Source organism: Oncorhynchus nerka, linkage group LG7 (genome assembly GCF_034236695.1).
Source record: "Oncorhynchus nerka isolate Pitt River linkage group LG7, Oner_Uvic_2.0, whole genome shotgun sequence".
Taxonomy (NCBI): domain Eukaryota; kingdom Metazoa; phylum Chordata; class Actinopteri; order Salmoniformes; family Salmonidae; genus Oncorhynchus; species Oncorhynchus nerka.
Genome location: NC_088402.1, coordinates 12,996,657 through 13,128,211, shown reverse-complemented (window position 1 = coordinate 13,128,211; position 131,555 = coordinate 12,996,657). Strand labels below are relative to the sequence as shown.

At 42.7% G+C, this 131,555-nt stretch overlaps 2 protein-coding genes across 4 annotated transcripts in view; one reads left to right on the top strand and one right to left on the bottom strand.

The window, feature by feature from the left end:
• Window positions 1-25,779: 25,779 nt before the first annotated feature.
• On the top strand, window positions 25,780-121,433 carry LOC115131243 (sorting nexin-13-like). Of its 3 annotated transcripts, XM_065020232.1 has the most exons (27): window positions 25,780-25,809; window positions 25,974-26,100; window positions 64,747-64,859; window positions 65,615-65,717; window positions 66,628-66,717; window positions 70,585-70,706; window positions 71,918-72,030; window positions 72,153-72,257; window positions 89,655-89,743; window positions 90,462-90,545; window positions 92,109-92,247; window positions 92,629-92,717; window positions 92,837-92,936; window positions 93,860-94,050; window positions 103,020-103,127; window positions 103,562-103,694; window positions 106,306-106,343; window positions 106,961-107,030; window positions 108,322-108,470; window positions 109,011-109,118; window positions 109,205-109,315; window positions 109,654-109,815; window positions 116,770-116,841; window positions 117,015-117,160; window positions 117,923-117,991; window positions 118,084-118,196; window positions 118,381-121,433. In XM_065020232.1, the coding sequence occupies exons 2-27, from the start codon at window positions 25,981-25,983 to the stop codon at window positions 118,614-118,616; spliced, it is 2,973 nt and encodes a 990-aa protein (XP_064876304.1). In that variant the 5' UTR covers window positions 25,780-25,809; window positions 25,974-25,980; the 3' UTR covers window positions 118,617-121,433. The 3 variants fall into 3 exon arrangements, with proteins under 3 accessions (XP_064876304.1, XP_064876305.1, XP_064876306.1); XM_065020233.1 differs by lacking the exons at window positions 25,780-25,809; window positions 25,974-26,100 and adding an exon at window positions 46,038-46,200; XM_065020234.1 differs by lacking the exons at window positions 25,780-25,809; window positions 25,974-26,100; window positions 64,747-64,859; window positions 65,615-65,717 and adding an exon at window positions 66,528-66,543.
• Window positions 121,434-129,504: 8,071 nt separating this feature from the next.
• LOC115132671 (biotinidase-like) overlaps window positions 129,505-131,555 on the bottom strand; it is a 10,121-nt gene continuing 8,070 nt past the window's right edge. Inside the window, exons 7-8 of the mRNA XM_065020231.1 lie at window positions 131,361-131,555; window positions 129,505-130,695 (exon numbers count right to left, since the gene is read on the bottom strand). The exon at window positions 131,361-131,555 is cut by the window's right edge and continues 47 nt beyond it. Of these exons, the coding sequence (XP_064876303.1) occupies window positions 130,429-130,695; window positions 131,361-131,555 (462 nt within the window). The 3' untranslated portion in view covers window positions 129,505-130,428. The remainder of the gene's footprint in view (window positions 130,696-131,360) is intronic.

Below are 131,555 nucleotides of genomic sequence, written 5' to 3'. Positions count from 1 at the left end.
GATAAATACATTGGCACAGAGAGACAGGAAACACAGGGATAAATACACTGATACAGAGAGACAGGAAACACAGGGATAAATACACTGACCCAGAGAGACAGGAAACACAGGGATAAATACACTGCCCCAGAGAGACAGGAAACACAGGGATAAATACATTGGCACAGAGAGACAGGAAACACAGGGATAAATACACTGATACAGAGAGACAGGAAACACAGGGATAAATACACTGACCCAGAGAGACAGGAAACACAGGGATAAATACACTGCCCCAGAGAGACATGAAACACAGGGATAAATACACTGGTACAGAGAGACAGGAAACACAGGGATACATACATTGGCACAGAGAGACAGGAAACACAGGGATAAATACACTGAGGAAAACAAGCGACAGCTGGATGGGGTGGAGACAATAAGGAGGACAGGTGAAACTGATCAGGGTGTGACATAATCGATCTGCTTGTGATCATGCTGATGGGCTCTATGTGATCAGGTCAGGTGTTCCCTAACAGGTCCATCATGAAGGAGATGTAGACGATTGCGAGGCGGAGCGTTTCGATATGAGACGAGCCTCTTCTCGTAGACAAAGGTCGGCTCTTTCCTCCACAGCTCGTCGAAGGCCTCATTCAGACTGAACATCCTCTTCCTCTTCCTCTCCTGAACGTTAGCCACCTGACGCTGGCCCACGTTGATCACACACCTCCGCTTTGACTGCCCGTGTGTGAGAGGTGTGTGTGTTTGAGAGATATGTGTGTGACGTGTGTGTGTGAGAGAGGTGTGTGTGTGTGTGTGTGAGGTGTGTGTGTGAGAGAGGTGTGTGTGTGTGTGAGGTGTGTATGTGTGTGTGTTTGAGAGGTGCGTGTGTGTGTTTGAGAGGTGTGTGTGTGTGAGAGAGGTGTGTGTGTTTGAGAGGTGTGTGTGTGTGAGGTGTGTGTGTTAGAGAGATGTGTGTGAGAGGTGTGTGTGTGTGTGAGGTGTGTATGTGTGTGTGTTTGAGAGGTGTGTGTGAGAGGTGTGTGTGCGTGTTTGAGAGGTGTGTGTGTGTTTGAGAGGTGTGTGTGTGTGTGTGTGTGAGAGAGGTGTGTGTGTGAGAAAGAGCCTGGGGTGTAGGTATAGGCAGGTGTGGCCTTATCATGCAGGTGATGTCCGGTGTGTTCCTCTTGGGTTGTGCCTGTCTCCTGGTGACTCGCGTTAACGTAGCAGAGGTCATAATCCCGGCCCCGGTAGCCTGTCGCGGGGAGAGAGCTACGTAGCAGAGGTCATAGTCCCGGCCCCGGTAGCCTGTCGCGGGGAGAGAGCTACGTAGCAGAGGTCATAGTCCCGGCCCCGGTAGCCTGTCGCGGGGAGAAAGCTGCCTGTGAGCTGTTTTGACCCCGAACTAGACTTTGTGTGAATCTCCATGAGGTTTATGTCACTGACAACATCACGCAGCACAGAGGCCTCTCCATTTAAAACACACACAACGACTGTTGAATCGTTAAGGATCTGAATGGAGGGGGAGGTCAACGGTCCTGCTGTTTTAAGTCTCTTCTGTCCTTTCCCTCAGCGACACGGCTTTCATGTCCTCATACTTCTAAACAGAGTCCGTTTCAGAAGTGAACTGTGAGCTGGGTCGGGTATGAAAGAAGAGCAGGAGCTTAAGCCTGTGAGATTTGACCACCATTTGATGTGTTGTCCATCTGCTTGAGGCCTCAACGAGGTAGTGGATAGGAGAGCCAGTCCAACCCAAGGGTCATTCAGTGCTGTCTGCTCTCTTCTCTCTCTCTCTCTCCTTCGCTCCGTAAGGCTACATAATTACACTTCTGCCACTTACACAGGCCAGAGAGAGAAAGACACCAAATAGTACATTCCCAACTGTCACTGTCCACCACAAGGCTTTCTGGTGCAAAGGAGTGTAAATATCTGCTGGTTCCCATGATAGGAGGACAGTATCCACACAGCGGTATAGGCCTGGAGGGGAGGTCGGAGGAGAAGAGGGGAGGAGAGAAGGAGAGGAAGATGGCAGGGGAGAGTAGTAAATATGGAGAGTAGGCCAAAGGAGGAAGGCAGAGGAAGAGAGGAAGAGAGTCCAGAAGAGGAGAGGCCTGAATAAGAGATGAGCGATGCCAGAGAGAAGGGCAGAGAAAGAGATGAAGAGATGAGGCCAGAAGAGGAGAGGCCTGAGTAGAGAGGAGAGAAGAGGAGAGGCCTGAGTAGAGAGAAGGAGAGAAGAGGAGAGGCCTGAATAAGAGAGGAGAGAAGGCTAGAGGAGGAGAGGCCTGAGTAAGAGAGGATAGGAGGAGAGAAGAGGAGAGGAGAGGCCTGAGTAGAGAGGATAGGAGGAGAGAAGAGGAGAGTCCTGAATAAGAGAGGAGAGGAGAAGAGGAGAGGCCTGAATAAGAGAGGAGAGGAGGCCAGAGGAGGAGAGGCCTGAGTAAGAGAGGATAGGAGGAGAGAAGAGGAGAGGCCTGAATAAGAGACGAGAGGAGGCCAGAGGAGGAGAGGCCTGAGTAAGAGAGGATAGGAGGAGAGAAGAGGAGATTCCTGAATAAGAGAGGAGAGGAGGAGAGGCCTGAATAAGAGAGGAGAGAAGAGGAGAGGCCTGAATAAGAGAGGAGAGGAGGCCAGAGGAGGAGAGGCCTGAGTAAGAGAGGAGAGGAGGCCAGAGGAGGAGAGGCCTGAGTAAGAGAGGAAAGAAGGAGAGAAGTAGAGGAGAGAAAGAGAGGCCAGGGTTTAACTAGGGGTCCTCAGGAATGGACCTTATCCACACTGGAACGCTGTGGGACACTTCATCCTGACCTGGAGTGCAAACTCACAACCCTCTTCAGAACAACAATTCATACTCAGAAAGCACACTCATCCATACCACTGAACCGGAAAAGCCAAATGGTCTGGGTCTGGGGGGGCACAGTACAACAGCGTTTGGTGCACAGGAGGTTGGTGGTACATTCATTGGGGAGGAAAGGTTTGTGGTAATGGCTGTTGCGGAATCAGTGGAACGGTATCAAATACATCAAACACATGGTTCCAGCCATTATTATGAGCCGTCCTCCCCTCACCAGCCTCCACTGGAATGGTATGATATGTGTGTTCAGGTGTGTGTGTGTCAGCACTCAAAGTTGAGTAGTTCTCCTTAATCTCTAACCTCTTCTCCCTGACCTGCCCCCCACCTCTCTCTCTCTCTCTCTTTCTCTCTGTCTCTCTTTCTCTCTGTCTCTCTTTCTCTCCCCCCCCCCCCTCTCTCTCTCGTCCTGGCTCCTGGGAGGGTAAACGGTGACATTCCAGTGGTAGTCGTTGAAATACTGAGAAAGCACAGCTGGATGGAGATATGAGGTAATCTCAACCTGGGGCTGCTGGGTAAATATTGGTCTTAAATAAGAAATAAACCCCAAAGAGACAGAGACAGAGAGAGAGACAGACAGACAGACAGACAGACAGACAGACAGACAGACAGACAGACAGACAGACAGACAGACAGACAGACAGACAGACAGACAGACAGACAGACAGACAGGTTGATATCAATCCACTTTAAAAGCCCTTTTTAACCTGACCAGCAGTCTGTGTTGACCCACAGGCTGCTGAGCTGTTTATTTTTTATTTATTTTTTATTTCACCTTTATTTAACCAGGTAAGCAAGTTGAGAACAAGTTCTCATTTACAATTGCGACCTGGCCAAGATAAAGCAAAGCAGTTCGACACATACAACGACACAGAGTTACACATGGAGTAAAACAAACATACAGTCAATAATAAAGTAAAAAAAAAAAACAAGTCTATATACAATGTGAGCAAATTAGGTGAGAAGGGAGGTAAAGGCAAAAAAGGACATGGTGGCAAAGTAAATACAATATAGCAAGTAAAACACTGGAATGGTAGTATTGCAATGGAAGAATGTGCAAAGTAGAAATAAAAATAATGGGGTGCAAAGGAGCAAAATAAATAAATAAATTAAATACAGTTGGGAAAGAGGTAGTTGTTTGGGCTAAATTATAGGTGGGCTATGTACAGGTGCAGTAATCTGTAAGATGCTCTGACAGTTGGTGCTTAAAGCTAGTGAGGGAGATAAGTGTTTCCAATTTAAGAGATTTTGTAGTTCGTTCCAGTCATTGGCAGCAGAGAACTGGAAGGAGGCGGCCAAAGAAAGTTGGTTTTGGGGGTGACTAGAGATATACCTGCTGGAGCGTGTGCTACAGGTGGGAGATGCTATGGTGACCAGCGAGCTGAGATAAGGGGGACTTTACCTAGCAGGGTCTTGTAGATGACATGGAGCCAGTGGGTTTGGCGACGAGTATGAAGCGAGGGCCAGCCAACGAGGAGCGTACAGGTCGCAATGGTGGGTAGTATATGGGGCTTTGGTGACAAAACGGATAGCACTGTGATAGACTGCATCCAATTTGTTGAGTAGGGTATTGGAGGCTATTTTGTAAATGACATCGCCAAAGTCGAGGATTGGTAGGATGGTCAATTTTACAAGGGTATGTTTGGCAGCATGAGTGAAGGATGCTTTGTTGCGAAATAGGAAGCCAATTCTAGATTTAACTTTGGATTGGAGATGTTTGATATGGGTCTGGAAGGAGAGTTTACAGTCTAACCAGACACCTAAGTATTTGTAGTTGTCCACGTATTCTAAGTCAGAGCCGTCCAGAGTAGTGATGTTGGACAGGCGGGTAGGTGCAGGTAGCGATCGGTTGAAGAGCATGCATTTAGTTTTACTTGTATTTAAGAGCAATTGGAGGCCACGGAAGGAGAGTTGTATGGCATTGAAGCTTGCCTGGAGGGTTGTTAACACAGTGTCCAAAGAAGGGCCGGAAGTATACAGAATGGTGTCGTCTGCGTAGAGGTGGATCAGAGACTCACCAGCAGCAAGAGCGACCTCATTGATGTATACAGAGAAGAGAGTCGGTCAAGAATTGAACCCTGTGGCACCCCCATAGAGACTGCCAGAGGTCCGGACAGCAGACCCTCCGATTTGACACACTGAACTCTATCAGAGAAGTAGTTGGTGAACCAGGCGAGGCAATCATTTGAGAAACCAAGGCTGTCGAGTCTGCCGATAAGGATGTGGTGGTTGACAGAGTCGAAAGCCTTGGCCAGATCAATGAATACGGCTGCACAGTAATGTTTCTTATCGATGGCGGTTAAGATATCGTTTAGGACCTTGAGCGTGGCTGAGGTGCACCCATGACCAGCTCTGAAACCAGATTGCATAGCAGAGAAGGTATGGTGAGATTCGAAATGGTCGGTAATCTGTTTGTTGACTTGGCTTTCGAAGACCTTAGAAAGGCATGGTAGGATAGATATAGGTCTGTAGCAGTTTGGGTCAAGAGTGTCCCCCCTTTGAAGAGGGGATGACCGCAGCTGCTTTCAATCTTTGGGAATCTCAGATGACACGAAAGAGAGTTGAACAGGCTAGTAATAGGGTGGCAACAATTTCGGCAGATAATTTTAGAAAGAAAGGGTCCAGATTGTCTAGCCCGGCTGATTTGTAGGGGGTCCAGATTTTCAGCTCTTTCAGAACTTCAGCTGAATGGATTTGGGAGAAGGAGAAATGGGAAGGCTTGGGCGAGTTGCTGTTGGGGTGCAGTGCTGTTGACCGGGGTAGGAGTTGCCAGGTGGAAAGCATGGCCAGCCGTAGGTGAAAAATGCTTATTGAAATTCTCAATTATGGTGGATTTATCAGTGGTGACAGTGTTTCCTATCTTCAGTGCAGTGGGCAGCTGGGAGGAGGTGTTCTTATTCTCCATGGACTTTACAGTGTCCCAGAACTTTTTAGAGTTAGTGTTGCAGGAAGCAGATTTCTGCTTGAAAAAGCTAGCCTTGGCTTTTCTAACTGCCTGTGTATAACGGTTTCTAGCTTCCCTGAACAGCTGCATATCACGGGGGCTGTTCGATGCTAATGCAGAACGCCATAGGATGTTTTTGTGTTGGTTAAGGGCAGTCAGGTCTGGGGAGAACCAAGGGCTATATCTGTTCCTGGTTCTAATTTTCTTGAATGGGGCATGTTTATTTAACATTGTTAGGAAGGCATTTTAAAAATATCCAGGCATCCTCTACTGACGGGATGAGATCAATATCCTTCCAGGACACCCCGGCCAGGTCGATTAGAAAGGCCTGCTCGCTGAAGTGTTTCAGGGAGCGTTTTACAGTGATGAGTGGAGGTCGTTTGACCGCTGACCCATTACGGATGCAGGCAATGAGGCAGTGATCGCTGAGATCTTGGTTGAAGACAGCAGAGGTGTATTTAGAGGGGAAGTTGGTTAGGATGATATCTATGAGGGTGCCCGTGTTTAAGGCTTTGGGGGTACCTGGTAGGTTCATTGATAATTTGTGTGAGATTGAGGGCATCAAGTTTAGATTGTAGGATGGCTGGGGTGTTAAGCATGTTCCAGTTTAGGTCGCCTAGCAGCACGAGCTCTGAAGATAGATGGGGGCAATCAGTTCACATATGGTGTCCAGAGCACAGCTGGGAGCAGAGGGTGGTCTATAGCAGGCGGCAACGGTGAGAGACTTGTTTTTAGAGAGGTGGATTTTTAAAAGTAGAAGTTCAAATTGTTTGGGTACAGACCTGGATAGTAGGACAGAACTCTGCAGGCTATCTTTGCAGTAGATTGCAACACCGCCCCCTTTAGCAGTTCTATCTTGTCTGAAAATGTTGTAGTTTGGAATTAAAATTTCTGAATTTTTGGTGGTCTTCCTAAGCCAGGATTCAGACACAGCTAGAACATCCGGGTTGGCAGAGTGTGCTAAAGCAGTGAAAAGAACAAACTTAGGGAGGAGGCTTCTAATGTTAACATGCATGAAACCAAGGCTATTACGGTTACAGAAGTCATCAAAAGAGAGCGCCTGGGGAATAGGAGTGGAGCTAGGCACTGCAGGGCCTGGATTCACCTCTACATCGCCAGAGGAACATAGGAGGAGAAGAATAAATATATCGGCTAAAAGCAATAAGAATGGTCGTCTAGAACGTCTGGAACAGAGAGTAAAAGGAGGTTTCTGGGGCGATAAAATAGCATCAGGTATAATGTACAGACAAAGGTATGGTAGGATGTTTACAGTGGAGGTAAACCTAGGTATTGAGTGATGAAGAAGAGAGATATTGTCTCTAGAAACATCATTGAAACCAGGAGATGTCATTGCATGTGTGGGTGGTGGAACTAATAAGTTGGATAAGGTATAGTGAGCAGGACTAGAGGCTCTACAGTGAAATAAGCCAATAAACACTAACCAGAACAGCAATGGACAAGACATATTGACATTAAGGAGAGGCATCCTTAGTCGAGTGATCAAAAGGGTCCAGGGAGTGGAGAGGTTGGTTTGGGGGTCACGGCGATTTAGACAGCTAGCCAGGACATCGGTAGCAAGCTAGCATAGGATGGAGGTCTGTTGTTAGCCACCTCTTGCGTTCCGTTATACAGTGGTCATCTCTAACTAATGACTACAGACTGGTCTCTCTGAGGGACAGAGAGCAGAGTTGAGAGGCAGTGTGAGAGAGAGAGCTAAATATGGAGGAAACGGTGGGAGGTAGACAGGAAAAGACAGAAAGAATTTTAAAAAGACATTGTTTCCTAACTCCTCTCCTGCTCTCTAAGTTACATTGGTGTCTGTGTCTCTGTGTGTGTGTGCGTGTCTGTGTGTGTGCACGTAGACTGCCGTGTGTTTCAACAGAGGTCTTAGGGAGGGAGAGGAGGGAAATATGGTGAAGAATGTGAGACTGGGTAGGTGAGAGGGAGAGGGGGATGGAAGGATCTCCCCTTCCTCAAGGCAAGCAGAGCTATTTCTCTCTGTGCTCCTGTTGTGTGGTTGTTCTCCATCCCCACAATAACACACACACACACACACGCACGCACACACACACACACACGCACGCACATGCACACACGCACACACACACACAAACATCCGACCAACGCCACACACACGGGATTGAGATCACACACACGCACACACACACACACACACACACACACACACACACACAGCCTGAAACTCAACTTTTCCTCCCCTTCATGTTGTTTTATCTACTACTATCTCCTACTATCTCCTACTATCTCCTAGTATTTAAGAACTCCTTGAGAGTCTGTTGAAGCACCCGTGCTTCACACACACACAGAGACACAGACACCAATGTAACTTAGCACCCGTGCTTCAATCTAAGTAACATCATAAAAAAATCCACATAAAATATCAAATGCTGCGTCTCAGTCCACCGCTTCCGCCTAAACAGTATGTCAGTCTTCTTCATCTGCGGTGGAAGCTGGCTGAGCCTCAGTGTTTGTCAGACCAGTGTTTGCTACCTCAGTGAAGAGCACTTTTTGCCAGTCCTGTCTGGTCCAGCGACGGTGGGTTTGTGCCCATAGGCGACATTGTTGCCTGTGATGTCTGGTGAGGACCTGCCTTACAACAGGCCTACAAGCCCTCAGTCTAGCCTATTGCGGACAGTCTGTGCACTGATGGAGGGATTGTGCGTTCCTGGTGTAACTCAGGCAGTTGTTGTTGCCATCCTGTACCTGTCTCGCGGGTGTGATGCTTGGATGTACCGATCCTGTGCAGGTGTTGTTACACGTGGTCTGCCACTGCAAGGACGATCAGCTGTCCGTCCTGTCTCCCTGTAGCGCTGTCTTATTCGTCTCACACTACGGACATTGCAATTTATTGCCCTGGCCACATCTGCAGTCCTCATGCCTCCTTGCAGCATGCCTAATGCACATTCACGCAGATGAGCAGGGACCCTGGGCATCCTTCTTTTGTTGTTTTTCAGAGTCAGTAGAAGGGCCTCTTTAGTGTCCTAAGTTTTCATAACTGTGACCTTAATTGCCTCCCGTCTGTAAGCTGTTAGTGTCTTAACGACCGTTCCTCAGGTGCATGTTCATTAATTGTTTATGGTGAATTGAACAAGCATGGGAAACAGTGTTTAAACCTTTTTATGCTGAGTTTAGTTTTGTGTTAAATATGTGTAAAAAAAAATCTATACAGAATTATTTCCTTTCTTAGGACAGACACTTCAAAACCTTATTCCATATTACTTATTTTTTGTCTGTATTTTTTTTCCATTTATGAATGTGTTATTCAATGCATTTCTGTGGGCTATCGTAGTAAAGGCCAAATTCAATATGTTATCTCGGTTGTCCTAGCAGTGTCCTGAGATTGTGGTTGCAGAAGTTCCCTAAATGATCCATAAAGCTTTGTGGTATTCCTACCCGCAGAGAACCCGGCCCACTTCCTAGTGTCTAATACATATCATATGTGAGTGAAGATAGAAGACGTAGTATCCCAGCTAAGTAAATAACTAAACATATGTGAGTGAAGATAGAAGACGTAGTATCCCAGCTAAGTAAATAACTAAACATATGTGAGTAAAGATAGAAGACGTAGTATCCCAGCTAAGTAAATAACTAAACATATGTGAGTGAAGATAGAAGACGTAGTATCCCAGCTAAGTAAATAACTAAACATATGTGAGTGAAGATAGAAGACGTAGTATCCCAGCTAAGTAAATAACTAAACATATGTGAGTAAAGATAGAAGACGTAGTATCCCAGCTAAGTAAATAACTAAACATATGTGAGTAAAGATAGAAGACGTAGTATCCCAGCTAAGTAAATAACTAAACATATGTGAGTAAAGATAGAAGACGTAGTATCCCAGCTAAGTAAATAACTAAACATATGTGAGTGAAGATAGAAGACGTAGTATCCCAGCTAAGTAAATAACTAAACATATGTGAGTGAAGATAGAAGACGTAGTATCCCAGCTAAGTAAATAACTAAACATATGTGAGTGAAGATAGAAGACGTAGTATCCCAGCTAAGTAAATAACTAAACATATGTGAGTAAAGATAGAAGACGTAGTATCCCAGCTAAGTAAATAACTAAACATATGTGAGTAAAGATAGAAGACGTAGTATCCCAGCTAAGTAAATAACTAAACATATGTGAGTAAAGATAGAAGACGTAGTATCCCAGCTAAGTAAATAACTAAACATATGTGAGTGAAGATAGAAGACGTAGTATCCCAGCTAAGTAAATAACTAAACATATGTGAGTAAAGATAGAAGACGTAGTATCCCAGCTAAGTAAATAACTAAACATATGTGAGTAAAGATAGAAGACGTAGTATCCCAGCTAAGTAAATAACTAAACATATGTGAGTGAAGATAGAAGACGTAGTATCCCAGCTAAGTAAATAACTAAACATATGTGAGTAAAGATAGAAGACGTAGTATCCCAGCTAAGTAAATAACTAAACATATGTGAGTAAAGATAGAAGACGTAGTATCCCAGCTAAGTAAATAACTAAACATATGTGAGTAAAGATAGAAGACGTAGTATCCCAGCTAAGTAAATAACTAAACATATGTGAGTAAAGATAGAAGACGTAGTATCCCAGCTAAGTAAATAACTAAACATATGTGAGTAAAGATAGAAGACGTAGTATCCCAGCTAAGTAAATAACTAAACATATGTGAGTAAAGATAGAAGACGTAGTATCCCAGCTAAGTAAATAACTAAACATATGTGAGTAAAGATAGAAGACGTAGTATCCCAGCTAAGTAAATAACTAAACATATGTGAGTGAAGATAGAAGACGTAGTATCCCAGCTAAGTAAATAACTAAACATATGTGAGTAAAGATAGAAGACGTAGTATCCCAGCTAAGTAAATAACTAAACATATGTGAGTAAAGATAGAAGACGTAGTATCCCAGCTAAGTAAATAACTAAACATATGTGAGTGAAGATAGAAGACGTAGTATCCCAGCTAAGTAAATAACTAAACATATGTGAGTGAAGATAGAAGACGTAGTATCCCAGCTAAGTAAATAACTAAACATATGTGAGTGAAGATAGAAGACGTAGTATCCCAGCTAAGTAAATAACTAAACATATGTGAGTGAAGATAGAAGACGTAGTATCCCAGCTAAGTAAATAACTAAACATATGTGAGTGAAGATAGAAGACGTAGTATCCCAGCTAAGTAAATAACTAAACATATGTGAGTGAAGATAGAAGACGTAGTATCCCAGCTAAGTAAATAACTAAACATATGTGAGTGAAGATAGAAGACGTAGTATCCCAGCTAAGTAAATAACTAAACATATGTGAGTGAAGATAGAAGACGTAGTATCCCAGCTAAGTAAATAACTAAACATATGTGAGTGAAGATAGAAGACGTAGTATCCCAGCTAAGTAAATAACTAAACATATGTGAGTAAAGATAGAAGACGTAGTATCCCAGCTAAGTAAATAACTAAACATATGTGAGTAAAGATAGAAGACGTAGTATCCCAGCTAAGTAAATAACTAAACATATGTGAGTAAAGATAGAAGACGTAGTATCCCAGCTAAGTAAATAACTAAACATATGTGAGTAAAGATAGAAGACGTAGTATCCCAGCTAAGTAAATAACTAAACATATGTGAGTAAAGATAGAAGACGTAGTATCCCAGCTAAGTAAATAACTAAACATATGTGAGTAAAGATAGAAGACGTAGTATCCCAGCTAAGTAAATAACTAAACATATGTGAGTAAAGATAGAAGACGTAGTATCCCAGCTAAGTAAATAACTAAACATATGTGAGTAAAGATAGAAGACGTAGTATCCCAGCTAAGTAAATAACTAAACATATGTGAGTAAAGATAGAAGACGTAGTATCCCAGCTAAGTAAATAACTAAACATATGTGAGTAAAGATAGAAGACGTAGTATCCCAGCTAAGTAAATAACTAAACATATGTGAGTAAAGATAGAAGACGTAGTATCCCAGCTAAGTAAATAACTAAACATATGTGAGTAAAGATAGAAGACGTAGTATCCCAGCTAAGTAAATAACTAAACATATGTGAGTGAAGATAGAAGACGTAGTATCCCAGCTAAGTAAATAACTAAACATATGTGAGTAAAGATAGAAGACGTAGTATCCCAGCTAAGTAAATAACTAAACATATGTGAGTAAAGATAGAAGACGTAGTATCCCAGCTAAGTAAATAACTAAACATATGTGAGTAAAGATAGAAGACGTAGTATCCCAGCTAAGTAAATAACTAAACATATGTGAGTAAAGATAGAAGACGTAGTATCCCAGCTAAGTAAATAACTAAACATATGTGAGTAAGATAGAAGACGTAGTATCCCAGCTAAGTAAATAACTAAACATATGTGAGTAAAGATAGAAGACGTAGTATCCCAGCTAAGTAAATAACTAAACATATGTGAGTAAAGATAGAAGACGTAGTATCCCAGCTAAGTAAATAACTAAACATATGTGAGTAAAGATAGAAGACGTAGTATCCCAGCTAAGTAAATAACTAAACATATGTGAGTGAAGATAGAAGACGTAGTATCCCAGCTAAGTAAATAACTAAACATATGTGAGTAAAGATAGAAGACGTAGTATCCCAGCTAAGTAAATAACTAAACATATGTGAGTAAAGATAGAAGACGTAGTATCCCAGCTAAGTAAATAACTAAACATATGTGAGTGAAGATAGAAGACGTAGTATCCCAGCTAAGTAAATAACTAAACATATGTGAGTAAAGATAGAAGACGTAGTATCCCAGCTAAGTAAATAACTAAACATATGTGAGTAAAGATAGAAGACGTAGTATCCCAGCTAAGTAAATAACTAAACATATGTGAGTAAAGATAGAAGACGTAGTATCCCAGCTAAGTAAATAACTAAACATATGTGAGTGAAGATAGAAGACGTAGTATCCCAGCTAAGTAAATAACTAAACATATGTGAGTAAAGATAGAAGACGTAGTATCCCAGCTAAGTAAATAACTAAACATATGTGAGTAAAGATAGAAGACGTAGTATCCCAGCTAAGTAAATAACTAAACATATGTGAGTAAAGATAGAAGACGTAGTATCCCAGCTAAGTAAATAACTAAACATATGTGAGTGAAGATAGAAGACGTAGTATCCCAGCTAAGTAAATAACTAAACATATGTGAGTAAAGATAGAAGACGTAGTATCCCAGCTAAGTAAATAACTAAACATATGTGAGTAAAGATAGAAGACGTAGTATCCCAGCTAAGTAAATAACTAAACATATGTGAGTGAAGATAGAAGACGTAGTATCCCAGCTAAGTAAATAACTAAACATATGTGAGTAAAGATAGAAGACGTAGTATCCCAGCTAAGTAAATAACTAAACATATGTGAGTAAAGATAGAAGACGTAGTATCCCAGCTAAGTAAATAACTAAACATATGTGAGTGAAGATAGAAGACGTAGTATCCCAGCTAAGTAAATAACTAAACATATGTGAGTAAAGATAGAAGACGTAGTATCCCAGCTAAGTAAATAACTAAACATATGTGAGTAAAGATAGAAGACGTAGTATCCCAGCTAAGTAAATAACTAAACATATGTGAGTAAAGATAGAAGACGTAGTATCCCAGCTAAGTAAATAACTAAACATATGTGAGTAAAGATAGAAGACGTAGTATCCCAGCTAAGTAAATAACTAAACATATGTGAGTAAAGATAGAAGACGTAGTATCCCAGCTAAGTAAATAACTAAACATATGTGAGTAAAGATAGAAGACGTAGTATCCCAGCTAAGTAAATAACTAAACATATGTGAGTAAAGATAGAAGACGTAGTATCCCAGCTAAGTAAATAACTAAACATATGTGAGTAAAGATAGAAGACGTAGTATCCCAGCTAAGTAAATAACTAAACATATGTGAGTAAAGATAGAAGACGTAGTATCCCAGCTAAGTAAATAACTAAACATATGTGAGTAAAGATAGAAGACGTAGTATCCCAGCTAAGTAAATAACTAAACATATGTGAGTAAAGATAGAAGACGTAGTATCCCAGCTAAGTAAATAACTAAACATATGTGAGTAAAGATAGAAGACGTAGTATCCCAGCTAAGTAAATAACTAAACATATGTGAGTAAAGATAGAAGACGTAGTATCCCAGCTAAGTAAATAACTAAACATATGTGAGTGAAGATAGAAGACGTAGTATCCCAGCTAAGTAAATAACTAAACATATGTGAGTGAAGATAGAAGACGTAGTATCCCAGCTAAGTAAATAACTAAACATATGTGAGTGAAGATAGAAGACGTAGTATCCCAGCTAAGTAAATAACTAAACATATGTGAGTGAAGATAGAAGACGTAGTATCCCAGCTAAGTAAATAACTAAACATATGTGAGTAAAGATAGAAGACGTAGTATCCCAGCTAAGTAAATAACTAAACATATGTGAGTAAAGATAGAAGACGTAGTATCCCAGCTAAGTAAATAACTAAACATATGTGAGTGAAGATAGAAGACGTAGTATCCCAGCTAAGTAAATAACTAAACATATGTGAGTAAAGATAGAAGACGTAGTATCCCAGCTAAGTAAATAACTAAACATATGTGAGTAAAGATAGAAGACGTAGTATCCCAGCTAAGTAAATAACTAAACATATGTGAGTGAAGATAGAAGACGTAGTATCCCAGCTAAGTAAATAACTAAACATATGTGAGTAAAGATAGAAGACGTAGTATCCCAGCTAAGTAAATAACTAAACATATGTGAGTAAAGATAGAAGACGTAGTATCCCAGCTAAGTAAATAACTAAACATATGTGAGTGAAGATAAAAGACGTAGTATCCCAGCTAAGTAAATAACTAAACATATGTGAGTAAAGATAGAAGACGTAGTATCCCAGCTAAGTAAATAACTAAACATATGTGAGTAAAGATAGAAGACGTAGTATCCCAGCTAAGTAAATAACTAAACATATGTGAGTAAAGATAGAAGACGTAGTATCCCAGCTAAGTAAATAACTAAACATATGTGAGTAAAGATAGAAGACGTAGTATCCCAGCTAAGTAAATAACTAAACATATGTGAGTAAAGATAGAAGACGTAGTATCCCAGCTAAGTAAATAACTAAACATATGTGAGTAAAGATAGAAGACGTAGTATCCCAGCTAAGTAAATAACTAAACATATGTGAGTAAAGATAGAAGACGTAGTATCCCAGCTAAGTAAATAACTAAACATATGTGAGTAAAGATAGAAGACGTAGTATCCCAGCTAAGTAAATAACTAAACATATGTGAGTAAAGATAGAAGACGTAGTATCCCAGCTAAGTAAATAACTAAACATATGTGAGTAAAGATAGAAGACGTAGTATCCCAGCTAAGTAAATAACTAAACATATGTGAGTAAAGATAGAAGACGTAGTATCCCAGCTAAGTAAATAACTAAACATATGTGAGTAAAGATAGAAGACGTAGTATCCCAGCTAAGTAAATAACTAAACATATGTGAGTGAAGATAGAAGACGTAGTATCCCAGCTAAGTAAATAACTAAACATATGTGAGTGAAGATAGAAGACGTAGTATCCCAGCTAAGTAAATAACTAAACATATGTGAGTGAAGATAGAAGAGTAGTATCCCAGCTAAGTAAATAACTAAACATATGTGAGTAAAGATAGAAGACGTAGTATCCCAGCTAAGTAAATAACTAAACATATGTGAGTAAGATAGAAGACGTAGTATCCCAGCTAAGTAAATAACTAAACATATGTGAGTAAAGATAGAAGACGTAGTATCCCAGCTAAGTAAATAACTAAACATATGTGAGTAAAGATAGAAGACGTAGTATCCCAGCTAAGTAAATAACTAAACATATGTGAGTAAAGATAGAAGACGTAGTATCCCAGCTAAGTAAATAACTAAACATATGTGAGTAAAGATAGAAGACGTAGTATCCCAGCTAAGTAAATAACTAAACATATGTGAGTGAAGATAGAAGACGTAGTATCCCAGCTAAGTAAATAACTAAACATATGTGAGTAAAGATAGAAGACGTAGTATCCCAGCTAAGTAAATAACTAAACATATGTGAGTAAAGATAGAAGACGTAGTATCCCAGCTAAGTAAATAACTAAACATATGTGAGTAAAGATAGAAGACGTAGTATCCCAGCTAAGTAAATAACTAAACATATGTGAGTAAAGATAGAAGACGTAGTATCCCAGCTAAGTAAATAACTAAACATATGTGAGTAAAGATAGAAGACGTAGTATCCCAGCTAAGTAAATAACTAAACATATGTGAGTAAAGATAGAAGAAATAACGTAGTATCCCAGCTAAGTAAATAACTAAACATATGTGAGTGAAGATAGAAGACGTAGTATCCCAGCTAAGTAAATAACTAAACATATGTGAGTGAAGATAGAAGACGTAGTATCCCAGCTAAGTAAATAACTAAACATATGTGAGTAAAGATAGAAGACGTAGTATCCCAGCTAAGTAAATAACTAAACATATGTGAGTAAAGATAGAAGACGTAGTATCCCAGCTAAGTAAATAACTAAACATATGTGAGTAAAGATAGAAGACGTAGTATCCCAGCTAAGTAAATAACTAAACATATGTGAGTGAAGATAGAAGACGTAGTATCCCAGCTAAGTAAATAACTAAACATATGTGAGTGAAGATAGAAGACGTAGTATCCCAGCTAAGTAAATAACTAAACATATGTGAGTAAAGATAGAAGACGTAGTATCCCAGCTAAGTAAATAACTAAACATATGTGAGTAAAGATAGAAAGATAGAAGACGTAGTATCCCAGCTAAGTAAATAACTAAACATATGTGAGTAAAGATAGAAGACGTAGTATCCCAGCTAAGTAAATAACTAAACATATGTGAGTAAAGATAGAAGACGTAGTATCCCAGCTAAGTAAATAACTAAACATATGTGAGTAAAGATAGAAGACGTAGTATCCCAGCTAAGTAAATAACTAAACATATGTGAGTAAAGATAGAAGACGTAGTATCCCAGCTAAGTAAATAACTAAACATATGTGAGTAAAGATAGAAGACGTAGTATCCCAGCTAAGTAAATAACTAAACATATGTGAGTAAAGATAGAAGACGTAGTATCCCAGCTAAGTAAATAACTAAACATATGTGAGTGAAGATAGAAGACGTAGTATCCCAGCTAAGTAAATAACTAAACATATGTGAGTGAAGATAGAAGACGTAGTATCCCAGCTAAGTAAATAACTAAACATATGTGAGTGAAGATAGAAGACTAAACATATGTAGTATCCCAGCTAAGTAAATAACTAAACATATGTGAGTGAAGATAGAAGACGTAGTATCCCAGCTAAGTAAATAACTAAACATATGTGAGTAAAGATAGAAGACGTAGTATCCCAGCTAAGTAAATAACTAAACATATGTGAGTAAAGATAGAAGACGTAGTATCCCAGCTAAGTAAATAACTAAACATATGTGAGTAAAGATAGAAGACGTAGTATCCCAGCTAAGTAAATAACTAAACATATGTGAGTAAAGATAGAAGACGTAGTATCCCAGCTAAGTAAATAACTAAACATATGTGAGTAAAGATAGAAGACGTAGTATCCCAGCTAAGTAAATAACTAAACATATGTGAGTAAAGATAGAAGACGTAGTATCCCAGCTAAGTAAATAACTAAACATATGTGAGTAAAGATAGAAGACGTAGTATCCCAGCTAAGTAAATAACTAAACATATGTGAGTAAAGATAGAAGACGTAGTATCCCAGCTAAGTAAATAACTAAACATATGTGAGTAAAGATAGAAGACGTAGTATCCCAGCTAAGTAAATAACTAAACATATGTGAGTAAAGATAGAAGACGTAGTATCCCAGCTAAGTAAATAACTAAACATATGTGAGTAAAGATAGAAGACGTAGTATCCCAGCTAAGTAAATAACTAAACATATGTGAGTGAAGATAGAAGACGTAGTATCCCAGCTAAGTAAATAACTAAACATATGTGAGTAAAGATAGAAGACGTAGTATCCCAGCTAAGTAAATAACTAAACATATGTGAGTAAAGATAGAAGACGTAGTATCCCAGCTAAGTAAATAACTAAACATATGTGAGTAAAGATAGAAGACGTAGTATCCCAGCTAAGTAAATAACTAAACATATGTGAGTAAAGATAGAAGACGTAGTATCCCAGCTAAGTAAATAACTAAACATATGTGAGTAAAGATAGAAGACGTAGTATCCCAGCTAAGTAAATAACTAAACATATGTGAGTAAAGATAGAAGACGTAGTATCCCAGCTAAGTAAATAACTAAACATATGTGAGTAAAGATAGAAGACGTAGTATCCCAGCTAAGTAAATAAATAACTAAACATATGTGAGTAAAGATAGAAGACGTAGTATCCCAGCTAAGTAAATAACTAAACATATGTGAGTAAAGATAGAAGACGTAGTATCCCAGCTAAGTAAATAACTAAACATATGTGAGTAAAGATAGAAAGACGTAGTATCCCAGCTAAGTAAATAACTAAACATATGTGAGTAAAGATAGAAGACGTAGTATCCCAGCTAAGTAAATAACTAAACATATGTGAGTGAAGATAGAAGCTAAGTAAATAACTAAACATATGTGAGTATCCCAGCTAAGTAAATAACTAAACATATGTGAGTGAAGATAGAAGACGTAGTATCCCAGCTAAGTAAATAACTAAACATATGTGAGTAAAGATAGAAGACGTAGTATCCCAGCTAAGTAAATAACTAAACATATGTGAGTGAAGATAGAAGACGTAGTATCCCAGCTAAGTAAATAACTAAACATATGTGAGTAAAGATAGAAGACGTAGTATCCCAGCTAAGTAAATAACTAAACATATGTGAGTAAAGATAGAAGACGTAGTATCCCAGCTAAGTAAATAACTAAACATATGTGAGTAAAGATAGAAGACGTAGTATCCCAGCTAAGTAAATAACTAAACATATGTGAGTAAAGATAGAAGACGTAGTATCCCAGCTAAGTAAATAACTAAACATATGTGAGTAAAGATAGAAGACGTAGTATCCCAGCTAAGTAAATAACTAAACATATGTGAGTAAAGATAGAAGACGTAGTATCCCAGCTAAGTAAATAACTAAACATATGTGAGTAAAGATAGAAGAGTATCGTAGTATCCCAGCTAAGTAAATAACTAAACATATGTGAGTAAAGATAGAAGACGTAGTATCCCAGCTAAGTAAATAACTAAACATATGTGAGTAAAGATAGAAGACGTAGTATCCCAGCTAAGTAAATAACTAAACATATGTGAGTAAAGATAGAAGACGTAGTATCCCAGCTAAGTAAATAACTAAACATATGTGAGTAAAGATAGAAGACGTAGTATCCCAGCTAAGTAAATAACTAAACATATGTGAGTAAAGATAGAAGACGTAGTATCCCAGCTAAGTAAATAACTAAACATATGTGAGTAAAGATAGAAGACGTAGTATCCCAGCTAAGTAAATAACTAAACATATGTGAGTAAAGATAGAAGACGTAGTATCCCAGCTAAGTAAATAACTAAACATATGTGAGTAAAGATAGAAGACGTAGTATCCCAGCTAAGTAAATAACTAAACATATGTGAGTGAAGATAGAAGACGTAGTATCCCAGCTAAGTAAATAACTAAACATATGTGAGTGAAGATAGAAGACGTAGTATCCCAGCTAAGTAAATAACTAAACATATGTGAGTAAAGATAGAAGACGTAGTATCCCAGCTAAGTAAATAACTAAACATATGTGAGTGAAGATAGAAGACGTAGTATCCCAGCTAAGTAAATAACTAAACATATGTGAGTAAAGATAGAAGACGTAGTATCCCAGCTAAGTAAATAACTAAACATATGTGAGTAAAGATAGAAGACGTAGTATCCCAGCTAAGTAAATAACTAAACATATGTGAGTAAAGATAGAAGACGTAGTATCCCAGCTAAGTAAATAACTAAACATATGTGAGTAAAGATAGAAGACGTAGTATCCCAGCTAAGTAAATAACTAAACATATGTGAGTAAAGATAGAAGACGTAGTATCCCAGCTAAGTAAATAACTAAACATATGTGAGTAAAGATAGAAGACGTAGTATCCCAGCTAAGTAAATAACTAAACATATGTGAGTAAAGATAGAAGACGTAGTATCCCAGCTAAGTAAATAACTAAACATATGTGAGTAAAGATAAATAACTAAACATATGACGTAGTATCCCAGCTAAGTAAATAACTAAACATATGTGAGTAAAGATAGAAGACGTAGTATCCCAGCTAAGTAAATAACTAAACATATGTGAGTAAAGATAGAAGACGTAGTATCCCAGCTAAGTAAATAACTAAACATATGTGAGTAAAGATAGAAGACGTAGTATCAGCTAAGTAAATAACTAAACATATGTGAGTAAAGATAGAAGACGTAGTATCCCAGCTAAGTAAATAACTAAACATATGTGAGTAAAGATAGAAGACGTAGTATCCCAGCTAAGTAAATAACTAAACATATGTGAGTAAAGATAGAAGACGTAGTATCCCAGCTAAGTAAATAACTAAACATATGTGAGTAAAGATAGAAGACGTAGTATCCCAGCTAAGTAAATAACTAAACATATGTGAGTAAAGATAGAAGACGTAGTATCCCAGCTAAGTAAATAACTAAACATATGTGAGTAAAGATAGAAGACGTAGTATCCCAGCTAAGTAAATAACTAAACATATGTGAGTAAAGATAGAAGACGTAAGTAAATCCATATGTGAGTAAAGATAGAAGACAGCTAAGTAAATAACTAAACATATGTGAGTAAAGATAGAAGACGTAGTATCCCAGCTAAGTAAATAACTAAACATATGTGAGTAAAGATAGAAGACGTAGTATCCCAGCTAAGTAAATAACTAAACATATGTGAGTAAAGATAGAAGACGTAGTATCCCAGCTAAGTAAATAACTAAACATATGTGAGTGAAGATAGAAGACGTAGTATCCCAGCTAAGTAAATAACTAAACATATGTGAGTAAAGATAGAAGTATCCAGCTAAGTAAATAACTAAACATATGTAGTAAAGATAGAAGACGTAGTATCCCAGCTAAGTAAATAACTAAACATATGTGAGTAAAGATAGAAGACGTAGTATCCCAGCTAAGTAAATAACTAAACATATGTGAGTAAAGATAGAAGACGTAGTATCCCAGCTAAGTAAATAACTAAACATATGTGAGTAAAGATAGAAGACGTAGTATCCCAGCTAAGTAAATAACTAAACATATGTGAGTAAAGATAGAAGACGTAGTATCCCAGCTAAGTAAATAACTAAACATATGTGAGTAAAGATAGAAGACGTAGTATCCCAGCTAAGTAAATAACTAAACATATGTGAGTAAAGATAGAAGACGTAGTATCCCAGCTAAGTAAATAACTAAACATATGTGAGTAAAGATAGAAGACGTATATGTGAAATAACTAAACATATGTAAAAGATAGAAGACGTAGTATCCCAGCTAAGTAAATAACTAAACATATGTGAGTAAAGATAGAAGACGTAGTATCCCAGCTAAGTAAATAACTAAACATATGTGAGTAAAGATAGAAGACGTAGTATCCCAGCTAAGTAAATAACTAAACATATGTGAGTAAAGATAGAAGACGTAGTATCCCAGCTAAGTAAATAACTAAACATATGTGAGTAAAGATAGAAGACGTAGTATCCCAGCTAAGTAAATAACTAAACATATGTGAGTAAAGATAGAAGACGTAGTATCCCAGCTAAGTAAATAACTAAACATATGTGAGTAAAGATAGAAGACGTAGTATCCCAGCTAAGTAAATAACTAAACATATGTGAGTAAAGATAGAAGACGTAGTATCCCAGCTAAGTAAATAACTAAACATATGTGAGTGAAGATAGAAGACGTAGTATCCCAGCTAAGTAAATAACTAAACATATGTGAGTGAAGATAGATAGTATCCCAGCTAAGTAAATAACTAAACATATGTGAGTAAGATAGAAGACCCAGCTAAGTAAATAACTAAACATATGTGAGTAAAGATAGAAGACGTAGTATCCCAGCTAAGTAAATAACTAAACATATGTGAGTAAAGATAGAAGACGTAGTATCCCAGCTAAGTAAATAACTAAACATATGTGAGTAAAGATAGAAGACGTAGTATCCCAGCTAAGTAAATAACTAAACATATGTGAGTAAAGATAGAAGACGTAGTATCCCAGCTAAGTAAATAACTAAACATATGTGAGTAAAGATAGAAGACGTAGTATCCCAGCTAAGTAAATAACTAAACATATGTGAGTAAAGATAGAAGACGTAGTATCCCAGCTAAGTAAATAACTAAACATATGTGAGTAAAGATAGAAGACGTAGTATCCCAGCTAAGTAAATAACTAAACATATGTGAGTAAAGATAGAAGTATCCCAGCTAAGTAAATCCATATGTGAGTAAAGATAGAAGACAGCTAAGTAAATAACTAAACATATGTGAGTAAAGATAGAAGACGTAGTATCCCAGCTAAGTAAATAACTAAACATATGTGAGTAAAGATAGAAGACGTAGTATCCCAGCTAAGTAAATAACTAAACATATGTGAGTAAAGATAGAAGACGTAGTATCCCAGCTAAGTAAATAACTAAACATATGTGAGTAAAGATAGAAGACGTAGTATCCCAGCTAAGTAAATAACTAAACATATGTGAGTAAAGATAGAAGACGTAGTATCCCAGCTAAGTAAATAACTAAACATATGTGAGTAAAGATAGAAGACGTAGTATCCCAGCTAAGTAAATAACTAAACATATGTGAGTAAAGATAGAAGACGTAGTATCCCAGCTAAGTAAATAACTAAACATATGTGAGTAAAGATAGAAGACGTAGTATCCCAGCTAAGTAAATAACTAAACATATGTGAGTAAAGATAGAAGACGTAGTATCCCAGCTAAGTAAATAACTAAACATATGTGAGTGAAGATAGAAGACGTAGTATCCCAGCTAAGTAAATAACTAAACATATGTGAGTAAAGATAGAAGCTAAGTAAATAACATATGTGAGTAAAGATAGAAGACGTAGTATCATAGCTAAGTAAAGATAACTAAACATATGTGAGTGAAGATAGAAGACGTAGTATCCCAGCTAAGTAAATAACTAAACATATGTGAGTAAAGATAGAAGACGTAGTATCCCAGCTAAACATATGTAAATAACTAAACATATGTGAGTAAAGATAGAAGACGTAGTATCAGTGGTAAAATGAAGAAAAGATAATATCTAAGTAAATAAAGACGTAAATCATATGAAAGATAGAAGACGTAGTATCCCAGCTAAGTAAATAACTAAACATATGTGAGTAAAGATAGAAGACGTAGTATCCCAGCTAAGTAAATAACTAAACATATGTGAGTAAAGATAGAAGACGTAGTATCCCAGCTAAGTAAATAACTAAACATATGTGAGTAAAGATAGAAGACGTAGTATCCCAGCTAAGTAAATAACTAAACATATGTGAGTAAAGATAGAAGACGTAGTATCCCAGCTAAGTAAATAACTAAACATATGTGAAAAGATAGAAGACGTAATCCCAGCTAAGTAAATAACTAAACATATGTGAGTAAAGATAGAAGACGTAGTATCCCAGCTAAGTAAATAACTAAACATATGTGAGTAAAGATAGAAGACGTAGTATCCCAGCTAAGTAAATAACTAAACATATGTGAGTGAAGATAGAAGACGTAGTATCCCAGCTAAGTAAATAACTAAACATATGTGAGTAAAGATAGAAGACGTAGTATCCCAGCTAAGTAAATAACTAAACATATGTGAGTGAAGATAGAAGACGTAGTATCCCAGCTAAGTAAATAACTAAACATATGTGAGTGAAGATAGAAGACGTAGTATCCCAGCTAAGTAAATAACTAAACATATGTGAGTGAAGATAGAAGACGTAGTATCCCAGCTAAGTAAATAACTAAACATATGTGAGTAAAGATAGAAGACTAAACATATGTAGTCAGCTAAGTAAATAACTAAACATATGTGAGTAAAGATAGAAGACGTAGTATCCCAGCTAAGTAAATAACTAAACATATGTGAGTAAAGATAGAAGACGTAGTATCCCAGCTAAGTAAATAACTAAACATATGTGAGTAAAGATAGAAGACGTAGTATCCCAGCTAAGTAAATAACTAAACATATGTGAGTAAAGATAGAAGACGTAGTATCCCAGCTAAGTAAATAACTAAACATATGTGAGTAAAGATAGAAGACGTAGTATCCCAGCTAAGTAAATAACTAAACATATGTGAGTAAAGATAGAAGACGTAGTATCCCAGCTAAGTAAATAACTAAACATATGTGAGTAAAGATAGAAGACGTAGTATCCCAGCTAAGTAAATAACTAAACATATGTGAGTAAAGATAGAAGACGTAGTATCCCAGCTAAGTAAATAACTAAACATATGTGAGTAAAGATAGAAGACGTAGTATCCCAGCTAAGTAAATAACTAAACATATGTGAGTAAAGATAGAAGAAATAACTAAACATATGTAGTAAAGATCCCCAGCTAAGTAAATAACTAAACATATGTGAGTAAAGATAGAAGACGTAGTATCCCAGCTAAGTAAATAACTAAACATATGTGAGTAAAGATAGAAGACGTAGTATCCCAGCTAAGTAAATAACTAAACATATGTGAGTAAAGATAGAAGACGTAGTATCCCAGCTAAGTAAATAACTAAACATATGTGAGTGAAGATAGAAGACGTAGTATCCCAGCTAAGTAAATAACTAAACATATGTGAGTAAAGATAGAAGACGTAGTATCCCAGCTAAGTAAATAACTAAACATATGTGAGTAAAGATAGAAGACGTAGTATCCCAGCTAAGTAAATAACTAAACATATGTGAGTAAAGATAGAAGACGTAGTATCCCAGCTAAGTAAATAACTAAACATATGTGAGTGAAGATAGAAGACGTAGTATCCCAGCTAAGTAAATAACTAAACATATGTGAGTAAAGATAGAAGACGTAGTATCATATGTGAGTAAAGATAGAAGACGTAGTATCATATGTGAGTAAAGATAGAAGACGTAGTATCATATGTGAGTGAAGATAGAAGACGTAGTATCCCAGCTAAGTAAATAACTAAACATATGTGAGTAAAGATAGAAGACGTAGTATCCCAGCTAAGTAAATAACTAAACATATGTGAGTAAAGATAGAAGACGTAGTATCCCAGCTAAGTAAATAACTAAACATATGTGAGTAAAGATAGAAGACGTAGTATCCCAGCTAAGTAAATAACTAAACATATGTGAGTAAAGATAGAAGACGTAGTATCCCAGCTAAGTAAATAACTAAACATATGTGAGTAAAGATAGAAGACGTAGTATCCCAGCTAAGTAAATAACTAAACATATGTGAGTAAAGATAGAAGACGTAGTATCCCAGCTAAGTAAATAACTAAACATATGTGAGTAAAGATAGAAGACGTAGTATCCCAGCTAAGTAAATAACTAAACATATGTGAGTAAAGATAGAAGACGTAGTATCCCAGCTAAGTAAATAACTAAACATATGTGAGTAAAGATAGAAGACGTAGTATCCCAGCTAAGTAAATAACTAAACATATGTGAGTAAAGATAGAAGACGTAGTATCCCAGCTAAGTAAATAACTAAACATATGTGAGTGAAGATAGAAGACGTAGTATCCCAGCTAAGTAAATAACTAAACATATGTGAGTAAAGATAGAAGACGTAGTATCATATGTGAGATCAACCACTGTTTCCTCTTACAGCCTCGTAAAGAACAGCCATAAAACAGACAAGAGGTACAAAGTTTACTGAATCTCATGATGCAGTGTGAGCAGCAGGTGTGTGTGTGTGTGTGTGTGAGAGAGAGAGAGAGAGAGAGAGAGAGAGAGATTTAATAACTCGTCAGTCTTCAGCAAAAGACACTGTAGCATTCATCTCCTCTACTCATCACCCGTCCTATCAGGTTAGACACGCACACACACACACACACACACACACACACACACACACACACACACACACACACACACACACACACACACACACACACACACACACACACACACACACACACACACACACACACACACACACGTTAATATGAGGGAACGTTTGGGACCTGTGCAGTGAAAGTATGGATGACCTGGTGAGTGTGGCCTACCTCCCTGGAGCTGGCAGCAGAGCCTGGGACTATATTAGTCTCCACCCCTGCCTGCTGTGTGACCCTGCTGGGGCACTGCCCATCTGGAGAGAGGTAGGCATCCTCTTCTCTATTATCTCTGTATCTCGCTCCTCTTTCCAGGCTCCCCTTTCACTCTTTCTCTATCTACTTCTGTCTCCAGTTCTCTCACATCCCTTCTTTCTTCCTTCCCTCCCTCCCTGCGTACCAGCTCTATCTCTATCGGTCTCTATCGGTCTCTCTCGCTCTCTCTCGCTCATGCCAGCATACAAAGACTGTAAGGTATAGCCAGGTTGTCAGTTGGTCCCTGAATAATGCATCTAGGTGGTTACTGTTCAGTCATTGGTCTATCATGTGACTCTCTCTCTCTCTCTCTCTCTCTGAATTTTATTCAATTGAAATTGCTTTATTGGCATGATGTAATAATGTACATATTGCCAAAGTGTACTTTGGAATTAAGTGATTACTTTAAAATATTAACAACAATAATAATCAAGATTGTCAACGGGACAATCAGTAACAACAATAATCAAGGGTCAAAATAACCATTCAATGGACAATAACAATAACAATTAGCATAGAGGACAAGTGCAGGTTGATTGGTCTGTCAGACACTGTCCCTCATCTTATGGCAGGCAGTAATGTAGTGCGCTGCCAACCCACAGCTCTCTGCGTCCTCCCCCAATAGGACGGGTAGCCTACTCTCATCAGAGAGGTCTTTGAACCCTTGAATAAGGGTTTCACATTTGGGGAAACAGCACTCTGATTGTTTTATATTTTCTGTCTCAGGTTCTGCTGTGGTGCAGTGGTTGCACAGCCTTTCCTCTACAGGGAGCCAGGTTCTGCTGTTGTGCAGTGGTTGCACAGCCTTTCCTCAACAGGGAGCCAGGTTCTGCTGTTGTGCAGTGGTTGCACAGCCTTTCCTCTACAGGGAGCCAGGTTCTGCTGTGGTGCAGTGGTTACACAGCCTTTCCTCTACAGGGAGCCAGGTTCTGCTGTGGTGCAGTGGTTGCACAGCCTTTCCTCTACAGGGAGCCAGGTTCTGCTGTGGTGCAGTGGTTGCACAGCCTTTCCTCAACAGGGAGCCAGGTTCTGCTGTTGTGCAGTGGTTGCACAGCCTTTCCTCTACAGGGAGCCAGGTTCTGCTGTGTTGCAGTGGTTGCACAGCCTTTCCTCTACAGGGAGCCAGGTTCTGCTGTGGTGCAGTGGTTGCACAGCCTTTCCTCTATAGGGAGCCAGGTTCTGCTGTGGTGCAGTGGTTGCACAGCCTTTCCTCTACAGGGAGCCAGGTTCTGCTGTGGTGCAGTGGTTACACAGCCTTTCCTCTACAGGGAGCCAGGTTCTGCTGTTGTGCAGTGGTTGCACAGCCTTTCCTCTACAGGGAGCCAGGTTCTGTTGTGGTGCAGTGGTTGCACAGCCTTTCCTCTACAGGGAGCCAGGTTCTGCTGTTGTGCAGTGGTTGCACAGCCTTTCCTCTACAGGGAGCCAGGTTTTCCTGTGTCTACCCTTCTCAATGGCAAGGCTGTGCTCACTGAGCCTGTACATTGTCATTGATTTTCTAAGGTTTTGATCAGTAACCATGGTCTAATAGTTTGCCATGGTGGACTGTCGATTTAGGGCCAGATAGCACTGAATTTTGCTTTGTGCTTGTGTTTCCCAATAAGTAATGTAGTTTTGTTTTGACTGTGTTGTAATTTGTTTTATTCTGATTGATTGGATGTTCTGGTCCTGAGGCTTCAGTGTGTTAGTAGAACAGGTTTGTGAACTCAGCCCCAGGACCAGCTGGATGAGGGGACTGAGGCTTCAGTGTGTTAGTAGAACAGGTTTGTGAACTCAGCCCCAGGACCAGCTGGATGAGGGGACTGAGGCTTCAGTGTGTTAGTAGAACAGGTTTGTGAAGTCAGCCCCAGGACCAGATGGATGAGGGGACTGAGGATTCAGTGTGTTAGTAGAACAGGTTTGTGAAGTCAGCCCCAGGACCAGCTGGATGAGGGGACTGAGGCTTCAGTGTGTTAGTAGAACAGGTTTGTGAAGTCAGCTCCAGGACCAGCTGGATGAGGGGACTGAGGCTTCAGTGTGTTAGTAGAACAGGTTTGTGAAGTCAGCCCCAGGACCAGCTGGATGAGGGGACTGAGGCTTCAGTGTGTTAGTAGAACAGGTTTGTGAAGTCAGCTCCAGGACCAGCTGGATGGGAGGACTCTTTTCCTTGGTCATCTCTTGGTATTGCAGGGCTTGGTAATGATATGAGATGGGGTCATTGTATTTTAGATGTTTCCAAAACTGAATTGCCCTTTTTTTGTTTGTATTATTTGTGGATATTGGCCTAATTCTGCCCTACATGAATTCTTTGTAGGTTTCCTCTAGAAAAGTAGAAGAATCTTACAGAACTCTGCATGCATGGTTTCAATGGGTTGTTTGGGTTTCATTTGGGTGAAATCTTGTTTTGCAAGTGGAACCCACACCTCACTGTCATAAAGTTCAATTGGTTCAATAATAATAATAATAATTGTAGTGTGTGCAGTACTGTATATATTTAAACCTAAGTAATTGTAGTGTGTGCAGTACTGTATATATTTAAACCTAAGTAATTGTAGTGTGTGCAGTACTGTATATATTTAAACCTAAGTAATTGTAGTGTGTGCAGTGCTGTATATATTTAAACCTAAGTAATTGTAGTGTGTGCAGTACTCTATATATTTAAACCTAAGTAATTGTAGTGTGTGCAGTACTCTATATATTTAAACCTCAGTAATTGTAGTGTGTGCAGTACTGTATATATTTAAACCTAAGTAATTGTAATGTGTACAGTACTCTACATATTTAAACCTAAGTAATTGTAGTGTGTGCAGTACTCTATATATTTAAACCTAAGTAATTGTAGTGTGTGCAGTACTGTATATATTTAAACCTAAGTAATTGTAGTGTGTGCAGTACTGTATATATTTAAACCTAAGTAATTGTAGTGTGTGCAGTACTGTATATATTTAAACCTAAGTAATTGTAGTGTGTGCAGTACTGTATATATTTAAACCTAAGTAATTGTAGTGTGTGCAGTACTGTATATATTTAAACCTAAGTAATTGTAGTGTGTGCAGTACTGTATATATTTAAACCTAAGTAATTGTAGTGTGTGCAGTACTGTATATATTTAAACCTAAGTAATTGTAGTGTGTGCAGTACTCTATATATTTAAACCTAAGTAATTGTAGTGTGTGCAGTACTCTATATATTTAAACCTCAGTAATTGTAGTGTGTGCAGTACTGTATATATTTAAACCTAAGTAATTGTAATGTGTACAGTACTCTACATATTTAAACCTAAGTAATTGTAGTGTGTGCAGTACTCTATATATTTAAACCTAAGTAATTGTAATGTGTACAGTACTCTACATATTTAAACCTAAGTAATTGTAGTGTGTGCAGTACTCTATATATTTAAACCTAAGTAATTGTAGTGTGTACAGTACTCTATATATTTAAACCTAAGTAATTGTAGTGTGTGCAGTACTCTACATATTTAAACCTAAGTAATTGTAGTGTGTGCAGTACTGTATATATTTAAACCTAAGTAATTGTAGTGTGTGCAGTACTCTATATATTTAAACCTAAGTAATTGTAGTGTGTGCAGTACTGTATATATTTAAACCTAAGTAATTGTAGTGTGTGCAGTACTGTATATATTTAAACCTAAGTAATTGTAGTGTGTGCAGTACTCTACATATTTAAACCTAAGTAATTGTAGTGTGTGCAGTACTGTATATATTTAAACCTAAGTAATTGTAGTGTGTGCAGTACTCTATATATTTAAACCTAAGTAATTGTAGTGTGTGCAGTACTGTATATATTTAAACCTAAGTAATTGTAGTGTGTGCAGTACTCTATATATTTAAACCTAAGTAATTGTAGTGTGTGCAGTACTGTATATATTTAAACCTAAGTAATTGTAGTGTGTGCAGTACTCTATATATTTAAACCTAAGTAATTGTAGTGTGTGCAGTACTCTATATATTTAAACCTAAGTAATTGTAGTGTGTACAGTACTCTACATATTTAAACCTAAGTAATTGTAGTGTGTGCAGTACTGTATATATTTAAACCTAAGTAATTGTAGTGTGTACAGTACTCTATATATTTAAACCTAAGTAATTGTAGTGTGTACAGTACTCTATATATTTAAACCTAAGTAATTGTAGTGTGTGCAGTACTCTATATATTTAAACCTAAGTAATTGTAGTGTGTACAGTACTCTATATATTTAAACCTAAGTAATTGTAGTGTGTGCAGTACTGTATATATATTTAAACCTAAGTAATTGTAGTGTGTGCAGTACTGTATATATTTAAACCTAAGTAATTGTAGTGTGTGCAGTACTGTATATATTTAAACCTAAGTAATTGTAGTGTGTGCAGTACTCTATATATTTAAACCTAAGTAATTGTAGTGTGTGCAGTACTGTATATATTTAAACCTAAGTAATTGTAGTGTGTGCAGTACTGTATATATTTAAACCTAAGTAATTGTAGTGTGTGCAGTACTCTACATATTTAAACCTAAGTAATTGTAGTGTGTGCAGTACTGTATATATTTAAACCTAAGTAATTGTAGTGTGTGCAGTACTGTATATATTTAAACCTAAGTAATTGTAGTGTGTGCAGTACTGTATATATTTAAACCTAAGTAATTGTAGTGTGTGCAGTACTGTATATATTTAAACCTAAGTAATTGTAGTGTGTGCAGTACTGTATATATTTAAACCTAAGTAATTGTAGTGTGTGCAGTACTCTATATATTTAAACCTAAGTAATTGTAGTGTGTGCAGTACTCTATATATTTAAACCTAAGTAATTGTAGTGTGTACAGTACTCTACATATTTAAACCTAAGTAATTGTAGTGTGTGCAGTACTGTATATATTTAAACCTAAGTAATTGTAGTGTGTACAGTACTCTATATATTTAAACCTAAGTAATTGTAGTGTGTGCAGTACTCTACATATTTAAACCTAAGTAATTGTAGTGTGTGCAGTACTGTATATATTTAAACCTAAGTAATTGTAGTGTGTGCAGTACTCTATATATTTAAACCTAAGTAATTGTAGTGTGTGCAGTACTCTATATATTTAAACCTAAGTAATTGTAGTGTGTGCAGTACTATATATTTAAACCTAAGTAATTGTAGTGTGTTCAGTACTGTATATATTTAAACCTAAGTAATTGTAGTGTGTGCAGTACTGTATATATTTAAACCTAAGTAATTGTAGTGTGTGCAGTACTGTATATATTTAAACCTAAGTAATTGTAGTGTGTGCAGTACTCTATATATTTAAACCTAAGTAATTGTAGTGTGTGCAGTACTGTATATATTTAAACCTAAGTAATTGTAGTGTGTGCAGTACTGTATATATTTAAACCTAAGTAATTGTAGTGTGTGCAGTACTGTATATATTTAAACCTAAGTAATTGTAGTGTGTGCAGTACTGTATATATTTAAACCTAAGTAATTGTAGTGTGTGCAGTACTGTATATATTTAAACCTAAGTAATTGTAGTGTGTGCAGTACTGTATATATTTAAACCTAAGTAATTGTAGTGTGTGCAGTACTGTATATATTTAAACCTAAGTAATTGTAGTGTGTGCAGTACTGTATATATTTAAACCTAAGTAATTGTAGTGTGTGCAGTACTGTATATATTTAAACCTAAGTAATTGTAGTGTGTGCAGTACTGTATATATTTAAACCTAAGTAATTGTAGTGTGTGCAGTACTGTATATATTTAAACCTAAGTAATTGTAGTGTGTGCAGTACTCTATATATTTAAACCTAAGTAATTGTAGTGTGTGCAGTACTGTATATATTTAAACCTAAGTAATTGTAGTGTGTGCAGTACTGTATATATTTAAACCTAAGTAATTGTAGTGTGTGCAGTACTGTATATATTTAAACCTAAGTAATTGTAGTGTGTGCAGTACTCTATATATTTAAACCTAAGTAATTGTAGTGTGTGCAGTACTCTATATATTTAAACCTAAGTAATTGTAGTGTGTGCAGTACTCTATATATTTAAACCTAAGTAATTGTAGTGTGTTCAGTACTGTATATATTTAAACCTAAGTAATTGTAGTGTGTGCAGTACTGTATATATTTAAACCTAAGTAATTGTAGTGTGTGCAGTACTGTATATATTTAAACCTAAGTAATTGTAGTGTGTGCAGTACTGTATATATTTAAACCTAAGTAATTGTAGTGTGTGCAGTACTGTATATATTTAAACCTAAGTAATTGTAGTGTGTGTGTACAGTACTCTATATATTTAAACCTAAGTAATTGTAGTGTGTGCAGTACTCTATATATTTAAACCTAAGTAATTGTAGTGTGTACAGTACTCTACATATTTAAACCTAAGTAATTGTAGTGTGTGCAGTACTGTATATATTTAAACCTAAGTAATTGTAGTGTGTACAGTACTCTATATATTTAAACCTAAGTAATTGTAGTGTGTGCAGTACTCTACATATTTAAACCTAAGTAATTGTAGTGTGTGCAGTACTGTATATATTTAAACCTAAGTAATTGTAGTGTGTGCAGTACTCTATATATTTAAACCTAAGTAATTGTAGTGTGTGCAGTACTCTATATATTTAAACCTAAGTAATTGTAGTGTGTGCAGTACTGTATATATTTAAACCTAAGTAATTGTAGTGTGTGCAGTACTCTATATATTTAAACCTAAGTAATTGTAGTGTGTGCAGTAGTCTATATATTTAAACCTAAGTAATTGTAGTGTGTGCAGTACTCTATATATTTAAACCTAAGTAATTGTAGTGTGTGCAGTACTCTATATATTTAAACCTAAGTAATTGTAGTGTGTGCAGTACTCTATATATTTAAACCTAAGTAATTGTAGTGTGTGCAGTACTCTATATATTTAAACCTAAGTAATTGTAGTGTGTGCAGTACTGTATATATTTAAACCTAAGTAATTGTAGTGTGTGCAGTAGTCTATATATTTAAACCTATGTAATTGTAGTGTGTGCAGTAGTCTATATATTTAAACCTAAGTAATTGTAGTGTGTGCAGTACTCTACATATTTAAACCTAAGTAATTGTAGTGTGTGCAGTACTCTATATATTTAAACCTAAGTAATTGTAGTGTGTGCAGTACTCTACATATTTAAACCTAAGTAATTGTAGTGTGTACAGTACTCTATATATTTAAACCTAAGTAATTGTAGTGTGTGCAGTAGTCTATATATTTAAACCTAAGTAATTGTAGTGTGTGCAGTACTCTACATATTTAAACCTAAGTAATTGTAGTGTGTGCAGTACTCTATATATTTAAACCTCAGTAATTGTAGTGTGTGCAGTACTCTATATATTTAAACCTAAGTAATTGTAGTGTGTGCAGTACTCTACATATTTAAACCTAAGTAATTGTAGTGTGTGCAGTACTCTATATATTTAAACGTAAGTAATTGTAGTGTGTGCAGTACTCTATATATTTAAACGTAAGTAATTGTAGTGTGTGCAGTACTCTATATATTTAAACCTAAGTAATTGTAGTGTGTGCAGTACTGTATATATTTAAACCTAAGTAATTGTAGTGTGTGCAGTACTCTATATATTTAAACCTAAGTAATTGTAGTGTGTGCAGTACTCTATATATTTAAACCTAAGTAATTGTAGTGTGTGCAGTACTGTATATATTTAAACCTAAGTAATTGTAGTGTGTGCAGTACTCTACATATTTAAACCTAAGTAATTGTAGTGTGTGCAGTACTGTATATATTTAAACCTAAGTAATTGTAGTGTGTGCAGTACTGTATATATTTAAACCTAAGTAATTGTAGTGTGTGCAGTACTGTATATATTTAAACCTAAGTAATTGTAGTGTGTGCAGTACTGTATATATTTAAACCTAAGTAATTGTAGTGTGTACAGTACTCTATATATTTAAACCTAAGTAATTGTAGTGTGTGCAGTACTGTATATATTTAAACCTAAGTAATTGTAGTGTGTGCAGTACTGTATATATTTAAACCTAAGTAATTGTAGTGTGTGCAGTACTCTGTATATATTTAAACCTAAGTAATTGTAGTGTGTGCAGTACTGTATATATTTAAACCTAAGTAATTGTAGTGTGTGCAGTACTCTATATATTTAAACCTAAGTAATTGTAGTGTGTGCAGTACTCTATATATTTAAACCTAAGTAATTGTAGTGTGTGCAGTACTCTATATATTTAAACCTAAGTAATTGTAGTGTGTTCAGTACTGTATATATTTAAACCTAAGTAATTGTAGTGTGTGCAGTACTGTATATATTTAAACCTAAGTAATTGTAGTGTGTGCAGTACTGTATATATTTAAACCTAAGTAATTGTAGTGTGTGCAGTACTGTATATATTTAAACCTAAGTAATTGTAGTGTGTGCAGTACTGTATATATTTAAACCTAAGTAATTGTAGTGTGTGCAGTACTCTATATATTTAAACCTAAGTAATTGTAGTGTGTGCAGTACTCTATATATTTAAACCTAAGTAATTGTAGTGTGTACAGTACTCTACATATTTAAACCTAAGTAATTGTAGTGTGTGCAGTACTGTATATATTTAAACCTAAGTAATTGTAGTGTGTACAGTACTCTATATATTTAAACCTAAGTAATTGTAGTGTAATTGTAGTGTGTACAGTACTCTACATATTTAAACCTAAGTAATTGTAGTGTGTGCAGTACTGTATATATTTAAACCTAAGTAATTGTAGTGTGTGCAGTACTCTATATATTTAAACCTAAGTAATTGTAGTGTGTGCAGTACTCTATATATTTAAACCTAAGTAATTGTAGTGTGTGCAGTACTGTATATATTTAAACCTAAGTAATTGTAGTGTGTGCAGTACTCTATATATTTAAACCTAAGTAATTGTAGTGTGTGCAGTAGTCTATATATTTAAACCTAAGTAATTGTAGTGTGTGCAGTACTCTATATATTTAAACCTAAGTAATTGTAGTGTGTAGTGTGTGCAGTACTCTATATATTTAAACCTAAGTAATTGTAGTGTGTGCAGTACTCTATATATTTAAACCTAAGTAATTGTAGTGTGTGCAGTACTCTATATATTTAAACCTAAGTAATTGTAGTGTGTGCAGTACTGTATATATTTAAACCTAAGTAATTGTAGTGTGTGCAGTAGTCTATATATTTAAACCTATGTAATTGTAGTGTGTGCAGTAGTCTATATATTTAAACCTAAGTAATTGTAGTGTGTGCAGTACTCTACATATTTAAACCTAAGTAACTGTAGTGTGTGCAGTACTCTATATATTTAAACCTAAGTAATTGTAGTGTGTGCAGTACTCTACATATTTAAACCTAAGTAATTGTAGTGTGTACAGTACTCTATATATTTAAACCTAAGTAATTGTAGTGTGTGCAGTAGTCTATATATTTAAACCTAAGTAATTGTAGTGTGTGCAGTACTCTACATATTTAAACCTAAGTAATTGTAGTGTGTGCAGTACTCTATATATTTAAACCTCAGTAATTGTAGTGTGTGCAGTACTCTATATATTTAAACCTAAGTAATTGTAGTGTGTGCAGTACTCTACATATTTAAACCTAAGTAATTGTAGTGTGTGCAGTACTCTATATATTTAAACGTAAGTAATTGTAGTGTGTGCAGTACTCTATATATTTAAACGTAAGTAATTGTAGTGTGTGTGTGCAGTACTCTATATATTTAAACCTAAGTAATTGTAGTGTGTGCAGTACTGTATATATTTAAACCTAAGTAATTGTAGTGTGTGCAGTACTCTATATATATTTAAACCTAAGTAATTGTAGTGTGTGCAGTACTCTATATATTTAAACCTAAGTAATTGTAGTGTGTGCAGTACTGTATATATTTAAACCTAAGTAATTGTAGTGTGTGCAGTACTCTATATATTTAAACCTAAGTAATTGTAGTGTGTGCAGTACTCTATATATTTAAACCTAAGTAATTGTAGTGTGTGCAGTACTCTATATATTTAAACCTAAGTAATTGTAGTGTGTGCAGTACTGTATATATTTAAACCTAAGTAATTGTAGTGTGTGCAGTACTGTATATATTTAAACCTAAGTAATTGTAGTGTGTGCAGTACTCTATATATTTAAACCTAAGTAATTGTAGTGTGTGCAGTACTCTATATATTTAAACCTAAGTAATTGTAGTGTGTACAGTACTCTACATATTTAAACCTAAGTAATTGTAGTGTGTGCAGTACTGTATATATTTAAACCTAAGTAATTGTAGTGTGTACAGTACTCTATATATTTAAACCTAAGTAATTGTAGTGTGTGCAGTACTCTACATATTTAAACCTAAGTAATTGTAGTGTGTGCAGTACTGTATATATTTAAACCTAAGTAATTGTAGTGTGTGCAGTACTCTATATATTTAAACCTAAGTAATTGTAGTGTGTGCAGTACTCTATATATTTAAACCTAAGTAATTGTAGTGTGTGCAGTACTGTATATATTTAAACCTAAGTAATTGTAGTGTGTGCAGTACTCTATATATTTAAACCTAAGTAATTGTAGTGTGTGCAGTAGTCTATATATTTAAACCTAAGTAATTGTAGTGTGTGCAGTACTCTATATATTTAAACCTAAGTAATTGTAGTGTGTGCAGTACTCTATATATTTAAACCTAAGTAATTGTAGTGTGTGCAGTACTCTATATATTTAAACCTAAGTAATTGTAGTGTGTGCAGTACTCTATATATTTAAACCTAAGTAATTGTAGTGTGTGCAGTACTGTATATATTTAAACCTAAGTAATTGTAGTGTGTGCAGTAGTCTATATATTTAAACCTATGTAATTGTAGTGTGTGCAGTAGTCTATATATTTAAACCTAAGTAATTGTAGTGTGTGCAGTACTCTACATATTTAAACCTAAGTAATTGTAGTGTGTGCAGTACTCTATATATTTAAACCTAAGTAATTGTAGTGTGTGCAGTACTCTACATATTTAAACCTAAGTAATTGTAGTGTGTACAGTACTCTATATATTTAAACCTAAGTAATTGTAGTGTGTGCAGTAGTCTATATATTTAAACCTAAGTAATTGTAGTGTGTGCAGTACTCTACATATTTAAACCTAAGTAATTGTAGTGTGTGCAGTACTCTATATATTTAAACCTCAGTAATTGTAGTGTGTGCAGTACTCTATATATTTAAACCTAAGTAATTGTAGTGTGTGCAGTACTCTACATATTTAAACCTAAGTAATTGTAGTGTGTGCAGTACTCTATATATTTAAACGTAAGTAATTGTAGTGTGTGCAGTACTCTATATATTTAAACGTAAGTAATTGTAGTGTGTGCAGTACTCTATATATTTAAACCTAAGTAATTGTAGTGTGTGCAGTACTGTATATATTTAAACCTAAGTAATTGTAGTGTGTGCAGTACTCTATATATTTAAACCTAAGTAATTGTAGTGTGTGCAGTACTCTATATATTTAAACCTAAGTAATTGTAGTGTGTGCAGTACTGTATATATTTAAACCTAAGTAATTGTAGTGTGTGCAGTACTCTACATATTTAAACCTAAGTAATTGTAGTGTGTGCAGTACTCTATATATTTAAACCTAAGTAATTGTAGTGTGTGCAGTACTCTATATATTTAAACCTAAGTAATTGTAGTGTGTGCAGTACTCTATATATTTAAACCTAAGTAATTGTAGTGTGTGCAGTACTGTATATATTTAAACCTAAGTAATTGTAGTGTGTGCAGTACTCTATATATTTAAACCTAAGTAATTGTAGTGTGTGCAGTACTCTATAGATTTTGTACCAATTGAGAACTTTGGTCTAAGTCCCTGAGATCTTGATCTTCTCTGGAAAATCATTATTTTACTATTTTTGGGGTTTACTGCTCCAGCAGGTCCAGGCTCTGCTGTAGGCAATGTGCTGTGGGTGACAGCAGGCACAGGTCATATATGAGGAGCAGGCATTTAACCTCTGAACTGTGGAGACTAACACTAGGGGCTGAGGATTTTTCTAGAATAGTGCCTAATTCGTTGATGTAAATATTGAAGAGCGTGGGGCTGAGAATGCAACCCTGGCGAAAAGCCCTGACCCTGGTTAAACAATTATTACATTTTCCTGCGAATTTTGATGCTGCACGTATTGATTTAATTATGTCATATATTTTACTCCCTACACCAGTTTCAGTGACTTTGTAGAACAGTCCTGTATGCCAAATAGAATCAAATTATTTTTAGATGTCAATAAAGCAAATGTATATTTTGGTATTATTTTGGTGGACATGTTTATCTATCAGGGTGTAAATATGATTGGATGTGCAATGTTTTGGTATAAATCCAATTTGGCTTTTACTCAAGACGTTGTGTTGATCAAAGAAGTTTAGAACTCTTACATTTGTAATACTTCCCAGGTTGCTGTTCACACAAATGCCTCTGTAATTGTTAGGGTTAAATTTATCTCCGTTAAAGATTGGGGTTATGAGTCCTTGGTTCCAGATGTTCGGGAAATAACCTACACTCAGGATCAAATTAAACTGTTTTAAAATAGATAATTGACATTTTGTTCTAGTGAGTTTGAGCATCTCATTTAGGATGCCAATTTGAATGGTGTTGTAGAGTGTTTTAAAATGGGTTGTCCATATGTCACCATTTTGAACGGTGTTGTAGAGTGTTTTAAAATGGGTCCATATGTCACCATTTTGAACGGTGTTGTAGAGTGTTTTAAAATGGGTCCATATGCCACCATTTTGAACGGTGTTGTAGAGTGTTTTAAAATGGGTCCATATGTCACCATTTTGAACGGTGTTGTAGAGTGTTTTAAAATGGGTTGTCCATATGTCACCATTTTGAACGGTGTTGTAGAGTGTTTTAAAATGGGTCCATATGCCACCATTTTGTATCTCTAATTCCTGTTGTTTAGAAAAATGTTTTTTAGGGGGGGGGGTTCCAATTTTGCCAGAAGTTGTTTGTATTTGGACTCTTTAATTAATGTCAGTTGCTTGCTGTTGTACTGGGCTTTTTGTTGTTGTTGTTCTGAGTGTACGTTTATAGAGTTTTAAAGTGTCACAGCAATGAAGGCGTAATTCACCATTATTTGGGTCTCTGTGTTTTTGGTTTGATCGTGTTTATGTTTTTCCTGTTAATTTACAATCTGTATCAAATCATCTGTAGTCTTTATTTTAGTTGTGCTTCTTTTGCTGTATGCCTGAATATATTGTTAATGTTTTTTTTACTGCTACGTTGATGTCTTCTTTGGTGTGAGTGTATGTGGTATACAGAATGTTAGCAGTGTCTGGATATGTTTTGGTTACCGGTTGCTTTCTGATATTCTTCTGTGCTATTTTAGAACCATCTGATTGCCTTTCTGATGTCGTACAGCTTACTGGGCTGTGAATGAGTGGTTGTTTCCATGTCTGGCTTGACAGTGAATGAGCTGAGAGAGAAAGGGTCAATGTCTGTAATCATACATTGACTGTGCTGTGGACAAGAGGTGAGCAGTAGGTGAATCTCCCCAAAGAGGCCCTGTAACCTACCATTGACAAAGTACAGACCCAGGCTTCGACAGAGCTGTAACAGATCCTTTCCGTTGTTGTTGATGGTGCTGTCACTGTTGTTTCTATGGGGGGGAGATTAAGGCCGATAGAAACAGTATGGCCTGTAATAAAGCTGTCCCCTCGTGTGGTCGTTAGATCAGGTAGTGTTCCCGCGCATTTGTGTCCCTACAGATGAGCACATTTCCCTGGGTCTGGAAATGGCACGTCTCTTCCTCAAGGGTGGAAAATATCTCCTTTGAGTAACATGGGGATTCTGAAGGGAGAATATACAGTGCGTTCTAGAAGAATACGGAACGCGTTACTTTCCCCACATTTTGTCACGTTAAAGCCCTATTCTAAAATGGATTAAATAGCCCATAATACCCCATAATGACAAAGCAAAAACAGTCCAGGGGTTCCCAACCTTTTTCACTCAGACCCCCATTCCTTGTAATTCCACACATTTGGTCATGGGGTGTACAGAACATATTGCCGTTGTATAGCCCTTTTTTCTTGCAATTCTATACATTTTGACATGACTATTGTGTATTCATTTGATATTTGAGTGACTCGTACATTACTACAACAAACAGTGCATTCGGTAAGTATTCAGACCTCTTGACTTTTTCCACATTTTGTCATGTTAAAGCCTTATTCTAAAATGGATTAAATCGTTTTTTCCTCATCGATCTACACATAATACCCCATAATGACAAAGCAAAAACAGGTTTAAAAAATAATAATAATTAATAATAATAATAATAATAAACTGAAATCAAATCTAATTTTATTTGCCACATGCACAATACAACAGGTGTGGACTTTAAAGTGAAATGCTAACTTACAAGCCCTTAACCACCAATGCAGTTTTAAGAAAATACCAACTTTTTTTTTTTATTACAAGAAAGAAATATAAAAAATAATGTAAGAAATAAGAGTAACAAATAATTAAAGAGCAGCAGTAAATAACATTAACAATACAGGGTTTACCTGTATGGGAGCAATCTGTGTAGATAAATATATATATATATATATAAAAAAAAGTTAAATCAATGAACAGTGATATTAAGCAGTTTTAGCAGATGCACATCTGTTTGTCTGATTAGGGCCTTCTTCCAATGTGTGGGAGCACCGATGTGGAGGTAAATGAGGTAATATGTACATGTAGGTAGAGTTATTAAAGTGACTAGGCATAGATGATAACAACAAAGAGTAACAGCAGCATAGAAGGGGGGTGGGGGGGGGGGGGCAATGCAAATAGTCTGGGTAGCCATTTGATTAGGTGTTCAGGAGTCTTATGGCTTGGGGGTAGAAGCTGTTAAGAAGCCTTTTGGACCTAGACTTGTGACGCTCTGGTACCGCTTGCCGTGCGGTAGCAGAGAGAACAGTCTCTATGACTAGGGTGGCTGGAGTCTTTGGCCATTTTTAGGGCATTCAGACAGTGCCTGGTATAGAGGTCCTGGATGTTTGGAAGCTTGGCCCGGGTGAAGTACTGGGCCGTACGCACTACACTCTGTAGTACCTTGTGGTCATAGGCTGAGCAGTTGCTATACCAGGCATTGATGCAACCCGTCAGGATGCTCTCGATGGTGCAGCTGTAAAACCTTTTGAGGATCTGAGGACCCATGCCAAATCTTTTCAGTCTCCTGAGGGGGAATAGGTTTTGTCGTGCCCTCTTCACGACTGTCTTGGTGCGCTTGGACCATGTTAGTTTGTTGGTGATGTGGACACCAAGGAACTTGAAGCTCTCAATCTGCTCCCCTGCAGCCCCATCGATGAGAATGGGGGCATACTCGGTCCTCCTTTTCCTGTAGTCCACAATCATCTCCTATGTCTTGATTACATTCAGAGAGAGGTTGTTGATCACACGGTCAGGTCTCTGACCTCCTCCCTATAGGCTGTTTCATCTTTGTCGGTGATCAGGTGGCTACCACTGTTGTGTCATCAGCAAACTTAATGATGGTGTTGGAGTCGTGCCTGGCCATGCAGTCATGAGTGTACAGGGAGTACAGGAGGGGACTGAGCACGCACCCATGAGGGGCCCCTGTATTGAGGATCAGCCTGGCGGATGTGTTGTTACCTACCCTTACCACCTGGGGGCAGCTTGTCAGGAAGTACAGGATCCAGTTGCAGAGGGAGGTGTTTAGTCCCAGGGTCCTTAGCTCAGTGATGAGCTTAGAGGGCACTATAGTGTTGAACGCTGAACTGCATTCTCACGTAGGTGTTCCTTTTGTCCAGGTGTGAAAGGACAGTGTGGACTGCAATAGAGATAGCATCATCTGTGGATCTGTTGGTGCGGTATGTAAATTGGAGTGGGTCTAGGGTTTTTGGGATAATGGTGTTGATGTGAGCCATGACCAGCCTTTCAAAGTATTTCATGGCTACAGATGTGAGTGCTACGTGTAGGTAGTAATTTAGGCAGATTACCTTAGTGTTCTTGGGCAAAGGGAATATGGTGGTCTGCTTGAAACATGTTGTTATTACAGACTGAGACAGGGAGAGGTTGAAAATGTCAGTGAAGACACTTCGCAGTTGGTCTTACCCACATCTGCTGCGGAGAGCGTGATCAAACAGTCGTCCGGAACAGTTGATGCTCTCATGCATGTTTCAGTGTTACTTGCCACGAAGCGAGCATATTTAGTTCGTCTGGTAGACTTGTGTCACTGGGCAGCTCTCGGCTGTGATTCCCTTTGTTTACAGTAATAGTTTTTAAGCCCTGCCACATCCGACGATCGTCGGAGCCGGTGTAGTACGATTCGATCTTAGTCCTGTATTGACACTTTGCCTGTTTGATGGTTCGTCTGAAGGCATAAATATCACATGTACATAAGTATTCAGACCCTTTACTCAGTACTTTGCTGAGGCACCTTTAACAGTGATTACAGCCTCAAGTCTTCTTGGGTATGAAGCTACAAGCTTGGCACACCTGTATCTGGGGAGTTTCTCAAATTCTACTCTGCAGATCTTCTCATGCTCTGTTAGGTTGGATGGGGAGATGTTAGATCGAGTTCAAGTATGAGCTCTGGCTGGGACACTCAAGGACATTCAGAGACGTGTCCCAAAGCCACTCCTGGATTGTCTTGGCTGTGTGCTTAGGGTCGTTGTCCTGTTGGAAGGTGAACCTTCAATCTCTCTGTACTTTGCTCCGTTCATCTTTCCCTCGATCCTGACTAGTCTCCCAGTCCCTGCAGCTGAAAAACATCCCCACAGCATGATGTTGCCACCGCCATACTTCACCATAGGGATGGTGCCAGGTTTCCTCCAGACGTGATGCTTGGCATTCATTTCTCATGGTCTGAGAGTCCTTTAGGTGCCTTCTGGCAAACTCCAAGAGGGCTGTTATGTACCTTTTACTGAGGAGTGGCTTCCGTCAGGCCACTCTACCATAAAGGCCTGATTGGTGGAGTGCTGCAGAGATGGTTGTCCTTCTGGAAGATTCTCCCATCTCGACAGAGGAACTCTGGAGCTCTGTCTCGGAACACAATCCTGTCTCGGAGCTCTACGGGCAATTCATAGACCTCATGGTTTGGCCTTTTCTCTGACCTGCACTATCAACTGTGGGACTTTATGTAGACAGGTGTGTTCCTTTTAAATCATATCCAATCAATTGAATATTATGTCTTCACTATTATTATTATACAATAGAAAATAGTAAAATAAAAAAGTTTTTCCAAACTTTTGACTGGTACTGTATGCAAGTAAGTTATTTCTGATTTTTCTTTTCATATAAATTTGCTAAAATCTCTAAAAACCTGTTTTCGCTTTGTCATTATGGAGTATTGTGTGTAGATTGATGAGGAAAATGTTTTATTTAATCAATTTTAGAATAAGGCTGTAACGTAGCAAAATATGGAACATGTCAAGAGGTCTGAATACTTTCCGAATGCACTGTATATTGTGCAAAGCAACACATATTTTTCTGTCAGTAAAAGTTATTTTTACGATATTTACCGATTTTGAGGGGATCAATTCGATTTTGTAGTTCGGATTTGTACCAAATGATCAATTCTCCAGAGTCTCTCCTTCTATTGACAGAGCTGTGTTTCTTTGATAGCGTGATTACCTCTGTAGCCTGTGGGACAGTGAGTGACAATGTCTACCTTATACCATGTCTCCTGCAGAATGATGACATCAACATCTTTAAGATTTTTGTTGAACTGCAGTGCTAAACTCTTCAGTCCAAAGGTTGAGGAGTCGAGGCCCTGTGATTTCATGTTGCAAGAAGAAAGAATAACACTGTATAAAAATACAGTAACTATTAACTGCTAAGAACAATGGATAACAGAAAGCATTCCTTCTCTTTTGCTCACCTTTAGTGCAATAGTTGTGTGACAAAAAAAATGTCAGAGACTCCAGTCACCCAAGTCATAGACTGTTCTCTCTACTATTGCACGGCAAGCAGTACCGGAGTGCCAAGGTCCAGAAGGCTCCTTAACAGCTTCTACCCCCAAGCCATAAGACTGCTGAACAGTTAATCAGATGGCCACCGGACTATTTACATTGACCCCCCCTTTTGTTTTGACACTGCTGCTACTCTCTGTTTATTATCTATGTATAGTCACTTTACAAATGACCTAAACTAACCTTTAGCCCCACACATTGACGCGGTACCGGTACCCACTGTATATTAGCCACCACATTGACTCTGTACCGTAACACCCTGTATATAGCCTCCACATTGACACGGTACTGGTACACCCTGTATATGGCCCCCACATTGACTCTGTACTGGTACCCCGTGTATATGGCCTCCACATTGACTCTGTACTGGTACCCCGTGTATATAGCCTCCACATTGACTCTGTACTGGTACCCCGTCTATATGGCCCCCACATTGATTCTGTACTGGTACCCCGTGTATATGGCCTCCACATTGACTCTGTACTGGTACCCCGTGTATATGGCCTCCACATTGACTCTGTACTGGTACCCCGTGTATATGGCCTCCACATTGACTCTGTACCGTAACACCCTGTATATAGCCTCCACATTGACTCTGTACTGTAACACCCTGTATAGAGCCTCCACATTGACTCTGTACTGTAACACCCTGTATAGAGCCTCCACATTGACTCTGTACTGGTACCCCGTGTATATGGCCTCCACATTGACTCTGTACCGTAACACCCTGTATATAGCCTCCACATTGACTCTGTACTGTAACACCCTGTATAGAGCCTCCACATTGACTCTGTACTGTAACACCCTGTATATAGCCTCCACATTGACTCTGTACTAGTACCCCCTGTATAGAGCCTCCACATTGACTCTGTACTAGTACCCCCTGTATATAGCCTCCACATTGACTCTGTACTGTAACACCCTGTATAGAGCCTCCACATTGACTCTGTACTGTAACACCCTGTATATAGTCTCCACATTGACTCTGTACTAGTACCCCCTGTATAGAGCCTCCACATTGACTCTGTACTAGTACCCCCTGTATATAGCCTCCACATTGACTCTGTACTGTAACACCCTGTATATAGCCTCCACATTGACTCTGTACTGTAACACCCTGTATAGAGCCTCCACATTGACTCTGTACCGTAACACCCTGTATAGAGCCTCCACATTGACTCTGTACTAGTACCCCCTATATATAGCCTCCACATTGACTCTGTACTGTAACACCCTGTATAGAGCCTCCACATTGACTCTGTACTGTAACACCCTGTATAGAGCCTCCACATTGACTCTGTACTGTAACACCCTGTATAGAGCCTCCACATTGACTCTGTACTGTAACACCCTGTATAGAGCCTCCACATTGACTCTGTACTAGTACCCCCTGTATATAGCCTCCACATTGACTCTGTACTGTAACACCCTGTATAGAGCCTCCACATTGACTCTGTACTGTAACACCCTGTATATAGCCTCCACATTGACTCTGTACTGTAACACCCTGTATATAGCCTCCACATTGACTCTGTACTGTAACACCCTGTATATAGCCTCCACATTGACTCTGTACTGTAACACCCTGTATATAGCCTCCACATTGACTCTGTACTGTAACACCCTGTATAAATCCTCGTTATTGTTATGTAAATGTATGTGATACTTTTTGATTGATTCGATTTTTTAAACTTTAGTTTATTTAGTAAATATTTTATTTATTTACTCTATTTCTTGAAATGCATTAAACATTTGTATTTAACCTTTATTTATACAGGTTTTAATCAGATAAAATCATTTTTTCAAGAGAGACCTGGTCTAACACCAGCAGTCCATCAAGCAATAACTTTGTAGGGCAAGCTATCTGCACAACAGTAGCAACAATCGAAGATAACGTTGCACATTTAATTCAACATCATAAATGTCGACTATGTGTTTGAGTGTTTCAGAGAAAGTTTTTTTGGGCTCAGCTGCAGTTTAAAAAGTAATACACTGGTGTGTTGGATGCGTCATTAAAAAAATCAACCAATCAGAGAGCGAGGTCGAGAAACGGGGTGCCTGAGACGTATAAAGCTGCAACATGGCGACTCTCCGAAGAGACTACGGAGAGTGGCGATACAACCGTTTTTAAAACATATAGTTACGCCTCGTGCAATGTGGCGGGATTAGCACAAGCCTCGACACCCACAACATTGTAAACTATGTTTGCAGAGGTAAGTTCATACTCGCTCAAAGGCGTGTCTATAGTTTGTTTACTGCCCCTGGGCAGGTGACAGCTAGATAGCCACATAGCTAGCTAACCGTTTAGCATCGGATCACAGGTAAACAGGAAGACGAGCACAGACAGACTTGTCTGTTTTGAAAAAGCCTCTTTGCTAACTCGGTGTTTGTCAGTCCAGGATTAGACAGCTAATACGATGAGCTGAAGTTATCCTTAGTGACAACACTGTGCTGGAATTAGCTTGTTGGCTAGGTTAAATAACCGACGTTATGCGATCACATGAGTTGTAAACGACGTTGCAAGAGAATATCTTTAACTCAGGTGAGAATGGAATGGGCGCGTCCCAAAATAGTTAGTTGGCTAGCAACATCGATGTATGTTGCCCTATTTGCCTCCTGGCAACATATCTTCGCCTGCTAGTTAACTAGTTAAAGGGGAACTCCACTCAAACTATATTTAGGGATGTTTTTTTTCATCGTTAGTCCACTGTTGATACAGTCCCGAAATGTTTTGCATGTCAGCAGTCAAGTTTTGAAGATATTGGACTTTCAAGAAGCAAAGTGTGTCACTGACCTCATCACCAACTACCTTCAGCGCTATTGGACTATAGTCCGGGGGGATCCTGACACTCGTTCTGAACATTAAAACACATCTCTTGCTGTACGGTTTTGGAAACATAGGAGGAGATCTTTAAAACATAAGGGAAAAAAGAAAACAAGTTTAATTACTACACACCTTTTTATAGGAGTAGGGTTTAGTGTTCCCACAACGGAAGACAGAGGTGGCCACCTGTGTTAATTAGCTGTCTAGCGTGCTCTGAACTTCTCTGTGTAAGCATAACTGTGGAGGAAGTGTATGTAGTAAATCAACTGGAGGCACACAGAGTATGGATCTGTTCAAAACAGCTACAGTAAGTGTGTGTATTTAAAAAAAAAAATATATATATATATATATATATATTATTTCTTGCCGATATGAAAGATGAGGGTCATATCAGCAGTGATTCCTCTGGAAGAATGTGTAGCAGTGAGGGGCAAAGGTCATAGGGGGTGGGGAGTTATGTAGAAGGACTGAGAATCTCACTTCTGGTGTCTTTCTACTCCAAATTGAATGAAAATAAAATTATGCTGATGTAACAGTATAGACTTCACGTTCGTCCCCTCGCCCCGACCTGGGCGCGAACCAGGGATGCTCTGCACACGTCAACAGTCACCCTCGAAGTATCGTTACCCATCGCTCCACAAAAGCCGCGGCCCTTGCAGAGCAAGGGGAACTACTACTTCAAGGTCTCAGAGCAAGTGACGTCACTGATTGAAACGCTATTTAGCGCGCACCACCGCTAACTAGCTAGCAATTTCACATCGGCTACACTGACACTATCTAAAATATGATATCCACCTCCAGAAATGAGCCCTATAACAAATTGGTACAGTTATTTGTTTTAAATCAGGTATGCTATTAGCAATAAGCATTATCACCTGTTGGAAACCTCCCACCGGGCCGTATCCCTTGCAGGTGAAGCTGGAGCAAGGAGAGTCCACTCGTTAGCGAAAACACGCTCTCGCTGTTGCCAGCGACAAATGAAAGCAGTGGGAGTATTCATAGCCAAAGATTTGCAGCCCTATTCGGTGGCAACTGATTCGGGATTTCGACACCCCATTCATTTGTTTTTTGTTGCCACGTTACAATGTCCCCTCCCATACACATTTCAGTAGCGAAGTAATTCCCAAACTCTTATGAAACATCACGGAGAGAAATTGAAAAGGAATTGACACAGACACCCTATCTAGCTCTCTCCACTGACAGTTGGACCTCCAGAGCAACTCAAAGCTACCTCTCTGTGACGGTTCACTGTGTACTCAAAGCTACCTCTCTGTGACGGTTCACTGTGTACTCGAAGCTACCTCTCTGTGACGGTTCACTCTGTACTCGAAGCTACCTCTCTGTGACGGTTCACTCTGTACTCGAAGCTACCTCTCTGTGACGGTTCAATGTGTACTCGAAGCTACCTCTCTGTGACGGTTCACTGTGTACTCGAAGCTACCTCTCTGTGACAGTTCACTGTGTACTCGAAGCTACCTCTCTGTGACGGTTCACTGTGTACTCGAAGCTACCTCTCTGTGACGGTTCACTGTGTACTCGAAGCTACCTCTCTGTGACGGTTCACTCTGTACTCGAAGCTACCTCTCTGTGACGGTTCACTCTGTACTCGAAGCTACCTCTCTGTGACGGTTCAATGTGTACTCGAAGCTACCTCTCTGTGACGGCTCACTGTGTACTCGAAGCTACCTCTCTGTGACGGCTCACTGTGTACTGGATCGGGAGATGAAGAGCTACGGGTTAACTCCTCCCCTGTATGAGAGGCATACATGCGCACACTTTTCTTAAATATAAAGATACCGAAACTGTACCGTGGCCCACAAACCGTGATGCGTACTGAACCGTGGGCCCACTGTACCATTATATCCCTAGTGTGGTGGGCCTCATCTAATCTAGTTATATCTGCTGATAAAGTCCCTCTCCTATGTAACAATCTCTCTGCTGTGAGATTGTATCTAATACCTCCACTGTATCTGCTTGTACTCAGTAACTGCTAATATGTAACACTCTGATTCCTAGCAGGTCTATATATGACCTCTCTAGGTAAGGTAAGGCTATGGTCGACTGGCGCATTGTCTCCAGTTAGCCTGGGGTGTTATGGAAGAGGGAGAGCATGGTGTTGTGCCAGATATCACAACCCTCTTACAGGCGGTGGGTGCCTTTTCTCTTTCTCAAACCCTCTTAACAAGTCACTGTTTCAATGACCTGGGTCGAACTCCGGAGCCATATAATCAAATCCCATTTTTATTTGTCACGTGCTTTGTAAACAACAGGTGGTAGACTATCTGTCCTGAGCCGATGTGCAGGTGTAAGAGGTAATGGAGGTAGATGCAGTATGTACATATAGGTAGGGATAAAGTGACCAGGCAACAGGATAGATAATAAATAGTAGCAGCAGTGTATGTGATGAGTCAAGAGAGTTAGTGCAAAAAGGGTCAATGCAGATAGTCGCTATCGGTGAACATTTTAAATAACTATTTTATCAGTCTTATGGCTTGGAAGTAGAAGCTGTTCAGGGTCCTGTTGGTTCCAGACTTGGTGCATCAGTACCACTTGCTGTGGGGTAGCAGAGAGACTTGGGTGCCTCCAGGCCTTCACCACCGTGCCGGGGGACAACCCTGCTACAGTGTGCCGGTGCCTGACTGAATACAACCCAACAGTTTCCAGGCAGACTGAAGGGAGATTGTTGTTGTGGTGTAGCTGGTGTTAGTGTAATATAGATCCTCACTGAGATGTGTTCCTCTCACAGCTAAATCTTCATTCATCTGGCTTAATCAAAGCTTAGTGACAGGGATGCGCCAATCCATCAGAGCTGCTCCTCCGCACACGCGGCCTGCATCAGCCTGGGGTCACCCTAGAAAGCTTTAACAGTCCACAGTTTATGGGAGAAGCATGAGCATTAAGCCCAGTATACATCATCAGTATACAGCCCCCCCCCCCCCCCCCCAGCCCAGCTCCCTCCCCTCTCTCTGGGATATCAACTCACTTTCTCAGAGGAGAGCTTTAATGTGCGATGTTAATTCCTCAATAAATAAACCTTAACCCCTCACTCACTCACTAAACCCTAACCACTCACTCACTAAACCCTAACCACTCACTCACTCACTCACTCACTCACTCACTCACTAAACCCTAACCATTCACTCACTAAACCCTAACCACTCACTCACTCACTAAACCCTAACCCTCACTCACTCACTAAACCCTTAACCACTCACTCACTAAACCCTAACCCTCACTCACTCACTAAACCCTTAACCACTCACTCACTAAACCCTAACCCCTCACTCACTCACTCACTCACTAAACCCTAACCACTCACTCACTAAACCCTAACCACTCACTCACTAAACCCTAACCACTCACTCACTAAACCCTAACCACTCACTCACTCACTCACTAAACCCTAACCCTCACTCACTCACTAAACCTTAACCCTCACTCACTCACTAAACCTTAACCCTCACTCACTCACTAAACCCTAGCCCTTCAATCACTCACTCACTCACTGAACCCTAACCCTTCACTCACTCACTCACTCACTCACTCACTCACTCACTCACTCACTCCTCACTCACTCACTCACTCACTCACTCACTAAACCCTAACCACTCACTAAACCCTAACCCCTCACTCACTCACTAAACCCTAACCCCTCACTCACTCACTCACTAAACCCTAACCCCTCACTCACTCACTAAACCCTAACCCCTCACTCACTCACTAAACCATAACCACTCACTCACTCACTCACTCACTCACTCACTCACTCACTCAACCCTAACCCACTCATTCACTCACTCACTCAACCCTAACCCCTCACTAAACCCTGACCCCTTGCTAACATTAGTAACTCCTCACTGTGGAGGGGGCTGTGCCGCTGACAGAGCTGAAACATGCATTCTCTAACCCCAGTGACCTCTTACCCCTAACCCCAGTGACCTCTTACCCTTAACCCTAGTGACTCCTTACCCCTAACTGTTTCCACTGTTTGCAATGTAATTAATTTTTTTACAAAATCAGAGGTAAATAAATCACCCTATCCTGTAATTCTCCTGCCCCCTAAACAACTTAATGTGAAAATGTGCGTGATATTCTAAGAATTTATTTGTTTTGGGCCGGCCCGGATTTATGGTTTGTGTAACATCGTAGCCTCTAGAGCAACGTGTGGCCATTGTGTGAGAGAGCGAGATCTGTCTTTCGTACGAGTAGAATGAGATTCACTTTCAATGATCTATGTATGCAATGCTTTGTATAAAGGGGATTTTAGATTTGATTTATTATTGTCATGCATTCCGGTACCTAAGAGCCCCCCAGGTCAACCCCCCCCCTCCTTCTCGGCTCACTTTTTGTTCCGGCACCTTCACAAATGAATCACTGCCTAATCCCTTAGTCACTGCCATGGGTCACAGGGGCTGTGGTAACAGAGGGAAGTGAAACCAGACTGACTGATGGTCAGATTTCATGTGACGGGGACAACTATTTTTCAGTCTTCAAGGAATTCTTTGTGCTCCTTCAGCTTGGAACCTTCAGCTCTTGTTTTAAAGCCAGAATCCTTCATTGAAAACTGGTCACCCCACCTCTGTTTTGGTAAGAAGCTGAGGGATCGGCCTGGAGAAATGTAACCATTCTCAGATGAATAGACTGTGCAGGATGCAAGGACTGACCATCCATGATATCAAAATTATAAACTTATATTTTGGGTTCTGATAGGGTACGACAGTTGAACTAAGGCTCATGAATGAGTTATAAGTTACATATTCTTGAAGAATCAGTTTGTACAGTTAAATTGGAAGTTTACATACACTTAGGTTAGAGTCATGGAAACTTGGTTTTTCAACCACTCCACAAATTTCTTGTTAATAAACTATAGTTTTGGCAAGTCTGTTAGGACATATACTTTGTGCATGACACAAGTAATCTTTCCAACAATTGTTTACAGACAGATTATTTCACTTACAATTCACTGTATCACAATTCCAGTGGGTCAGAAGTTTACATACACTAAGTTGACTGTGCCTTTAAACAGCTTGGAAAATTCCAGAAAATGATGTCATGGCTTTAGAAGCTTCTGATAGGCTAATTGGCATCATTTGAGTCAGTTGGAGGTGTACCTGTGGATGTATTTCAAGGCCTACCTTCAAACTCGGTGCCTCTTTCCTTGACATCATGGGAAAATCAAAAGAAATCAGCCAAGACCTCACAAAAAAATTGTAGGCCTCCAAAAGTCTGGTTCACCTTTGGGAGCAATTTCCAAACGCCTGAAGGTACCACGTTCATCTGTACAAACAATAGTACGCAAGTATAAACACCATGGGACCACGCAGCCGTAATACCGCTCAGGAAGGAGACGTGTTCTGTCTCCTAGAGATGAACGTACTTTGGTGAGAAAAATTAAAATCAATCCCAGAACAACAGCAAAGGACCTTGTGACGATGCTGGAGGAAACAGGTACAAAAGTATCTATATCCACAGTAAAACAAGTCCTTTATCGACATAACCTGAAAGGCCGCTCAGCAAGGAAGAAGCCAGTGCTCCAAAACCGCCATAAAAAAGCCAGACTACAGTTTGCAACTGCACATGGGGACAAAGATCGTACTTTTTGGAGAAATGTCCTCTGGTCTGATGAAAAAGAGAACTGTTTGGCCATAATGACCATCGTTATGTTTGGAGGGAAAAGGGGGAGGCTTGCAAGCCGAAGAACACCATCCCAGCTGTGAAGATGGGGGTGGCAGCATCATGTTGTGGGGGTGCTTTGCTGCAGGAGGGACTGGTGCACTTAACAAAAGGGATGGCATCATGAGAAAATACAATTTTGTGGATATATTGAAGCAACATCTCAAGACATCAGTCAGGAAGTTAAAGCTTGGTCGCAAATGGGTCTTCCAAATGGACAATGACCCCAAGCATACTTCCGAAATGTTGTTGCAAAATGGCTTAAGGACAACAAAGTCCAGGTATTGGAGTGGCTGTCACAAAGCCCTGACCTCAATCCTATAGAACATTTGTGGGCAGAACTGAAAAGCGTGTGCAAGCAAGAAGGCCTTCAATCCTGACTGTTACACCAGCTCTGTCAGGAGGAATGGGCCAAAATTCACCCAACTTATTATGGGAAGCTTGTGGAAGGCTACCAGAAACATTTGACCCAAGTTAAACAATTTAAGGACAATACACTCTATTAGTATTTGGTAGCATGTAAACTTCTGACCCACTGGGAATGAGATGGAAGAAATAAAAGCTGAAATAAATCATTCTCTCTACTATTATTCTGACATTTCTCATTCTTAAAATAAAGTGGTGATCCTAACTGACCTAAGACATGGAATTGTTGCTAGGATTTAATGTCAGGAATTGTGAAAAACTGAGTTTAAATGTATTTGGCTGAGGTGTATGTACACTTCCAACTTCAACTGTACATATCATTACATGCAAGTCATAAAATGGATGTTGCAACTATAGTGTTGCACATGTTGGGGAATATTCAGAGGTGGTAACTTTCCATGGGAATTAACGGGAATATATGGGAATTAAAGACAATGTAAGCAAATTAATGTTAATTAGTATTTAAATGTAATGTTTTTTTGCATTGGATATATTTATCATATATGGAGACAGAAACCTAAACCTTTTACCTTATCATAAGTAGACATAATTGCAAATGATTAAATCCTTCCAATAGAAATAAAAAAAACTTTAGTTACGAATTGAACTTTAATTAAATGAGTTGACTCTCCCAAAAACTTTTTCGATATGCATCTGTAAAATTATAGTCTAGAAACTATAAAGCTTTGGTTGTCTTCTCCCTGGACCTCCTCAATGTCCACCTCTTGAACATCAGACTCTGAGGCCTCATCTTCACTGTCACTCTCCAACCTTGTTGAGGATGGCTTGTTGTCAGGCTCAAAAATCTTTACATTTGTCCAGATGGCCACCGATTTTTCAATCCTTGTATTGGTCAGCCTGTTGCGTGCTTTGGTGTGTGTGTTCCCAAGCAAGGACCTGTTGCGCTCTGAGGTGGCTGATGTTGGTGGGATTTGGAGAATGATTGAGGCAACAGGGGAAAGAGCCTCATATCCACAAAGTCCCTTCCACCAGGTGGCGGATGAGATATGTTGGCACGACTGCCATATTGCATCTCCATCCCAAAGCCCTTGCTTGGAAGTGTACTTCGCCAGACTGCCAAGAACCTTGCCCTCACCCAGGCCAAGGTGGCGAGACACGGTAGTGATGACACCATAGGCCTTGTTGATCTCTGCACCAGACAGGTTGCTCTTGCCAGCATACTTAGGGTCCAACATGTACGCTGCGGCGTGTATGGGCTTCAGGCAGGAGTCTTCACGCTTTTTGATGTATTTCAGAACTGTAGTTTCTTGTTGCTTGGAGCAACAGTGAAGTCGGCAGGGCAGTACGGATTTCTTCCCTTACATCTGCAAGCAGAGTCTGAACATTAGACTGGATGTCATTGTTTCCCTCATTCCGTGCAATGGCTACTGCTATAGGTTTCAGTTGTTTCAGGCTGCTTACCACTCTCTCCCAAAATACATCATCCAGGAGGATTCTCTTGATGGGGCTGTCCATATCGGCAGACTGTGACATGGCCATTTCTTGGAGAGGTTCTTCTCCTCCAGAAGACTGTCAAACATGATGACAACACCACCCCAACGAGTGATGCTGGGCAGCTTCAATGTGGTGCTCTTATTCTTCTCACTTTGCTTGGTGAGATAGATTGTTGATATAACTTGATGACCCTTCACATACCTAACCATTTCCTTGGCTCTCTTGTAGAGTGTAGCCATTATTTTCAGTGCCATCATGTCCTTGAGGATCAGATTTAATGCATGTGCAGCACAGCCAATGGGTGTGATGTGAGGGTAGGACTCCTCCACTTTAGACCAAGCAGCCTTCATGTTCGCAGCATTGTCTTTCACCAGTGCAAATACCTTCTGTGGTCCAAGGTCATTGACTGCCTTCAGCTCATCTACAATGTAGAGACCGGTGTGTCTGTTGTCCCTTGTGTCTGTGCTCTTGTAGAATACTGGTTGAGGGGTGGATGATTAATTAGTAGTTAATTATTCCTTGCCCACAAACATTTGACCACCCATCAGAGATGATTGCAATATAAAGTCTGCTTTCTCTATGATTTGCTTGACCTTCACTTGAACTCTGTTGAACTCTGCATCCCGCAAATGTGTAGATAAAGCATGTCTGGTTGGAGGGTTGTATGCTGGGCGAGGAACATTCAGAAATCTCTTCCAATACACATTGGCTGTGAGCATCAGAGGTGAACCAGTTGCATACACAGCTTGAGCAAGACATTCATCGGCATTTCTGACTACGTTCCTCCATGGAGTCAAAAAAACTTCTGATTCCAGGATGACCATGAGCTGTTGCTGTCAATAAGGTGTCTGATTCATCATTTTCACCTCGAATAGAAGTAGAGGGACTTTTGTCAGAGGTTGCTTGTTGTGAGCGCTGAGGGAACTTTATGCACTTGGCCAGATGATTCTGCATCTTTGTTGCATTCTTCACATATGATTTGGCACAGTTTTTGCAAATGTACACAGCTTTTCCTTCTACATTAGCTGCAGTGAAATGTCTCCACACATCAGATAGTTCCCATGGCATTTTCCTGTAAAGATTAGAAAAAAAATAGTTAAAAAACCCCAAATACAATTCCATGTACATGTTAAGTAGGAAATTATTTAAGCATACTTTGCTGTAGGCTACTATTTACTAGTTAACAAAAAATAATGTATGTCATATAAAATATATTCACCCCACCCAGTATTGTAATCCAAATTTACCAGAAATGTAGTCCTTGGCTCAGACAGTGTAGTAGTGTGGGCTCAATAGTATCTCATTAGTGTGCAAGATCTTGAGAATCAGCTGCACATGTGATGGAAGAATGCACTGTGAATGCAGAGGGTTGCAAAATCCAATTTATTTGGGGATAAGTCTAACTAAAATATACCACAAGACCTAGAATTGCCTTATTTGTATCCCACAAAAAAAAGGTTCACTGTTATAAAGCTAACTTTTTTGGGATACATTTTTAAGCAAAATTCCCAAAATTCCTGGCCTTAACTTCCCATGGAAAATTTCGGGGAAAGTTTTCGACCCTTTGCAACCCCAGTTGCGACTAAGGATTCTAGCTTTGAAACTCTGTTGCTCTTGTTTTGTAACCCTTCACTCTCATTTCGAACCCTTCTCTTTGCGTTTGGAATAGAGGTCGACGGATTAATCAGAATGGCCGATTAATTAGGGCCGATTTGAAGTTTTCATAACAATTGGAAATTGGTATTTTTGGACACAGCTTTTTTTTTTTTTTTACACCTTTATTTAATCTTTATTTAACTAGGCAAATCAGTTAAGATATTACTAGTTTATCTAGCGTGTCCTGCGTTGCATATAATCGATGCGGTGCGTATCGTTGTTCCAATGTGAACCTAACCATAAACATCAATGCCTTTCTTAAAATCAATACACAGAAGTATATATTTTTAAACCTGCATATTTAGCTAAAAGAAATCCAGGTTAGCAGGCAATATTAACCAGGTGACCATTGCACGCAGAGTCAGTTTATATGCAACAGTTTGGGCCACCTAATTTGCCAGAATTTTACGTAATTATGACATAACATTGAAGGTTGTGCAATGTAACATGAATATTTAGACTAATGGATTCCACCCCTTAGATAAAATACGGAATTTCCGTATTTCACTGAAAGAATAAACTTCGTGTTTTCGAGATGATAGTTTCCGGATTCGACCATATTAATGACCTAAGGCTCGTATTTCTGTGTGTTATTATGTTATAACTAAGTTTATGATTTGATAGAGGAGTCTGACTGAGCTGTGGTAGGCAGCAGCAGGCTCGTAAGCATTCATTCAAACAGCACTTTCGTGCGTTTTGCCAGCAGCTCTTCGTTGTGCGTAAAGCATTGCGCTGTTTATGACTTCAAGTGTATCAACTCCCGAGATGAGGCTGGTGTAACCAATGTGAAATGGCTAGCGTGTTAGCTAATAGCGTTTCAAAGTCACTTGCTCTGAGACTTGGATTAGTTGTTCCCCTTGCTCTGCATGGGTAACGCTGATTCGATGGTGGCTGTTGTCGTTGTGTTGCTGGTTCGAGCCCAGGGAGGAGTGAGGAGAGAAGCTATACTGTTACACTGGCAATACTAAAGTGCCTATAAGAACATTCAATCGCCAAAGGTTAATGAAATACAAATGGTATAGAGAGAAATAGTCCTATAATTCCTTTAATAACTACAACCTAAAACTTCTTACCTGGGAATATTGAAGACTCTGTTAAAGGAACCACCAGCTTTCATATGTTCTCATGTTCTGAGCAAGGAACTGAAACGTTAGCTTTCTTACATGGCACATATTGCACTTTTACTTTCTTCTCCAACACTTTGTTTTTGCATTATTTAAACCAAATTGAACATGTTTCATTATTTATTTGTGGCTAAATTGATTTTATTGATGTATTATATTAAGTTAAAATAAGTGTTAATTCAGTATTGTTGTAATTGTCATTATTATAAATTAAAGCAAATAAAAATCGGCCGATTTTAATCGGTATCGGCTTTTGGGGGGGGGTCCTCCAATAATCGGTATCGGCGTTGAAAAATCATAATCGGTCAACCTCTAATTTGGAACCGTTGGCTCTCGTCCTCTGACGTCAGACAACTGTATCATCCTCTCTGTTCTCCACCAGCCTGTTGAACAGTTGAAGGTTGAATAAAATTCCTCTCTGCCCACAATAGACTCAGTCAACTGTAAAGAGTCTCACCTATAGCTATCTGTGGTCATGCCTTGCTGTCTCGTCTCTCATACTGACACTGTAGGTTCTACTCAGTCTTTTTGGCTCAGGGCTGTTTCTGTTACACATTTAGGACTGTACACTGACTGACCAATCCCCTCTGTGTTAAGACAGTGGAGGAGTGGATCAGCTACCTCAGCCTGTAAATATTAGAAGTTAACCCTGTAGTGGTTTAGTAAGCCCTGTCATTCTCTAGCTGAAGGATGGACACTATACAGTGTCAGTATGAGAGACGAGACAGCCATGCAGGACCACAGATAGCTATAGGTGAGACTCTTTACAGTTGACTGCGTTGTGGGAAGAGAGGAATTTTATTCAACCTTCTCAGACCCATTTCTGTTGGAATAGTTTCCCTGAACCTTCTTGCTACCCTACATTGTCACGGAAGACATTAACATAATTGTTACGCACAGTTCTGTTGTTTTTTGATTTGTCGTGGCTGATGACTGACTCACCGTGCTAAGCAGCTGTTTTAATTTGTATTCTCTCACACTAGCCCCTCCCTACCTGTCTGCTCTTAATGCTGATAAGGTTAACCTCGATCAGAATATGGAAGGCTAGCCACCAATAATATCACGACTATCTGTCTGTCCCTGTGTTCAGACCGTGACTGTTCCCTGGAGGCTCCACTGTGACGGCAACACTGTGATAACCTTGCACTGGCCTGCTGATATGGGCCCGCTAACACCATTATGTGTGTGTGTGTGTGTGTGTGTCAAGGACGTCTACTAGCAGCCAGGCACCTCGTGAATATGTAGAGGCCTCCTTTATCCCTGCTGTTAGTAGTATAAAGACCCTGACTGTCTGATGATAAATAAATACCACGTGAGCCTTACAATCAAAAATGTGTGTTGGACCGGCTGGTGGTGTTAGCAGTAGGAAGCTCTGAGTAGTGACCGGGCTTTTTCATTCCTCAGTCGGGGAGAGTGACATGTTTTTAGGTCGTCTCACATGACAGCCTACTAGTATGCTACTTCTCACCAGAACTAGTCTAGGATAAGCGTTTTGAGATGTAGCCTACCATTAGTGACAGCCCAGTCCCTTAGCTAGCCTGTGTCAGATGCAGGCTATTGTTTTTACACATCCCCTGTGTGTAATAATGTAATGTAGTAAGGCTGTAGCACTAAGGTCAACGACCTGTAGAAGTCAGACTGCTCTGTTGTTATTTGGCCGTTGTGTTGTTTACGCTCAGGTGAATGTGTGAGCAGGAAGACACTGACAAGGCTGTATGATTCTGTGAGTGAGAGGAAACGCTGCCCGTGTGTGTAATATAACGTTGTGTTGTTTACGCTCAGGTGAATGTGTGAGCAGGAAGACACTGACAAGGCTGTATGATTGTGTGAGTGAGAGGAAACGCTGCCCGTGTGTGTAATATAACGTTGTGTTGGGGATAGCACGGCCCGGTCCAGTGTGGTTGATAGAAACAGATGGTGTTGATGTTAAAACTGTGTAAGCTGGAAGGATTCAGAGTATTCTGCTGCTAGCTGTGGTGCTTATAGCTAGAATACTGCTGTATTAGTCAACACCATCACCCTGACCCCTGGAAAGGTCAGGACCCATCCACTGTGTGTGTGTGTGTGTGTGTGTGTGTGTGTGTGTGTGTGTGTGTGACGGGAACGGGGACGCCATGTTCTGGAATCCTCTAAACATTCCATACATCCATCACATGACCAGTTTTTTTGAACAGACGACAGATACTCGTGTGTGTGTGTGTGTGTGTGTGGGTGTGTATGTACATGCTTGTGTATTGTGTGGTGCAGTCATATTTAATACAGTACATTGGAGTAGCTTGTAGTCTGTCACTGTTCTGGCTTCTTGTTCATTCTCAGTAGTATTAGTAGTAGTAGTAGTGGGCGGCTATGACTCCTCAGACTTACTGGTCTATAGGATTTAGACTAGGTCCTATTGTTACCGTGACAGAGGAGTGGCCATGTTTCAACACATTCTAGAACACTGTTACTATGGTTCCAACACGCTGAGTCATGATCTCTAGAGTAGATTTGGCTGTTATTCTGATTTTCCATACTGTTGCTGTACCGTACCAGGTTATACGGTATTACTGGCAGTGCACAGAAGGAGCGCTATTTGTTTCCAAATGTACATGTTTCAAAACATTTAAATACTCAATATTCATTTCATGCGTAGATACACGTCATTGGGTCTAACGGTCGTCATGAGCTGGACTGCGCATGTAGAACATTATTTTTGATGACAATGTAATAGTGTCAGTAGGAGTGACATCGGCCGGAATCTAGGCTGTGCCTTGACATTAGGACAAAATTAACAACTATGAAATCATATTTAACTTCTCTCATTGACTTCTCAAGCCCCAAACCTCAGTCTGGTCTGCAGCGTAAGTCTTGCAATGTTGAACCTCCGTGTTTAGAAACTCTGTGGTTCTAGTTAGGGATGCACGATATATCGGTGAACATATTGGAATCGGCTGACATTAGCTAAAAATGCCAACATTTGTATCGGCCCGACCGTCTAGTTTAACGCCAATGTTAACCGATGTCAAAGCACAGCCATTTTTCCAGCCAAAGATAGGAGTCACAAAAAGCAGAAATAGAGATGAAATTAATCACTAACCTTTGATCTTCATCAGATGACACTCATAGGACTTCATGTTACACAACACATGTATGTTTTGTTCGATAAAGTTTATATTTATATCCAAAAATCTCAGTTTACATTGGTGCGTTATGTTCAGTAATGTTTTGTCTCCAAAACATCGGGTGATTTTGCAGATAGCCAAATCAATTTACAGAGATACTCATCATAAATGTTGATGAAAATACAAGTGTTATGCATGGGATTTTAAAATATACTTCTCCTTAATGCAACCGCTGTGTCAGATTTCAAAAAAGCTTTACGGAAAAAGCACACCATGCAATAATCTGAGTACAGCGCTCAGGCACCAAACCAAGCCAAACAGATACCCGCCATGTTGTGGAGTTAACAGAAGTCTGAAATAGCATTATACATATTCACTTACCTTTGATGATCTTCATCGCAATGCACTCCCAGGAATCCTAGTTCCTCAATAGATGTTTGTTTTGTTCGATTAAGTCCATCATTTATGTCCAAATACCTCCTTTTTGTTTGCGCGTTTAGTTCACAAAAAGGCTTACACTTGTTGTTCGCTTATTAAAATGGAACTTTAGCTCATGAAAATAAATAGCAAGCCAGCTACTTAACCCTGATGCCCTAAGCTAATGTTATAAGCAGCCAGCTAGTGAGGCTCGACTGGACCGGGTTATGTGTTGTGAAGCTAGCCACGATAAGGATTAGGCAAAATAGTGGAATTTGCGGTTTGCCTTCAATGTAAAAAGTATGTGTGTATTTCAGGAAATGGCTTCCTGGATTCCCCCAAGCAGCTGATTAGTCGGCTCCGTTGCAGATTGGAGCTCTGATTCCGCCCTCTCATTAGGGGATACAGCTGGCAATTACCGACTCTGTCTGCAGCTTGAAAAGCCGGTGTTCTTTTGTCAGGAGAGGGAGCTTCCTGGATGTCCTGTTTTGGTTGTTACTCAGAGACCGTTTTGTTAGAAGTATTTTGTAGCCGCTACTTCTGAATTATATGTGTGCCAATAGGACACAGTGTTTTTGATTATTGAAATGGTTCACTTTAAGTTAGTAATTATTCTGTGTTTGTTCCCAGAGGGGAAGGGGAAGGCACCTTACCTTAGGAAGAGGCCTGCGGCCATATATATACCCGTAGTATGTACTCTGTCACACTAGGTAAGACCTGGGCGGACCACCCACTGTATTTTGGCTAGCGCGCCAGGTGGCATTAAGGTTAGGTAAGTGGTGGGTAGGCAGGTAAGGTATGAGAGAGGACTTTTACTTTCTTTGCTTTGGTTCCATCTAGCCCCTTTTCCCCACATTACCGTGTTAAGGAAATAAATTCCCAGGAAACGGTAATATTCTCTGCATCTGTCATCCTTATCCGCACCTACAATCTCACATGTCTCTTTCACTCCACGGGGAGTTGAGTATAGCAGGGGGTTGCGTTCCCTCTTCCAAGAGGCGTGCGTAACAACCCCCCACAGCAACTTGCCCAAGCCTCCCCCTCCCGCTTCTTCTTCACCCAAATCCAGATAGCTGATGTTCTGAAAGAGCTGCAAAATCTGGACCTCTGCAAATCAGCTGGACTAGACAATCTGGACCCTCTCTTTCTAAACTTGTCTGCTGCAATTGTTGCAACCCCTATTACTAGCCTGTTCAACCTCTTTCGTATCGTCTGAGATCCCTAAAGATTGAAAAGCTGCTGCGGTCATCTCCCTCTTCAAAGGGGGAGACACTCTAGACCCAAAATGTTACAGACCTATATCCACCCTGCCCTGCCTTTTCTAAAGTCTTCGAAAGCCAAGTTAACAAACAGATCACCGACCATTTTGAGTCCCACCGTACCTTATCCGCTATGCAATCTAGTTTCCGAGCTGGTCATGGGTGCACCTTAGCCACGCTCAAGGTTCTAAACTATATCATAACCGCCATCGATAAAAGACAGTACTGTGCAGCCATCTTCATCGACCTGGCCAAGACCTTCGACTACGTCAATCACCGCATTCTTATCGGCAGACTCAACACCCTTGCCTTCAAATGACTGCCTCGCCTGGTTCATCAACTACTTCTCAGAGTTCAGTGTGTCAAATCGAAGGGCCTGTTGTCCGGACCTCTGGCAGTCTCTATGGGGGTGCCACAGGGTTCAATTCTCGGGCCGGCTCTTTTCTCTGTATACATCAATGATATCGCTCTTGCTGGTTTAGACTGTAAACTCTTCTTCCAGACTCACATTAAGCATCTCCAATTCAAAATGAATACTAGAATCTTCTTCCTATTTCGCAACAAAGCAACTCACCCTAACCCTTCACTCATGCTGCCAAGCATACCCTCGTAAAACTGACTATCCTACCGATCCTTGACTTTGGAGATGTCATTTGCAAAATAGCCCCTGACACTCTACTCAGCAAACTGGATGTAGCCTATCACAGTGCCATCCTTTTTTGTCACCAAAGCCTCATATACCACCTACCACTGTGACCTGTATGCTCTCGTTGGCTGGCCCTCGCTACATATTCGTCACCAAACCCACTGGCTTCAGGTCATCTATGTCTTTGATAGGTAAAACCCTGCCTTATCTCAGCTCACTGGTCACCATAGCAACATCCACCCGTAGCACGCACTCCAGCAGGTATATTTCACTGGTCATCCCCAAAGCCAACACCTCCTTTGGCTGCCTTTCCTTCCAGTTCTCTGCTGCTAATGACTGGAACCAATTGCAAAAACCACTGAAGCTGGAGACTTATATCTCCCTCACTAACTTTAAGCATCAGCTTTCAGAGCAGCTAACCGATCACTGTACCTGTGCATAGCCCATCTGTAAATAGCCCACCCAACTACCTCATCCGCATATTGTCTTTTTCTTTGCTCTTTTGCACCCCAGTGTCTCTACTTGCACATCATCTGCACATCTATCACTCCAGTGTTAATGCTAAATTGTAATTATTTTGCCACTATGGTTTATTTATTGCCTTACCTCCCTAATCTCACTACATTTGCACACAGTATATTTAGACTTATCTACCGTGTTATTAACTGTACGTTTGTTTATCCCATGTGTAACTCTGTTTTTGTCACACTGTTTTGCTTTATCTTGGCCAGGTCGCAGTTGTAAATGAGAACTTGTTCTCAATTGGCCTACCTGGTTAAATTAAGGTGAAAAAAACCAAAACACACACACACCTGTCTCTAAAAAAAATATATATATATATATATTTAACTAGGCAAGTCAGTTAAGAACAAATTCTTATTTTCAATGACAGCCTAGGAACAGTGGGTTAACTGCCTTGCTCAGGGGCAGAACAACATATTTTTTACCTTGTCAGTGCTGGGATTAGATCTAGCAACCTTTCAGTTACTAGTCCAACGCTCTAACCACTAGGCTACCTGCCTCTAACCACTAGGCTACCTGCCTCTAACCACTAGGCTACCTGCCTCTAACCACTAGGCTACCTGCCTCTAACCACTAGGCTACCTGCTGCCCCCGTATCACCTCATCTAGCACTCCTGGAACATTTACATCTCACAGAAAACTATCAGAATAATGTCAACTAAAAAATGAATGTAAACTAAACTAATTTAGAGCCTCTGGAAGACAATCCTCGTGCAGAATAGATTTGGGACCAGCTTTAGCTGTTAGCCTGGCTGTCTTTCACGTAGCCTGAATGATCCCTCAGATGTAGGCTAATCACCTGAGGTAATGAATTAACTCACTGTAGGCTGTTAGCCTGGCTGTCTTTCACGTAGCCTGAATGATCCCTCAGATGTAGGCTAATCACCCGAGGTAATGAATTAACTCACTGTAGGCTGTTAGCCTGGCTGTCTTTCACGTAGCCTGAATGATCCCTCAGATGTAGGCTAATCACCCGAGGTAATGAATTAACTCATTGTAGGTTGTTAGCATGTATGATATGTGCCAGTATTGGCTGGAGACTGGGTTACGTAGACGGTCTGCTAGCATTAGCTTGCTAGTGTTAGCCTGTACTGTAGGCTGTGTGAGACAAGGTCGGAATGCAGGGAGAACGCTAGGATAGCATTAGCAGTTTGTTAGCTTGAGACTGGGTCACAGGTTGCAGTGCTAGACATAGCATTAGCAGTTAGCTTGTTAGCGTGAGCCTGTAAACTGTATGAGACTGGGTTAGGATGCAGTGAGAGAGCTAACGCCATTAGCGGTGAGGTCAGCAGTTAGAATTTCTTTGTTTCCTGCTCTGACAATACCAGGAAACCTGAAGATGAGGAACTCTCTATCTCTCCCCCCCCTCTCTCTCCCTTCTCCCCCTCTCTCTCCTCCCCCCTCTTTCTCTCTCTATCACATTCCATCTGGTTTTCTTTAGTGTTATGTAGCTAAAATGTGATATTGTTGCTGATTTGTTACTATACATGAACCCACTCGCGCACTCTCCTGTGCTCACTCACTCGCTCTCTCTCTCTCTCGCGCACGCTCTCATTTCAAAGGGCTGCATTGTCATGGGAAACACGTTTACATTGCCAAAGCAAGTGAAATAGCTAATAAACAAAAGTTAATTAGTGTCTTTGTGTCTCTCTGTAGGCCAGTCTGTCTGTGTGGGGATGGGGGGGTCTAGGAGTGGTGCTGTTCCTCATCACTTTTGGACCCTTCGCTGTCTTCTACCTGGCCTTCTATATCTTCTGCTTCGTAGGAGGGTGAGTGTGTACAACGAGTTTTTCAGTTATGAAGTCATTTATAGATGTGTTCATATGAAATGGGATGTCTTTGTTGTCTAAAAATCTGGTTTACTTGTTCTCTCCTTTCCTCCCTCTCTTCGCCCTCACCCTCCCTCTCTTCGCCCCTGTCCTCGCCCTCACCCTCCCTCCCTTTGCCCTCACCCTCCCTCTCTTCGCCCCTGTCCTCGCCCTCACCCTCCCTCTCTTCGCCCTCACCCTCCCTCTCTTCGCCCCTGTCCTCGCCCTCACCCTCCCTCCCTTCGCCCTCACCCTCCCTCCCTTCGCCCTCACCCTCCCTCTCTTCGCCCTCACCCTCCCTCTCTTCGCCCTCACCCTCCCTCTCTTCGCCCTCACCCTCCCTCTCTTCGCCCTCACCCTCCCTCTCTTCGCCCCTGTCCTCGCCCTCATCCTCCCTCTCTTCGCCCCTCACCCTCCCTCTCTTCGCCCCTGTCCTCGCCCTCACCCTCCCTTCGCCCCTCACCCTCCCTCTCTTCGCCCCTGTCCTCGCCCTCACCCCTCCCTCTCTTCACCTCCTCTCTTCACCTCCTCTCTTCTCCTCACCTCTCTCCTCACCTCCTCTCCTCACCTCCTCTCCTCACCTCCTCTCCTCACCTCCTCTCCTCACCTCCTCACCTCACCTCCTCACCTCCTCCTCACCTCTCCTCTCCTCTCCTCACCTCTCTCTCCTCTCCTCTCCTCACCCCGTCACCTTTCCCCCCTTTTCTCCTCACCAGTGGTTTTGCGGTCACTCTGTTGTTTGGGAAAACCAACTCAGAGAGACATCTAGAGAGGTGTGAACACTCCTATCTTCCGGCCACGCACACGGGTATACTGAAGGTAGGATCCACACGCGCATACACACACACACACACACACATACTGAAGGTAGGATCCACACGCGCATACACACACACACACACACACACACACACACATACTGAAGGTAGGATCCACACGCACACACACACACACACACACACACACAGGTATACTGAAGGTAGGATCCACGCGCGCACACACACACACACACACACACACACACAGGTATACTGAAGGTAGGATCCACACGCGCATACACACACACACACACACACACACATACTGAAGGTAGGATCCACACGCGCATACACACACACACACACACACACACACGGGTATACTGAAGGTAGGATCCACACGCGCATACACACACACACACACACACACACAAACGGGTATACTGAAGGTAGGATCCACACGTGCATACATACACACACACACGGGTATACTGAAGGTAGGATACACACACACACACACACACACACACACACACACACACACACACACACACACACACACACGAGTATACTGAAGGTAGGATCCACACGCGCATACACACACACACAAACGGGTATACTGAAGGTAGGATCCACACGCGCGCGCACACACACACACAAACGGGTATACTGAAGGTAGGATCCACACGCGCATACACACACACACACACACACAAACGGGTATACTGAAGGTAGGATCCACACACACACACACACGCGCGCGCACACACACACACACACACACACACACACACACACACACACACACGGGTATACTGAAGGTAGGATCCACACGCGCACACACACACACACACACACACACACACACACACACGGGTATACTGAAGGTAGGATCCACACGCGCATACACACACACACAAACACACGCACACTCACATAACTATCCCTTCTCCCTCTCTCCCCTCACCCAGACATTGGATGAGATGAGACTGGAGTCGAAGCCTATACAGATAGACAGGAGACTGACTGGCTCCAACTACATAGACGAGCCTCTTCAACAGGTTAGTGACTCAACAGAAGGATGAAGAATGGGTGTGTGAAAACAAACAATGAGGAAGCACAGTAATGTCACGGCCTGATGAGTTACTTTCTGCTTACTAGCTTCTTCTTCTTCTCTATCCGACTATGACCAAGTTGGATAGAGGGTTGATTTTGTGCTTACGTCTGTCATTTCCGTTCTTGTAGATTGATTGTTCTAAAAACATGATTTGGTCATCGTTAGTAGCCTATGCGTTACGCTGATTCCGGCTATTAAAGTATCTGCCCTGTCCCTGTTTCACTATCGGCTGCTGACTCTCACACCTTCTCCCCACTGTGACATGGAGGAGGGAGAGATGCATTCTGAGAAGCACAAGCATATGACTGTTTCTGAAAATGACCTTTTTCAATGCAAAAATTAAATCAAGTGCAAAGTGGGTCAATGCAGATAGTCCGGCTAACTATTTGGTTAACTATTTAATATTGTTATGGCTTGAGGGTAGAATCTGTTCAGGGTCCTGTTGGTTCCAGACTTGGTGCAGCGGTACCTCTTGCCTTACGGTAGCAGAGAGAACAGTCTATGACTTGGGTGGCTGGAGTCTTCACTGCCTGCTATAGAGGTCCTGGATGGCAGGGAGCTCGGCCCCAGTGATGTAGTGGGCCATACACACTAGGCTGTTCTCTAGCACCTTGTGGTCGGATGCCAAGCAGTTGCCATACCAAGCGGTGATGCAGCCTGTCAAGATGCTCTCAATGGTGCAGCTGTAGAACTTTTTGAGGATCTGAGGCCTCATTCCAAATCTCTTCAGTGGTGTTGTTTTGCCCTCTTCACGATTGGGTTGGTGTGTGTGTGTGGACCATGCTAATTCAATAGTAACATACAAAGGAACCTGAAGTTCTCAACCTGCTCCACCACAGTCCCATCGATGTGGATGGGGGTGTGCTCTGCCCTCCGTTTCCTGTAGTCCACGATCAGCTTCTTTTGTCTTGCTGACGTTGACAGAAAGGTTGTTGTCTTGGCACCACACTTTTTGTAAATCTGTTCCCAAGTATTCCTATGCATAATAGAGATGTGATTGTATACAAATGTAAGCAAGGTGGGAAATGATTGTTTTGTCTGATTCAGCTAGTTACGGTCTTGTTGAGTAGCTAATTAGTAAAATCAGGTGTGTTAAATTAGGGTTGGACTGAAAACCCACAGGATGGTAGTTCTCCAGCCAGAGGGTTGGGCAACTCTGCTTTAGCGTTTAGCTCAGTGCGGATGTTGCCTGTAATCCATGACCTCTGGTTGGGATATGTACGTACGGTCACTGTGGGGACGACGTCGTGGATGCACATATTAATGAAGCCGGTGACTGATGTGGTGAACTCCTCAATGTTATCAGATGAATCCCGGAACATATTCCAGTCTGTGCTAGTGAAACAATCCTGTAGCTTAGCAACCGCTTCATCGGACCACTTCCGTATTGAGCGCATCATTGGTACTTCCTGTTTTTGCTTTTTAAGCAGTAATCAGGAGGATAGAGTTATGGTCAGATTTGCCAAAGGGAATGCGAGGGAGAGCCTTGTATGGGTTTCTGTCTGTGGAGTAAAGGTGATCTAGAGTTATGTCGCCTTGGTGACAAGCTGGTAAAAATGAGGTAAAACGTATTTCAGTTTCCCTGCCTTAAAATCACCGGCCACGAGAAGTGTGTGGATGTGTATTTTCTTGTTTGCTTATAGATGGGTTAGATATACAGTTCCATTTAGCCTGCTTTCTAAAACCTAGTGTTTCCCTTCCCCTTTAAGGCCTCATAGATGAGTTAGATTTAGAGTTAGCTGGCATTCTAAAACCTAGTGTTTCCCTTCCCCTTTAAGGCCTCATAGATGGGTTAGATTTAGAGTTAGCTGGCATTCTAAAACCTAGTGTTTCCCTTCCCCTTTAAGGCCTCATAGATGGGTTAGATTTAGAGTTAGCTGGCATTCTAAAACCTAGTGTTTCCCTTCCCCTTTAAGGACTCATAGATGGGTTAGATTTAGAGTTAGCTGGCATTCTAAAACCTAGTGTTTCCCTTCCCCTTTAAGGCCTCATAGATGGGTTAGATTTAGAGTTAGCTGGCATTCTAAAACCTAGTGTTTCCCTTTAAGGCCTCATAGATGGGTTAGCTGACAATGTCACAAATGATGTGCCCACTTCCATGGGGCAGAAATCAGCGTGTTGTTGTGATTCTGGATTGCCAGATTGCTAGCAAGAATGACAAGAAACAGGACATGTGGGGAATCGTGACTCATTTCAGCTCGGTTCATCTTGTTCTAGATACAATGTCTAGTTTTACTACTGATTTCATGTCAATGCTAACATGGCAAAATGTTGCTGTAAAGGTCTATTTCAGAGACAAAAGGTGCTAATTCAGCACATTTATTCATGTTTTCAATAAACAATGGAGACAAAATATAGCTTACATGTTGTCAAGTCTACCAACCTGACTGTTTTGCCCCATAGTTGCGCATGTGTCGGATTTGTTGATAAACAACCAACCCGTCTATACAGCTCGTTTAGTGCCTGCATCTGCTTGTGATAATAAATGGACCGGTACAAATATATATATAGCTGTAAACTCTCTTGGTAAACCGTATGGTCTGCAGCTTATCATCAGGTATTATAGCAAGCAAAAACTTGAGACTTCCTTAACATTAGAGGTCGTGCACCAGCTGCTCTTAACGAAGAAACACCCCTCCCCACTTAGTCTTACCCGAGGCTGCTGTCTGGTTGAGACCATGCACAAAGAAACACCCCTCCCCACTTAGTCTTACCCGAGGCTGCTGTCTGGTTGAGACCATGCATGAAGAAACACCCCTCCCCACTTAGTCTTACCCGAGGCTGCTGTCTGGTTGAGACCATGCACGAAGAAACACCCCTCCCCACTTAGTCTTACCCGAGGCTGCTGTCTGGTTGAGACCATGCATGAAGAAACGGGTATACATTATCCCATGTTCTTGTTCAGCCAAGACTACGAGAATCACAGAATATTACAGTTCTTCAGGTCCCGTTGATAGGACAGTCTTGGGAGTCTTTGAGTCCTGGGGATTAGGGCACGGTCCAGAGTAAGCAGAATGTCCAGGGCTGCCCACTCGTTGAAGTAGACATCTTCAGACAGGTTCGTGATCGCTGTTCTGATGTCCAGAAGCCTTTTTCGGTCATAGGAAGTGATGGCGGAGACATTTTCAAGATTTATAACTTTCAGAATACAGCCGGTATGGTGGAGTTGGCATCATATAATGCTAAATGAATCATACCGGCTGTATTTCTGTATTTTGAAGGTTATATATATTTGAAACTTGATTGTTGACATGCAAAACATTTTGTGACTATATCAACAATGGACTAATGAAACAAATACCAAAAGATAGTGTTTGTTTGGAGTTTTCCTTTTTATAAGATGAGCATCAAAGAAACACAGAAAATAGTTGAATTGATCAGGAGTTTGTAAAACAGCGTCTACAGTGAGCACCATGATTTATTGGACAGTGACCATTTTTTTGTTATTTTGGTTCTGCACTCTAGCACTTTGAGTTTGGAAGGATACAATGGCAATGAAGTTATGAGCTTCTGTAACTTCTAAACGGTTCATCCGATATGTATGAAAATACCCTTAAATTAAAGCTGACAGTCTGCACTTCAGCCTCATTGTCATTGTATCCTTCCAAACTCAAAGTGCTAGAGTACCGAACCAAAATAACAAAAAAATGGTCACTGTCCAATGAATTATGGTGCTCACTGTAGATGGATTTATTTTCTCGTATCGCTCAGCTCTAGTACAATGAACATGGAGTTCTCAGCAACAATAAGTACTGGCCTGTTTCTCACTCTTTCTCTCACACACACACTCTCTCTCCCTCTCTCTCTCCAGGTCATCCAGTTTGCTTTGAGAGATTATATCCAGTACTGGTATTACACTCTGAGTGAGGATGATTCTTTTCTGCTGGAAATCAGACAGACGGTCCAGAATGCTCTGGTACAGTTCTCCACACGGTAATATTCTATTACAACTACATTACTGCTTTATACCTACTCTATTACTGCATTATAACTAGTCTATTACTATTATAACTAGTCTATTACTATTATAACTAGTCTATTTATTTAACTAGGCTATTACGGCTTTATGTAGTCTATTACCACTCTACTGCATTATAACTAGTCTATTACCATTATAACTAGTCTATTTCTTTAACTAGGCTATTATGGCTTTATGTAGTCTATTACCAATCTACTGCATTATAAGTATACTACTCAATTACGGCTAACTACTACTATTACTGTGGCGGCAGGTAGCCTAGTGGTTAGAGTGGAGGGACGGCAGGTAGCCTAGTGGTTAGAGCGTTGGACTAGTAACCGAATGCAAGTTCGAATCCCCGAGCTGACAAGGTACAAATCTGTCGTTCTGCCCCTGAACAAGGCTGTTAACCCACTGTTCCTAGGCCGTTATTGAAAATAGTTCTTAACTGACTTGCCTAGTTAAATAAAGATAAAAAAATAAATAGTCTATTACTGCTCTATAACTAGTCTACTACTCAATTACGGCTTTAACTAGCCTTACTACTCTAACTAGCCTTACTACTCTTAACTAGTTGTACTACTCTAACTAGTATATTACTGCTTTATAAGTAGTCTATTGCTACTCTACTGCATAAGTAGTCTAATACTCAAGTATGGCTTTATAACTACTCTATTACTACTCTATAACTAGTCTTACTGCTCTAACTAGTATATTACTGCTCTATAACTAGTATATTAGTGCTCTATAACTAGTCTATTACTGCTTTATAACTAGTCTATTACTGCTCTATAACTAGTCTATTACTGCTCTATAACTAGTCTATTACTGCTCTATAACCAGTCTACTGCTTTAACCAGTCTACTGCTATTACTGCTCTATAACTAGTCTATTACTGCTCTATAACTAGTCTATTACTGCTCTATAACTAGTCTATTACTGCTCTATAACTAGTCTATTACTGCTCTATAACTAGTCTATTACTGCTCTATAACTAGTCTATTACTGCTTTATAACTAGTCTATTACTGCTTTATAACTAGTCTATTACTGCTTTATAACTAGTCTATTACTGCTCTATAACTAGTCTATTACTGCTCTATAACTAGTCTATTACTGCTCTATAACTAGTCTATTACTGATTTATAACTAGTCTATTACTACTGTGTCACCACACTGTTATACAGGTCTAAAGAGGTGGACTGGCAGCCTTATTTGACCACCAGACTGGTGGATGACTTTGCTACTCACCTTCGAGTCTTCAGAAAGGCCCAAGACAGACTGGAGGACAGTAAACAGAGTAAGGACACACACACGCTTTCTCTCTCAGACATGATGATGATTATTACGAAGATGATTTGTGACTATGGTGATGTTTACGATTGTGATGATGAGGATGATGATGATGTGGTGTGTTTCTAGGGGACTTGTCGGAGGAGATGGTGGAGTCATTCTTTGAGGCGGAGGTGGAGATGGAGAGGAACATCTGTAGAGACGTGGTCTGCACCTCCCTGAAGGATGAAGAAGGTACACACACACACACCCGGAAGAACGAGGGAGGTTCACACGTTGCACCTCGTCAAGGCATTTGGAACTCCTTTGAGCCTCCTGCGTGTGTTTTTAAATAGAAAGAAAAAGTTTAACACTATATATTCGCCAGTAATTTAATCAGAAACCTCATTGTCTTAAGTCAGATTGCAGACGGCGTCGTGCTGTGATCTGGCAGATAACTTGCAAACACTCATGGGATAGATTAAAAAAGTAGTTTGGCTGCAATACGCTGTCATAAATTCCGAAAATGTTACCAAGGTGAGTCAGAGTTAATCTTAGCAAAAGCTATAAACAAACGGTAGCTAATTTTGACATTTTCTTTAACTCTTAACTACCTAATTCTACATCTATCTAGGCAGTATTGTGGTTGTAGAATCAGTATTATGTGTATTCGTATTTTGAAATGTGCACCAATTGGCTAGCTAGCTATTTTTCTTGTTAGCTGTGCCAGTCTCCGTATGAAACAAAAGCGATGCTAACCCAACACCAGTTCACACACTCCATGCTGAATAAATACTCCCTCAAGGTAGCTAGCTAGTGTAGTAAGATTCTAGCTACAGCACAATTCATGTTTCTATGATAAGACAGTTGCTGTTCTGCCCTGTTTAGTGCACCGAGTTCCGCAGCAGCTGACTGTGCTAGCTGCAACATCGCGTTGGCCAAATGTTACAACGTAGCGAGTCACCAGTGGCAGTTATAAGAGTCAGATACATACTGATTTCGGAGGACAACTCTATAACTTTGGTGCATTACTCCATCATCAGCAAGCTGGCATACTAGCTCTGGGCTGCTAACTGGGAACAAGTTTTCTCTACTGATCGAGCATGGTTTAGAAGCCCCCTAGCCAGTGGGTCAGTCTGATATAACATGGTTTAGAAGCCCCCTAGCCAGTAGGTCAGTCTGACCGAACATGGTTTAGAAGCCCCCCTAGCCAGTGGGTCAGTCTGATATAACATGGTTTAGAAGCCCCCTAGCCAGTAGGTCAGTCTGACCGAACATGGTTTAGAAGCCCCCTAGCCAGTAGGTCAGTCTGACCGAACATGGTTTAGAAGCCCCCCTAGCCAGTGGGGCAGTCTGATATAACATGGTTTAGAAGCCCCCCTAGCCAGTGGGTCAGTCTGATATAACATGGTTTAGAAGCCCCCTAGCCAGTGGGTCAGTCTGATATAACATGGTTTAGAAGCCCCCCTAGCCAGTGGGGCAGTCTGATATAACATGGTTTGCCGTAGCAGCCCCTAGCCAGTAGGTCAGTCTGATATAACATGGTTTAGAAGCCCCCTAGCCAGTAGGTCAGTCTGATATAACATGGTTTAGAAGCCCCCCTAGCCAGTGGGGCAGTCTGATATAACATGGTTTAGAAGCCCCCCTAGCCAGTGGGGCAGTCTGATATAACATGGTTTAGAAGCCCCCTAGCCAGTAGGTCAGTCTGATATAACATGGTTTAGAAGCCCCCCTAGCCAGTGGGTCAGTCTGATATAACATGGTTTAGAAGCCCCCCTAGCCAGTGGGTCAGTCTGATATAACATGGTTTAGAAGCCCCCCTAGCCAGTAGGTCAGTCTGATATAACATGGTTTAGAAGCCTCCTAGCCAGTAGGTCAGTCTGATATAACATGGTTTAGAAGCCCCCTAGCCAGTAGGTCAGTCTGATATAACATGGTTTGCCGTAGCAGCCCCTAGCCAGTGGGTCAGTCTGATATAACATGGTTTGCCGTAGCAGCCCCTAGCCAGTGGGTCAGTCTGATATAACATGGTTTAGAAGCCCCCTAGCCAGTAGGTCAGTCTGATATAACATGGTTTAGAAGCCCCCTAGCCAGTAGGTCAGTCTGATATAACATGGTTTAGAAGCCCCCTAGCCAGTGGGTCAGTCTGATATAACATGGTTTAGAAGCCCCCCTAGCCAGTGGGTCAGTCTGATATAACATGGTTTAGAAGCCCCCTAGCCAGTAGGTCAGTCTGATATAACATGGTTTAGAAGCCCCCCTAGCCAGTGGGTCAGTCTGATATGACATGGTTTAGAAGCCCCCCTAGCCAGTGGGTCAGTCTGATATAACATGGTTTAGAAGCCCCCTAGCCAGTAGGTCAGTCTGATATAACATGGTTTGCCGTAGCAGCCCCTAGCCAGTAGGTCAGTCTGATATAACATGGTTTAGAAGCCCCCCTAGCCAGTGGGGCAGTCTGATATAACATGGTTTAGAAGCCCCCTAGCCAGTAGGTCAGTCTGATATAACATGGTTTAGAAGCCCCCTAGCCAGTGGGTCAGTCTGATATAACATGGTTTAGAAGCCCCCTAGCCAGTGGGTCAGTCTGATATAACATGGTTTAGAAGCCCCCTAGCCAGTAGGTCAGTCTGATATAACATGGTTTAGAAGCCCCCTAGCCAGTAGGTCAGTCTGATATAACATGGTTTAGAAGCCCCCTAGCCAGTAGGTCAGTCTGATATAACATGGTTTAGAAGCCCCCTAGCCAGTGGGGCAGTCTGATATAACATGGTTTAGAAGCCCCCTAGCCAGTGGGTCAGTCTGATATAACATGGTTTAGAAGCCCCCTAGCCAGTAGGTCAGTCTGATATAACATGGTTTAGAAGCCCCCTAGCCAGTAGGTCAGTCTGATATAACATGGTTTAGAAGCCCCCTAGCCAGTAGGTCAGTCTGATATAACATGGTTTAGAAGCCCCCCTAGCCAGTGGGTCAGTCTGATATAACATGGTTTAGAAGCCCCCTAACCAGTAGGTCAGTCTGATATAACATGGTTTGCCGTAGCAGCCCCTAGCCAGTAGGTCAGTCTGATATAACATGGTTTAGAAGCCCCCCTAGCCAGTGGGGCAGTCTGATATAACATGGTTTAGAAGCCCCCTAGCCAGTAGGTCAGTCTGATATAACATGGTTTAGAAGCCCCCTAGCCAGTGGGTCAGTCTGATATAACATGGTTTAGAAGCCCCCTAGCCAGTAGGTCAGTCTGACCGAACATGGTTTAGAAGCCCCCCTAGCCAGTGGGTCAGTCTGATATAACATGGTTTAGAAGCCCCCTAGCCAGTAGGTCAGTCTGACCGAACATGGTTTAGAAGCCCCCTAGCCAGTAGGTCAGTCTGACCGAACATGGTTTAGAAGCCCCCCTAGCCAGTGGGGCAGTCTGATATAACATGGTTTAGAAGCCCCCCTAGCCAGTGGGTCAGTCTGATATAACATGGTTTAGAAGCCCCCTAGCCAGTGGGTCAGTCTGATATAACATGGTTTAGAAGCCCCCCTAGCCAGTGGGGCAGTCTGATATAACATGGTTTGCCGTAGCAGCCCCTAGCCAGTAGGTCAGTCTGATATAACATGGTTTAGAAGCCCCCTAGCCAGTAGGTCAGTCTGATATAACATGGTTTAGAAGCCCCCCTAGCCAGTGGGGCAGTCTGATATAACATGGTTTAGAAGCCCCCTAGCCAGTGGGGCAGTCTGATATAACATGGTTTAGAAGCCCCCCTAGCCAGTAGGTCAGTCTGATATAACATGGTTTAGAAGCCCCCTAGCCAGTGGGGCAGTCTGATATAACATGGTTTAGAAGCCCCCTAGCCAGTGGGTCAGTCTGATATAACATGGTTTAGAAGCCCCCTAGCCAGTAGGTCAGTCTGATATAACATGGTTTAGAAGCCCCCTAGCCAGTAGGTCAGTCTGATATAACATGGTTTAGAAGCCCCCTAGCCAGTAGGTCAGTCTGATATAACATGGTTTGCCGTAGCAGCCCCTAGCCAGTGGGTCAGTCTGATATAACATGGTTTAGAAGCCCCTAGCCAGTAGGTCAGTCTGATATAACATGGTTTAGAAGCCCCCTAGCCAGTAGGTCAGTCTGATATAACATGGTTTAGAAGCCCCCCTAGCCAGTGGGTCAGTCTGATATAACATGGTTTAGAAGCCCCCCTAGCCAGTGGGTCAGTCTGATATAACATGGTTTAGAAGCCCCCTAGCCAGTAGGTCAGTCTGATATAACATGGTTTAGAAGCCCCCCTAGCCAGTGGGTCAGTCTGATATGACATGGTTTAGAAGCCCCCCTAGCCAGTGGGTCAGTCTGATATAACATGGTTTAGAAGCCCCCTAGCCAGTAGGTCAGTCTGATATAACATGGTTTGCCGTAGCAGCCCCTAACCAGTAGGTCAGTCTGATATAACATGGTTTAGAAGCCCCCCTAGCCAGTGGGGCAGTCTGATATAACATGGTTTAGAAGCCCCCTAGCCAGTAGGTCAGTCTGATATAACATGGTTTAGAAGCCCCCTAGCCAGTGGGTCAGTCTGATATAACATGGTTTAGAAGCCCCCTAGCCAGTGGGTCAGTCTGATATAACATGGTTTAGAAGCCCCCTAGCCAGTAGGTCAGTCTGATATAACATGGTTTAGAAGCCCCCTAGCCAGTAGGTCAGTCTGATATAACATGGTTTAGAAGCCCCCTAGCCAGTAGGTCAGTCTGATATAACATGGTTTAGAAGCCCCCTAGCCACAGGGGCAGTCTGATATAACATGGTTTAGAAGCCCCCTAGCCAGTGGGTCAGTCTGATATAACATGGTTTAGAAGCCCCCTAGCCAGTAGGTCAGTCTGATATAACATGGTTTAGAAGCCCCCTAGCCAGTAGGTCAGTCTGATATAACATGGTTTAGAAGCCCCCCTAGCCAGTAGGTCAGTCTGATATAACATGGTTTAGAAGCCCCCCTAGCCAGTGGGTCAGTCTGATATAACATGGTTTAGAAGCCCCCCTAACCAGTAGGTCAGTCTGATATAACATGGTTTGCCGTAGCAGCCCCTAGCCAGTAGGTCAGTCTGATATAACATGGTTTAGAAGCCCCCCTAGCCAGTGGGGCAGTCTGATATAACATGGTTTAGAAGCCCCCTAGCCAGTAGGTCAGTCTGATATAACATGGTTTAGAAGCCCCCTAGCCAGTGGGGCAGTCTGATATAACATGGTTTAGAAGCCCCCTAGCCAGTAGGTCAGTCTGATATAACATGGTTTAGAAGCCCCCCTAGCCAGTGGGTCAGTCTGATATAACATGGTTTAGAAGCCCCCCTAGCCAGTAGGTCAGTCTGATATAACATGGTTTAGAAGCCCCCTAGTCAGTAGGTCAGTCTGATATAACATGGTTTAGAAGCCCCCTAGCCAGTAGGTCAGTCTGATATAACATGGTTTGCCGTAGCAGCCCCTAGCCAGTGGGTCAGTCTGATATAACATGGTTTAGAAGCCCCTAGCCAGTAGGTCAGTCTGATATAACATGGTTTAGAAGCCCCCTAGCCAGTAGGTCAGTCTGATATAACATGGTTTAGAAGCCCCCCTAGCCAGTGGGTCAGTCTGATATAACATGGTTTAGAAGCCCCCCTAGCCAGTGGGTCAGTCTGATATAACATGGTTTAGAAGCCCCCTAGCCAGTAGGTCAGTCTGATATAACATGGTTTAGAAGCCCCCCTAGCCAGTGGGTCAGTCTGATATGACATGGTTTAGAAGCCCCCCTAGCCAGTGGGTCAGTCTGATATAACATGGTTTGCCGTAGCAGCCCCTAGCCAGTAGGTCAGTCTGATATAACATGGTTTAGAAGCCCCCTAGCCAGTGGGGCAGTCTGATATAACATGGTTTAGAAGCCCCCTAGCCAGTAGGTCAGTCTGATATAACATGGTTTAGAAGCCCCCCTAGCCAGTGGGTCAGTCTGATATAACATGGTTTAGAAGCCCCCCTAGCCAGTAGGTCAGTCTGATATAACATGGTTTAGAAGCCCCCTAGTCAGTAGGTCAGTCTGATATAACATGGTTTAGAAGCCCCCTAGCCAGTAGGTCAGTCTGATATAACATGGTTTGCCGTAGCAGCCCCTAGCCAGTGGGTCAGTCTGATATAACATGGTTTAGAAGCCCCCTAGCCAGTAGGTCAGTCTGATATAACATGGTTTAGAAGCCCCCTAGCCAGTAGGTCAGTCTGATATAACATGGTTTAGAAGCCCCCCTAGCCAGTGGGTCAGTCTGATATAACATGGTTTAGAAGCCCCCCTAGCCAGTGGGTCAGTCTGATATAACATGGTTTAGAAGCCCCCTAGCCAGTAGGTCAGTCTGATATAACATGGTTTAGAAGCCCCCCTAGCCAGTGGGTCAGTCTGATATGACATGGTTTAGAAGCCCCCCTAGCCAGTGGGTCAGTCTGATATAACATGGTTTGCCGTAGCAGCCCCTAGCCAGTAGGTCAGTCTGATATAACATGGTTTAGAAGCCCCCCTAGCCAGTGGGGCAGTCTGATATAACATGGTTTAGAAGCCCCCTAGCCAGTAGGTCAGTCTGATATAACATGGTTTAGAAGCCCCCTAGCCAGTAGGTCAGTCTGATATAACATGGTTTGCCGTAAGCAGCCCCTAGCCAGTGGGTCAGTCTGATATAACATGGTTTAGAAGCCCCTAGCCAGTGGGTCAGTCTGATATAACATGGTTTAGAAGCCCCTAGCCAGTAGGTCAGTCTGATATAACATGGTTTAGAAGCCCCCTAGCCAGTGGTCAGTCTGATATAACATGGTTTAAAGCCCCCTAGCCAGTGGGTCAGTCTGATATAACATGGTTTAGAAGCCCCCTAGCCAGTGGGTCAGTCTGATATAACATGGTTTAGAAGCCCCTAGCCAGTAGGTCAGTCTGATATAACATGGTTTAGAAGCCCCTAGCCAGTGGGTCAGTCTGATATAACATGGTTTAGAAGCCCCCTAGCCAGTGGGTCAGTCTGATATAACATGGTTTAGAAGCCCCCTAGCCAGTAGGTCAGTCTGATATAACATGGTTTAGAAGCCCCCTAGCCAGTAGGTCAGTCTGATATAACATGGTTTGCCGTAGCAGCCCCTAGCCAGTGGGTCAGTCTGATATAACATGGTTTAGAAGCCCCTAGCCAGTGGGTCAGTCTGATATAACATGGTTTAGAAGCCCCCTAGCCAGTGGGTCAGTCTGATATAACATGGTTTAGAAGCCCCCTAGCCAGTGGGTCAGTCTGATATAACATGGTTTAGAAGCCCCCTAGCCAGTGGGTCAGTCTGATATAACATGGTTTAGAAGCCCCCTAGCCAGTAGGTCAGTCTGATATAACATGGTTTAGAAGCCCCCTAGCCAGTAGGTCAGTCTGATATAACATGGTTTAGAAGCCCCCTAGCCAGTGGGTCAGTCTGATATAACATGGTTTAGAAGCCCCCTAGCCAGTAGGTCAGTCTGATATAACATGGTTTAGAAGCCCCCTAGCCAGTAGGTCAGTCTGATATAACATGGTTTGCCGTAGCAGCCCCTAGCCAGTAGGTCAGTCTGATATAACATGGTTTAGAAGCCCCCCTAGCCAGTGGGTCAGTCTGATATAACATGGTTTAGAAGCCCCCTAGCCAGTAGGTCAGTCTGATATAACATGGTTTGCCGTAGCAGCCCCTAGCCAGTAGGTCAGTCTGATATAACATGGTTTAGAAGCCCCCCTAGCCAGTGGGGCAGTCTGATATAACATGGTTTAGAAGCCCCCTAGCCAGTAGGTCAGTCTGATATAACATGGTTTAGAAGCCCCCTAGCCAGTGGGTCAGTCTGATATAACATGGTTTAGAAGCCCCCTAGCCAGTGGGTCAGTCTGATATAACATGGTTTAGAAGCCCCCTAGCCAGTAGGTCAGTCTGATATAACATGGTTTAGAAGCCCCCTAGCCAGTAGGTCAGTCTGATATAACATGGTTTAGAAGCCCCCTAGCCAGTAGGTCAGTCTGATATAACATGGTTTAGAAGCCCCCTAGCCAGTGGGGCAGTCTGATATAACATGGTTTAGAAGCCCCCTAGCCAGTGGGTCAGTCTGATATAACATGGTTTAGAAGCCCCCTAGCCAGTAGGTCAGTCTGATATAACATGGTTTAGAAGCCCCCCTAGCCAGTGGGGCAGTCTGATATAACATGGTTTAGAAGCCCCCTAGCCAGTGGGTCAGTCTGATATAACATGGTTTAGAAGCCCCCTAGCCAGTAGGTCAGTCTGATATAACATGGTTTGCTGATATCAATATAACATGGTTTAGAAGCCCCCTAGCCAGTGGGTCAGTCTGATATAACATGGTTTAGAAGCCCCCTAGCCAGTAGGTCAGTCTGATATAACATGGTTTAGAAGCCCCCTAGCCAGTAGGTCAGTCTGATATAACATGGTTTAGAAGCCCCCCTAGCCAGTGGGTCAGTCTGATATAACATGGTTTAGAAGCCCCTAGCCAGTAGGTCAGTCTGATATAACATGGTTTGCCGTTTAGCAGCCCCCTAGCCAGTAGGTCAGTCTGATATAACATGGTTTAGAAGCCCCTAGCCAGTAGGGCAGTCTGATATAACATGGTTTAGAAGCCCCCTAGCCAGTGGGTCAGTCTGATATAACATGGTTTAGAAGCCCCCTAGCCAGTAGGTCAGTCTGATATAACATGGTTTAGAAGCCCCTAGCCAGTGGGTCAGTCTGATATAACATGGTTTAGAAGCCCCCTAGCCAGTGGTCAGTCTGATATAACATGGTTTGCCGAAGCCCCCTAGCCAGTAGGTCAGTCTGATATAACATGGTTTAGAAGCCCCCTAGCCAGTAGGTCAGTCTGATATAACATGGTTTAGAAGCCCCCTAGCCAGTAGGTCAGTCTGATATAACATGGTTTAGAAGCCCCCTAGCCAGTGGGTCAGTCTGATATAACATGGTTTAGAAGCCCCCTAGCCAGTGGGTCAGTCTGATATAACATGGTTTAGAAGCCCCCCAGTAGCCAGTAGGTCAGTCTGATATAACATGGTTTAGAAGCCCCCCCTAGCCAGTGGGTCAGTCTGATATAACATGGTTTAGAAGCCCCCTAGCCAGTGGGTCAGTCTGATATAACATGGTTTTAGAAGCCCCCTAGCCAGTAGGTCAGTCTGATATAACATGGTTTAGTAGCCCCCTAGCCAGTAGGTCAGTCTGATATAACATGGTTTAGAAGCCCCCTAGCCAGTGGGTCAGTCTGATATAACATGGTTTAGAAGCCCCTAGCCAGTGGGTCAGTCTGATATAACATGGTTTAGAAGCCCCTAGCCAGTAGGTCAGTCTGATATAACATGGTTTAGAAGCCCCCTAGCCAGTGGGTCAGTCTGATATAACATGGTTTAGAAGCCCCCTAGCCAGTGGGTCAGTCTGATATAACATGGTTTAGAAGCCCCCTAGCCAGTGGGTCAGTCTGATATAACATGGTTTAGAAGCCCCTAGCCAGTAGGTCAGTCTGATATAACATGGTTTAGAAGCCCCCTAGCCAGTGGGTCAGTCTGATATAACATGGTTTAGAAGCCCCCTAGCCAGTAGGTCAGTCTGATATAACATGGTTTAGAAGCCCCTAGCCAGTGGGTCAGTCTGATATAACATGGTTTAGAAGCCCCCTAGCCAGTGGGTCAGTCTGATATAACATGGTTTAGAAGCCCCCTAGCCAGTAGGTCAGTCTGATATAACATGGTTTGATATAACATGAGAAGCCCCCTAGCCAGTAGGTCAGTCTGATATAACATGGTTTAGAAGCCCCCTAGCCAGTGGGTCAGTCTGATATAACATGGTTTAGAAGCCCCCTAGCCAGTAGGTCAGTCTGATATAACATGGTTTAGAAGCCCCCTAGCCAGTAGGTCAGTCTGATATAACATGGTTTAGAAGCCCCCCTAGCCAGTGGGGCAGTCTGATATAACATGGTTTAGAAGCCCCCTAGCCAGTAGGTCAGTCTGATATAACATGGTTTAGAAGCCCCCTAGCCAGTGGGTCAGTCTGATATAACATGGTTTAGAAGCCCCCTAGCCAGTAGGTCAGTCTGATATAACATGGTTTAGAAGCCCCCTAGCCAGTAGGTCAGTCTGATATAACATGGTTTAGAAGCCCCCCTAGCCAGTGGGTCAGTCTGATATAACATGGTTTAGAAGCCCCCCTAGCCAGTGGGTCAGTCTGATATAACATGGTTTAGAAGCCCCCTAGCCAGTAGGTCAGTCTGATATAACATGGTTTAGAAGCCCCCCTAGCCAGTGGGTGGATATAACATGGTTTAGTAGCCAGTGATATAACATGGTTTAGAAGCCCCTAGCCAGTGGGTCAGTCTGATATAACATGGTTTAGAAGCCCCCCTAGCCAGTAGGTCAGTCTGATATAACATGGTTTAGAAGCCCCCTAGCCAGTAGGTCAGTCTGATATAACATGGTTTAGAAGCCCCCTAGCCAGTGGGTCAGTCTGATATAACATGGTTTAGAAGCCCCCTAGCCAGTAGGTCAGTCTGATATAACATGGTTTAGAAGCCCCCTAGCCAGTAGGTCAGTCTGATATAACATGGTTTAGAAGCCCCCTAGCCAGTAGGTCAGTCTGATATAACATGGTTTAGAAGCCCCTAGCCAGTAGGTCAGTCTGATATAACATGGTTTAGAAGCCCCCTAGCCAGTAGGTCAGTCTGATATAACATGGTTTAGAAGCCCCCTAGCCAGTGGGTCAGTCTGATATAACATGGTTTAGAAGCCCCCTAGCCAGTAGGTCAGTCTGATATAACATGGTTTGCCGTAGCAGCCCCTAGCCAGTAGGTCAGTCTGATATAACATGGTTTAGAAGCCCCCCTAGCCAGTGGGGCAGTCTGATATAACATGGTTTAGAAGCCCCCTAGCCAGTAGGTCAGTCTGATATAACATGGTTTAGAAGCCCCCTAGCCAGTGGGTCAGTCTGATATAACATGGTTTAGAAGCCCCCTAGCCAGTGGGTCAGTCTGATATAACATGGTTTAGAAGCCCCCCTAGCCAGTAGGTCAGTCTGATATAACATGGTTTGCCCCCCCTAGCCAGTGGTCAGTCTGATATAACATGGTTTAGAAGCCCCCTAGCCAGTGGGTCAGTCTGATATAACATGGTTTAGAAGCCCCCTAGCCAGTAGGTCAGTCTGATATAACATGGTTTAGAAGCCCCCCTAGCCAGTGGGTCAGTCTGATATAACATGGTTTAGAAGCCCCCTAGCCAGTAGGTCAGTCTGATATAACATGGTTTAGAAGCCCCCTAGCCAGTGGGTCAGTCTGATATAACATGGTTTAGAAGCCCCTAGCCAGTAGGTCAGTCTGATATAACATGGTTTAGAAGCCCCTAGCCAGTGGGTCAGTCTGATATAACATGGTTTAGAAGCCCCTAGCCAGTGGGTCAGTCTGATATAACATGGTTTAGAAGCCCCTAGCCAGTAGGTCAGTCTGATATAACATGGTTTAGAAGCCCCCCTAGCCAGTGGGTCAGTCTGATATAACATGGTTTAGAAGCCCCCTAGCCAGTAGGTCAGTCTGATATAACATGGTTTAGAAGCCCCCTAGCCAGTAGGTCAGTCTGATATAACATGGTTTAGAAGCCCCCCTAGCCAGTGGGTCAGCCCCCTAGCCAGTAGGTCAGTCTGATATAACATGGTTTAGCAGCCCCTAGCCAGTAGGTCAGTCTGATATAACATGGTTTAGAAGCCCCCTAGCCAGTGGGTCAGTCTGATATAACATGGTTTAGAAGCCCCCTAGCCAGTAGGTCAGTCTGATATAACATGGTTTAGAAGCCCCTAGCCAGTAGGTCAGTCTGATATAACATGGTTTAGAAGCCCCCTAGCCAGTGGGTCAGTCTGATATAACATGGTTTAGAAGCCCCTAGCCAGTGGGTCAGTCTGATATAACATGGTTTAGAAGCCCCTAGCCAGTAGGTCAGTCTGATATAACATGGTTTAGAAGCCCCCTAGCCAGTAGGTCAGTCTGATATAACATGGTTTAGAAGCCCCCAGTAGCTGATATAACATGGTTTAGTAGGTCAGTCTGATATAACATGGTTTAGAAGCCCCTAGCCAGTAGGTCAGTCTGATATAACATGGTTTAGAAGCCCCCTAGCCAGTAGGTCAGTCTGATATAACATGGTTTAGAAGCCCCCTAGCCAGTAGGTCAGTCTGATATAACATGGTTTAGAAGCCCCTAGCCAGTGGGTCAGTCTGATATAACATGGTTTAGAAGCCCCCTAGCCAGTAGGTCAGTCTGATATAACATGGTTTAGAAGCCCCCTAGCCAGTAGGTCAGTCTGATATAACATGGTTTAGAAGCCCCCTAGCCAGTGGGGCAGTCTGATATAACATGGTTTAGAAGCCCTAGCCAGTGGGTCAGTCTGATATAACATGGTTTAGAAGCCCCAGTCTAGCCAGTAGGTCAGTCTGATATAACATGGTTTAGAAGCCCCCTAGCCAGTGGGTCAGTCTGATATAACATGGTTTAGAAGCCCCCTAGCCAGTAGGTCAGTCTGATATAACATGGTTTAGAAGCCCCCTAGCCAGTAGGTCAGTCTGATATAACATGGTTTGCCGAAGCAGCCCCCCTAGCCAGTGGGTCAGTCTGATATAACATGGTTTAGAAGCCCCCTAGCCAGTGGGTCAGTCTGATATAACATGGTTTAGAAGCCCCCTAGCCAGTAGGTCAGTCTGATATAACATGGTTTAGAAGCCCCTAGCCAGTGGGTCAGTCTGATATAACATGGTTTAGAAGCCCCCTCCAGTCTGATATAACATGGTTTAGAAGCCCCCTAGCCAGTAGGTCAGTCTGATATAACATGGTTTGCCGTAGCAGCCCCTAGCCAGTAGGTCAGTCTGATATAACATGGTTTAGAAGCCCCCCTAGCCAGTGGGTCAGTCTGATATAACATGGTTTAGAAGCCCCCCTAGCCAGTAGGTCAGTCTGATATAACATGGTTTAGAAGCCCCCTAGCCAGTAGGTCAGTCTGATATAACATGGTTTAGAAGCCCCTAGCCAGTAGGTCAGTCTGATATAACATGGTTTAGAAGCCCCTAGCCAGTAGGTCAGTCTGATATAACATGGTTTAGAAGCCCCTAGCCAGTGGGGCAGTCCCCCCTAGCCAGTGGGTCAGTCTGATATAACATGGTTTAGAAGCCCCTAGCCAGTAGGTCAGTCTGATATAACATGGTTTAGAAGCCCCCCCTAGCCAGTGGGTCAGTCTGATATAACATGGTTTAGAAGCCCCCTAAGCAGTCTGATATAACATGGTTTAGAAGCCCCTAGCCAGTAGGTCAGTCTGATATAACATGGTTTAGAAGCCCCCTAGCCAGTAGGTCAGTCTGATATAACATGGTTTAGAAGCCCCCTAGCCAGTGGGTCAGTCTGATATAACATGGTTTAGAAGCCCCCTAGCCAGTAGGGTCTGATATAACAGTCTGATATAATAACATGGTTTAGAAGCCCCCTAGCCAGTAGGTCAGTCTGATATAACATGGTTTAGAAGCCCCCTAGCCAGTAGGTCAGTCTGATATAACATGGTTTAGAAGCCCCCTAGCCAGTAGGTCAGTCTGATATAACATGGTTTAGAAGCCCCCTAGCCAGTAGGTCAGTCTGATATAACATGGTTTAGAAGCCCCCTAGCCAGTAGGTCAGTCTGATATAACATGGTTTAGAAGCCCCCTAGCCAGTAGGTCAGTCTGATATAACATGGTTTAGAAGCCCCCTAGCCAGTGGGTCAGTCTGATATAACATGGTTTAGAAGCCCCCTAGCCAGTAGGTCAGTCTGATATAACATGGTTTAGAATATAACATGGTTTAGAAGCCCCCTAGCCAGTAGGTCAGTCTGATATAACATGGTTTAGAAGCCCCTAGCCAGTGGGTCAGTCTGATATAACATGGTTTAGAAGCCCCTAGCCAGTAGGTCAGTCTGATATAACATGGTTTAGAAGCCCCTAGCCAGTGGGTCAGTCTGATATAACATGGTTTAGAAGCCCCCTAGCCAGTAGGTCAGTCTGATATAACATGGTTTAGAAGCCCCTAGCCAGTAGGTCAGTCTGATATAACATGGTTTAGAAGCAGCCCCCCCTAGCCAGTGGGTCAGTCTGATATAACATGGTTTAGAAGCCCCCCTAGCCAGTGGGTCAGTCTGATATAACATGGTTTAGAAGCCCCCAGTAGAAGCCCCTAGCCAGTAGGTCAGTCTGATATAACATGGTTTAGAAGCCCCCTAGCCAGTGGGTCAGTCTGATATAACATGGTTTAGAAGCCCCCTAGCCAGTAGGTCAGTCTGATATAACATGGTTTAGAAGCCCCCTAGCCAGTAGGTCAGTCTGATATAACATGGTTTAGAAGCCCCTAGCCAGTAGGTCAGTCTGATATAACATGGTTTAGAAGCCCCCTAGCCAGTGGGTCAGTCTGATATAACATGGTTTAGAAGCCCCCTAGCCAGTAGGTCAGTCTGATATAACATGGTTTGAAGGTCAGTCCATGGTTTAGAAGCCCCTAGCCAGTAGGTCAGTCTGATATAACATGGTTTAGAAGCCCCCTAGCCAGTAGGTCAGTCTGATATAACATGGTTTAGAAGCCCCCTAGCCAGTAGGTCAGTCTGATATAACATGGTTTAGAAGCCCCCTAGCCAGTAGGTCAGTCTGATATAACATGGTTTAGAAGCCCCTAGCCAGTGGTCAGTCTGATATAACATGGTTTAGAAGCCCCTAGCCAGTGGGTCAGTCTGATATAACATGGTTTAGAAGCCCCTAGCCAGTGGGTCAGTCTGATATAACATGGTTTAGAAGCCCCCTAGCCAGTGGGTCAGTCTGATATAACATGGTTTAGAAGCCCCTAGCCAGTGGGTCAGTCTGATATAACATGGTTTAGAAGCCCCCTAGCCAGTAGGTCAGTCTGATATAACATGGTTTAGAAGCCCCCTAGCCAGTAGGTCAGTCTGATATAACATGGTTTAGAAGCCCCCTAGCCAGTAGGTCAGTCTGATATAACATGGTTTAGAAGCCCCTAGCCAGTGGGTCAGTCTGATATAACATGGTTTAGAAGCCCCTAGCCAGTAGGTCAGTCTGATATAACATGGTTTAGAAGCCCCTAGCCAGTGAGGTCAGTCTGATATAACATGGTTTAGAAGCCCCCTAGCCAGTGGGTCAGTCTGATATAACATGGTTTAGAAGCCCCTAGCCAGTAGGTCAGTCTGATATAACATGGTTTGCCCCCTAGAAGCAGCCCCTAGCCAGTAGGTCAGTCTGATATAACATGGTTTAGAAGCCCCCCTAGCCAGTGGGGCAGTCTGATATAACATGGTTTAGAAGCCCCCTAGCCAGTAGGTCAGTCTGATATAACATGGTTTAGAAGCCCCCTAGCCAGTGGGTCAGTCTGATATAACATGGTTTAGAAGCCCCCTAGCCAGTGGGTCAGTCTGATATAACATGGTTTAGAAGCCCTAGCCAGTAGGTCAGTCTGATATAACATGGTTTAGAAGCCCCTAGCCAGTAGGTCAGTCTGATATAACATGGTTTAGAAGCCCCCTAGCCAGTGGGTCAGTCTGATATAACATGGTTTAGAAGCCCCCTAGCCAGTGGGTCAGTCTGATATAACATGGTTTAGAAGCCCCTAGCCAGTGGGTCAGTCTGATATAACATGGTTTAGAAGCCCCCTAGCCAGTGGGGCAGTCTGATATAACATGGTTTAGAAGCCCCCTAGCCAGTGGGTCAGTCTGATATAACATGGTTTAGAAGCCCCCTAGCCAGTAGGTCAGTCTGATATAACATGGTTTAGAAGCCCCCTAGCCAGTGGGTCAGTCTGATATAACATGGTTTAGAAGCCCCCTAGCCAGTGGGTCAGTCTGATATAACATGGTTTAGAAGCCCCCTAGCCAGTAGGTCCAGTAGGTCAGTCTGATATAACATGGTTTAGAAGCCCCCTAGCCAGTGGGTCAGTCTGATATAACATGGTTTAGAAGCCCCCTAGCCAGTAGGTCAGTCTGATATAACATGGTTTGCCGTAGCAGCCCCTAGCCAGTAGGTCAGTCTGATATAACATGGTTTAGAAGCCCCCCTAGCCAGTGGGGCAGTCTGATATAACATGGTTTAGAAGCCCCCTAGCCAGTAGGTCAGTCTGATATAACATGGTTTAGAAGCCCCCTAGCCAGTGGGGCAGTCTGATATAACATGGTTTAGAAGCCCCCTAGCCAGTGGGTCAGTCTGATATAACATGGTTTAGAAGCCCCCTAGCCAGTAGGTCAGTCTGATATAACATGGTTTAGAAGCCCCCTAGCCAGTAGGTCAGTCTGATATAACATGGTTTAGAAGCCCCCTAGCCAGTAGGTCAGTCTGATATAACATGGTTTAGAAGCCTGATATAACATGGTTTAGAAGCCCCCTAGCCAGTAGGTCAGTCTGATATAACATGGTTTAGAAGCCCCCTAGCCAGTAGGTCAGTCTGATATAACATGGTTTAGAAGCCCCCTAGCCAGTGGGGCAGTCTGATATAACATGGTTTAGAAGCCCCCTAGCCAGTAGGTCAGTCTGATATAACATGGTTTAGAAGCCCCCTAGCCAGTGGGGCAGTCTGATATAACATGGTTTAGAAGCCCCCCTAGCCAGTAGGTCAGTCTGATATAACATGGTTTGCCGTAGCAGCCCCTAGCCAGTAGGTCAGTCTGATATAACATGGTTTAGAAGCCCCCTAGCCAGTAGGTCAGTCTGATATAACATGGTTTAGAAGCCCCCCTAGCCAATGGGGCAGTCTGATATAACATGGTTTAGAAGCCCCCTAGCCAGTAGGTCAGTCTGATATAACATGGTTTAGAAGCCCCCCTAGCCAGTGGGGCAGTCTGATATAACATGGTTTAGAAGCCCCCTAGCCAGTAGGTCAGTCTGATATAACATGGTTTAGAAGCCCCCTAGCCAGTAGGTCAGTCTGATATAACATGGTTTGCCGTAGCAGCCCCTAGCCAGTAGGTCAGTCTGCCGGTGTTCCATAGTTATGGTAGTCCTGCGAACTCGTGTTAGGCAGATTACCAACATTTTTATTTTTTAGGTATGAGTTCCACAATTTGCTAGACAGATGGCTCCTGGAGACGCTTGTTCAGTTAGAATGACACCATCGGACGAAAGACAATGGGGTAAACCTCATAACCAAACATTGGCATCGCGGTGCCTTCTTCAGGGTCAACCAAAACGTTAGTTATGATGCTTACCCCATTTTAATTGTTGGGAGCATATATAAAGTGTGTAACTTCTCCAGTTTTCTCTCCGTTAGTCAGCACCTCTACTAAAACATGTTGCTGTGTGTCAGCTCCAGGTTTTTACCTCTGTGTGGGTTTATCGTAAGGTTCACATTCAGATACTGACTTCTCTGTGTGTCTTTGTCTCTGTGTGTCTTTGTCTCTGTGTGTCTGTCTCTGTGTGTCTGTCTCTGTGTATCTGTGTCTGTCTCTGTGTATCTGTGTCTGTCTCTGTGTGTCTGTGTCTGTCTCTCTGTCTGTCTCTGTGTGTCTGTCTCTCTGTCTGTGTCTGTCTCTGTGTGTCTGTCTCTCTGTCTGTCTCTGTGTGTCTGTCTTTGTGTCTGTCTCTGTGTGTCTGTCTCTCTGTCTGTGTCTGTGTCTGTCTCTCTGTGTGTCTGTGTGTCTCAGGGTTCCTGAGGGATCTGTGTGAGGTGCTGCTCTACCTGTTACTACCTCCTGGAGACTTCCACAACAAGAACATGAGATACTTCCTCAGGGTGAGACACACACACACACAATCACTCACTCACACACACACACTTACTCACACACACACACACAATCACACACACTCACTAAGTCCTTAGTAATATGGACGCCAAGGAACTTAAGGCTCTCGACCCGCTCCACAATAGCCCCGTCGATGTGGATGGGGGGCGTGCCCTCCCCTCTTTCTCCTGTAGTCCACGATCAGATCCTTGGACTTATTGACGTTGAGGGAGAGGCTGTTGTTGTCTTGTAGCCTGACGTCTGCTTCATCTGACCACTTCGTATTGAGCTCTTCACTGGTACTTCCTGTTTGAGTTTTTTTTTTGTAAGCAGGAAGATGGAGTCATGGTCTGATTTGCTGAAGGAAGGGTGTATACATTGTATACATTTCTGTGGGAAGAATAAAAGTGGTCTAGGGTTTTAGCGCCCCTAGTGCAGCAGGAGCCATGTTGGTAGAAGTGAGAGAGAACGGTTTTAAGCCTCACCGCGTTAGTCTCCGCCCACCAGAAATGATGCCTCTGGGTGTGTGGTTTCTTTTTTGTTTATGGACCCATACAGTTCTGATGGTGATGTCATGTGATTGTGTCCATGTTCCAGGAGATTCTGATGGTTATGTCACGTGATTGTGTCCATGTTCCAGGAGATTCTGATGGTGATGTCATGTGATTGTGTCCATGTTCCAGGAGATTCTGATGGTGATGTCATGTGATTGTGTCCATGTTCCAGGAGATTCTGGCGCGAGGCGTTCTCCTTCCCCTGGTCAACCAGCTGAGTGATCCTGATTACATCAACCAGTTTGTTATCTGGATGGTCAGTATCAGTAATAATATCAGGATTTGTGGGATTTTCACCAGATTTTATCCATAGACTGGTCCTTTGGAGAAAGGATTGCTGACGTATGCTTGACATTTGTATCCAAAAGTCTTATTGACAAATAATGAATTGTCATATGACATTGCTGCCTTTAAAAAAATAAATATTATTTCACCTTTATTTAACCAGGTAGGCTAGTTGAGAACAAGTTCTCATTTACAACTGCGACCTGGCCAAGATAAAGCATAGCAGTGTGAACAGACAACACAGAGTTACACATGGAGTAAACAATTAACAAGTCAATAACACAGTAGAAAAAAAGAGAGTCTATATACATTTAGTTACCAAGGCCTTCTTTAAGACTCCATAATGTTTCATCGTTATGCACCGCCACCTTTCAAGACCACGACTTTAGATTCTACTGTGTTCAACAAATTATTGAAACACGTGGCAAATAAAAAGGTGTGTTTTCAATATTCATGTTTTATATTTTTCAATATTCATCAATTAATACAAGAAATTTGTTATTGGAATCAATGTACTACTCGTATTACAGAGCAAGCTGCAACGCTTCATATGACACACATCGTTGCTTAGTAGCACCTTGTGCTTAGTAGCACCTTGTGCTTAGTAGCACCTTGTTCTTTTGAAGAAATGTTAGTTCTGTGGTCACAGTGTCATAAATATGCCAACTTATATCTATTATGCTTTTGGATAAAAGAAATGTCAAATATATGTCCACAATCATTCCTCTGAAGGACCACTCTATGGATTAAATATATAAAAAATAAAAAAATCTATCATGATCATTATAAACCAGTTTATCAACCAGTTGTGGGTGGTTGGTAGAGATCAATAACTGTTATCAATACAGCTGCTGGAGCACCTATTGAGAACCCTGTCTGTGTAGATCCGGGACTCTCGCTGTAACTACGAGGCTTTTATGACCTGTCTGTGTAGATCCGGGACTCTCGCTGTAACTACGAGGCTTTTATGACCTGTCTGTGTAGATCCGGGACTCTAGCTGTAACTACGAGGCTTTTATGACCTGTCTGTGTAGATCCGGGACTCTCGCTGTAACTACGAGGCTTTTATGACCTGTCTGTGTAGATCCGGGACTCTAGCTGTAACTACGAGGCTTTTAAGACCTGTCTGTGTAGATCCGGGACTCTAGCTGTAACTACGAGGCTTTTAAGACCTGTCTGTGTAGATCCGGGACTCGAGCTGTAACTACGAGGCTTTTATGACCTGTCTGTGTAGATCCGAGGCTCTAGCTGTAACTACGAGGCTTTTATGACCTGTCTGTGTAGATCCGGGACTCGAGCTGTAACTACGAGGCTTTTATGACCTGTCTGTGTAGATCCGGGACTCGAGCTGTAACTACGAGGCTTTTATGACCTGTCTGTGTAGATCCGGGACTCTAGCTGTAACTACGAGGCTTTTATGACCTGTCTGTGTAGATCCGAGGCTCTAGCATGTAACTACGAGGCTTTTATGACCTGTCTGTAGATCCGGGACTCTAGCATGTAACTACGAGGCTTTTATGACCTGTCTGTGTAGATCCGGGACTCGAGCTGTAACTACGAGGCTTTTATGAACATCTTGAAGCTGACAGAGAGAGTGTCTGAACTGGAGGCCGTTAAAGACAAGGCCCTGGAGGAACTACAGTACCTACGATCACTGGACACCGCAGGAGACGGTACACACACACACAGAGACATACACACACACACACACACACACAGACACACACACACAGAGACACACACACACACACACAGAGACACACACACACACACACACACAGACACACACACACAGAGACACACACACACACACAGAGACACACACACACACACAGAGACACACACACACACACAGAGACACACACAGACACACACACAGACACACACACACACACACAGAGCGATATGCATGACCCTACACTTAACAAAGTATACATAAAATCCTGAAAATCTAAAATATTCATATTTTTCACTTAACTCTCCTCTCCATATCCCACTCTCCCTATCCTCCTCCTTCCTCCATTTCTTTCTCTCTCTTGCTCTCTCGCTCCCAGATATCAATGTAATAAAGAACCAGATCAACAGTCTGATGTTTGTGAAGAAGGTCTGTGAGACCAGGATACAGAGGCTACAGTCTGGGAAGGTACGACATAGGAGTGAAAACGAGTTTAACCGTAACACCTACTAAACCCCGTCTCGTACTCTGTCTGTTTCACTTGTTCTCACCTTTTCTCTCTCTCTGTTTCCATCTGTGTACTGTAGGAGGTGGATGCTCTGAAACTAGCGGCAAACTTGGGCAAGCTGTGCATCATACCACTGGAGCACATTCTGGTACACAACATCGCCCTGCAGTTCTTTATGGGTTAGTACCACACACAACACTGTCTCTGTCCTGACATGCAAGTAGACTTATTTTGCCTGACAAGATGGCTACAAATTAACAACCCACACCTGACCCTGACCTCTGACCTCTCCTATAGACTACATGCTGGTGGCTGGGGCCCAGGCAGAGCTGTTATTCTGGCTGACAGTGAAGGGCTACAGAGTAACAGCTGAGCCTGACCTCTAACCTTTGACCTCTACCCTCTCCTATAGACTACATGCTGGTGGCTGGGGCCCAGGCAGAGCTGTTATTCTGGCTGACAGTGAAGGGCTACAGAGTAACAGCTGAGCCTGACCTCTAACCTTTGACCTCTACCCTCTCCTATAGACTACATGCTGGTGGCTGGGGCCCAGGCAGAGCTGTTATTCTGGCTGACAGTGAAGGGCTACAGAGTAACAGCTGAGCCTGACCTCTAACCTTTGACCTCTACCCTCTCCTATAGACTACATGCTGGTGGCTGGGGCCCAGGCAGAGCTGTTATTCTGGCTGACAGTGAAGGGCTACAGAGTAACAGCTGAGCCTGACCTCTAACCTTTGACCTCTACCCTCTCCTGTAGACTACATGCTGGTTGCTGGGGCCCAGGCAGAGCTGTTATTCTGCCTGACAGTGAAGGGCTACAGAGTAACAGCTGAGCCTGACCTCTAACCTTTGACCTCTACCCTCTCCTATAGACTACATGCTGGTGGCTGGGGCCCAGGCAGAGCTGCTGTTCTGGCTGACAGTGAAGGGCTACAGAGTAACAGCTGAGTCTGACCTCTAACCTTTGACCTCTACCCTCTCCTATAGACTACATGCTGGTGGCTGGGGCCCAGGCAGAGCTGCTGTTCTGGCTGACAGTGAAGGGCTACAGAGTAACAGCTGAGTCTGACCTCTAACCTTTGATCTCTACCCTCTCCTATAGACTACATGCTGGTGGCTGGGGCCCAGGCAGAGCTGTTCTTCTGGCTGACAGTGGAGGGCTACAGAGTAACAGCCCAGCAACAACTAGAGGTGATGGAGGGATGGCAGAAGGATGGAAGGAAGGGAGGAGACACTAAAGGACTGCTGAAGGCTGCAGCACTAGGGGTGTATGAACAGTACTTATCTGATAAGGTAACACACACACACACACACACACACACACACACACACACACACACACACACATCGTCTCACACACACACACACACACACATCGTCTCACTCACACACACACACACATCGTCTCACTCACACACACACACACACACATCGTCTCACTCACACACACACACACACACATCGTCTCACTCACACACACACACACACACATCGTCTCACACACACACACACACACACACATCGTCTCACTCACACACACACACACACATCGTCTCACTCACACATACATCGTCTCACTCACACACACACACACACACACACACACATCGTCTCACTCACACACACACACACACACATCGTCACACACACACACACACACACACACACACATCGTCACTCACTCACACACACACACACACACACACACACACACACACACACACATCGTCTCACTCACACACACACACACACATCGTCTCACTCACACACACACACACATCGTCTCACACACACACACACACACACACACACGTCTCACACACACACACACACACACACACACCGTCTCACTCACTCACACACACACACACACACACACACACATCGTCTCACTCACACACACACACACACATCGTCTCACTCACACACCCACACACACACATCGTCTCACTCACACACCCACACACACACATCGTCTCACTCACACACACACACACACATCGTCTCACTCACACACACACACACACACATCGTCTCACACACACACACACACACATCGTCTCACTCACACACACACACACACATCGTCTCACTCACACACACATCGTCTCACTCACACACACACACACACATCGTCTCACTCACACACACACACACACACATCGTCACACACACACACACACACACATCGTCTCACTCACACACACACACACACACACACACATCGTCTCACTCACACACACACACACATCGTCTCACTCACACACACACACACATCGTCTCACACACACACACACACACACACACACACACACACCGTCTCACTCACTCACACACACATACACACGCACAGTTTCACGACACACACACTTTTACATAAAGGGATATTTCGGGATTTTAGCAATGAGGCCATTGGTGCAATAGTCAGTATTAGATAGAACGTTGTGTCCCTGAACGCCTGTAGGGAAAACATGTGGTTACCTAGGTTACCCCATTAGCTCACAACAACAACTTTTGTCTACTTGTTTTAGTCCATTACAAAACTACATTTAAGAAAAGTACAGCATGTCTAAAGATGACTTTTCAACATTTCCTGCTCCCGGGCTTTCTCACTACTTAGAAAAACGTTATTGTAGGGCTTCCCTCATGCCCCTTTTCATGACGATGCTAGCAGCCACTTGAGTGAGTGAGTGAGTGCTAGCTAGCTACCGACCACAACATTAAGCTAGCCAAGAACACAACAACACAAACCAACGGACTGTACAGCTACAAGTAATGAGTGGAGTTACAAAGGCCCTGTACTAAACAAGTTAAAAGTCTTACCTGTGATGAAATGTTTTCCACAAACATAGCTACATGTAGACTACTTGGATACCGGGTTCCCCACATTTCCCACTGAGTAGCCTGAAGCCACAGGGCTCGTCTTCTCATTTCCCACTGAGTAGCCTGAAGCCACAGGGCTCGTCTTCTCATTTCCCACTGAGTAGCCTGAAGCCACAGGGCTCGTCTTCTCATTTCCCACTGAGTAGCCTGAAGCCACAGGGCTCGTCTTCTCATTTCCCACTGAGTAGCCTGAAGCCACAGGGCTCGTCTTCTCATTTCCCACTGAGTAGCCTGAAGCCACAGGGCTCGTCTTCTCATTTCCCACTGAGTAGCCTGAAGCCACAGGGCTCGTCTTCTCATTTCCCACTGAGTAGCCTGAAGCCACAGGGCTCTTCTCATTTCCCACTGAGTAGCCTGAAGCCACAGGGCTCTTCTCATTTCCCACTGAGTAGCCTGAAGCCACAGGGCTCTTCTTCTCATTTCCCACTGAGTAGCCTGAAGCCACAGGGCTCTTCTCATTTCCCACTGAGTAGCCTGAAGCCACAGGGCTCTTCTTCTCATTTCCCACTGAGTAGCCTGAAGCCACAGGGCTCTTCTCATTTCCCACTGAGTAGCCTGAAGCCACAGGGCTCGTCTTCTCATTTCCCACTGAGTAGCCTGAAGCCACAGGGCTCGTCTTCTCATTTCCCACTGAGTAGCCTGAAGCCACAGGGCTCTTCTCATTTCCCACTGAGTAGCCTGAAGCCACAGGGCTCGTCTTCTCATTTCCCACTGAGTAGCCTGAAGCCACAGGGCTCGTCTTCTCATTTCCCACTGAGTAGCCTGAAGCCACAGGGCTCTTCTTCTCATTTCCCACTGAGTAGCCTGAAGCCACAGGGCTCTTCTCATTTCCCACTGAGTAGCCTGAAGCCACAGGGCTCTTCTCATTTCCCACTGAGTAGCCTGAAGCCACAGGGCTCGTCTTCTCATTTCCCACTGAGTAGCCTGAAGCCACAGGGCTCTTCTCATTTCCCACTGAGTAGCCTGAAGCCACAGGGCTCTTCTCATTTCCCACTGAGTAGCCTGAAGCCACAGGGCTCGTCTTCTCATTTCCCACTGAGTAGCCTGAAGCCACAGGGCTCTTCTTCTCATTTCCCACTGAGTAGCCTGAAGCCACAGGGCTCTTCTCATTTCCCACTGAGTAGCCTGAAGCCACAGGGCTCTTCTCATTTCCCACTGAGTAGCCTGAAGCCACAGGGCTCTTCTCATTTCCCACTGAGTAGCCTGAAGCCACAGGGCTCTTCTCCCAGACTCTATTTCCCTACATGGGAGCGTTGCAAACCGTAGGTTGGCATTTATGACCTGATTACATGTACATTGAACAACATGGCATGTTTTGTTATTTCTGTATAATAAAAAATCAACTGCAACGTTTTTCCTCTTTTACATTGGGGGTCATTAGGAAAGAATTTAGTTTTTTTGTGGCCGAGGTAATTCATTATTATTATGTGAATAGCGACTGGGACAATGGCTGGAAGTCGATGGGATACCCATAGATACCCATAGATGCCCATAGATACCCATAGATACCCATAGATACCCATAGATGCCCATAGATACCCATAGATGCCCATAGATACCCATAGATGCCCATAGATACCCATAGATACCCATAGATACCCATAGATACCCATAGATGCCCATAGATGCCCATAGATACCCATAGATGCCCATAGATACCCATAGATGCCCATAGATGCCCATAGATGCCCATAGATACCCATAGATGCCCATAGATGCCCATAGATACCCATAGATGCCCATAGATACCCATAGATACCATAGATGCCCATAGATGCCCATAGATGCCCATAGATGCCCATAGATACCCATAGATGCCCATAGATGCCCATAGATGCCCATAGATGCCCATAGATGCCCATAGATGCCCATAGATGCCCATAGATGCCCATAGATGCCCATAGATGCCCATAGATGCCCATAGATACCCATAGATGCCCATAGATGCCCATAGATACCCATAGATACCCATAGATGCCCATAGATGCCCATAGATGCCCATAGATACCCATCGATGCCCATCGATGCCCATAGATACCCATAGATGCCCATAGATACCCATCGATACCCATCGATGCCCATAGATGCCCATAGATACCCATCGATGCCCATAGATGCCCATCGATGCCCATCGATGCCCATAGATGCCCATAGATACCCATCGATGCCCATAGATGCCCATCGATGCCCATAGATGCCCATCGATGCCCATAGATACCCATAGATACCCATAGATGCCCATAGATGCCCATAGATGCCCATAGATGCCCATAGATACCCATCGATACCCATAGATACCCATCGATGCCCATAGATGCCCATAGATGCCCATAGATGCCCATAGATGCCCATAGATGCCCATAGATACCCATAGATGCCCATAGATACCCATAGATGCCCATAGATGCCCATAGATGCCCATAGATGCCCATAGATGCCCATAGATGCCCATAGATGCCCATAGATGCCCATAGATGCCCATAGATGCCCATAGATGCCCATAGATGCCCATAGATGCCCATAGATGCCCATAGATGCCCATAGATGCCCATAGATGCCCATAGATGCCCATAGATGCCCATAGATGCCCATAGATGCCCATAGATGCCCATAGATGCCCATAGATGCCCATAGATACCCATAGATGCCCATAGATGCCCATAGATACCCATAGATGCCCATAGATGCCCATCGATACCCATAGATGCCCATAGATACCCATAGATGCCCATAGATGCCCATAGATGCCCATGCCCATAGATGCCCATAGATGCCCATAGATGCCCATAGATGCCCATGCCCATAGATGCCCATAGATGCCCATCGATGCCCATAGATGCCCATAGATGCCCATAGATGCCCATGGATGCCCATAGATGCCCATAGATGCCCATAGATGCCCATAGATGCCCATAGATGCCCATAGATGCCCATCGATGCCCATAGATACCCATAGATGCCCATAGATGCCCATAGATGCCCATAGATGCCCATAGATACCATAGATGCCCATAGATGCCCATAGATGCCCATCGATGCCCATCGATACCCATAGATGCCCATCGATGCCCATCAATACCCATAGATGCCCATCGATACCCATCGATACCCATAGATGCCCATCGATGCCCATAGATGCCCATCGATACCCATAGATGCCCATAGATGCCTATAGATGCCCATAGATGCCCATCGATACCCATAGATACCCATACATTTACATTTAAGTCATTTAGCAGACGCTCTTATCCAGAGCGACTTACAAATTGGTGCGTTCACCTTAAGACATCCAGTGGAACAGCCACTTTACAATAGTGCATCTAAATCTTTCAAGGGGGGGGGTGAGAAGGATTACTTTATCCTATCCTAGGTATTCCTGAAAGAGGTGGGGTTTCAGGTGTCTCCGGAAGGTGGTGATTGACTCCGCTGTCCTGGCGTCGTGAGGGAGTTTGTTCCACCATTGGGGGGCCAGAGCAGCGAACAGTTTTGACTGGGCTGCGCGGGAACTGTACTTCCTCAGTGGTAGGGAGGCGAGCAGGCCAGAGGTGGATGAACGCAGTGCCCTTGTTTGGGTGTAGGGCCTGATCAAAGCCTGGAGGTACTGAGGTGCCGTTCCCCTCACAGCTCCGTAGGCAAGCACCATGGTCTTGTAGCGGATGCGAGCTTCAACTGGAAGCCAGTGGAGAGAGCGGAGGAGCGGGGTGACGTGAGAGAACATGGGAAGGTTGAACACCAGACGGCCTGCGGCGTTCTGGATGAGTTGTAGGGGTTTAATGGCACAGGCAGGGAGCCCAGCCAACAGCGAGTTGCAGTAATCCAGACGGGAGATGGCAAGTGCCTGGATTAGGACCTGCGCTGCTTCCTGTGTGAGGCAGGGTCGTACTCTGCGGATGTTGTAGAGCATGAACCTACAAGAACGGGCCACCGCCTTGATGTTAGTTGAGAACGACAGGGTGTTGTCCAGGATCACGCCAAGGTTCTTAGCGCTCTGGGAGGAGGACACAATGGAGTTGTCAACCGTGATGGCGAGATCATGGAACGGGCAGTCCTTCCCGGGAGGAAGAGCAGCTCCGTCTTGCCGAGGTTCAGCTTGAGGTGGTGATCCGTCATCCACACTGATATGTCTGCCAGACATGCAGAGATGCGATTCGCCACCTGGTCATCAGAAGGGAAAGGAGAAGATTAATTGTGTGTCGTCTGCATAGCAATGATAGGAGAGACCATGTGAGGTTATGACAGAGCCAAGTGACTTGGTGTATAGCGAGAATAGGAGAGGGCCTAGAACAGAGCCCTGGGGACGCCAGTGGTGAGAGCGCGTGGTGAGGAGACAGATTCTCGCCACGCCACCTGGTAGGAGCGACCTGTCAGGTAGGACGCAATCCAAGCGTGGGCCGCGCCGGAGATGCCCAACTCGGAGAGGGTGGAGAGGAGGATCTGATGGTTCACAGTATCGAAGGCAGCCGATAGGTCTAGAAGGATGAGAGCAGAGGAGAGAGTTAGCTTTAGCAGTGCGGAGGGCCTCCGTGATACAGAGAAGAGCAGTCTCAGTTGAATGACTAGTCTTGAAACCTGACTGATTTGGATCAAGAAGGTCATTCTGAGAGAGATAGCGGGAGAGCTGGCCAAGGACGGCACGTTCAAGAGTTTTGGAGAGAAAAGAAAGAAGGGATACTGGTCTGTAGTTGTTGACATCGGAGGGATCGAGTGTAGGTTTTTCAGAAGGGGTGCAACTCTCGCTCTCTTGAAGACAGAAGGGACGTAGCCAGCGGTCAGGGATGAGTTGATGAGCGAGGTGAGGTAAGGGAGAAGGTCTCCGGAAATGGTCTGGAGAAGAGAGGAGGGAATAGGGTCAAGCGGGCAGGTTGTTGGGCGGCCGGCCGTCTGGCGCGAGATTTCATCTGGAGAGAGAGGGAGAAAGAGGTCAGAGCACAGGGTAGGGCAGTGTGAGCAGAACCAGCGGTGTCGTTTGACTTAGTAAACGAGGATCGGATGTCGTCGACCTTCTTTTCAAAATGGTTGACGAAGTCATCTGCAGAGAGGGAGGAGGGGGAGGGGAGGAGGATTCAGGAGGGAGGAGAAGGTGGCAAAGAGCTTCCTAGGGTTAGAGGCAGATGCTTGGACTTTAGAGTGGTAGAAAGTGGCTTTAGCAGCAGAGACAGAAGAGGAAAATGTAGAGAGGAGGGAGTGAAAGGATGCCAGGTCCGCAGGGAGGCGAGTTTTCCTCCATTTCCGCTCGGCTGCCCGGAGCCCTGTTCTGTGAGCTCGCAATGAGTCGTCGAGCCACGGAGCAGGAGGGAGGACCGAGCCGGCCTGGCGGATAGGGGACATAGAGAATCAAGGGATGCAGAAAGAGAGGAGAGGAGGGTTGAGGAGGCAGAATCAGGAGATAGGTTGGAGAAGGTTTGAGCAGAGGAAGAGATGATAGGATGGAAGAGGAGAGAGTAGCGGGGAGAGAGAGCGAAGATTGGGACGGCGCGATACCATCCGAGTAGGGGCAGTGTGGGAAGTGTTGGATGAGAGCAAGAGGGAAAAGGATACAAGGTAGTGGTCGGAGACTTGGAGGGGAGTTGCAGTGAGGTTAGTGGAAGAACAGCATCTAGTAAAGATGAGGTCGAGCGTATTGCCTGCCTTGTGAGTAGAGGGGGAAGGTGAGAGGGTGAGGTCAAAAGAGGAGAGGAGTGGAAAGAAGGAGGCAGAGAGGAATGAGTCAAAGGTAGACGTGGGAGGTTAAAGTCGCCCAGAACTGTGAGAGGTGAGCCGTCCTCAGGAAAGGAGCTTATCAAGGCATCAAGCTCATTGATGAACTCTCCAAGGGAACCTGGAGGGCGATAAATGATAAGGATGTTAAGCTTGAAAGGGCTGGTAACTGTGACAGCATGGAATTCAAAGGAGGCGATAGACAGATGGGTAAGGGGAGAAAGAGAATGACCACTTGGGAGAGATGAGGATCCCGGTGCCACCACCCCGCTGACCAGAAGCTCTCGGGGTGTGCGAGAACACGTGGGCGGACGAAGAGAGAGCAGTAGGAGTAGCAGTGTTATCTGTGGTGATCCATGTTTCCGTCAGTGCCAAGAAGTCGAGGGACTGGAGGGAGGCATAGGCTGAGATGAACTCTGCCTTGTTGGCCGCAGATCGGCAGTTCCAGAGGCTGCCGGAGACCTGGAACTCCACGTGGGTCGTGCACGCTGGGACCACCAGATTAGAGTGGCCGCGGCCACGCGGTGTGGAGCGTTTGTATGGTCTGTGCAGAGAGGAGAGAACAGGGATAGACAGACACATAGTTGACAGGCTACAGAAGAGGCTACGCTAATGCAAAGGAGATTGGAATGACAAATGGACTACACGTCTCGAATGTTCAGAAAGTTAAGCTTACGTAGCAGGAATCTTATTGACTAAAATAATTCAAATGATACAGTACTGCTGAAGTAGGCTAGCTGGCAGTGGCTGCGTTGTTGTTGTTCTATCTCTCTATAGTGCTGTTTCTTGTATTATGGTCTCTTGTTTCTTTAGAGGTTTCACTTTGTTGTCCTTTTTCTTTTCCTTTTTCTTCTGTCCTTATTTTGTCTTCCTTTCTTCTGTTAACTAGATATTTTTTGTTGTTATTCTTTGTAAGCTAGCTAGCTTCTTCCAGGAGAGTCCCTAGCAACTGCTTAGCAACAAGTAAACAATTCAGCTAGCAATTCAGCTAGCTAAGATAACTGTACAATTTTATGAAAAATAGTTACTTCTTCAAAAGCCTGTCTTTTTGGTTTGTTCCTTGTTTTGTCTTCTATTGAGTCTTGCAGTTTTCTCTTGATTTTTTCGATGTACTTCACTCTAAAAAACCATTTAAATCTCAATATATACAGGAGCTCATTTTTCAGCAGCTGCTCAATTTGGAACTCCGGAACCTCAGATGCCCATAGATGCCCATCGATACCCATCGATACCCATAGATGCCCATAGATACCCATAGATGCCTATAGATACCCATAGATGCCCATAGATGCCCATAGATGCCCATAGATACCCATAGATGCCTATAGATGCCCATAGATGCCCATAGATGCCCATCGATGCCTATAGATGCCCATAGATGCCCATCGATGCCCATAGATGCCCATAGATGCCCATAGATGCCCATAGATACCCATAGATACCCATAGATGCCTATAGATGCCCATAGATACCCATAGATGGCTATAGATGGCTATAGATGCCTATAGATGGCTATAGATGCCCATAGACTTCCAGCCATTGAGCTAATTTCTTTCAAAATGAACACAGAGACATAAAAATGGTACCCATGAGTTCATCTGACTCAATGGCAAAATCCTCAAGTGTCACTTAAACACACTAATTTTCTCTCAGTTATATAATCTCTCTCCCTCTCTCTCCAGGCGTCCCCCAGGGTGCAGGTAGATGAGGCGTCTGTTCTCCAACTGGGAGAGAAGCTGCAGAAGGACAGCGACCCCACGCCAGAGATATTCGACGACATCCAGACCAAGGTGGGTTTGTGTTTGAATGATCTGTTTTTAATCGGACGATCAACTGGAACAGCTACTGTAACCAGCATCTCTGAGATATTGGAGACCTTTGTACTTAATGTTTCATTGTCAATACAAATAAAGTATTCGCGTGTTCTGACGTGCCCGTGTGTGTGTGTGTGTGTACCGTGTGTGTGTGTATGTACCCGTGTGTGTGTGTATGTACCCGTGTGTGTGTGTATGTATGTACCCGTGTGTGTGTGTACGTGCCCATGTATGTGTGTGTGTGTGTACGTGCCCATGTGTGTGTGTGTGTGTACGTGCCCGTGTGTGTGTACTTGCCCGTGTGTGTGTGTGTACGTGCCCATGTGTGTGTGTGTGTGTACGTGCCCGTGTGTGTGTGTACGTGCCCATGTGTGTGTGTACGTGCCCGTGTGTGTGTGTGTGTCTTGCAGGTGTATGACATGATGCTTCGTGATGAGAGGTTCTACCCGTCGTTCAGACAGAGTCCTCTCTACATCCGGATGTTAGCTGAGCTGGACATGCTCAAAGAACCCTCCTATAGAGGATCAGATGACGGAGACGGAGGTGAGTTCATCTTCTGTCTCGGTCTACGTTGTTAGCATAGCTTAACCCTGGGGTGTTACAATCAATTCCTGGAGGGCCGAGTGTCTGTGGGTTTTCACTTCCCCCTGGTACTTGAATAATCAATTAAGGTCATTGATCAGTTAGGAGCTTCCCTCACCTGGTTGCCTAGGTCTTAATTGGACAAAAACACCATTCTCCATGACTGTGAAGAGCAACTGTTGTCCTATTTCAATTCAAGGGGCTTTATTGGCATGGGAAACATATGTTTACATTGCCAAAGCAAGTGGTATAGATTATAAACAAAAGTGAAATAAAAAATGAACATGTAAACATTACACTCACAAAAATGTCGTTTGTCTATATACTGTCGTGGAAATTCCACACATGAAACACTCGATGTCAATCTTAAATGAATCATTCTTCACTATCAGGTCGCTTGAGAGGTTCTAACCAACTCAATGCACCAAGTACATCAGGAGCACTACCGGTCCCGTTAGATCACTTAGTTACAGACCCGTTACGTAGTGATGGTTCATAGGAGACGCATGCTGGAACCAACCCTACCGGTCCCGTTAGATCACTTATATACTGGTTACAGACCCGTTACGTAGTGATGGTTCATAGGAGACTCATGCTGGAACCAACCCTACCGGTCCCGTTAGATCACTTATATACTGGTTACAGACCCGTTACGTAGTGATGGTTCATAGGAGACGCATGCTGGAACCAACCCTACCGGTCCCGTTAGATCACTTATATACTGGTTACAGACCCGTTACGTTACGTGGAGTGATGGTTCATAGGAGGTTCATGCTGGAACCAACCCTACCGGTCCCGTTAGATCACTTATATACTGGTTACAGACCCGTTACGTAGTGATGGTTCATAGGAGACGCATGCTGGAACCAACCCTACCGGTCCCGTTAGATCACTTATATACTGGTTACAGACCCGTTACGTAGTGATGGTTCATAGGAGACTCATGCTGGAACCAACCCTACCGGTCCCGTTAGATCACTTATATACTGGTTACAGACCCGTTACGTAGTGATGGTTCATAGGAGACTCATGCAGGAACCAACCCTACCGGTCCCGTTAGATCACTTATATACTGGTTACAGACCCGTTACGTAGTGATGGTTCATAGGAGACGCATGCTGGAACCAACCCTACCGGTCCCGTTAGATCACTTATATACTGGTTACAGACCCGTTACGTAGTGATGGTTCATAGGAGACTCATGCTGGAACCAACCCTACCGGTGCCGTTAGATCACTTATATACTGGTTACAGACCCGTTACGTAGTGATGGTTCATAGGAGACGCATGCTGGAACCAACCCTACCGGTCCCGTTAGATCACTTATATACTGGTTACAGACCCGTTACGTAGTGATGGTTCATAGGAGACTCATGCAGGAACCAACCCTACCGGTCCCGTTAGATCACTTATATACTGGTTACAGACCCGTTACGTAGTGATGGTTCATAGGGTTGGTTCCGGCATGCGTCTCCTATCTCTACATATTTTGGGCGTTCTGCCAAGATGGTCCTAAGGAGGAGGTCATGACCCCCCCCCCTCTTCATATCTTTACCAAGCACAGGCAGAAACCAATAATTATTTATGACACGAAGACAAGATGAACATTTTCAAGGCTGTCTCTTCACAATATAATGTTTTCCACCACATTAGTGTTGTAACAATGTGCAAAAGGGAAAATAAATAAACATAAATATGGGTTGTATTTACAATGGTGTTTGTTCTTCACTGGTTGCCCTTTTCTTGTGGCAACAAGTCACACATCTTGCTGCTGTGATTGCAAACTGTGTTATTTCACCCAGTAGATACAGGAGTTTATCAAAATTGGGATTGTTTTCAAATCTTTGTGGGTTTGTTTAGTCTGAGGGAAATATGTCTCTCTAATATGGTCATACATTTGGCAGGAGGTTAGGAAGTGCAGCTCAGTTACCACCACATTTTGTGGGCAGTGAGCACATAGTCTGTCTTCTCTTGAGAGCCATGTCTGCCTACGGCGGCCTGTTTCAATAGCAAGGCTGTGCTCTCTGTGTCTGTACATAGTCAAAGATTTCCTTACGTTTGGGTCAGTCACAGTGGTCAGGTATTCTGCCACTGTGTACTCTCTGTGTAGGGCCAAATAGCATTCTAGTTTGCTCTTTTTTTTTGTTAATTCTTTCCAATGTGTCAAGTAATTATCTTTTAGTTTTCTCATGATTTGGTTGGTTCTAATTGTGTTGCTGTCCTGGGGATCTGTGGGATGTGTTTGTGAACAGAGCCCCAGGACCAGCTTGCTTAGGGACTCTTCTCCAGATTCATCTCTCTGTAGGTGATGGCTTTGTTATGGAAGGTTTGGGAATCGCTTCCTTTTAGGTGGTTGTAGAATTTAACGGCTCTTTTCTGGACTTTGATAATTAGCGGGTATCGGCCTAATTCTGCTCTGCATGCATTATTTGGTGTTTTATGTTGTACACAGAGGATCATTTTACAGAATTCTACATACAGCCTCTCAATTTGGTGTTTGTCCCATTTTTGTGAATTCTTGTTTGGTATCTTTAACTCCTTTATTTTTTCTCTCTCTTCTCTTCCTCTTCAGAATCGTTCAACGGTTCTCCAACAGGAAGCATTCATCTGGTAAATCCTCGTCAGCCCCCGAGACACCAGTTGTCATTAACTACAGCCAGTCATAGTACTGTTACAACAGGTTTTACTGAACCCCTGCTGACGTTAACTACCCTGCTGACGTTAACTACCCTGCTGACGTTAACTACCCTGCTGACGTTAACTACCCTGCTGACGTTAACTACCCTGCTGACGTTAACTACCCTGCTGACGTTAACTACCCTGCTGACGTTAACTACCCTGCTGACGTTAACTACCCTGCTGACGTTAACTACCCTGCTGGCGTTAACTACCCTGCTGGCGTTAACTACCCTGCTGGCGTTAACTACCCTGCTGACGTTAACTACCCTGCTGACGTTAACTACCCTGCTGACGTTAACTACCCTGCTGACGTTAACTACCCTGCTGACGTTAACTACCCTGCTGACGTTAACTACCCTGCTGACGTTAACTACCCTGCTTAACATTTAACACCAGTTAAGACTCTTTAAAAAAAAAAAAAATGATGGTTGATTTTTACTGCAGAGGTCACAGTAGCAGGCAGTATCGCTGCTGTTGATTGGCCGTTAGTCCAAAGATTGGCAGTATCTCTGGTTCTGATTGGTTGTTTCTCTCTCCTCTGTTTACAGTCTCTAGATGACCTGTCGAACTCCTGCCATGATGACAATATACAGCTACACGCCTTCATCTCTGATACAGGTGGACACGCACGCACACACACACGCGCACACACACACACACGTGATATAATCTCCAGTCAGATCAGTGTATTGTCTGTGGTGTAGTGGGATTTATTGTAAACCAGTGTGTTACTGAAAGTAAACCAGCCATCCATGTTCTCTCACTTGCATGTGTGACTACTGACCACTAATGTGGTTTCATTCAGAGATGTGTGTGTGACTACTGACCACTAATGTGGTTTCATTCAGAGATGTGTGTGTGACTACTGACCACTAATGTGGTTTCATTCAGAGATGTGTGTGACTACTGACCACTAATGTGGTTTCACTCAGAGATGTGTGTGTGACTACTGACCACTAATGTGGTTTCACTCAGAGATGTGTGTGTGACTACTGACCACTAATGTGGTTTCACTCAGAGATGTGTGTGTGACTACTGACCACTAATGTGGTTTCATTCAGAGATGTGTGTGTGACTACTGACCACTAATGTGGTTTCATTCAGAGATGTGTGTGACTACTGACCACTAATGTGGTTTCACTCAGAGATGTGTGTGTGACTACTGACCACTAATGTGGTTTCATTCAGAGATGTGTGTGTGACTACTGACCACTAATGTGGTTTCATTCAGAGATGTGTGTGTGACTACTGACCACTAATGTGGTTTCATTCAGAGATGTGTGTGTGACTACTGACCACTAATGTGGTTTCACTCAGAGATGTGTGTGTGACTACTGACCACTAATGTGGTTTCATTCAGAGATGTGTGTGTGACTACTGACCACTAATGTGGTTTCATTCAGAGATGTGTGTGTGACTACTGACCACTAATGTGGTTTCACTCAGAGATGTGTGTGTGACTACTGACCACTAATGTGGTTTCATTCAGAGATTTGTGTGCACGACTGTAGTAGCCTTAAAAACCGTTCCCCCGTCAAAATGCCCTGCCGCTGTAAGGAGCCTAGAGGTGGCTTTGTCCCCTTGCGCTACAAGAGGACAGTCAGTGAGTTCTGTTATCAATATTCAACAGTATCAGGGATGATAAAATGTCCAGCATCTTTTGACATTTGATTGGTTGGGCTGGGCAGGGGAGGCAGTCTAAATTTTACAGCGATGTGACGGGTCATTTTTATTTTTAGGGCCACACCTCCCCTGACTAGCCCCCTCCTCCACTCTGCATCGCCCTTCCACATCTGACTTAATCTCCTCACGTTAACCATCAGCTTGTATCACTTATCCCACCATCTCATGTTGCTGTCACTTTTCCTTTCACACAATCACTATTCCATCACCTTCACCATGTCTACAGGGGTGTGTAACGACCACGGCAAGACCTACGCCCTCTACGCCATCACTGTGTTGCGCCGTAACCACGACGGCAGCGAAGACTCCTGGAAGACCTACCGACGCTACTCTGACTTCCACGATTTCCACATGAGGATCACGGAGCAGGTGAAGGTAAATATGAGTGTGTGTGTGTGTGTGTGTGTGTGTGTGTGTGTGCTTATAGAAAAGGGCTTCTGACTACTAAGGTGTGTACATAGCCATGCCATCTTTCCATATCTACGGCATCTTCTGTGCCAGCATGGGCCTGCCCCATTGAGGGCGATCTCCATTTTAAAGTAGTGCATTTATTCTTCTGCTTCTATAAGTGCAGTTTGTAAACTGAAAAGATGACTACTGCCACCTACTGTGCTGGAGGGTATATAGTCTGAACCGGGTTCAAAGTCAAAGCTGGGGATATACTGCCACCTGCAGTTATGGAATGTTTGCTCACAAGTATAACTCATTGGCTGATCCCTCCTGATGACCTGGATGTAATTATGTGATTCTTCCTTAACCAATAGGAAGTCCCACCCAGTTGACTACTTCCAAAATGGTGAAATCCTCAATGGCGCTGCCCCACGCTAAAACAAACTTTTGTCTAAATGCGGCCTCCCTCCATCCTCTATGGGTGTGTTGTACTTCCATTTCGGGAACCTGTGTGTTGTGTTCCAGTTTGAGAATTTGACGGCGATCCTGAAGCTGCCGGGGAAGAAGACGTTCAACAACATGGACAGAGACTTCCTGGAGAGGAGGAAAAAGGACCTGAACTCGTACCTACAGGTAAGAGTGTGTCGAAGGGAGTGTGTCATGCCTTAAGTACACCCGTTTGCTTGGCTATAACCATTCCTCTGTTGTCTGGGCGTTAGCTGCTGTTGAATCCAGAGATGATGAAGGCCTGTCCTACTCTGGTTCACTACGTCTACGACTTCCTGGAGAATAAACAGTACAGCAAGGGGAAGGGAGATTTCGCTCGCAAGGTTCATACACACACACAGAGAGGGAGAGACACACACACCCACACACACAGAGACACACACACACACACACACACAGAGAGGGAGAGACACACAAACACACACCGAGACACACACACACACAGAGACACACACACACACACCCACACAGAGAGAGACACACACACACACACACACAGAGAGACCCACACAGACATACACACCCACACACAGAGACACGCACATCCACATAGACACACACACACCCACACACTCACCTTGCCCAACTGCAGATAGTCCAGTTGCTTATCTACGGTATCTCACTACACAAACTCACCTCTCTAGTGTGTGTGTCTCCTCAGATGGATACGTTTGTGAACCCCTTGCGTAGCTCGATGCGTAACGTGTCCAACGCTGTGAAGGGCCTGCCAGACAGTCTGGCTGGAGGGATGAACAAGGCTGCTGACAACATGGGACGCATGTCAGAGAAACTGGGACAGGACATAAAACAGGCCGTGTTCAAGGTAAGGACCCTGATGACTGCAACTTTAGTACAACCACAGTCTGACCTTAGTACAACCATAACCCGGCCAACATGGGATTAGGGCTGTTACGGTGACCGCATTACCGCCACACCGGTGGTCACGAGTCATGAAGGCAGTCAAATGTCACGTGGCCGTTTAGTCGCGGTAATTAGTCTTCTCCAAACTCTGATGCTGCCGATGGTCAATAGTAGCCGACCAAACTTGCTGGTACTCAGCACTCCATTGTCCCTCTATAATCACTCTGACGTCAATGTAAATGTATTCGAAAATCTAATCCAACACTTCATGAGAGCCCATGAGCTCGTGTTGCGCAACATTTCTATATGCTATGCTATTGTGAGAAAACAGAGTGATGGCCTCTATTAAAAAGAGGAGGATGCCATCAGCTTTCTATAGGCTAGGCCTACTGTATTTTGCTTTTGCTGTCCGTTAGGCCTACTCATCTTGTCGGAATTGGATAAGGACACGTGCAGTTGCGTCCCCGTCGTCTGTCTTCACTTGTAGCCTGTGAGAAAGACCTGATCACGTGATAGAGAGCACGTAGCACTCAGTGAGAAGGGTAAAACAGGCATGGATTTTTTTAGGGTGCATTACGGCCACAAAGGGAATGCTTGTCAAATTGTGAATGAGAGATTGCTGGAGTATTTACAGCCTGTACAAAACAAAGCAAAGCAGAGCTCATGCCTTTCAAGCAACTGTTTTCAAATCATCATTTAGAGTTGCATCATGCAGCCTTAAAATGTATTAAAAATCAAAACTTATAGCCCAACGTTTGTAGAACAACTAAAGTTGAGAGTCTATGATGACACCTAGATGACCCACTATATGGAAGAGAAGGAACTGGACACATCTGTTGACCCCTTGTCATGGTGGAGGGATTTTTTTATTTAACCTTTATTTAACTAGGCAAGTCAGTTAAGAATACATACTTATTTACAATGATGGCCTAGGAACAGTGGGTTAACTGCCTTGTTCAGGGGCAGAATGACAGATTTTTACCTTGTCAGCTTGGGGATTCGATCTAGCAACCTTTCGGTTACTAGTTCAACGATCTAACCACTAGGCTACGCTGCCGCACCTCTCGTTTTCCTTTATTGGCTCCACTTGCTAAAAAGTAGATGTGCATTTGCGCTAGCAGCCCTGCGTAAGAGAGGGTGTTCAGCACGCCAGGGAACATGGTTACCGCTCTCCGGTCTTCGCTGAAGCCCGACAAAAGTAAACATGCTGGTGTTTCTGAATCTCATAGCATAACTGTGGCGAGTGCTATAGCCCATGATAGTGGACTGAAACAGTAGACGCTATAGGCAACGGATAGTTTGATTATTTTCCTTTGTGCCCAATTTATTTTATTTACATAATTAGAAATGTCTTATTTTAATCATTTTTTTGCGTTTGCTTTACATGTATTACTATTTCAGTGTTTTTATTCATTTTTTTTTTTAAACATTTAACTTTATAACCAAAACACCCCTTTTTAAACTACAAAAAGAGAAAATATGAAAAGTCCTATATGAAAGCCTAAGTAGCCTACAGGCACTATTTGTCACAATGCTGATATCACCAGTAAAAAATGGTTAATAAAACACCTTTAACAAAATGGTGTGTATGCTCACTCTTAAAAGCTTAGTCATTATATAATGGTGGTGGTGGTGGTGGTGGTGGTGGTGGTTAGCCTGCCCAGCTGATAATTGGCCATTTTTAAATCAAATCTAATTTCACACATTTTCTAATTTTACACTGTGACAAGAAATGGTGTATGCCTTTGTTCCAAGTTTTTTATTTATTTTTTACATCAATATCATGCAGCCCATATATCAATATCATCAATATCATGCAACCCATATATCAATATCATCAATATCATGCAATATATCAATATCATCCATATCATCAATATATCAATATCAAATATCATGCAGCCCATATATCAATATCATCAATATCATGCAACCCATATATCAATATCATCCATATCATGCAGCCCATATATCAATATCATCAATATCATGCAGCCCATATATCAATATCATCAATATCATGCAACCCATATATCAATATCATCAATATCATGCAGCCCATATATCAATATCATCCATATCATGCAACCCATATATCAATATCATCAATATAGTGCAGCCCATATATCAATATCATCAATATAGTGGGATCATGCAGCCCATATATCAATATCATCAATATAGTGGGATCATGCAGCCCATATATCAATATCATCAATATAGTGGGATCATGCAGCCCATATATCAATATCATCAATATAGTGGGATCATGCAGCCCATATATCAATATCATGCAGCCCATATATCAATATCATCAATATCATGCAGCCCATATATCAATATCATCAATATAGTAGAGTCCATATATCAATATCATCAATATAGTAGAGTCCATATATCAATATCATCAATATAGTGGGATCATGCAGCCCATATATCAATATCATGCAGCCCATATATCAATATCATCAATATAGTGGGATCATGCAGCCCATATATCAATATCATGCAGCCCATATATCAATATCATCAATATAGTAGAGTCCATATATCAATATCATCAATATAGTAGAGTCCATATATCAATATCATCAATATAGTGGGATCATGCAGCCCATATATCAATATCATGCAGCCCATATATCAATATCATCAATATCATGCAGCCCATATATCAATATCATCAATATCATGCAGCCCATATATCAATATCATCAATATCATGCAGCCCATATATCAATATCATCAATATCATGCAGCCCATATATCAATATCATCAATATCAATATATCAATATCATCAATATCATGCAGCCCATATATCAATATCATCAATATCATGCAGCCCATATATCAATATCATCAATATCATGCAGCCCATATATCAATATCATCAATATCATACAGCCCATATATCAATATCATCAATATCATACAGCCCATATATCAATATCATCAATATAGTGGGATCATGCAGCCCATATATGTTTTGATTTCATAAGACTCTATGGTTTGTATTATTCACAACTAAAGTTGCCAAATAACTCAAAGTCAAGCATATAACCTGTTTCAAATGATCACTTTAAAAAGAAAACCAGAATAACCTCTCCATGTGCGCACTAGCTCGAGGAAAATATCCTTTCAATTTCATTCAGCGAAGTTCAATTTATATTCTTACTATAAAATAATGACACTTCATATTATAATGCTTCGTAGGAAAGACCTACCTAAAATAAGTAATGGATTTATTGTGATGGTGTACAGGCAATTAAATTGATTTTATTACACTTTAGACTTTAAAATGTACATGTTTCATAGGCACGCTGCCTGCATGTGTGGATCCTCTTCATGTTAATAAACAGTTCATTACCGTGAGACCGACAGTTATTTGCTTGACAATCACCAGTTGACCAAATTTCCTGACCGCGACAGCCCTACATGGGATATCTGAAAGATTGGGACAGAATCAAACATTTCATCAACATTTCAGTCTGTCTATACTCTCTGGCTTTCAACACAGTCTGACTATACTCTCTGGCTCTCAACACAGTCTGACTATACTCTCTGGCTTTCAACACAGTCTGACTATACTCTCTGGCTTTCAACACAGTCTGACTATACTCTCTGGCTCTCAACACAGTCTGACTATACTCTCTGGCTTTCAACACAGTCTGACTATACTCTCTGGCTTTCAACACAGTCTGACTATACTCTCTGGCTCTCAACACAGTCTGACTATACTCTCTGGCTTTCAACACAGTCTGACCATACTCTCTGACTCTCAACACAGTCTGACTATACTCTCTGACTCTCCAGCTAGGACTGTGGCGCTCAACACAGTCTGACTATACTCTCTGGCTCTCAACACAGTCTGACTATACTCTCTGACTCTCAACACAGTCTGACTATACTCTCTGGCTTTCAACACAGTCTGACTATACTCTCTGGCTCTCAACACAGTCTGACTATACTCTCTGGCTCTCAACACAGTCTGACTATACTCTCTGGCTCTCAACACAGTCTGACTATACTCTCTGGCTCTCAACACAGTCTGACTATACTCTCTGACTCTCAACACAGTCTGACTATACTCTCTGGCTCTCAACACAGTCTGACTATACTCTCTGACTCTCAACACAGTCTGACTATACTCTCTGGCTTTCAACACAGTCTGACCATACTCTCTGGCTTTCAACACGGTCTGACTATACTCTCTGACTCTCAACACAGTCTGACTATACTCTCTGGCTCTCCAGCTAGGACTGTGGCGGTCAACACAGTCTGACTATACTCTCTGACTCTCAACACAGTCTGACTATACTCTCTGACTCTCAACACAGTCTGACTATACTCTCTGGCTCTCAACACAGTCTGACTATACTCTCTGACTCTCAACACAGTCTGACTATACTCTCTGACTCTCAACACAGTCTGACTATACTCTCTGACTCTCAACACAGTCTGACTATACTCTCTGGCTCTCAACACAGTCTGACTATACTCTCTGACTCTCAACACAGTCTGACTATACTCTCTGACTCTCAACACAGTCTGACTATACTCTCTGACTCTCAACACAGTCTGACTATACTCTCTGACTCTCAACACAGTCTGACTATACTCTCTGACTCTCAACACAGTCTGACTATACTCTCTGACTCTCCAGCTAGGACTGTGGCGGTCAACACAGTCAGACTATACTCTCTGACTCTCAACACAGTCTGACTATACTCTCTGACTCTCAACACAGTCTGACTATACTCTCTGACTCTCAACACAGTCTGACTATACTCTCTGGCTCTCAACACAGTCAGACTATACTCTCTGGCTCTCCAGCTAGGACTGTGGTGGTCAACACAGCCTACAAGCCACTGATGCAGACCTTTGGAGTCTTAATTAATCCAAGTAAAACAGCCTACACTTCCACAATAAATCCATTATTTATTTTAGACAGGTCTAAAGAAACATGATATGAAGAAAATGTAGTACATTTCAGAAGAACAGAATACTCTGAGTTGTCCTTATGTTAGGCCCTGATCTGGCTATGACATATGGCTGTGGGCTACACTAGATCATTTAACAGACAAGATTTGCTTAGAATTCCGTGGCAGTATTTTATATTATTCTATAGTATGAAAATACAATTTAGCAAATCTAAATAAAAGAAAGCATATTTTCTCCAAATGATTTCCAAGGGAGTGCGCACCTGTGTTGAGTGGTTATCAAAGAAACAGGTACTCCTGTATGCTTAATTTAGTTATTTATGTTATTTTAGTTGTGAGACAAATGTTGGGGCTTGTTATACATTCTAAATGTTGGGGCTTGTTATACATTCTAAATGTTGGGGCTTGTTATACATTCTAAATGTTGGGGCTTGTTATACATTCTAAATGTTGGGGCTTGTTATACATTCTAAATGTTGGGGCTTGTTATACATTCTAAATGTTGGGGCTTGTTATACATTCTAAATGTTGGGGCTTGTTATACATTCTAAATGTTGGGGCTTCCTGTTTAGACTTGTTATACATTCTAAATGTTGGGGCTTCATGTTTAGACTTGTTATACATTCTAAGGCTGCATGATGCAATTAATGATGATTTGAAAAAAGTTGAATGAAGGCATGTGCTCTGCTTTGTTTTGTATTTATTTTATTCAACCTTTATTTAACTAGGCAAGTCAGTTGATAACAAATTCTTATTTACAATGACGGCCTACAACGGCCAAACCCGGACGAGGCTGGGCCAATTGTACGTCGCCCAGGGTATCACGCCCTACGGTTGTGATACCCTGGTTCAAATCCAGGCTGTGTCTGTAGTGACGCCTCTAGCCCTGAGATGCAGTGCCTTAGACCGCTGCGCCACTCGGCAGCCCTGTAGTACAAAAGTTGACCTATTCTATTGGTCAACTTGTCCTTCTGTGTGTGAAATAAATATTCCAAACAGTTGTGGGATGCGATAGATACCATAATAATACAAACCTTATTAAAACATATTGTCCTATAGACTAGCCTACATCAGGTGTGATACTAACCTTATTAAAACATATAGGCCTATAGACTAGCCTACATCAGGTGTGGCACTATGATCTGAAAAAGTCAAGAGAAAAAAGGCATTGTTTCTTGCCTTGAGCTGGGCGTCATTCGTTGTTGAGAATGCATCATTCGTTGGTGACAATGCGTCACTCGTTGGTGACAATGCATCATTCATTGACGATAATGCATCATTCATTGGTGATAATGCGTCATTCCCCAGTGATAGACCACGCATCGTTCGTCGGCGATAATGCATCATTCCCCAGTGATAGACCACGCATCGTCCGTTGGCGATAATATACATGTCATCTATGCATTTAAATAGCGAATGAAGAACCCTTTTCCCCTGGTTCATTTTCATGCCAGTCAGGTAGGCTATACTCCTGTTGTAAAGAGAAGCAATGTGCTTAACATTAGGAAAGTTGAGAAATATAGTAGGCCTAGCCTATAGAAAGCTGATGGGATCCTCCTCTTTTTAATAGAGGCCATCACTCTGTTTTCTCACACAATAGCATATAGAAATGTTGTGCAACATGAGCTCATGGGTTCTCATGAAGTGTTTGATCAAAATAAGAAAAATTACATTTGCATTGATGTCAGAGTGACTAGAGGGACAATGGAGTGCTGAGTACCAGGTAGTTAGCAAGTTTGGTAGGCTACTAATGACCATCAGCAGCATCAGAGTTTGGAGAAGCCTAGTTACCGTGACTAAACGGCCACGTGGCATTTGACTGCCTTCATGACTCATGACCGCCGGTGTGGCGGTAATACGGTCACCGCAACAGCCCTAATCCCATGTTGGCTGGGAGAAGCCTAGTTGACAATACTCTGTAACACTCCAACAATACTCTGACCATCATTTAACTCTGTAATGTCTGGTGTCCAGGTGCCTCCAATGCTCCCCAAGTCTGACTTTGACCCAGAGCACTGCCGAGTCTCGGCCCAGCTGGACGACAATGTGAGTACAACACCCCCCCCCCACACACACACACACACAGGGACCCACCAGCTTATGGGCCCTCTGCTCTGAAACATATTAATAAGTGAAAGCATTATAGTGGTGTAACGGTCACTTTGGCATCGTGTGTGTGTGTGTGTGTCTGTGTGTGTGTCTGTGTGTGTGTATTCCAGGTAGATGATAACATCCCCCTGCGTGTGATGCTGCTGTTGATGGATGAGGTGTTTGACCTGAAGGAGAGGAACCAGTGGCTCCGCAGGAACATCAAGAACCTTCTGCAGCAACTCATCAGAGCCACATACGGAGACACTATCAACAGGTACCACACACACACACACACACACACTCATTCATCAGCGCCACATACGGAGACACTATCAACAGGTACCACACACACACACACACTCATTCATCAGCGCCACATACGGAGACACTATCAACAGGTACCACACACACACACACACACACACTCATTCATCAGCGCCACATACGGAGACACTATCAACAGGTACCACACACACACACACACACACACACACACTCATTCATCAGCGCCACATACGGAGACACTATCAACAGGTACCACACACACACACACTCATTCATCAGCGCCACATACGGAGACACTATCAACAGGTACCACACACACACACACACACTCATTCATCAGCGCCACATACGGAGACACTATCAACAGGTACCACACACACACACACACACACACTCATTCATCAGCGCCACATACGGAGACACTATCAACAGGTACCACACACACACACACACTCATTCATCAGCGCCACATACGGAGACACTATCAACAGGTACCACACACACACACACACTCATTCATCAGCGCCACATACGGAGACACTATCAACAGGTACCACACACACACACACACACACTCATTCATCAGCGCCACATACGGAGACACTATCAACAGGTACCACACACACACACACACACACTCATTCATCAGCGCCACATACGGAGACACTATCAACAGGTACCACACACACACACACACTCATTCATCAGCGCCACATACGGAGATCTGACTGTCTGCCTCTGGTCTCTGCAGGAAGATCGTGGATCATGTGGACTTCATGACAGCTCCAGAACAGGTGGCCGACTACGTCAAGAAGTTCCGGTAACACACACACACACACACACACCATCAGATCGCTGCGTGTGATTGGTTAGAAAGCCCATCAGTAACTCTGTGGTCCTGCAACTGTGCAGGGATTCGTACTGGCCCAACGGAATCCTGGCCGAGTCTCCGCCACGCAGGGACAAGAACATCCGCATGAGGACGAGGGTCGCGGCCAAGACCAACCTATTGGGAATCATGCCAGGTAACACACACACACACACACGAACACACACACACACATGAACACACACACGAACACACACACACACACACACACACGAACACACACACACACACACGAACACAGAGAGAGAGAGAGAGAGTAAACACACACAGACCGAACAAACTTGTTCACTGTTAATCAGCCATTTGTCCCCCTCTTCCAGATGAGTTGAAGCACATCATCGGGGCGGATACGACTCGTAAGGGAATCCTGCGTGTGTTTGACATGTTCCAACACGGACCAATGAATCGTCGGCTGGTCTACGTGCTCCTAGAAGGCTTCCTGGAGACCCTGTTCCCTCACTACAAGTTCCCTGAGCTGTTTGTTAAACTCCACTCTCGCTCGCCGCGCACAGCCAGATACACACAGAAAGTCAAGAGCAACTTCCCCAAGAGGTGACAGGAGACTGGAAGTGGGCAGGGTTACCGGGTGACACCCGGTGTCAGAGAAAAGAGGGAGGAGAGTTGTGGGGAGGGTGTGTGCTGTTGAGAAGAGGTTAACGTGTGTGTGTGTGTGTGTGTGTTCTGCCCTCGTTCGAAGGGATTGTTGGGACCATCCTAGTTGTTAACTCTGCCCTGCTCTCCACTTCCCCTACGTGCCTCACAAACACACTCCTGTAGCGTGGACAAACTGATTTGGGTTTTATTTGTTTTATGCTAACTGTTTTATTGTAGATGTGTTGTCAGACTGGCACAGCTGCTCTGATGAGAGCTGCTCTGATATGCCCAGCAGGTGATCTCACTTCCTGATACCAGGCCACGTATACAGAAATAGATTGATAGGGGAGGGGGGAATATGGCATAGAGGATGCCATGGTTTGTGAGACAGAAAGCGTCAACCACATCCGGTTCTGCAAGGCGTTTGTTTGTCACGTTTTTGTTGGCTTTTTCTTTTTTTGTGTCAATGTGACGTCATAATCCTCTAGAACACGAGGAGGCTGAGTTTGATCTAAAGTCCACTCCCCCTTTTTAATGCGCCTGTCAGTAGCCATGACAACCACAGCTCTAACTGTTTTTGTTTGTTTGTTTACGGGGATGATGGACAGCTCTACTGTGCTTCATGTTCATGGAAAGCAGGATATGAACAGCTCCCCTGCCGGTGAGGGTAAATGTGAAAGGACCCGTTCTAATGGACTGACACAGTCTCATAGTAATCCACTACATTTTGGAATGAGACAGAATGAAATGACAGGCCAGACTGTGAATGTTGCTGTCTGTAGAGTAGAATGTACTCACTGGGCGTGTGTGTGTTTGAGAATGTGTGTGTGTTTGAGAATGTGTGTGTGTTTGAGAGTGTGTGTGTGTTTGAGAATGTGTGTGTGTTTGAGAGTGTGTGTGTGTGACACAGTCTTTGTGTGTGACACAGTGTTTGAGAGTGTGTGTGTGTGCGTTTGAGAGTGTGTGTGTGTGCGTTTGAGAGTGTGTGCGTTTGAGAGTGTGTGTGTGCGTTTGAGAGTGTGTGTGCGCGTTTGAGAGTGTGTGTGTGTGTGTGTGTGTGTGTGTGTGTGTGTGTGTGTGTGTGCAGTAAGATGCAGCCCTCCCCAGTCAGACACTGTGCCAGTGTGCTGCCCATGCTATAGTATCATACCACTAAGTAACAAAGAGAAAACACACTGATATCCCTGCTATATCACACTTTCATTCAGAGAAAATTTCATTTTGTGCAATATTTTTATTTGACGCCTGAGTTTTTGAATAATTGTATAAAAATGGAAAAGTATACCGTTTTGGAAAAATTGTATAAAAGGTGAAAGAATTCTTCCCCCTTCCCAATGAAATTCTAACCCTACATTCCGTTGTAACAAAAACAAACATCTACATTTAATTGCAGACTCGTTTTATACGTCTTTTTTTAATTATTATTTTACTCCTGATGAATGTGGTTTCCATGCCGATGTGTCAGCAAGAGTGATCTAGCCAGTCGAGCTAAAGCCTCTGGATAGAAAGCTATAGTTCATTGGTCTAGAGATATGGTGGAAGGGCTTATTATGCATATGAACCTGTTGATTGGAGAGTGAACAGGAATTATTCACTGTTGTATGAACCAATGACAGGAGAGACGTTGGGTCATCTGTCCAATCAAATCGCAGGAAAGCCATGTTTCTGTAGAATCACTGCTAAATAACGCTTAGTACCGGAGTTCTTTCATTCGCCGAACAGAGCTCCATTCCACTGCTGCCATTGGATGGAACTGTCCCTCTGCTGTGATTGGCTGGCACTGAACAGCTCTAGACTGTGATTGGCAGTGTGAGGACATGAATTCTGAGCTGTGTGACTTTTTAAAAGGAAGTGGATATTTGTCCGCGGACAAGGGAGGTGACAAGGGGAACCCCACAGGACTTCATCTTTAAAGCCTCCATTCGGGATGTCTCGGCTATTGATGTCCACAGGGTTTACCCCGCGTCAATGTTTTCCTGCGTTGGATTAATCAATAAATGAACGGGGCACAGAATCTAACAGAGGAACACAATATGAGACAACACTGCAAGCATCATGTACATTTGAATGAAGCGTTGCTATGAAAAGCCGGGATCTCCTAGTACATTATGAATCTATGATAATGAACCATGTGCATATCTGTGTACAGTATGTGTCTATAGTGTGCCTAAATGTTCCGTTAACTCTATTTTCATATTGTTCATTAACAAAAGGCTGAGGATCAAAAAGAATGTCATGGTCATTTTAGACTGAAGAGAACTCTAAAGACTCTGGAGCCAGAGAACTCTAAATACTCTGGAGCCAGAGAACTCTAAAGACTCTGGAGCCAGAGAACTCTAAAGACTCTGGAGCCAGAGAACTCTAAAGACTCTGGAGCCAGAGAACTCTAAAGACTCTGGAGCCAGAGAACTCTAAATACTCTGGAGCCAGAGAACTCTAAAGACTCTGGAGCCAGAGAACTCTAAAGACTCTGGAGCCAGGGGTAGGTTCTAGAAGCTGGGGTGGTCATCCCTCCTCCTGGAGAACTTTTTCTCCAACCCTGCTCTATTCTAACACACCTAATTTAACCAATCAAGGTGTTGAGGAGGAGCAGCAGCAGCTGTTTAGCAGGACCAGGTGTGTTAGAGCAGAATCCTGCTCAGGATGGGTAGCTCTCCAGGAGCACAGTTGGAGACTCCTGTTCTGGGGTCTTTTTTTTTTGCATCATGCTTATCAAACTATTCCTTTGGAAACGCTGAACTCAGATCAGCATAACACTAATAATAAAATGGTAACTGACCACTGTGTGGTGTGTGGTGCATGTTGTTCTTCAGCAATCTCTCTTTGTTTCTCCAGTCTCTCTTTTCAATTTCAATTGAAGGGCTTTATTGGCATGGGAAAACGTATGTTAACATTGCCAAAGCAAGTGAACTAGATAATAAACTATTAAAATGAACAGTAAACATTATACACACAAAATAATAAAAACATTTCAAATGTCATATTTGACCCTTCCTCTGTCTTCATCTCCCTCTCCAGTTAGCAGGGGCTTCTGTCAGCAGCTTTAACATGGTTTAGGACAGAGTTCCCCAACTGGTGGCCCACGGGCCATTTTTATTTGCCCTCCCCCAAGTTTTTGAACAAAACATTACTTATGTTTTATTGTTGGACATAAGACTGTAAAAAACACCAGCAAAACAGCTCACAGTTATTTTAATTTTGGAAGTCTGTTTCAACGTATTCCTAAAAGAGCAATACACTGTATGTGATCGAATACAAACGTAAGCAAGGTTTGAAATGTTTTTAAAATCTTTTGGGGATTTTTGTGGTCCATTTGCAGTCTACAAATGTGCAATTATGTTCCGGCCCCCTGACCATCCGCGGCTGAATCTAGTTGATGATCCTTGGCTTTGGGGATGTATACCCACATTAACACTCCCACACCTCCTAATACCAGCCTAGCCATTAACACTCCCACACCACCTCCTAATACCAGCCTAGCCATTAATATTCCCACACCACCTAGTACCAGCTTAGCCATTAACACTCCCACACCACCTAATACCAGCCTAGCCATTAACACTCCCACACCACCTCCTAATACCAGCCTAGCCATTAATACTCCCACACCTCCTAATACCAGCCATTAATACTCCCACACCACCTAATACCAGCCTAGCCATTAACACTCCCACACCACCTAATACCAGCCTAGCCATGAACACTCCCACACCACCTCCTAATACCAGCCTAGCCATTAATACTCCCACACCTCCTAATACCAGCCATTAACACTCCCACACCACCTAATACCAGCCTAGCCATTAACACTCCCACACCACCTAATACCAGCCTAGCCATTAACACTCCCACACCTCCTAATACCAGCCTAGCCATTAATTCTCCCACACCACCTAATACCAGCCTAGCCATTAACACTCCCACACCACCTCCTAATACCAGCCTAGCCATTAACACTCCCACACCACCAACTAATACCAGCCTAGCCATTAACACTCCCACACCACCTAATACCAGCCTAGCCATTAACACTCCCACACCACCTAATACCAGCCTAGCCATTAACACACTCCCACACCACCTAATACCAGCTTAGCCATTAATTCTCCCACACCACCTAATACCAGCCTAGCCATTAACACTCCCACACCACCTCCTAATACCAGCCTAGCCATTAACACTCCCACACCACCTAATACCAGCCTAGCCATTAACACTCCCACACCAACTCCTAATAACAGCCTAGCCATTAACACTCCCACACCACCTAATACCAGCCTAGCCATTAACCCACCCACACCAACTCCTAATAACAGCCTAGCCATTAACCCTCCCACACCAACTCCTAATACCAGCCTAGCCATTAAAACTCCCACAACAGCCTAGCCATTAACACTCCCACAACAGCCTAGCCATTAACACTCCCACAACAGCCTAGCCATCAACACTCCCACACCAGCCTAGCACCAGCCTAGCCATTCACACTCCCACACCAACTCCTAATACCAGCCTAGCCATTCACACTCCCACACCAACTCCTAATACCAGCCTAGCCATTCACACTCCCACACCAACTCCTAATACCAGCCTAGCCATTCACACTCCCACACAAACTCCTAATACCAGCCTAGCCATTAACACTCCCACACCAGCCTAGCCATTAACACTCCCACATCAACTCTTAATACCAGCCTAGCCATTCACTCTGCCACGCCAACCCCTTATACCAGCCTAGCCATTCACACTCCCACATCAACTCTTAATACCAGCCTAGCCATTAACACTCCCACATCAACTCTTAATACCAGCCTAGCCATTCACTCTGCCACGCCAACCCCTTATACCAGCCTAGCCATTCACACTCCTGCACCAGCCTAGCAATTCACTCTGCCACGCCAACATAGCACCAGCCCGTCAGCACCTAGCACCTGGTTAGAGCATTAGAGCCAGCTGTTCTGCAGTGTTTTCGATGTCAGAAATGTGGTCATGTCGTGTCAGTTTGTATGAAGGGAGGAACCTAGATGTGGAAGGGCTGCTATGTTTTTGTGCCAGTCGGTCCTTGGAAGGAGAGTGGCTGGTGCAAACAGGACTATACCGGGCTTTAACCCTCAGGAGCCAACTAGCTAGATGCACAGGTAAGAGACAAGTGAGAGCCACCAGCGAACCAAGAAACATGGTGTTTATGAAGATTCGGAGACCAGGTAAGTTCAGGGCTGGATGAATGCAGGGGGCTTACCGGGGCTGAAGCTCCTGGGCCCAGGCCCGAAGCTCCTGGGCCCAGGCCCAAGAGGCAAAACAAATGTATATTTCTTATGTTTAAAAATAAATTACGGAAATATATGTAGTATATACAGTGCCTTCGGAAAGTATTCAGACCCCTTGACTTTTTCCACATTTTGTTATATTACAGCCTTATTCTAAAATAAATATAAAATCCCCAGCAATCTACACACAACACCCCGTAATGACAAAGTGAAAACAGGTTTGTAGATTTTTTTGCAAATCGATTACAAATTTTAAAAAACATACCTTATTTACTTAAGTATTCAGTCCCTTTGCTATGAGACTCGACATTGAGCTCAGGTGTTTCCTGTGGTCATCCTTGATGTTGATGAAAGGCACACACCTGTCTATATAAGGTCCCACTGTTGTCAGTGCATGTCTGAGCAAAAACCAAACCATGAGGACAAAGGAATTGTCCGTAGAGCTCTGAGACAGGATTGTGTCGAGGCACAGATCTGGGGAAGGGTACCAAAACATTTCTGCAGCATTGAAGGCCCCCAAGAACCCAGTGGCCTCCATCATTCTTCAATGGAAGATGTTTGGAACCACCAAGATTCTTCCTAGAACTGGCAGCCCAGCCAAACTGAGCAATCGGGGGAGAAGGGCCTTGGTCAGGGAGGTGACCAAGAACCTGATGGTCACTCTGACAGAGCTCCAAAGTTCATCTGTGGAGATCGGAGAACCTTCCAGAAGGACAACAATCTCTGCAGCACTACACAAATCAGGCCTTTATGGTAGAATGGCCAGCGGAAGCCACTCCTCAGTAAAAGGCACATGACAGCCCGCTTGGAGTTTGCCAAAAGGCACCTAAAGACTCGGACCATAAAAAACAAAATGCTCTGGTCTGATGAAACCAACATTTAACTCTTTGGCCTGAATGCCAAGCGTCACGTCCGGATGAAACCTGGCACCATCCCTACGGTGAAGCATGGTGGTGGCAGCATCATGTTATGGGGATGTTTTTCAATGGCAGGGACTAGGAGACTAGTCAGGATCGAGGGAAAGATGAACGGAGCAAAATACAGAGAGATCCTTGATGAAAACCTGCTCAGGACCTCAGATTGGGGCGAAGGTTCAACTTCCAACAGTACAACCACCCTAAAGCACACAGCCAAGACAACATAGGTGTGGCTTCGGGACAAGTCTCTGAATGTCCTTGAGTGGCCCAGCCAGAGCCTGAACCCGATATAACATCTCTGCAGAGACCTGAAAATAGCTGTATAGCGACGCTCCCCAGTCTGAGGTTCTCAAAACATTCACACACATTGTGTTTTGAAAGAACCAATAGTATGGTGTTTGGCGTATTGTTGGACCATCAGGACACTGTGGCGGTTGGGGATGGCCCATCACCTTTTTTGAATCACAGCCTAAGAATGCCAAGTGTGCAAAGCTGTCATCGAGGCAAAGGCTGACTACTTTTGAAGAATCTCAAATATAAAATAATAAAAGTAACCCCTTTTTTGGTTACTGTGTTATTTCATAGCTTTGATGTCTTCGTTATTATTCTAAAATGTAGAAAATAGTAAAAATAAAAACCCTTGAATGAGGTGTCCAAACTGTTTGACTCTTACTGAATGTGTTTTCTGTTTGTAATTTGTTTTTGAGCCAAATAGATTGATTAGAAGTGGTTTATCCACACATCTCCAGTTTAGATAACTCTTCATATTTGTTTAGACATATTCTCACACACGCCACACAGACTCACTCATACGGTCTCTCTCCCTAGGTTATACTGTCCTGTGCTCCTAACAGAGATTTTGCCAACTGTCTCGCTCTCATCCTCAATTCCATGCTGCCCGCCTCAACCCCTGGTCTCCATGGCAACTCTTCCTGCTTCCCAATGGGTCACCATGGCATTCCTTCAATATGTTAATCACTACTCCAACCACCAAATAAAAGGACTGGTCTTTGAGTCCCCTCCCCCTTTGAGGCCTAACCACGCCTCCTAGTCTGCTTCGCCCCACTTTGACCATAAGCTTAACCCCACTGATTCTGAGACGACCTGAAGAAACTACTTTGGCTATACCTCCTCTTCATTGGCAGGATTTTAAGACTACTCTGAACCACTCACTCCACCACAAGGAGAGGTTTAATACTAAAGGAAAACCAGGACTGGACTAGACTGGGTGTCAATAGCGGGTAGCTCCAGTCCTCTAGGATTGGTCCCTGCTACCAAACCTCTGCCCTATGACAATGAGAGAGCTGTGGCTGTATGTATGGAGAGAGCAGAGGGACAATCATAGCCAATGGGACCAACAGAATCTACAGCTCTACTTCCTCTGTATCTCCAGGTCTCTTCCTTTTAGGGGTTTTATTCTAGCCTGGGTACCAGTCTGGTTCTAGGGTAGCCTGGGTACCAGTCTGGTTCTAGGTTAGCATGGGTACCGGTCTGGTTCTAGGTTAGCCTGGGTACCAGTCTGGTTCTAGGTTAGCCTGGGAACCAGTCTGGTTCTAGGTTAGCCTGGGTACAAGTCTGGTTCTAGGGTAGACTGGGTACCAGTCTGGTTCTAGGGTAGCCTGGGTGCCAGTATGGTGCTAGGGTAGCATGGGTACCAGTCTGGTTCTAGGTTAGCATGGGTACCAGTCTGGTTCTAGGTTAGCCTGGGTACCAGTCTGGTTCTAGGTTAGCCTGGGAACCAGTCTGGTTCTAGGTTAGCCTGGGTACCAGTCTGGTTCTAGGGTAGCCTGGGTACAAGTCTGGTTCTAGGGTAGCCTGGGTACCAGTCTGGTTCTAGGGTAGCCTGGGTACCAGTCTGGTTCTAGGGTAGCCTGGGTGCCAGTATGGTGCTAGGGTAGCATGGGTACCAGTCTGGTTCTAGGTTAGCATGGGTACCAGTCTGGTTCTAGGTTAGCCTGGGTACCAGTCTGGTTCTAGGTTAGCCTGGGTACCAGTCTGGTTCTAGGTTAGCCTGGGTACCAGTCTGTGTAGCTAACATGGCACTCCTTGTACTCGTGTAAAACTGTTTAGCATGACAGGACTGGCAAGGAGTGGAATGATAGCTAAACAGACTGGTACCCAGACTAGTTTCATTCTAGTTGAGTTAATCTATTATAATGGTCAAACACAGAGATCACTGTTTACCTCCTAATCCTGAGTCAATACTGAACCGATTCACTGAGTCATTGATTCCTTCAGGAGAGTTATCCTGCCAATTACTACTGTCTGATTCATAGAGTTGATTCCTCCAGGAGAGTTATAATACCAGTTACTACTACTGTCTGATTCATAGAGTTGATTCCTCCAGGAGAGTTATAATACTAGTTACTACTACTGTCTGATTCATAGAGTTGATTCCTCCAGGAGAGTAATAATTAAGCAATAAGGCCCGAGGAGGTGTGGTATATGGCCAATATACCACGGCTAAGGGCTGTTCTTAGGCATGACGCACAGCTGAAACAGGAAGTGTGTGTGTGTGTGTGAAACATTGCCTTTTTCAGGTGAGAGAAGTCTAAAGGCAGACTTAATATGGTGCAATGTTCTTAATAATGACTGATATGAAATAATGATTGTTTCTTTTGAAATGCCGGCGTCGTTCTCCAGACTGGTAAGAATAGATGTTGTGCACTACATAAGGAATAGGAGGTGCATCCCAATCTCTCATTTCTTCCTAACTGTGCACTTGTTCACTTCCCTTCATTGATTTGAAAGGAAATGACTGGCACATGGGCCATGCCTACACCAAATCCAATGCTTTTCAATTTGTGTAGTAGTGCACACTTTGGGAGGAAGTAGAGATTATTAGGCGCGGGAGGTAGCCTAGTGGTTAGAGCGAATGGTTGCTAGATCGAATCCCCGAGCTGACAAAAAAATGCCGTTCTGCCCCTGAACAGGCAGTTAACCCACTGTTCCTAGGCCGTCATTGTAAATAAGAATTTGCTCTCAACTGATTTGCCTTAGTTATATAAATACAATTAGGACTCCCCCCAGGGTGTCATATAATACACTCTATAGGGAATATGGTATCATGATGTCTTCCACTAGGGAAGTGGTTCCCAAACTGTTTATAGTCCTGTTCCACTTCAAACAGTCAACCTCCAGCTGTACCCCCTCTAGCAACACTCTGAAATGTTGTTTTTTTGCCATCATTGTAAGCCTGCCACACAACACACTATACAATACATTTATTAAACATAACGAGCTCTTATAGGACCAGGGCTCAAATAATAATCAATAATTATTATCTTTATTTAACCATTTTACATATAAAACCTTATTTGTTCATCGAAAATGGTGAATAACTCACCACAGGTTAATGAGAAGGGTGTGTTTGAAAGGATGCACATAACTCTGCAATGTTGGGTTGTATTGGAGAGAGTCTCCGTCTTAAATCATTTTCCACACACAGACTGTGCCTGTATTTAGTTTTCATGCTAGTGAGGGCTGAGAATCCACTCTCACATAGGAACGTGGTTGCAAAGGGCATCAGTATCTTCCCAGTGCGATTTGCCAAGGCAAGAAACTCTGAGCGCAGCCCAATGCAGAAATCTAGCAGTAGATTCTGATGAATTCAATTTTCACAGAACCGCTTGTTGCAATTTCGACGAGGCTCTCTAGTTCAGATATCGGTAAGTGGACTGGAGGCAGGGCATGAAAGGGATAACGAATCCAGTTGTTTGTGTCATCCGTTTGGGGAAAGTACCTGTGTAATTGCACACCCAACTCACTCAGGTGCTTTGCTATATCACATTCGACATTGTCCGTAAACTTGAGTTCATTTGCACACAAAAAAATCATGCAATGATGGAAAGAAAGACCTGTTTGTTGTCCTTGTTAATGCAGACAAAGAAGAGCTCCAACTTATTAATCAGAGCCTCAATTTTGTCCCGCACAATTGAATATAGTTGCAGAGAGTCCCTGTAATCCTAGATTCAGATCATTCAGTTGAGAAACAACATCCCCCAGATAGGCCAGTCGTGTGAGAAACTCATCATCATGCAAGCGGTCGGACAAGTGAAAATTATGGTCAGTAAAGAAAACTTTAAGCTCGTCTCTCAATTTAAAAAACGTGTCAATACTTTGCCCCTTAATAACCAGCACACTTCTGTATGTTGTAGAAGAGTTACATGGTCGCTGCCCATATCATTGCATAGTGCAGAAAATACACGAGAGTTCAGGGACCTCTCTAACAAAGTTAACCATTTTCACTGTAGTGTCCAAAACGTATTTCAAGCTGTCAGGCATTCCCTTGGCAGCCAGAGCCTCTCGGTTGATGCTGCAGTGGACCCAAGTGTCGGGAGCAACTGCTTGCACGCGCGTTACCACTGCACTATGTCTCCCTGTCATGGATTTCACGCCATCAGTACAGATCCCAACATCCCAGCTACGTTTGGCTCCATACGGACCATTAGTGAAATTCCCGCGAGAGAGTAACGGTTAATGTGATTGGATGTTCATTATTTGACTAGCTACCTGTATTTCACATTGTGTTGTTATTTCGCTGAACACAAGAAGGTTTAATTTTATTTTTGGCAGTGAAACGAGGCTACTCAGGCAAGAAGAAAAAAACTCAAACGTATAGACCCGTTGGAAAATTATAAATGTGCTGTTTGAAAATGTGAAAAATAGTTTTTAAAAATACAATATTGTTTGTTGTTGGTGAATCATATTTTTATTTGGCGTAACCCCCGACAACATTGCAGAATAGGGTGTCATGGATACAGTTCAGAAACAGGACGGAGTACAAAAGAGAACACTTATTTACTGAGGTAGAAGATTGGTTCACTTTATGGGACCACACAATCATTTAACCCAAACACACACACTCTCTCTCCCTGGTTGCGGTCCCAACAATTAAGACACACCCTATCCCCTCAACCCTCAACTTAAGTGGACACTTCTGATGACGTCTGACGAGTATTCAAAGGAGGAAGGAATGATTTGTAAATGGACCACACTGGGCTGGAAATGTGTCACTCGTTCATCCAGCGATGATTGTGTTTTCAGCCACCGGTAGCTTGTGAGTGCATGTCTACTTATATTAAATGTATCATTATTAATATACGCCTACTGTATGATAGCTAGTAAATGAATTGGCTAAGTAACGTTAGCCTACCCAGCTGGAACTTCTGAAGAATAATTTTTATTTTTTCTCTACAATTTCCAAAAGAACCAAACAAAAACATATTTACTTTTTACGAGATGTGTTTGTGCCGTCATGTGCATTAGTAGCACAGTTTCTAACTTATTTGCATTTGTTTTTACTGTTTTTATGTTGACTTCTCCATTGATGTTGTTTATAAGTTTTCGCTGACAAGATGTACAATCGTCGTGAATTGAATTATGGGGAGTTTCGGGCCCAGCAGTGAACATAATTGTACACTCGCTAAGCCGACTAAAAACGAGGGCTGAGGGGCGAGGGACTTCCCTTGTTTGGCTAATCATTTGGACCGCCCTCCAAGATGGCGGCGGGGATTTCCCCAAGGGCATAAGGCGAGGGTACGTGGACGAGGGTGTATCTTAAGTGTTTGGACCGCAACCTCTCTCACACACCTTAGTCCTGGTCGTACACCCTGCCGTAGAGACATGCGGTCACTAGTCCGACGGTCATCCCTGAGTGTTCCATGGCCACGCGACCATCTGCGGTCGTCTTGACCTGGTCAGGTTGTTCTAGAACCATGCCGCTACCTAGCAACGACGGGTAAACGTGACTGGTTCCGAACTTCCCCTCCAATAGGAAGTCAACTCTCGACTCTGCCTCCTCCACTTCCTGTCCACAGGAGCTGACCTCCGACCCCAAACAGCGGACCAACGCGCACACCTGGAGGGGGAGGGGTTAATCATCAATACTATGCATGAACTGTTGTACTACTGCAAGAGGCTTAACTATTGGAAGATCACAGCTGGACATGAGGTAAAAACTCAAGCTTAGGAACTGGTAGACTGTATACTGAGTAGAACTGGTATACTGAGTAGAACTGGTAGACAGTATACAGTCTACCAGTTCTACTCAGTATACAGTCTACCAGTTCTACTCAGTATACAGAGTAGAACTAGTATACAGAGTAGAACTGGTATACTGAGTAGAACTGGTGTACTGAGTAGAATTGGTAAACTGTATACTGAGTAGAACTGGTATACTGAGTAGAACTGGTATACTGAGTAGAACTGGTGTACTGAGTAGAATTGGTAAACTGTATACTGAGTAGAACTGGTATACTGAGTAGAACTGGTAGACTGTATACTGAGTAGAACTGGTAGACTGTATACTGAGTAGAACTGGTATACTGAGTAGAACTGGTATACTGTATACTGAGTAGAACTGGTAGACTGTATACTCAGTAGAACTAGTAAACTGTATACTAGAAGTTGAATACTAACAAATACTGCAAGTATACACAGTGCAGGAGTCCTCCAAGCAGTTCCAAATGGAAGTTGTAATGTTTACCAGTTCTACTCAGTATAAATTTAAACGTTGGTCCCTACCTGTACATTGTAGCGTCCGTTAACCGTGTGAGTGCCAGAGAACGCTCCTAGAGCATAGAGCTCCGTATTGCTCCCCTGTGGGGAGCGTTGGTACTGCAGGTGGCAGCAGAAACGACCGTCACACACTGTCAGCTGGCCCTCTGAACCACTCAGCAGGAGGAAGGAGAAGGGATCATACATCATAGAGGAGGTGAA

What these genes read in the sequence shown, in the direction of transcription:
- LOC115131243 (XM_065020232.1), top strand. Translation starts at nt 25,981, where the DNA reads ATGGATGACCTGGTGAGTGTGGCCTACCTCCCTGGAGCTGGCAGCAGA. An exon ending in ACTGGACACCGCAGGAGACG is followed by an intron (nt 92,248 to 92,628) that starts GTACACACACAC and finishes TCTCGCTCCCAG; the next exon opens with ATATCAATGTAATAAAGAAC. An exon ending in CGCCCTGCAGTTCTTTATGG is followed by an intron (nt 92,937 to 93,859) that starts GTTAGTACCACA and finishes CCTCTCCTATAG; the next exon opens with ACTACATGCTGGTGGCTGGG.